The 132,314-nt window shown below is 60.0% G+C and overlaps 9 protein-coding genes and 2 long non-coding RNA genes across 21 annotated transcripts in view; 4 read left to right on the top strand and 7 right to left on the bottom strand.

Annotated features, from left to right (window-relative positions):
- BCAN (brevican) overlaps positions 1-4,898 on the top strand; it is a 15,947-nt gene extending 11,049 nt beyond the window's left edge. For all 3 annotated transcript variants that reach the window (XM_030302355.1, XM_030302350.1, XM_032591815.1), the window contains 6 exons: positions 1,591-1,698; positions 2,183-2,341; positions 2,898-2,980; positions 3,351-3,495; positions 3,971-4,161; positions 4,466-4,898. In XM_030302355.1, the coding sequence (XP_030158215.1) occupies positions 1,591-1,698; positions 2,183-2,341; positions 2,898-2,980; positions 3,351-3,495; positions 3,971-4,161; positions 4,466-4,570 (791 nt within the window). In that variant the 3' untranslated portion in view covers positions 4,571-4,898. The remainder of the gene's footprint in view (positions 1-1,590; positions 1,699-2,182; positions 2,342-2,897; positions 2,981-3,350; positions 3,496-3,970; positions 4,162-4,465) is intronic.
- Positions 4,899-12,307: 7,409 nt separating this feature from the next.
- Positions 12,308-21,548, bottom strand: NES (nestin). 3 transcript variants are annotated; one of them, XM_030302886.1, is made up of 5 exons: positions 20,623-21,548; positions 19,527-19,651; positions 17,740-17,813; positions 15,773-17,501; positions 12,308-15,580 (listed from the first exon to the last, which is right to left on the bottom strand). In XM_030302886.1, exons 1-5 carry the CDS (start codon positions 21,400-21,402, stop codon positions 12,793-12,795), a joined length of 5,496 nt encoding a protein of 1,831 aa, XP_030158746.1. In that variant the 5' UTR covers positions 21,403-21,548; the 3' UTR covers positions 12,308-12,792. The 3 variants fall into 3 exon arrangements, with proteins under 3 accessions (XP_030158746.1, XP_030158748.1, XP_030158745.1); XM_030302888.1 differs by having other exon boundaries at positions 12,308-15,807; positions 16,132-17,501; XM_030302885.1 differs by having other exon boundaries at positions 12,308-17,501.
- A 15,039-nt stretch (positions 21,549-36,587) lies between these two features.
- On the bottom strand, positions 36,588-40,674 carry CRABP2 (cellular retinoic acid binding protein 2). Its single transcript, XM_030303454.1, has 4 exons — positions 40,463-40,674; positions 37,707-37,885; positions 37,444-37,560; positions 36,588-37,032 (listed from the first exon to the last, which is right to left on the bottom strand). The coding sequence occupies exons 1-4, from the start codon at positions 40,530-40,532 to the stop codon at positions 36,982-36,984; spliced, it is 417 nt and encodes a 138-aa protein (XP_030159314.1). The 5' UTR covers positions 40,533-40,674; the 3' UTR covers positions 36,588-36,981.
- Positions 40,675-53,556: 12,882 nt separating this feature from the next.
- On the bottom strand, positions 53,557-58,585 carry ISG20L2 (interferon stimulated exonuclease gene 20 like 2). The gene is made up of 4 exons (XM_030303450.1): positions 58,480-58,585; positions 57,101-57,949; positions 55,101-55,301; positions 53,557-54,402 (listed from the first exon to the last, which is right to left on the bottom strand). The coding sequence occupies exons 2-4, from the start codon at positions 57,830-57,832 to the stop codon at positions 54,289-54,291; spliced, it is 1,047 nt and encodes a 348-aa protein (XP_030159310.1). The 5' UTR covers positions 57,833-57,949; positions 58,480-58,585; the 3' UTR covers positions 53,557-54,288.
- A 330-nt stretch (positions 58,586-58,915) lies between these two features.
- RRNAD1 (ribosomal RNA adenine dimethylase domain containing 1) lies at positions 58,916-66,112 on the top strand. Of its 3 annotated transcripts, XM_030303448.1 has the most exons (8): positions 58,917-59,146; positions 62,506-62,630; positions 62,727-62,919; positions 63,348-63,410; positions 63,666-63,809; positions 64,259-64,740; positions 65,308-65,492; positions 65,861-66,112. In XM_030303448.1, the coding sequence occupies exons 1-8, from the start codon at positions 59,036-59,038 to the stop codon at positions 65,980-65,982; spliced, it is 1,425 nt and encodes a 474-aa protein (XP_030159308.1). In that variant the 5' UTR covers positions 58,917-59,035; the 3' UTR covers positions 65,983-66,112. The 3 variants fall into 3 exon arrangements, with proteins under 3 accessions (XP_030159306.1, XP_030159308.1, XP_030159309.1); XM_030303446.1 differs by having other exon boundaries at positions 58,916-59,146; positions 62,506-62,919; XM_030303449.1 differs by lacking the exon at positions 58,917-59,146 and adding an exon at positions 59,155-59,659 and having other exon boundaries at positions 62,506-62,919.
- MRPL24 (mitochondrial ribosomal protein L24) lies at positions 66,075-69,966 on the bottom strand. 2 transcript variants are annotated; one of them, XM_030303452.1, is made up of 6 exons: positions 69,902-69,966; positions 67,552-67,794; positions 67,380-67,475; positions 67,070-67,173; positions 66,668-66,798; positions 66,075-66,568 (listed from the first exon to the last, which is right to left on the bottom strand). In XM_030303452.1, the coding sequence occupies exons 2-6, from the start codon at positions 67,732-67,734 to the stop codon at positions 66,432-66,434; spliced, it is 651 nt and encodes a 216-aa protein (XP_030159312.1). In that variant the 5' UTR covers positions 67,735-67,794; positions 69,902-69,966; the 3' UTR covers positions 66,075-66,431. The 2 variants fall into 2 exon arrangements, with proteins under 2 accessions (XP_030159312.1, XP_030159313.1); XM_030303453.1 differs by having other exon boundaries at positions 69,826-69,915.
- An 899-nt stretch (positions 69,967-70,865) lies between these two features.
- HDGF (heparin binding growth factor) lies at positions 70,866-80,105 on the bottom strand. 2 transcript variants are annotated; one of them, XM_030303451.1, is made up of 6 exons: positions 79,955-80,105; positions 74,007-74,083; positions 73,741-73,879; positions 72,887-73,072; positions 72,406-72,629; positions 70,866-72,222 (listed from the first exon to the last, which is right to left on the bottom strand). In XM_030303451.1, the coding sequence occupies exons 1-6, from the start codon at positions 80,039-80,041 to the stop codon at positions 72,216-72,218; spliced, it is 720 nt and encodes a 239-aa protein (XP_030159311.1). In that variant the 5' UTR covers positions 80,042-80,105; the 3' UTR covers positions 70,866-72,215. The 2 variants fall into 2 exon arrangements, with proteins under 2 accessions (XP_030159311.1, XP_032447734.1); XM_032591843.1 differs by lacking the exon at positions 79,955-80,105 and adding an exon at positions 79,000-79,143.
- A 6,514-nt stretch (positions 80,106-86,619) lies between these two features.
- LOC115504950 lies at positions 86,620-89,220 on the top strand. Its single transcript, XR_003965858.1, has 2 exons — positions 86,620-86,862; positions 88,869-89,220. It is a non-coding gene; the product is annotated as an uncharacterized LOC115504950 (long non-coding RNA).
- LOC115504949 lies at positions 87,410-89,665 on the bottom strand. Its single transcript, XR_003965857.1, has 2 exons — positions 89,222-89,665; positions 87,410-88,191 (listed from the first exon to the last, which is right to left on the bottom strand). It is a non-coding gene; the product is annotated as an uncharacterized LOC115504949 (long non-coding RNA).
- A 1,740-nt stretch (positions 89,666-91,405) lies between these two features.
- PRCC (proline rich mitotic checkpoint control factor) lies at positions 91,406-116,099 on the top strand. Its single transcript, XM_030302218.1, has 7 exons — positions 91,406-92,231; positions 103,860-103,907; positions 106,088-106,654; positions 108,771-108,866; positions 111,180-111,323; positions 113,528-113,593; positions 115,635-116,099. The coding sequence occupies exons 1-7, from the start codon at positions 91,764-91,766 to the stop codon at positions 115,719-115,721; spliced, it is 1,476 nt and encodes a 491-aa protein (XP_030158078.1). The 5' UTR covers positions 91,406-91,763; the 3' UTR covers positions 115,722-116,099.
- Positions 116,100-120,873: 4,774 nt separating this feature from the next.
- On the bottom strand, positions 120,874-131,676 carry SH2D2A (SH2 domain containing 2A). 3 transcript variants are annotated; one of them, XM_030302786.2, is made up of 9 exons: positions 131,550-131,676; positions 130,876-131,036; positions 129,981-130,162; positions 129,009-129,098; positions 128,700-128,868; positions 124,058-124,201; positions 123,555-123,860; positions 121,865-122,036; positions 120,874-121,374 (listed from the first exon to the last, which is right to left on the bottom strand). In XM_030302786.2, the coding sequence occupies exons 1-8, from the start codon at positions 131,581-131,583 to the stop codon at positions 121,869-121,871; spliced, it is 1,254 nt and encodes a 417-aa protein (XP_030158646.1). In that variant the 5' UTR covers positions 131,584-131,676; the 3' UTR covers positions 120,874-121,374; positions 121,865-121,868. The 3 variants fall into 3 exon arrangements, with proteins under 3 accessions (XP_030158646.1, XP_030158645.1, XP_030158647.1); XM_030302785.2 differs by having other exon boundaries at positions 120,874-121,257; XM_030302787.2 differs by having other exon boundaries at positions 120,874-121,257; positions 124,058-124,198.
- Positions 131,677-132,314: the final 638 nt, after the last annotated feature.

Genomic DNA, 132,314 nt, shown 5'->3' with positions numbered 1-132,314 from the left:
AAGAGAAGCATCAGTGGAAGTCTCTGCAGGACCTTAGTTACCCCACCTGGTGGGTGAGGGATGTCCTCTGGCCCTGCTGTTACAGCAGGAGTGAAGAACTCTGTGGTTGTGTGTAGCAGTTGGCCCCAAGAAGGGGGAGGAAGGAAGAGTAGAAAGTTCCTTCAAGAGGAGTTCCTTTGCCCCCACGCTGTCGGTCCTGGTTCAGGGGAGGGACCTCTGGCCTGGGGTGGACAACCAGGGACCGAGTGTAGAAGTCTCTGTTCCCCAGGGCGGGCTGGCTGAACGCAGAGGTGCAGGCAAGAGGTGAGGAACAGAAGGGGCTGCAGGACTCCTGCCCTCCGCGGGGCCTGGTGCTAAATAAAACACCTCCCCTCCCCCTTTGCCCAGGGAGCTGGTGCTACCAGCCTGGAAGAAACTGTTGGCAGGAGGGGAGGTGACAGGGTGGTGGTGCTGGAACAGCTGATTCATTTCACCCCAAACAGCGAGGTCATCCCAGCAAAATTCTTGGAATCGACTCCAGCGTCTCCTCCGCCTACCTCTGCTCTCACCCCCACCAGGCGGAGGGAAGCACAGTGGGCCTCGCCCTTGGCTGCTGGGGGTATGGCGTGGTCTGAAGAGTCCCGCCCAGGGGTGGTTTTACCTCCCAAGCTGAGAGCCCAGCCCTGCACTGTCAGTCTGTGGGGCCATCTTCCTCTTCCTGGACCGGAAGGAGTGGAATCTGCCCCGTCCAGCACCCACGCCTGGTCCAGGGCAGCCGCCTCCCACCCCAGGACCCAGAGGGAGAGAGTCCTGAGGAGAAGGCAGGAGACCCAGCCAGACAACAGATTGCAGGCCTTCAGGGCAGCGTGTCAGTCTAAGAGGACTGCCTGGAGGAGACAGTGCCAGAAGAAGGGAGAGAGATGGATTGGGGAGGGGGGTAGGCTGACTGGCAGCAGAGGGGGCCTGGGGAGGGGATTGGTTCTTCACTCTCAGCTTCTGGGATTGTTGACTCTACCCAGAGAGTAAGAGGGAGAGCTAGCCCCCCACCCCCACCCCAATATCGGGTCCCAGAAGCAGTCAAGGGCAGGCCACCCCTCACTGTTGCTGTGGCGATTCTCCTCTCCTCCCGCTTCATCCGGCCCCCACCGAAACCACACAAAACTGCAGGGACCCGGCACAAAGACAAGGCGGTGGGGAACCAAGCTCCAGGTCCAGAGAGGTAGAGTGACCTGTCCAATGTCACTCGGCAGAGCCAGGAGCCAGATAAGAGTCCGGGTCTCACGACTGACAGCCCAGCATCTTTCCCTTCAGTGGGGTCGGGTCCTGAGGGCCTTTCTGGCCACTTTCGCCCAGCCGCTGTTAGACTGGGCCCACGCCAGGGGGCACCGCAATGGCCAGCACGGGGCTGAGTCGACCCCGAGGTGGCAGGTGGTGAGGGGGGTCAGGGTGGGAGAGAAACCGGAACTGAGGGCTGGGCTGACTTCAAGGTGCTGCGATAGCTCTCAGGACAAGGGGGTTGGGGCCGTGGACGTGCCGAACCCTCTCCTGGGGGGCCCAGGCTGCAGAGTAGTGCTCCCCTGCTCCGCCCACCTCACTTCTCTCCCCTCTCAGGTGACTGTGTCCCCAGCCCCTGCCACAATGGTGGGACATGCTTGGAGGAGGAGGAGGGGGTCCGCTGCCTGTGTTTGCCTGGCTATGGGGGGGACCTGTGTGATGTTGGTGAGTGTGGTGAGCAGGGGTGGGGGCGGATCTGGAGCCTGGCCCCTGCCACAATGTGCTCGCTCTGGAGCCGGGAGGGAGGGCACGGGCCTTGTCCTGAATCTCCATTTTAGGCAAATCACACAACCTCTCCGAGCCCTACCAGTTTCCTCATCTGTCAAGTGGACCAGAAATGCCTTTCTGGAGCGGCCCCTGGGGGAGGGGTGCTCGGTGCCCGCCAGTTCTCTCCTGGGAAGAGAGGAGGGCGCGGCCCTTCTCTGGGGTGGAGGACTGGGGGGACCCAGGCTGGGGCCGCAGCCCTCACCCTGGCAGTCCCTGTGGCCCAGAGGAGGAAGCCATCAAGGCCCCCTGCACAGGGCCCCTCCTGGCTCCCCCTCTCCCCTCATGCCCTCCTGTCTCCTTGGCACCTTAGTCCCGCCCCCCCAAGTCCCCTCCAGGGGACCTGGCCCTTCTGGCCTCAGTTGCCCACCCTTCTGCGCCCCAGGCCTCCGCTTCTGCAGTCCGGGCTGGGACGCCTTCCAGGGCGCCTGCTACAAGCACTTCTCTACCCGGAGGAGCTGGGAGGAGGCCGAGACCCAGTGCCGGATGTACGGCGCGCACCTGGCCAGCATCAGCACGCCCGAGGAGCAGAACTTCATCAATAGTGGGCTGGGGACGGGGCTGGAGGGGACCCTCGTCACCTGCTCTCTCGCACTCACCCATTAACTCATCATGAATCATGCGTGAGTGTGTTAATTAATTAACTCCCTTACTCATTAACTCAGGTACCCATCACGTGGTTTACTTCATCCATCCATCCATTCATTCATTCCCCTTTCTGTCCTCGCTCCCTCCACACGTGGGTAGGGGGGCTTCAGGCCGAGAGGGCTGGGGTTGGCGCGGGGAGTACACCTGCATCGGCCAGACTGCACCCCCCCCCCCTTCTGCGGGTCCCGACTCTGACCTCAATGAAAGCTTCTGCTCTTTCCCCAGAGTTTCCCCTTCCTGGCCCTGGTGACACTTCTCTTCTCCCCAACCCCTCCGCCCTCCCCTGCCTTCTACCCGTCCGCGGGCAGATGGGCCGATGGGAAAGCGGGGAAGCGCGGGGTGGGTCTGGCGGGAAGGACTCGCGCGCGCGGGCCGCCGGTAACGGGGCGCGGCGCCACCTGCTGGCAGCGGGGCTCACTGCGCACCTTCGTCCGCCCGCGCTTCCTCCGCAGGTCGATACCGCGAGTACCAGTGGATCGGGCTCAACGACCGGACCATCGAAGGCGACTTCCTGTGGTCAGATGGCGTCCCTCTGGTGAGAGGCTCCGGCCGCCCCTCTAGCTGGCTCGGTCGCTTCTTCCAAGCACTTCTGCCCTTCACCTCCAGTGACCCCATCCCTCCCCCTCCTTTTTCTGGCCCTTTCTCCGCTCTTCTCCCCGGGCCCCGCCTCCCTTCCGTGCGCTTCTCTCTCTTCCAGTCTGGCTCTCATTACCCCTCCCCGCCAAAGCCCGCGACCTGTCCTTTCTCCTCCTGGACCCCTACCCCCCATCCCCCTGTCTCCTCTCTCCTAGTGCTTCCCCCCCCCCCCCCCGCCTTCTGCTCAGGCCCTCTAGGTCCATCCCTCCCCCCCCTCCCCCCGCTGCGGTGCGGGAGCCCTCACCGCCTCCCCCACCCCGTCCCCCCAGCTCTATGAGAACTGGAACCCTGGGCAGCCTGACAGCTACTTCCTGTCCGGGGAGAACTGCGTGGTCATGGTGTGGCACGATCAGGGACAATGGAGTGATGTGCCCTGCAACTACCACCTGTCCTACACCTGCAAGATGGGTCTGGGTGAGGCCGGGCAAGGGGGAGGAGGGGGCGCCAGGGGGATCCGTCACTGCTGGGTGTATAGAAGGAGGGGCCGGGGCGCCTGGGTGGCTCAGTCGTTGGACAGCCACTGACTCTTAATTTCCGCTCAGGTCAAGATCTCAGGGTTGGTGAGTTCCAGCCCCGCAGGGGGCTCCAAGCTGACAGTGGGGAACCTGCTTGGGATTCTCTCTCTCCCTCTCTTTCTGCCCCTCCCCTGCACTCTCTAAATAAATACATAAATAAACTCAAAATTAAAAGGAGGGGGCAAAGCTACAGAGGAGTCAGAAACGTGTCCCAGGCCATGGGCAAGGGGACGTCTAACAAACGAGGTGGTCCACCAGGAATCTCTGCTCTTTTTTGAATCACCCTGTGGCCCACCTCCTCCTCCTCCTGCCGACTCTGGGAGCTGTCACCCGCAGACCCGGGCTCCCAGATCTTGACTGTGTCCCCCCTGCAGTGTCCTGTGGGCCTCCGCCAGAGCTGCCCCTGGCTCAAGTGTTTGGCCGCCCACGACGGCGCTATGAAGTCGACACCGTGCTTCGTTACCGGTGCCGCGAGGGGCTGACCCAGCGCAACCAGCCACTGATCCGCTGCCAGGAGAATGGTCGCTGGGAGCCCCCCCAGATCTCCTGTGTGCCCCGCAGGCCTGTGAGTGCCAGGGGAATGCAGGTGGGGGGCACTAGCCAACAGTAGCTCTGGGCTCTAGTCCTAGCTCTGCCGGTCACTGGCTGTGTGACCTTGGAGTAATCACTGCCCGTCTGTGAGGCAAAGAGGAGGAGCTGGGCTGGGTGCCCTGGGGTCCCTTTCAGTGCCGATGTCTGAGAACAGTGGCCGAGCCAAGACCAGTGCTTTAACCGGGGCTCGGGGAGCAGTAACACCCAGGGCGCAGGCTCTGAGAAGAGACGAGGAGGAGGGGCCCAGGGGAGAGCGTGAGTGTGTGTGTCTTTCCCAGGCTCGAGCTCTGCACCTGGCGAAGGCCCCAGGACATCAGGGGAGGCTACTGGGACGCTGGAAGGAACTTTTGGCCCCTCCTTCCAGTCCCTCTCCAGGCCCCTAGGGAGCAAGGCCTTACCCGGCACTGCCCTCTCCCCATCACCCGTTGACCACTTGGGAGGGTGCAGCTGCCCTCCAGGCGGCAGTGCCTCAAGGGGTTTGTGGGAAGCACCTGGGCGGCTCCAGCCTAGACTAGACCCTCTCCCCCCTGCCTTGGCTCAGGTTCTCCCCTCAGGGCCTCGGGGAAGGCCCCTAAGTGCCTCAGCTGCCCCTCTCCTTGCCATCCCCTGGGGGGGGGGCACGTTGCCCACCGTCGGGCTTCCCAGGGGACTGGGCTTGCAGGATGGGGTACCTGCCAAACCAGCAGGAAATAAAGCTGCATTTCAGCACAAGCAAGGTTGATGTTTCTGTGTGAGAGAGAGAAAAAGGAAAGTGGGGTGGGGCTGGGCCTCCCAGGATAAACAGCCCTTCTGTGTTGATTAACTTCTGGAGGTCAGAGCGGTCCCCAAGATGCCAGTGGATAGAACAGTGCCTGGCACAGAATAGCTGGGAGCTCACGGGGATCGGGGGAGTGGGAGCGTGTCCGGAAGGAGCTGGAGTGCTCAGAGTGCGGGTCCAGCCGACCTAGACGAGCTCAGTCTGGGGAGGGAGAGAGACCGAGGGCCATGGAGAAAGCAGAGACCCGGCTGCCTTGGTGTCCCAGTTCTGAGGCTCCCACGGAGGGGGGGGGGTTCACTCGAGGGAGTGCAGGTTTGGGGGTTAGACTGCAGGAGGGCTTGCTTCCAGCAGAGGAAGAAGAGAGGCGGGAAGGGAGAAGCAGAGGAGGGGTCGGTCCCCAGCCCTGCGGTGGCCTTGGGCTCAAGGAGTGACCTGGTAGGTCTCCCAGGCCGTGTCCGGCAGAGGGCGCTGTGGACTCAGGCACGTCGGCCTGAGGGTGCCGTGTGCGCGTGCGTGCGCCGGGCCCGGCGCCGGGAGTCGCAAGAGTCCCGGGGGGCCGCCAGGGGGCGCCGCGACCTCTGGTTCGGAGCCGTCGGGCGGGGAAGCGGGTAGCGGGCTGCCGGGCGGAGGGTGACTTCCGGCCGTGCCGCGCTGGCCCCGGGGGCTGTGAGTCATCGGAGGTTGAGATGGTGAGGTCACTCAGAACCGGAGAGAATGAGCGGCCGCGAGTGTGCGTGTACAGGATTGTGCCTTACTGGGCCTCGTGGTCGTGTGCCTTCCGGACCGGGTAACTCCTGCCACGGGTCCCGGCCCTCGCCCTGGCGCAGTCGCGCACATGCACACGCTGCCAGGTGTTCACACTTCTGCTGGTGCCGGCTCTTAACCGCCTTCGCCCACATGGGCGATTCGTCCTTCCCTGCAAGTCGGGAAAACCTGATAAAAGTCAGAGACGGGGGGCAAATCACAGAGGCTGAGAGCCGCATAGAAAGACCCAGAGATAGCGAGGCCCGCAGGACAGGTGCTTGTTGGGAGGAGCTGGGGGCTTCAACGCGCCATGCTGCCCACCGTGCACGGAGACCCCCAGACCAGCTGTGTCTGGGAATCCAGCACGACCTCCCAGACCCACCGACCACCACGACCCCTCTCCTCCCGCAGGGCTCACCTGCCCCTCCCTCTGCCCTCCCCCTGCCCTCCCCACACAACCCAGCCTCCCAAGGCTCGCGAATGGGGCTGTTTCTCCTCGAGCCACAGGGAGGAAAATGATCCTGAGGCCAGAGCAGACCCCCCTTTTATTCTGTACTTGGATTGCCTGTGATTGCCTAGTCCGTGCGCTGTTCGGATGTCAGGCGTTAGGTGGATTTGTGAGTTGAGGGAGACAAGCTGGGTCTTTGAAGGTAGGGCCTGAAGAGGAAAAAGGAGGCTGAGGGGGGGGCAGCGTCTGTCCTTGGGCTCCTAAGGGGGGCTCTCTGGGAAACATCCTCACGGTGACGGATGGCCAGCTGGCTTTCCCAGAGGGTTCCTGGGGGGGAGCCGGAGGGGGCTTGGGTTTCCCAGCCCTGAGGCTAACACTTCCTCACTGGATCTCCCCCACGGCGACAGGCTGGGGGCCACCGTCCGACCTGTGCAGGAGGGCAGTTCCAGAGGTTGACACAGAGCTGGAACTCGAATCCTTTCCCCCTCCCGGACACCTGCTGGCTGCTTCGGCAAGGCGGCCGGAAACGGAAGCCTTGTCCTGCTTTGTTGGGCTTCCTGGAGAAGGGGGAGCCGGTCCAGGGATGACTCAGCACCCTGAATAGAATCCAGTGCTGACCCGTGTGTGTGTGTGTGTGTGTGTGTGAGAGAGAGAGAGAGAGAGAGAGAGAGAGAGAGATGGCTGGGGAGGGGGTTTTGGCACCTCATCTGGGAAGAGCCCGGAGCAGGGGACACCTTCCAGGGCACAGCACAGACCACGTGCCCACCCTGTCAAACCCCTGGATGTGTGGCTCAACTCGGCCTCTTTCCCGCATGTCTAATGTGGGGTCCGCCTCAGGGTCTCCTGTTCTCTTGGGATGAGGTCAGAGCGTATGGATACGAGTAGAGAAGGGAGGTCCAGCCTTAGGTGCTTGGCCATTGGTCGCAGAGGGGCCTGAAGGCCGCTGAGATGGCCCTTCCAGAGGCCCTCCAATGACCGTGGTCCCCAGCAACCCCCCAGACTGCTCTGACCCTCACCCCACCTCCCCATTCCTCCCCCGGTCCCCACCTCCCCACCCCCAACTCCTACACAGTGCCCTGACCTCACTGGGGCCTTTGTCCCAGCCCCGAGGCCCTGTCTGTAGGCCTGTCTCCTGCACAGGGAGAGAAAGGGCCCCATTGTCCCGGCCCCTGCAAAGACTTCCAAAAATGCTCAGCCTGTCAGACCCCTGGGGGTGGGAGGCGCCCCCTGGGGGCTGCGGTCAGATCCCTGCCTGAAGTGAGGACCCAGGTTCCTTCATTACTCCTTCCTGAGATCTAGTAGCTTCCTGCCCCACCTGCTGCAAAGCAGCCCGCTTCCTCCCAGGAAGGAAGATCCAAAAGATTCAGGGCAGAGCAGGAGGAAGGGGCTGGCAAGGGAGGAAAACCGAGAAAGAGGGAGAAGGAGGAAGAATGTGAGGCAACTCGCCCACCGAAGGACTCTGGACTCTATTTAATGGTCTGAGTGGGTGGATCTTGCGACCTCTGTGTTTATTTCCTGATGTTTTCTTTCCTTAGTCTTTGGGTAGCTTGTTAGCTGAGGGAGGGCTGCTGACCCCTTGGGACTGGGACATTTAAGGGGAGCATCCCACAGCCCCTTGACCCGTGTTTATGGCCCCCAAGAGGCATCTAGGGACTCTTAGTAGCTTTGGCAGGGGACATTTCTCCGTGCCTCAGTTTCCCCATCAAGGTGAGCTGACGTTCTCTGTGACATGTGGGGTGACTAGAAAAGGAAGGATCCCAGGAGAAACCAAGGGATTCAGGAGTTGTGGAGGGGCCGGGGAGAAGGGGGAAGGGCAGGTAGAGGATAGGACAGAAGAAGGGAGAGCAGGGGGAAGGGTGGGCTTGTGAGTGGTGAGGGAGGCTGACCGAGGGCCAGAGCTGGTGGGGCACCTCCCCCCCCCCCCCAAGCCCTCCGGCCACCTTTCCCCGGACCCTGGGGCACTGGCTTGTCAGCAGCTGAGCCCACAGCTGCTGGGAGGTGGTTCCTCGACAGTGGCCCCCTGGCATCTGCCTCGGTTTATTTCTGGAGCCACAGCTGAGTCATGGGGGTGGGCAGGGTGAATGGGGCTGGAGGAGGGGAGCTTGTGACACTGGGAGAGAAGACTGCAGGGGACAAGAGGGTTCCGGGACCTGGGTCCCTGGGGTCTGGGCTCTATCCCTGTTGTTAGGTTACCGGAGGGGACCCTGGAATAATGGGGCCTGGGAAGGCGTGGGGGAGCAGGAGCCAAAACAGGCTGCTCCTGGAATGTGGGAGAAGACACGAGTCTGGTCTGATCGGGGTGTGGGGTGCTAGGTTGGGAGGGGAGGGAAAGGGCCCCCGTGCAGACAGAGGAAACAGTCCCGTGTTTCCCCCTGCTTCCCACCGCAGACTCCATGGGCCCTGGCCTCAGGCCCTCACTTCGGTCCCTCTCCCGTCCCTGAGCCAGCGGCATCGGCCCCCTGAGGCTCCCTCTTTGTCTTTCCCGAACACCTGCGGACTCAGGGGTGGCACCTGGGTCCCGCGTGTCAGCACTCGCCGCGTTCACAAAGAGCATCTCCTGCCCCGGCTTCGAAAAACACTCAGCCTGCCGTAGGATGCGTCCTGGACCGGAGCCTCCCTTGCAGGGTGGGGGTGGGCCCGGTGGGGACCCAGGAGCCTGTCCCCCAGTCCAGAATCCTCTTGGGTTTCTCGGGCTTGGGTGGGCCCGGTCCCCGTCCCCTCCCCCGCCGGCGGGCGGCCCAGCGGGCACATTCCAGCTGAAATTAAGCCACATTCCTCCTTCCCTGGCTGCCAAGGACAGCAGAGCAGACGGCAGCTGAGACGCCACAGGGTCAAGTGGCAGCAGCTGGTCCCCGAAGAGGGGCTGAGAGGGGGACTGAGGGGGGCTTCAGGGCCAGGGCCTTTGGGAGCAGTGAGCGAATCTGAGCGTTTGATCGTGAGAGGCCTGAGGAAGAGGGGCAGCGGGAGGAATACGGGTGAGACTCTGGCAGCCACAGCAAGGGCTGCACTGAGGGGAAACCCAGGACCACCTTCTCAGGGGACCCTGGACGGCCACCCTCCGCACCCCTGCACTGGGCTCGCACAGCAGGCAGGAAGGCCGCGGGGCCCTTTGAGAGGCCCCGTCTGAGCTCCCTGGGCCGGAGCCCAGAGCCCAGGCCCTTGATTTCCTCTGAGACCCCGGCAGGTGGCGGGCGGTGGGGCCCGTGGCAGCGACAGGGACAGCATCAGCCTGGCCGAATGGAGAGCTCAGCCCCTGACCTCACCCTCTGGCGCCTCAGCCGGCACAGCCTTATAAGGAAGTGCCCCAAACAAACCGAGGAAGCCACCTCCGGCCCCCCACCCCACCCCCACCCAGTTCAGAGGCTATATTTACTCAGTGGAGGCCCCAGAATAACCTCCCACTTGTCCTCGTGTTGGGAGGGGGAGTGGCGGGGGGGGGGGTGCTGCCTGATCATTCCCTTCTCTGGGGACTCCACCCTCCGAAGTGCTTCCGAGGCCTGACTCCATCACAGCCCTTAGCCTGTTCCTTCCCTCATCCATCCATCTGTCCGTCCCTCCGTCCATCCATCCATCCCTCCATCTCAAGGGCCCCCAGAGGCACTGTGTTGCCCAAAGTGGTGCTTTCCTGGAGCTGAGATGACGGGGTCCTCCTACTGCCTGGCCTCTCCTGCAGGCCCTGCACAAGTATGTCCTCTCTGCGGGGAGGTACCTGGGGACTCTGTCCCGGGCTCTCTCCAGGTGACCTCTAGGCCAACCACCCTCTAGCTCTTGTCTCCACCCTGGCCCTCCCTGCTGGAGGTCGCAACTTCCTGCCGGAAGCTCCAGCTCAGAAGATGGGACGGCCCTCTCCTGCTGCCCGAGCCAAAACCCTGGGAGCCTCTGCGGCCACATCAGCCCCCATCCCCCACATCAGGTCACCTGCTTCCCTTTGGACACCCTCCTCGTGCCCACCGCCACCGGTGCCCCTCCCAGACCACTGCAGCAGTCTCCCTGGAGCACTCCTGCACCCTCCTATCCACCCATCAGCAGCACTTGAAAATGTAAACCTGGTCATGCCCAACCTGATGACCCCAAGCCCTTCAGAGTCTCCTCGTTCCCCCAGGAAGAAGCGTGTACCTTCTGGCCGCCTGGTGAGGCCTGGGCCCAGTGACTCAGACTCTTTAGTCTCACTGTGAGCCTTCTTCCCCCTCATCCTCCACCTCCAGCCACACACACCTTCCTTCTGCTCCTCAGGCCCAGACCCTGTCATCTTGCCCCAGGATTTTGCCCATGCTGTTCCCTCGAAGATCCTTTCCATCCTCCTCCTCCTCCTCCTCCTCCTCCTCCTCCACGTCCTCCCCGCACTGGCCAGCTTCAGGTTCTTGGGGCAGGCTTCCCCCTCCACCTGTCCCCGTACTCCCTCAGCCCAGATCGGGTGAGGTCCCCTGCTCTGTGCTCCCACAGCCTCCTAACCGTCTGTTTTCAAACACGACTTCCACTCAGAAGCCCTCGTGCAATTAGAAGGGAGCGAGGAACCCTGGGTCCCCAGGATCTGCGTGGGGCACAGCACGTAGATGCTCAGCAGATATTTACCGAGAAGTGACACTCACAGCTGTTATCCCCACCAGGAGTGTCCCTCCTACTGTCTAACCCTCGTTTGTCTGCTGCATAGACACAAGTGCCATTTCCAAAGAGAACACGCCTCCCGCTACGTACCCCCGTACCCCCTTTAGGAAGGTCCTCGCTTCTAACTCGCATCCTTCCCCGCTCCCACCCCCATTTAGGACCGTGTGGGTAGCTCTGTTGGGGACCGGGGATCCCAGCGTCAGCGGGCAGGATGGGCACCGGGGACAGGGAAGGACTGTTTGGCGTGGCCTCTGTCCTTGGCCCCTCGCCCAGGCGGTGGTGCCCGAGGGCCTGGGGAAATCAAGCACAGGGCTCCTCTGTCCCCTTCGGAGGGGCAGGGAGTCGGCCTTACTGGCCTGGATGCCCGGCAGGGTCAGACAAGGCCTTGTCAGCAGTGGGTACAGGAAGGAGAGAGGGGGCTTGGCCAGAAGGGTGGGGACACCCAAGATCCTGAACCCACGGGCAGGGGTGTGTGTGACATGAGGGCCTGGGGCCCCGAGACAGAGACTCCCAAGCGGAGAAGGAGAAAGGCGTGTGCAGAGAAGCAGACAGTACGATTCTATCAGGGCGCCTCCTGTCCACCCCTCCTTGGCCAGAGGTCCCGAGTGGGGGCCAGCGGGGCTGGGACTTCCCCTCTCATTGTCCCCCTGCCCTTGGCCTTGGACCTGGGGAGGGGAAGACCCCGCTCCGGGACCTGGGCTTGCCTCCAAATGTGGAACCCTTGTTGGGCAGCCCCACCCCCGCCCCCACCGGGGACACTTAGAGGGACGGTCTGGGCCGGGCCTGCTCTCTATCTGGGCATCCAGGCTCCAGGGCCCCATCTCATCCAGGAACCCCTCGTCTCCCTCTGCCCCACACAGAGACCCAGAGGACTCCTGGGAAGAGAGATGGGGGCAGGGAGAAGCCATGGCTGGGGGTGGGGGGGACCCCAGGCCAAACCCCAGCTGACAGCATAGCCCCCTGGGTCCTTCGCACCTGCTGGCCTACCCCTCCCTCACATCAGCATCGCTCTTCAAGAGGCAAGTCCCGGGGAAGATCTAAACCGCGGCTGCCGCTCCCCCCAGCCTCCTCCTGCCCCCCAGCCCAGCGCCCCTCACCGTGTGGCTGAATCTGAGGCTCAGAGAGGTCAAACACTGGCCAGAGGCCACGCAGCCAGACTGAGGCAGAGCGGGCCTCCTGTTCCCCCATCCTGCTCTGACCCGGCCACTCGGAGGAGACATCACAGGCCAGACAACTGTTTGGGTTTGGACGCAAGGGGCTCATTATACTGGCGGCACCGAGGGGCCGGGGTGGGGGTGGGGGGTGCACAAGGTGGGGCGGCCCTGGGCCTAATCCCCTGTCATCAGCGCTGTGGGTAGAGATGATGATGGGCCTGGCTTCTGCCAGCCCTGGGGTCACCCGGACTGCCGCCCAGCCGTCCCCTGGTCCCACGAGGTCGTCCAGCTCCTCCTGTCCTCAGAGGGTGGCCGGGCCCGGCACTAGCACTCCCTGCTTCCTCCCCCGGTCACTCGGGCCTCCTCTGCCCGCCCTGCGGACCCCCCAAATTAGGGAAGGAGGCGTCCAGACTTGGTAGGTGGAAGCATGACTTTATTCAGGCAGGGATGAGCCAGACACGAGGGGGCAGGAACACAGGGGGGGTCGGACACGGGAACACGCCCTCACGGGTGGCCAGACACCCCAAGAAGGTGCGATGAGGGGGCACATCACGGTGAAGGGTGCCACAGCCCCCTCTCCTGGGAGGAGCCCTCCCCCACTGGCAGGAGGGGGAGAAAGGGGGCGTCAGGAAAGGGCCTAGTCCTACAGCGGTTCAGCTGGCTTAAGCCTCGAGGGACAGTGCCGGCCGGGTGGCCCCTTCGCAGGGTCTGGGGGCCTCTGTTCTTGGAGCGTCTCCCTGTGCCACCCCTTGTTCCGCCCTGGCCAGTCAGGCCTCCGGGACAGAAACCACAGGTCAAGAGATCATAACTTAAGGGTGCTGCCTCTGAGCAGGGAGGGGGCTCGGGGCCCCCACCCCCACCCCACCAAGTCCTCAGTGAGGGGAGAGGGGTCTCGCTCTAGTCCTCGCCCGAGGACCAAGACTCCACGTCTCCTTCCCTCTGACCGAACTTCAGGAACTGGCCTGGGCCCAGGTGAAGAGAAGGTCCTGCCCAAGGAGTCTTCAGGGCACCCCCCTCCTCCTCGTCCTCCAAGGGGCTCCTTTGGTCCCCCTCGGGGCCCCCTGGTTCTCCCTGCCCTCCTCCCTCTGACTGCTCCAGCCCATTTACCACCCCCCCATTCACATGCTCTAACTCCTCCTTCAAGCTGGGGACCCGGCCGTTGACCCCAAGGGTGTCCCCTACCCCCAGGCCCGTGTCTCCCATCCCACAGTGGCTCTCCAGAGGGCCAGGGACTGGGTCCTCCCTCTCCAAGGGAGCAGGGTCAGACTCTTCCTCTGAGCCCGAGGGCTCGGGCTCGGTGCTGTCCTGGGACTCCTCACCGGCATCGGCTGCTATGCCTCGCGAGCTGTCGTCCCAGGGAACGCGGACGTCCACGGTCTCAGAGCCCGGGAGGGTCCCTCTCTGAGGGCCACTCAGAGCGCGGAGGGTGCTGACAGAGGGCCCTGGGCCCCACAGGCCAGCCCCTGGCTCCCTCCCCTCTTCTTCCTCTTTGTCTTCCCCGCCCTCCTCCCCACTCTCTTCCTCGTCTGCAAACCCATCAGACTCCCCATCCCCTCCCCAGGCTGCAGGCTCCAGCAACATCTGAGGCCTCTGGCCTGGAGGCTCCACAGCCTCCCCGGGGACCCCAGGAAGGAGAGAGCCCTCAGCCTCCAGATCCTCAAACTCCTCCCACAAGTCAGAGTCCTGACCGCATTCCTCCTCCCTCCTCCCCTCCTCCCCCTCCTCCTCCCCCTCCTCCTCTTCCCCTGGCTGGGCCCCACTCTCTTCAGAGGCCAGCACAGAAGGATCCCAGCCTTCCTTTCTGGTCTCCCCTTGAGGGGGGGGCCTCTGCTCCCCAAGCAGGTCCCACTTGGGGGAGGCGGGGGACCTGAGATAGAGGCCCAGGGGAGTGGAGTCGGGAAGAGTCTCCCCGAGCTCATCAGCCTCGCTGTCCTCTCGCTTTTCCTCCTCCCCCTCCTCCTGCAGATCCTCGGGGCTCCCCTCAGAACCCCGCTCCTCTGGCTCCCCCTCTACCCCTCCCAGAGCCTCCGCTCGGCCCTCCGGCCCCCAGCCAGCCTCCTGGCTCCCCGCGGCCAGGGGCTGGGGCCCGGGGGCGTCTCCAGGGATTGGGGTGGGCGACGCGGGCTCTAACACTGCCTCTTCCCCTGCGTCCTCCGGCCCCTGGGGCCCGGGCTGAGGGGTACCACTTCCGCCCAGAGCGCGGCACAGGGTCTCGGCAGGGAACGCCCCCTCTGCCCCCCAGGGGGCCTCGGGCTCCGACTCCTCCCAGCCCCTGGGAGGCTCCGGGAGGTCTGTGCTCCTCCCTGCTGGGCCGGAAAGCTCTGGTTTCGGAGCAGCTGCCTCGTCTGGCTCCTTTCGGGGTTCTTCCAAGCCCTGCCTCTTCTCTGCCTCCAAACCTTCCTCACCCACGGGTGGCACCACCACCTCCCGCTCTGGCCCCTGCTGGCTGCCCGAGGCAGCCTCACCCACAGCCTTCGAGGCGACCTCTGAGACCTGGCCGCCCCTTGGGGCCTCCTCTCCACCTTCCAACACCGGGTCTCTCCCCTCCGACACTCCCTGGGGAGCTCGGAGGCCCGGGCCCCCCGCGTGCTCTGGCTGCCCTTCGGGGTCCTGGAAGCCCTCGGGGCCTCCCTCCCCCCTGGCTCCCTCAACCGGGACCCTCTGCTCCTCGGGCTCAGGGCCCCCTGGGCGCCCCTCCCCTGCGCTCCAGACCTCCCTTGTGGCCGCCAGCTGCAGCTCTCCGTGCCCCGCGGACTTCCCGGGGAGGCCACCCCACTCCCTCACGTCCAGCTCTGCCTCGGCCTCCTTGCCCCCTGCGGCCCCGCCGGGGGGCGTTTCCTGATCCAGTCCCTGGTCCGCCACTCTCTCTTCCCTCCCCTGGCGTCGGGCAGACAGCGGGGACTCCTGCCTTTCCTCTTTCAAAGACCCCGGGGACTCCTGATTCCTCGTCTGCCCCGGGGTCTCTTCCTCCATCAGGCACCTTTGACTTTCCTGACCTCTCCCTTCTGGAGGTCTTGAATTTTCTAGGCCCCACTCTCCTGGAGATCTCCGGGACTCCTGGTTCTCCTGTTCTAGGAGCCTCAATGTCTCCCGGTTCTCTTCTACCGACTCCAGTGGTTCTTGACTTCCCCTTTCTAGAGGTTTCATTGTCTCCTGATTCACTTCTCCTGGAGACCACAGGGGCCCTTGAGTTCCTAGAGACTGCAATATTCCCAAGTCTTCTCTTGCTGACTGGAGTGATTCTAAATTCTCTGTTTCCGGAGATCTCATCACCTCTGCACTCTCTTCTTCTAGGAATCTTAATAACTGTTGATTCTCTTTTTCAAGAGGTCGAAATATCTCCTGGTCTTTTCCAAGAGACTTTAGTGGTTCTAGTTTCACCTTTTCTAGAAGTCTCGGTGTTGCCTGGTCTTCTTCTGAAGACTCCACTGGCTCCTGGCTCTCTTTTTCTAGAGGCCTCATTGTCTCCTGGTCGTCGTCTTCTTCTAGAGACCTCTGGTTCTCTTTTTCTAGAGGCTTCAATGTCTCCTGGTCCTCTTCTTCTAAAGACCTCAAGGACCTCTGGTTCTCTGTTTCTGGTGGTCTCATTGTCTCCTGGTTCTCATCCTCTAGAGACTTCACTGGTTCTTGGTTCTCTTTTTCTAGAGGCCTCATTGTCTCCTGGTCGTCGTCGTCTTCTAGAGACCTCTGGTTCTCTTTTTCTAGAGGCTTCAATGTCTCCTGGTCCTCTTCTTCTAAAGACCTCAAGGACCTCTGGTTCTCTGTTTCTGGTGGTCTCATTGTCTCCTGGTTCTCATCCTCTAGAGACTTCACTGGTTCTTGGTTCTCTTTTTCTAGAGGCCTCATTGTCTCCTGGTCGTCGTCGTCTTCTAGAGACCTCTGGTTCTCTTTTTCTGGTGGTCTCAATGTCTCCTGGTTCTCATCTTCTAGAGACCCCACTGGCTCCTGGTCCTCTATTTTTAGAGGTCTCAGTGTCTCCTGGTTCTTATCTAGAGATCCCACTGGCTTCTGGTTCTCTTTTTCTAGAAGTCTCAATGTTGCCTGGTCTTCTTCTAGAGGCCACACTTGCTCTTGGTTCTCTTTTTCTAGAGGCTTCATTGTCTCCTGGTCCTCTTCTTCTAAAGACCTCAAGGACCTCTGGTTCTCTGTTTCTAGAGGCTTCATTGTCTCCTGGTCCTCTTCTTCTAAAGACCTCAAGGACCTCTGGTTCTCTGTTTCTAGAGGCTTCATTGTCTCCTGGTCCTCTTCTTCTAAAGACCTCAAGGACCTCTGGTTCTCTGTTTCTAGTGGTCTCATTGTCTCCTGGTTCTCATCTTCTAGAGACTTCACTGGTTCTTGGTTCTCTTTTTCTAGAGGTCTCCCTGTGTCCTGGTCTTCTTCTTCCAGAGACCTCAGTGGTTCCTGGTTCTCTTTTTCTAGAGTTCTCAAGGTCTTGTGCTTCTCATCTTCTGGAGAGTTCAGAAACTCCTGGTTCTCTCTTTCTTGTAGTCTCAAGTTCTCTCGATTCCCATCTTCTACAGTTCTCAGTGGCTCTTGGTTCTCCTTTTCTAGATCTCTCATTGACTCAAAGTTCTCTTCTCGAGACCTCACTAATTCTTGACTTTCCTTCTCTGGATATAAAAACGTCTCTAGAGTACCTTCAAGAGACCTCATTAGTTCTTGATTCTCCTTTTCTAGAGATTGCAATGTCTGTGAGTCCTCATTTCCTACAGGCTTAAGTAGTTCTAGAGTCTCTTTTTCTTGAGGTCTCACTACATCTGCATTCTTTTCTTCTAAAGACATCAATAGCTCTTGATTCTCCTTTTCTAGACCTTTTGATGTGTCTAAACTCTCTTCTTCTGAAGACCGCAGAGATTCTGGATTCTCTTTCTCTAGAGATCTCAGTGTCTCGTGGGTCTGTTCTTCCAGAGACATCAGTGGCCCTTGAATTTCCTCTTCCAGAGACTTCAGAGTTTCTTTTTCCAAAGGACCCTGGGAGTCCTGGATTTTCTTCATGTTCAGACCCCCATCTTCTTGCCATGTTTCCTGCTGCAGACCGTTCACCATTTTGACCTCTATGGCTGTTTCTTTCTCTGCCAGCCCCCCAATTTGCCCTTCACCTTCCTCCTGGAATCTGCTGGACATTCCAGACCCATTGGGTTCTCCACCTTTGGCCTCTAAACTAGGGCGGTCAGGGTTGAGGGGTGGGGCTGAGGAGGTATGATCCTCAGGGGACTGGCCTGTACTGGCCTCTTGGTGCTCACCCCCGGGTTCCTCTGGTCCTGGCAGGACGCTGGTAGGGATGGCCTCCTTGGCTTTAGCCCATATGGCCTCTGGAGCCCACTGCCTCCCAAGCTGCGGCTGGAGCAGGGAGAGGGGGGCATCCTGGGTTTTGATCTCTGCATCTGTAACAGTGCAGGGAGCCAGAAGTGTGGGCGGGATGGGGGTGCTGGCCAAGGTTGGGGTACGGGCCTGGAGGAATTCTTGGCTCTTCAGAAAGCCTGGCACAGGTGTCTCCAGGGTATCAGGCAAGGGCGAGGAGAGGGGAGTAGGGCTCAGGGCAGAGAGCAAAGGTCCCAGATGCCGGCCCTCTGGCGTCCCAGAGAAATGCAGCTCCAGCTTAGGGTCTGGAAAGGCAGAGGGCAAGAAACAGGGTCAGTAGGTACTGGCAGGGGCCCCCACTTCCAGCAAGAGTGCCGTGAGCCCTGCCCCCACCTTCCACTGGCTAGTGGAGCTGAGAGTACACACCCGGCTGATGAGGCCAAGGAGTCAAGACCTAGACCTGCCTCCCAGGAGAGGAATGGTCCGGGGTATAAAGAGCAAAGAAGGGGAGAGTCTGGGGGAATCTGGCCCCCCTCCTCTTACCCTGGAAGCTGAGGGAAGCCTTGGAACCACTGCCGGGGGTCTGCAGCCGGGAGTTCTCAGCCTCTAGGAGGGTCCTGGGGATGAGGGAGGAAAAGTCAGTCAGTCCTCCTCTGCCCAAAGGCCTGCAGGCAAGCCAGCCCCGGAGAACTCGGCTAAGCTTGTGGTCCCTGGCCCCGCAGGCTTCCTCTCCATTGTCACCGCTGTCACACAAAAGCCACACGCGGGGCTATACTTGGCTGTACACGTGAAAGCACACGGACACAGACCCGCAGATATCACACACTTGGTTCACACGGCACCACACGCTTATTTGGGACACAGGGCTAGACTCACAGACACAAGCAGATTCCCACAGTGTGCGCACACACACACACACACACACACACACACACAGGCCAGTGATCTCATCCTCCCTGTGGGGCCGATTCTCATGCTAATTGCTGCCTTTGTCCGCAGTGCCTTCTGGAGGGTCTGAGTAGGGGGCTTCCTGGGGGAAATGGGAATTCTCCGGCCGTTCCCATGGGATATAGGCTCCCTCCTTCTCCCCCAGGGCCCCCAAAGCTGCTCACAGACAAAAGCAAATGAATTCTGCGCTCTCTAAATCCTTTTCATGCTTCAAAAACCAGTGGCTAAGCCTGCACAGACCTTCCCCTCAGTGGTTTGATTGGGGGTCAAGGCCCTCATCCTGGGATCTCTAAGCACTCTGGATCCCAAGCCTTTCAGGGCAACGGAGGTCTTTGTGTCCTTGACCCTGCCTCAGTGCCCCACGGGGAATGAGGAGGAGGGGGCTGATAGGGGAGGGGGAAGCTATGCTGAACATCTACTCTCTCTCTCCTCTTCTTCAAGGGCTCTGAGTCTGATGAGTGACTGCCATGGTCACACCTCTGTCCTGCTCTCTGGGCTCTGGGCTCCGTGGCCATACAACACTCTCTTCCCCGTCCCAAGACCCTCACTGGCCTCCCCTCTCTGGGCCCTGCCTCCCCTGCCCTCCTGAACCTGTCCCAGGCCCCCTGATTTTGTTGGCCTGTGAATTCTGGGGGCATTGTCCTCATAGCGTGTCTAGCCCTGCCCCCCCCCCCCTTTCCGTGGCAAAGCCCCTTCCTCGGGCTCATCACTGGGTCCTCGGCCCAGCAGACCAGTTTCCCAGAAGAGACTGTGGCTTTGCCCAAGGCCACAGAGCCAGGACCAGCCCTTCCTCGGTCTCAGCCTTTCTGGAGCCAACAGGAAATGTGATCAGCAGAAGGGCTAGGCAGGGCCGGGGACCTGGGGCTTGAGGGGGAGTCAGTGTGGAAGGGGCCTTGGATGTCACCCGGCCCACGTCCCGTCTCCAGACAGGGAGACAGAGGCCCAGGTCAGGTGGCGAGTCAGCGCCACCCCGCCCCCCACACCTGCAATTCCTCCTTTCTGGGGCTGCCCGGGGACATCACCCCCTCCGCATGAGCACACACACAGAGACTGGGCTTTTCACCCCCTTGGGGGAGGGTCCCACACATGTCCAGCTGTCTCTCCTGAGGCCGTCCCCCTCGGCAACATCACCTCTCCTTGAGGGGTTTCCTGGCACTGGATGCTTCTATGGTCTGGACCACGGGGGAGCAGGTAGGCTCAGGGGGGACACAGCCTGGTATGGCAGGGATCAGTCTAGAATCAGAATCTAGTGGTAGCACAGTTACCAGCACCCATGGCCCTGAGCCCCTTGGTGGGGGGGGCGGTCTCTGCCTCAGGCGCGTGTGTGTGCGCGTGCGCGCGCGCGTGCGCGCACGCGCCTGGGTGGGCGGGTCCACCCATACCTGTATGTGGCCACCTCCAGGCTGAGGGACATCTTGAGGTGTGCCAGCTGCTGCCGACCTTCGAGGACCTGGGCAATCTGGCTCTGCAGGCTGTCCTTCTCCTGCTCCAAGGCCTCCACAGCCAGCTGCAGGACAAGCCAGAGGCAGCCAGTGAAGGGGCGGTTGCCGTCCAACCTGCAGCCCCCTGGGCGGCCGGGCCCCCGGCCCCCTGCCTGACTTCTCTGGAGAGGGGATTCCGCCCGGGCCGCCCGAATCCCTCCCAAGAGGAGGACGGTGGCCCGTCTGGCCCCTCTCCCGCGGTGAAGGGGAGGGGAAGGAGGAGAGGAGATGGGTTACAGAGGGGAGGGGGGGGGAGAGGAAGCGGAAGCAGAAGGAAAAACCATTCATCAAGAGGCCTGGGGCCCCGCAGGGCTGGAGGCCAACCGCCGGTCCCAATCACGGTCTCCTGGTCCTCACATCAGCCCCCCCCCCCCTCCGCTTCCCACAAGTTCTGGAATCTTTCTTCTCAGAGAGACGGGGCGGGGTAGAGGGGGGGGACCTCTGTCTGGCCCAGGCAGGAGGCTGTTTTCTCAGCTGCTGGTCCCATCGCACCGTGCGAGGGGGAGCAGCTGTCCCAGGCCTCTGGAATGTGCCAGGGGAGCTGAGAAGCCTAGACGCGGGAGAAGGGCTGGTGGCCGCACACCCAGGGCCCCTGAGCCACCCGCCCCCCGTGTCGGAGGGAGGAGGGCGCGCTGCGGGGGCGGGGGCGCGGGCGGGGGGCGGTGTCGTGCGCATCTTCCGAGGGAGAGGCCCGGGAACCGTCCGGACAGTGAGGAGGAGGCCACCGCGAGCTTCCTGCGCCCCGCTGCCCTCCCGGGAGGCGAGGGGGGGGTGGGGCGCGCTGTGACAGGGCCCCGAACCCCCGCCGTTCCCGCCCTCCTCTAGACAAAGTTGGGAAAGTCAAGGGCCTCCGGCACCAGGTCGGCCTCCCTGAGAAGCGGCCCCCGCATCGGCAGCACCTCCGCCCCCGCTCCCCGCTGCCGTCCCCGGGCCACCCCCCCCGGCCCCCCCGCCGGCCCCCCGGGGCCCGCCCCGCTCGCCCGCACCCCGCGGTCACCTGGAACTGCTCGGTGGCCCGCAGCCGCTCCTGCCAGCGGCCCTCCAACCTGTGCTCCAGCGCGGCCCGGCGCTCCCGGAGGCCGCCGCGCTCCGCCCGCAGCTGCCGCAGCTCCAGGCGGCCCTCGCGGGCGCCCTGCACGGCGCGGCCCAGGCGCTCGCGGGCCTGGCCCAGCGACGCCTCCATGAGCGCCACGCGCTCCTGGTAGCCGCGCACCGCCCCGCGCCACGCCTCGCCCAGCCGGCGCGCCAGCTCGTGCAGCTCGGGGGCCGGCGCGGGGGGCCCGCGGGGCGCGGCGGGGCGGCGGGGGGCGCGGGGCCGGGCGCTCAGGGCGGCGCGCTCCTGCTCGTGCGCCGCGCACACGGCCTCCAGCTCCCGCTCCAGCTCCGCCGCCCGCGAGCTCAGCCGCGCCCGGGCGCCCTCCTCGGCCTCGGCCTCGCGCCGGCTGCGGGCCGCCTCGGCCGCCGCCCGCTCCCGCGCCCGCCGCTGCTGCTGGCACCGGGCCGCCACGCCCTCCGCCTCCTCCGCCAGGTTGTCGCGCGCCACCTCGGCCGCGTGCTTCTCGCGCCAGCGCCGGTCGACGAGCGCCCGCAGGGCCGCCAGCTCGTCGTCGGCGCGGGCCCTCCACGAGGCGTCCCCGGTGTGCGCCCGGAGGCCCCCGAGCTCCGCGCCGAGCAGCTCGTTCTGCTCCTCCAGCGCCTTGACCCGCGCCACGTAGGCCTCCAGGCGCCGGTTGAGCTCCCACATCTGGAAAGATTCCTCCCCCAGGCAGCCCTCCATCTTGCTCGCAAGGCTGGCCCGCCGACGGTGGAGAGACGCGGGGCGGCGGGGGAAGCCAGCGACTCTCAGAGCTCCGAGGACGGACGGGGGACGGACGGGAAAGGGAGTCCGGCGGGGACAATGACGGGGCGGGGCGAGGAGCAGCCCGGCGACTGGACGTCCGCGGAGGGAACGGGGCTATTCATACTCCCGCCGGGCTGGCGGGAAAGGGGGAGGGACCCGGGCCTTAACCCCTGGAGTTCGGGAAGCGGGGCGGCCCGCGTCCCCGCGCCCCGCCCCGCCGTGCTGGAGTCGCGGGGAGAGACGCCACGCAGTGGCCTTCTGAGGGAGGAGGCCGCGAGGAAGGGTCATAGCCCCATAAAAGCGGACTGTGCGCAGAACGGGGCCGGTGGAAGGGGGGCCCGGGGCCCGGGGCGGCGGCGGGGCGCGTCTCAGGAGGGGCACCGCTTCTTGCGCTCCTCGGAGGCTCGGTTTCTTCATCCATACGATGGGGGCAGTGGTGGGAGTCTCACGGGGCTGCCGGACGTGTCCCTGCCCTTCAGGTAGCAAGTGCTCGCCCTGCTGAAACGCAGACAGACGACAGAGGGACACTGCACGGCACGTGCTCACACCCCGGGAAACCGAGAGGTCCGGAGAAAGGTGCGCGCCCCGTGACTCACCTCTGGCCTTCCTACCGCTCTTCCGGGTGACCTGAGGCTCGCAGACCCACTTCTCAGGGGGGGGCGGAGCCCCCCCCCCCCATCCCCGTGCTCCGGACGGGGCGCCCCATCCTGCTCCGCCCCCCCCCCCCCAGTGTCAGGGGGTTTTTGGGCAGACGGTGCCCCCTGGTGGCGAACAGATCAGGCCCGGAAGGGGCCGCTCTTTTTCACAAGCAGCTTTTGTAATTCACTCAGCCTTTGTAATGTGCCAGATCCCGTTCCAACATGTTACTGACAGTCTCTGCATCCTCAAAACGTTCCCTTGAGGGTTCTGCAGTTCTGGAAGCGGAGAGCTCACTGGGGTGGGAGCACTTGGGCGGGCCTTCTGGAGGAGGGGGGGGGGTCCTGGGGCTGGGTAGTGAGGGGCAAGTAAGATGTGCAGCATGTAAAGGGGAGGCAGGGTCAACAGGGGAGACTTGGGGATCTTCTGCTCACGGAAATCCAACTTAGGCTACGAAGTATGAATCGAGTACCTGCTATGTGTCAGCACCCCGCCCCAGCCCTGGAGGAGCCAGAGAGCTGGGGGAGCACAGAGAATGGAGAGGGCTTCTGGGTGGGCGGAGGAACAGGGTCAGTGACCAGAAGGCCGTGCCACCAATACCCCACCCCTGTCCCCAGGCCGACTGCGCTTTGGAATTGGCCCCCGGAGGGGTGGGGAACAGAGGAACTGAGTCAGTGCAGACCGAGGCTGAGGCTTCTCCATTCTCACATGACCTCACAAAGCCCGCTGTCTGGCTTGGGATGGCGGCTCCCAAGAGCTGTGTCCAGCAGAGCTAACTTCCGGTCTGTCCCCTTTCAGATCCTGGCTGCGGGGAGAGATGCCGCCTACTCATGATCCCCTGGGGTCCTTGATGATCCCCCTGGAGGGATGGGGTGGGTGGCAGGGGGGTGGACAGGCCCTGGCACTCTCACCCAGGTGGGAGACATTTGACACTGTGTCATGCAGAGAGCGCCGGGTCTGACTTTTGTTATTTTCTGGCTAAAGGACCTTGGGCAAGCCACATAACTTCTCTAAGCGACCCTCAGTTTACCTGGTTGGTAAAGGAGGTTACTATGTATCCATTCCCCTAAGTTTGTTCTGAAGCTCAAACAAGACCACGTGTGGGGAGGTCTGGGAGGGCCATCACCATGAACGCCATTACACTGGAGCAAACGCTCCCATGAACACTCTTGGTGAGTTTGGGGGTCGTGGGGAGCAGCGATGCTCTAGAATGCTGGCGAAGAGTGTGGTACTGATTCTCCTAAGGCAGGAGAAGGTGGGGGCAAGCACAGCCTAGCAGAGCTACAGCAATGCTCAGCAGAATCTAAACAGATAACCGATCCCTGAAGCAATGACAAATTGGGGAAAAGAAGGCCCTTCGTGGAGGCCAGCAGGTGCTTAATGGGCACAAGCAGAGCCACGTGGCCTCCTCTCCTCCCCCTGGGGTTGCGTTGGATTACCCGGATTTTTGGGAGGCCTTCGGCTGCACTCGCTCTATGCCCGGGCCCAGGACACGTGGGCCACATGGTACCACAGTGCACAGACACACAGTTCAGTGGCCATCCCCAGAGATGTCAGAAAAGTGGGGAAGGCTCCATGGGCCGCCGCTCAGAGCTCTGTCCTTGGTCTTGACTGTCACACGTTTTTGTTAAAGACCAGGATGAAAGCATGGAGGCTGCATTTGTTGAATCTACAGGTTATGCAAGAACTGAAAGATGTTGACAGGACAGAGAAAAAAATGAACCAGGTGACATTTAATAGGGATAAATGTAAAATTCTGGTTTTTTATTTCTTTTTTTTTTAATTTTTAAAATGTTTATTTATTTTATTTTTTTGAGAGAGAGAGACAGGCAGAGTGTGAGTGGGGAAGGGGCAGAGAGAGAGGGAGACGTAGAATCCAAAGCAGGCTCCAGGCTCCGAGCTGTCAGCACAGAGCCCGACGTGGGGCTCGAACTCTCGAACCATGAGATCGTGGCCTGGCCGAAGTTGGATGCCCAACGGACTGAGCCACCCAGGTGCCCCTGTTTTTTGATTTCTAAGTCAACAGCATAAGAAAGGAACAGTAAGCGGGAGGGGGCGGTGAGGAGATGGGGGGGTGGGGGGGTGAGAGGCACCTGGGTGGCTCGGTTGCTTAAGCCTCCGACTTCAGCTCAGGGCATGATCTCACAGGTCTGTGAGTTCGAGCCCCTCTCGAGCCCCTGGTCGGGCTCTGTGCTAACAGCTTGAAGCCTGGAGCCTGCTTCGGGTTCTGTCTCTGACTCTCTGCCCCTCCCCCTGCTCGAGTGCATGCGCTCTCAAATATAAAATAATAAAACACAATTTAAAAAAAAAAAAAGGAACAATAAGGAGTAGAGTGTGCAGTGAAGACAGCCCGAGGGTCTTAGCAGACCACGGCTTGTCGTGAACCAACACTGTAAAGCGGGTGTCCACACAGGTAAGTGGTTAATGGATGCGAGGTGTCCACATGAGAGGTGCTGACTTCCTCATTGCCCTCCACACCCGGAGTATAGTTCTAGATACTGTATTTTATTTTATTTTTAAATATTTATTTATTTTGGGGAGAGAGAGAGCGCAAGCGGGGGTGGGGGGTGCAGAGAGAGGGGGGTACAGAGGATCCAAGCGGGCTCCATGGTGACAGCAGAAAGCCTGACGCGGGGCTCGAACTCCCAAACTCGCCCCTCTGGATACTGTATTTTAAGAGGGACCTTGATAGGTTGGAATTGATCCCAGAGAAAGAAGACTGAACGGCAAGAAAAGTTGGAGTCATGTTTGATGAAGACTTTCTGAATCTACCCATGTCCCAGCTGAGCTCCAGAACTAAAAGCGACAGCCTCTCAGCCTCTGAGCACCGCACACACCCTGAAGAGGTCCCCCAGAGCCACCCAGGAGGACTCTGTGCCTTGTCTACATGCATGGAGGCAGATGGAGCTGGAGGAGCCTGTGTGCAGGTGCCCTGGGGGTGCAGCCAGCCCTGGAGGGCGGCCCGCGGCCTCTCCGTCCTCTGCTCAGAGGAGAAGAGTGATGTCCCCCAAGGTGAGTGGGTGTGGGCCCCCAAGGGGACAGCTCCTCAGGGGTGGGGGTCTCCTGGGCAGGGGGCTTGCTCATCTGCCCTCTGGGCCTCACTGAATAAGGGACACAGACTCTGGAGAGGGATGGCAGGGAACAGAGGGGCCACAGGGAGGGGCAGGGGAGGTTTTGTGTGCCAGGAGGTCCCCGCCTGAGGGAGGCTGACTGCCTGCGGCACGGCTCCCACCCCTGTTTCCCCCCTCCTACGGAGGAGAGAGAAGCTCAGACGGGGTCTGCTAGAATGCTGTTAAGGGACAGGAGAGGGAGATAGGCCAGAATGTTATGGAGGTGGTCACGGAGATCTCAGATGAGCTCATTTTTCTTACCTCCCACCTTCTTCGCCTCATAATGCAGAGGCTGGGGCATCTATCCCGAAGTCAGCCCCTCCTTTTCTCTCCCTGTCCCCGCTCCTTACCCAACCAGAGGACGGTGGGGCTGGCCTGGCTGCCTCCTCCGCAGCAGGGCACACAGCCTTCCCAGCCTCCATCCTGGCGAGGCGGCTGAGGGACAGCAGAGGGGGTGGAAAAGTCACTGTACAAAGAGCCCTGTCCCTTTAGACGACTTGGACGAGTCAGTGTACCTCTCTGGGTCTCGGTTTTCCCATTTATTTATTAAGATAAGACTTATGAGGCAATATTGAATGCCAGGTGCACCATATGCGCTAAATAAATATTGCAAAGGGATCACCAAGGACGAGTATGGAGGCCCCCCCGCCAGATCCTGTGGACCTATTGGAGGACACACATGGGGGCCACAGAGCGTGATCGGTAGACAGACGGGCAAAGGACGAGGCAGTATAGTTAAATCTGGGCCTTTGTTGGGGCGCCCGGGTGGCTCAGCCGATTAAGCATCCAACTTCGGCTCAGGTCATGATCTCACGGTTCGTGGGTTCTAGTCCCGCATTGGGCTCTGGGCTGATGGCTCAGAGCCTGGAGCCTGCTTCAGAGTCTGTGTCTCCCTCTCTCTCTGCCCCTCCCCCATTCATGCTCTGTCTCTCTCTCTCAAAACATAAACATCAAAAAAAATTTTTTTTTAATCTGGGGCCTTTGCCCTCAAGGCAGCAAGAGGGTTTCAAGCCAGTCGAAGGGTAATCTGGTCAGACCTTCGTTTTAGGAAGATCACTGTGGAGGGTGGAGGTGGGGTGCGGTGTGGTGGGAGAGAATGGTCAGTCAGGAGGCTGTGGCCACCACCAAGGTGGGGGGTGATGAGTGGGGAGGCCGGGAGTGCAGAGGACGGAAGAGACGTGGGAATTCTTGGAATGTCAGTTCCAGGGAGAGTGACAGGTGGGGATAGGGGGTGTGGTGCTGTGGCCTAGGGAGACATGCAGGGCGGGCCTGCCATTTAGAAGGATGATGCACCAGCGGGGCGGATAAGGGGGCCCGTGGGCGTGGACGAGGCCGTTGGGGGAGAGGACGTGGGGGTCCAGCTGTTCCCTTCGGTCTCTGGCCGCCCGCGTTAGAAGAGCAGCTTGCAAAGAGGCAGGGCGCCCCCCGGCGGGCTCCGGGCTCCGCGCAGACCTGTGCCCTGCGGCGCGGCCACCAGGGGCCGCTGCTGCCTCAAAAGGCGCGGCGTCCCCGGGGACCGATCTCTAAACCCTAGAGCAGGCAATCCTGTCGTCATCGTCCGTGGTTTTTGCTGGAGGAAACCACTCCGAGAGGTCAAGTGACCTATCCAAGAGCACACAGTCAGAACCTGAGCGCAGAGCCCAGCCTCAGCCTGCACAACCACCCTCTCTCCCGGAACAAAGCTGGTGGGGGCGGGGGGGGGGGTGGGAGGATGAGTCAGAGGGGACCTCATAGGGAGGTCTCGTCCCCTCATCTTCCTCCAGGGCCACCATGGGCCCCACGGAGCCAGGGGGTGACCGACTTGGGACTCAAGCCCCTGTCCCTTGGTTAAAGTTGAGTCTTCCTCTCCCACCACCACCACCAGCGCCCCCAGCTTGGGGAGAAGCAGACAGAGAAGAGCTGGACTGGACTGGAGCAGGGGCTGGGGGCGGGCTGGGGGTGCAGGCTGGGGGCTGGGGGCAGGCTGGGACTGGCTGTCCTGCCCACACGGAGCTCCCGGCAGGTGTTTGCTGACTCACTGACCGCACCCCAGGACTGAGTTTGGGCCGGAGCAGAGCACTGAAGGAGGGCACCGACACCATAGCATGCCTGTCCGATGAGCAGGCCCCTGGAAATAGTGGAGCAAGGCTGTGGAGAGCACCGGCCCTGGAGCCAGACCTGAGTTTGGGTCCTGGAGAGACACCTGACCTCTCTGAGTCTCAGCTTCTAAGGTGGGGACAGTAATACATACCCGACCTGATCCCAGACCGCTCACCTCTGTACCTCTGTCCGTCCTGTCCAGATTCCCAGCGCCTGGCCCTTAACGGGAGCTCAGTGTGCGTCTGTGAAGTGGGTACATGAATGGAGAAGGTGGTGCATCTGGGCCCTTGCCACCTGCCGCCTCTGGGCACCCTCACCCAGGCCTCCTGGAGAACAGGTGCACGCCTCGCTCTCAGGCACCCTCTGGGAAGGGTCGCTGGTTCCAGGGAGCGCACCGTTTTCAGCTCCACTGGACAAATAAGGCCACGCTGTTTTTTATTTCTTTTGTTTTATGTTTATGTATTTTGAGAGACAGAGAGGGTGAGCAGGGGAGGGGCAGAGAGAGAGAGAGAGAGAGAGAGAATCCCAAGCAGGCTCATTACTGTCAGCACAGAGCCTGATGTGGGGCTTGATCTCACGAACTGTGAGATCATGACCTGGGCCGAAATCAAAAGTCAGACGCTCAATCGACCGAGCCGCCCAGACGCCCCCTACACCGTTCTTCCCAAATGTGCCTAGCGGTTTACTCCCCTCCAGCAGCGCACAAACAGGTCCGGTTTGCGACACGTAGTCTTGGTCCGTCAGGTCATTAATCTTTTCCCGCCGTGACGTGTATTCATTTGATACGACTGTGGGATCACATCGCACGGATGACCCTCGCGAGCTTCATGCTGAGAAGGGAAAGTGAGGGGCAGAGCGTAAGTGTTCAAACCCTGCCTAACAGTGTGTCCTTTGGACATTGTGCTCATGGAGTAAAATGTGGGCCTCGATCTCACCACCCTGAGATCAAGACCTGAGCTGATGGGGCACCTGGGGGGCTTAGTCAGCTGAGGGTCCGACTTTGGCTCAGGTCGTGATCTCAGGGTTCGTGCGTTGAGTCCCATGTCTAACTCTGTGCTGACAGCTCGGAGCCTGGAGCCTGCTTTGGATTTTGTGTCTCCCTCTCTCTCTGCCCCTTCCCTGCTCACACTCTGTCTCTCTCTCACACTCTCAAAAATAAATAAACATTTAAAAAAAAGAAAAAAAATTTTAATAAATAAAGAGTTGGACACTAAGCCCGCTGAGCCACCCAGGCGCCCCTATTGTGAAAGTATTTTTGAAAGGCAAACTAATGATAAAGTTAACGATGAGGCCGGCGGTGCCCTCTGGGGAGAAGGAGGGAGATGCTGGGGGGTGGACGGGTGTGCCCTTGTGTGTGCTATCATTCTTTACGGCTGGAGTGCGTGAAGTCTTTGGAAATACAGGCAGAGGACAGGGTATCTTAAGCATCTGAAGGCTCTTGGTTACAAGGGCCCAGACTTCTCCCGTGTGGACCCAGGACCCAGTTAGGCCTGCGAGGTGGGAACTGTGGGGCCGGGTACCAGGCCGGACAGACGCGAGGTCCGAAGCCTTGCTTCTGTGCCGTAGCAGGTGCCGCCAAGAGAGCGCGTGCCCGGCGCCGGTGCACAGACGGCTGCCTCCTGCAGGCTGGGCCGCCTGGGATCTGTCCCAGGGCCTGGGCGGAGACAGACACCCCAACGATCTAGGAACGAGCAACAATCCGTCCTCCCCGGAGCTGCAGTGCCTGCCCTGAACCAGCGTTCCCTGACCCAAAGCAAGAGGCCCAGACGTTAATTCCAGAAAGAACTTGCTTGCATTGTGGGACCAAACAGGAGTGGAGTGGGGTCAGAGAGGAGGCCCACCAAGCTGCAGGAGCGACCCCCGTCCAGCACCTCCTCCCCGGGGCTCGGGGAGGCCTGCGCCAGCCTCCCCCTGCCTCCCGCTGCAGGGGGAGGCTCCCCTGGGAGCCCTTTGCCGGATGCCGTGTCTCTAGGACACCTCCCACTGGGAGTCCGGGGCGAGGGAGACCCTCCAGGAGGGCATGTGAGGAGAAGGCGTTAGCTGTGAGTCCCCGTATGAGGAGACTGGGTGAATGGTGGGGGAAGGAGGGACTCTGGGCAGCTGGGGGGTGGGGAGGTATATTTATCTTGTGAGCTGGTGGCATTAAAAATAACCGGGGGCCCTGAGTAACCCAAGCTCCCCAGCCTTCTCTGTCGGTGGACGCAACGTGATGAGGAAGCAGAGCATGGGATGAAGTCCTGCTCCCCCCCCACCCTCTGGAAGGGACCGGGCAGGCGGGTGCCCAGGGAGGGAAGGAGGAGGGGAGCAGGGAGCCTGGCGGGAACAATGCTGGCTCCCAGCCAGGAGCTGGAGTGGGGGGCTAAGGCGAGGGGAGGGCTGGGAGAGTGGGGTGGAGAGAGAGCGAAGAAAGGTGAGGTGACGGCGGTGTCCCCGCCCTGGGTGCGCCCACACGCTCCTCTGGCCGGTCCCTGAAGCCGCCTGAGAATGGAGCCTGTCCTCTGGGTTCTGTCTGATGAGGAGCTAAAGCCGCAGCAGGTGGCACTTAAGTTAGCCTTTGGGAAGGACTTCCCGGGAGGGCTGGGTGCGAAGGGAAGGGGTGAGCCAGAGAGGGTTGTGGGAGGGCGGACGTCTCCTTCTCCAGTAAGCGCCAGACTCCGCTGGCTCGTGGCCTGCGTTCTTGCCCCGAGACAGGCTGCTGGAAGGGTGACCTCACCTTTCTGCCTCTGCACTTCCACAGTCCCTTGGCTGGTTTCTGCGTCGGAGCCGTGATGACAGGACAATTACAGGAAAGCTTGTCTGAAAGGTCTAGCCTCTGCGCGGCTGGGAGGGGAGGCTGGAGCTGAGCCCCAGCAGCCTGAGGGTGGGGAGGCTACGGTGGGGAGGGGGCCCTCCTCCTCGGCGCCCTGTCCCACGCGGCGGGCTCCCAGGTCCCAGCCTGGCTCCGGAGCTGACGGAGGGCCGTGGGATGACGTGCTTGGCACCTGGTCTGGGGTCAGGGGATATTTCCTCAGTGGCCCTGAGGTTGATGACAGGTGCCAGGGAATGCACTGGCTCTGCCCCCCGCGGCGTCTGCACCGAGCTCACGCTCTGAAAATGGTTGTCAGTAAATGCTGCCCATCCGAGGCCTGGCCTGGCCTGGATCCTCCCTTTGTAGGGCCTCGGAAACAGCGACAACACCTGTGGCCGTGTGCCACGCAGGGGGGCGGTCACCACCCCCCCCCATCTCCTTATGCTCAGACACGTGCCTGGGTGGGCTGAGATGGGTGGGGGGCTGGGTGTCCCTCCCGCAGCACGCTGGGCCAGGGGAAGGTGGCTCCCCCCTCCCCGGGCGGCTCTGGGCTGAATACCTCTGGGTTGGATACCCTTGCCTTCAGGCTCCTGCTGAAACCTTAGCTTATAATCCCTCACCTGAGGCTGAACGGCCCCCCGCACCTGTCCTGGCCTCATAATCTTCGGCCCAGGAGGAGAGGGAGGCCCAGTGAGGGCACAGGCTTGCTCCACTCAGGGTGAGGGATGGAACATAAGAGCACAGGGAGCAGAGTTCTCCACACACGGAAGAACCCAGTCCACCCAGAGAGCGAGAGGGTGCGGAGGGGCCCAGCTGACACCTGCTTTGTGCTAAAGCCAAGCAGCCCCCTTTTGTGTGCCCAGTGATTTCCCTGACGTCCTAGCGACCCCCCAAGCAGGCCACACCCCTTTCTGGTCCCCAGTTTCCTCTCAAACAAAGGAGAGGCATGATCCCCGAGGGCCCTTCCTTCTGGGACTCTGTTCCCTGGTTCTAGAATTCCCAGCTTCTAAGATTCCACCTCGGGGCGGCGGAAGGGAGGGCTGGCTGCGGCCGCGGACCGTGCAGCTGTCGGCTGCTGGGGCTTGAGTCACCAGCTTGAATCCCAGCCTGGCTTGTCACACCTGCTCACCTCCAGGGGTGGGGGTGGGGGCTGGGACCTGAGTCAAGCCTCCTCCAGATGCCCCAGGTCTCCCCGGTGGCTGGCAGAGCTGTCCTCCTCTCTGCCTTCCGATCTCCCACGGCGCCTGCAAGCAGTTGAATCCCCGCAGGCATTTGGGAGAGGCTGGTCAAGCCAGCGCAGTGCTGGTGAAGGAGCTGGGAGCTGTCGGTCTGAGGTTTCTGGGGCGCCGGGCAGGGGCAGAGGTCAGGCAGACATTTGACGAGGAGGCAGAAGAATGCAGGAGATGACCTTTTAAAACCCTTCCAGTTGGCAGAGTTGGGGGGTGGGGGGAAAGCTCCGAGGGACGAGAAAGGGACCAGAATGTCGTGGGAATGATGGTTCGGGAGGAGACCATGGGCTGGGGTTAAGTGGGGTCAAGCCCGTGTCACCCTGCCCCCTTCTGTGCCGCGACTGACTGGGGCGAGGGGCTGACCCCGCCGTAGGGAGCAATTGTCAGGGCCCCGTGGGGAGCCTGGGAGCCTGGGGGGCGCCGAGGGGGCAGGGGGAGAGGGACCGGCCTCTGGGGCACCCAAGGGAGAAGGCAAGGGAGGCCCCCTGCCCCTTACAGGGCTGCTGGGAGGTCTTCCTCGAGGGGAAGGAGGCCAGGGCAGGACTGGTGAGGAAGGGGCAGGCCACCCCCCCCCCCCGCCGACGTGGGGAGACCCCGGCGGCCCTGGCTGGTGGCAGGGGTGCTGCAGGCTGCCAGGTTCCTGCCGTTGCCTGGGAAGAGCCCAGCCCAGAGATCCTTATCCAGGACGGGAACAGAACTGGTTTCTCGACTGGCAGCGCCTGGGGGGCGGGCCGGGGACAGGAAGAAGCCGAGAGGTCAGGAGGGCAGCAGGCCTGCAGGAGACGCGGGAGGGCCTGCCCCGGGGACCCCTGGCCGGCCCCGGAACGGCCTCCCCCAGCTCTGCCGGGGCCCTGCTGGTGCTGGCACACAGTCTGCATCTTAGTTCGCTTTCTCTACAGACCAAAGGGCCCCCCAGACCCCCACAGTCCTTCTACCTGCCCCCCATCTTTCCTAGGTAGGGCTGGCCCAGCCAGGGGAAATACCTGGTTGGACTCAGCTCCCCCCCCATCTCCTACCCCCCTCCACAACACTCCAAGGCTCCCGAGGTCACTGGGGGAGGGGCAGGGGAGCCAACAGTCATGGGGGACCCGGGGAGGGGGACGCTCCTCAGAGCCTGCTCCCTTTCATCCCCCGCCACAAAGGGCCTGGCCGCCCCAGTGCCATCCATCTTGTGCCTGTGGCCGTCCTTAGGCGGCCCTTTGTCGGGACCTGGGGTCAGAGGGCCTGACCGGCGGGCCTCTCTCCTGACTCCCATCCCTGGGGCCCTCAATACCCTCTCCTCCCCTCTGGAGCTCAGCTCTCCTCCTGGATTCCCTCCTTCTCCGGGACCCTGTCGCCTCCTCCAGGCTCCTCCCAGCCGCTCCCTCTCCTCACCTCCCTCAGGGTCCCCAGTCTCCAGCTCCACTTCTGGCCACCCTCCCCTGTGGGTTCCTTCTTGTCACACGCAGGCATGGAGGTGCCTTTGGGCTCTGGGGGGCCCCGCAGGCTGTAGGCTTTCCCATCTTGGGTCTGGCTGTGCCCCGAATCTCTTCTAGGCCTGTCCCAGCAACGTGCTCCTGTCTCTCGCACAGCGTGCGGGTGTGCGTGCGTGCATGAGTGTGTGTGCGCATCTCAGTTCCCCTAAGATGTTGGTGCAGGTCTCCCCCCGCGCCCGGCCAACCCCGGGGGAGAATCAGTCACATGTGCCCCCTCCCTGGTCTCTGCCCTCCTACCTTCTCTGGCCCTCCTCGCTCCAGCACTCGCCCTCCGGTCACAGGACCAGAGGAGTTTCGGTGGCCCAGGTCCCCGTGCTGCCCCCTCCGTGCTTGAACTCTGAGAAGCCCGGACGGCAGAGAAGGTTCTGCCCACGGCGGCGTGCAGGCAGGGGATGGGGGCCCCTGTGCATTTTCTTCCAGAGGCACTGCTGAGTAATGAAGGCCCAGGTAACGGGAGACGAGGCAGAGGAGGCAGAGGAGGAAGAGGAGGAAGAGGGCCTTCAGGGTGGGAGGGAAGCTGGAGGGACTTTCTCACGGGCTGGGCCAGATGGGTGAGGCGGCCCCTCCCTGATCCCATCTCCTGGTCCAGGACTGTAACTTCCCTGTCACCTCAGGCTGGAGGGCGGGGAAGTGCTGGGGAAACAGAGCCAGGGGACGGGCCTCACCCTCTGGGAGCCCAGTCTCAGGGGGGACACACAGCCATTGTCCTCTGGGAGCCCCCAGTCTGATGGGGGAGACCCAGTCTCTGCCCTCCAGGAGTTCCCAGTCTGGTGGGAGAGGCCCAGTCCCTTCCCTCAAGGAGCCCCTAGTCTGAGGGGGAAGACCTAGTCCCTGCCCTCCGGGAGCCCCTAGTCTGAGGGAAGGGACCCAATCCCTGTCCTCTGAGAGCCCCCAGTCTGATGGGGGAGGTCCAGTGTTGCCCTCAAGGAGTCCCTAGTCTGAGGGGAGAGACCCAAACCCTGTCCTCTGAGAGCCCCCAGTCTGAGGGTGGAGACCCAGTCCCTGCCTTCTGGCGTCTTGGGAAACAGAAACATGCCTCTAGTCTCTACTCTTCTCAGCAGCTTGATTCCAGAAAGAGACAAACTGGGCAGCAAAGCAAGAACCTATGCTCCAGCCACAAAGGCCTGCGGAGGGGAAGCAGAAAGGAGATGAAGCCGGGCCTCGGGTTGAGGAGTTACGGTGCTTCTGGATTAAAACAAAGCAAATGGCATCCAGAAAGCCTAGGTTCATCTCTCCATTTCTGAAAACAGAACCACCAGCCCCCAGGACCGAAGCCAGAGAGCCGTTCTGGGCACTCTGCCTCTTCTAACCCTGGTCCCCTGACTCGTGCATCACGGGGTCTCTACCCTCTGCCCCAGCGTCTCCCCAGCCTCCTGCCCCCCCCCACCTCAACCCCCGCTTGTCTCTGCTCCGTCTTTGCGTGGCAGCCAGAGGGATGCCACCCCCTTCAGTGGCTCATCAGTGGCTCATCACTGCTCTTGGAATCAAATAAGAAGTATTTACTGTGGCCTCGGGCCCCTCAGGTTCTGCCCGGCCCGGCCCCCGAAGGCCCCAGCTGGCCTGCACTCCAGTCCCCAGGCCCAGGGCAGCCCCAGACTGTCCCCAGGGCCTTCCCCTGCGATTCTCCCTGCCTAGAGTACCCTCCCGTCTGCTTCACCCCACTGCGTCCTTCAGGCCCCCCGAAGTTCTCCGTCCTCCAGAGCACCTGCGCCCCCAGCACCTCTGCCCGCCCCCAGGGTAAATGAGGCCTCCTCTGGTGCTCTCCCCCTCTGCCCCCCTTTCCTTCAAGCACCTACACGGTTACGTGGTCTGTGCTTATGAGTTGACCGGTGCGTTTATGTCTTTAATCTTCTGGTTCCCCGCTACAGGTCTGTTCCCTCCCGCAGGCCCCACGAGGGCAGCCATCTTGTCCATTGGATTCATTTCCAAGTTCCCAGCACCCAGCAGGGTGCCCGGCTCCCGGAGGCTCTCAGGAAACAGTAGGCGGATGTGGACACGAAAAAGGGCCCACCATTGCCCCCACTCCCCACTCAGGGGCCTGGGCTGCCCCAGGACTCTGGACATCGTGTCCCCACTCCGCGGCCCTGACCTTCTGCTCTCAGCTGCAGCACGTGGCCTCTCGTGGGGCAGGAGCTGGAGGCCCTGGCCCCAGGGCACCCCAGTCTTTCAGGGAGTGGAGGCTCACCTGCCACACACAGGCTGTGAAGCGTGACCGCTGGCTGTCAGCACTGCTGGGGGAGGGGCCGCTGCCACCGAGAAGCCAAGCTCTGGAGAAGCGCTGGATGCCCGTGGGCCAGAGGGTGCCTGCGGTGCAGGTGCAGGGGGGGAGCACACGCAGGAGGGGGTAGGGGCCACGTCTTAAATGGCCTCTGATGCCAGTCTGGACTGTATTCTGGACAAAAAGAGGGGCTGCAGCTGATGGGAGTTTTATTTTGTTTTATGGATTTTTGAACAAGGCACTGACATGATACAGCTCATTTATTGAAGAGCCCCCTCTCTCGCCCCCGGCAGCATTTTGGAGGGTGGGTCAGAGAGGTGGGACCCTCGTTTCCTGAGGGCTTACTACTGCTAGGTGCTATGTACATGCCTTTGTGAGGTGGACGTTGTACATAATTGCTATGTTATAGATTAGAAATCTGCAACCCTCCTCATAGGAAAGCGCTCCTTCCCATCCCAGGGGCTCTGGGGGGCTTGTCACACCGGCCCACCTGTCCTGTGGCCATGGCAGGGCACGAGGTCCAGGCCCCTTGCCCTGCCAATAGCCAGTGGGCCGAGGGACAGTCATGCGATCCGGCAGAATCGAACCCTTTCTGGGATGAAGATTCGGACCCTGGGAGAGAGTCCTTCTTTTGGGGGACCCCAAGCTGTGACCATGTAAGCATGGGGCATCTGAAGACCATTTTCCATGATGGAGGGGAAACTTCTACGTGACAGGATTGAGCGTGGCCAGAGCACAAAGGAAACGGAGAGGACAGGATGGGGGCAGCGGGGGAAGAGGCTGGTGACCTTGCCTGGATTGGCTGGACCCCACTGAAACTTCCCCGCACGTAAGTCATTGGATTATAGATCTAAGGCTCAAAGAAACAAAGCAACTCGCTTGAGGTCAGGTAAGCATAAGCAGCCGGTGACAGAGCAGACCCCACGACGCCCTGACGGTGAAGAGCGGGGCAGGCCAGGTTGAAGGTGCTGTTGCCTAAACAGCTGAGCCCTGAGCCGGTCTGGTGGGGGGCCTTGGCCTGCGGGAGGGGGGCGGGCACTTGAGAGGTCACCATGGAACTTAGGAGGACGCGGTAGAGCCTGGACCCGAGAGTGGAGGTGTGGGAAGGGGCGTGGTGGCCGGCAGGGGGGGTGTGCAGGTCTCAGGGCTGAGATAGTGGAGTCCCATCAGGGGGAGCCCCGGGCCGGAGCGAGGTTGGCCTGTGGGCATCGGTGAGCTCATCTGGAACCATGTGGGAGGCCAAGGCCAGGCCTGGGGTGGCCCAGATTGGAGCTGGAGGAGAGGAGGAACAATTGGAGGAGGAAGCTGTGTCACCATCATGGGAAAGTGGGAGTCAGCTCCTGCAGGGGCGGGGGGTGGGGGTGGGAGTGCCCCTGCTGAGAGGACTGGAGGAGGAGGAGGCTGGAAGAGGGGAGGGGTGGAGGGGGCGGTGGGCGGAGGGAGGGAGGGACGAGGGGAAGGCCCATCCCTCCTCTCATCCTGCTGCTTGAACACCTGCCTCCCACACTGCATTTCAGAGGCAAAGTGGAACTCAGGCGACTCATCTGTCCCCTTCCCAAGGAGCCAGAGACGGGTTGTATTTTTCAAAACATTTTAATAAAATTAACCAATAAATATTCTACACTGTGTAGGCTACCGGGACAAAGAGTGGAAACCAGAGGGCCGTCTTTCCCACTGGGGCCCTCAGGTCCCCTCACAGAGAGAGGGGCTGTGCTCTGGGCTGGTTTGGGGCTGGGACTGCTGGCTGGGGAAGGGGAGTGATTCTGGACCGGGTGATCAGGGTTCTTACCATCCATCCCTCTTTGTTGGGGGAGCGGAGGAAGGGGAGGCCCCAAAAAGCAGAGCCCCGCTGGAGGCATCCCAGCATCCCCGGGAGTGAGCGGGGTGAGGGGAGAGCTAGCCTAGAAGGAAGGGGGAAGGGCAGTGGGGCAGGGAGCAGGGGCTGGGGGGCGGCTCTGGAAGCCCTTGGACCGTCGGCCGCTCACTCTCGGACATAGACCCTGGTGCACACGATATCATCCGCCGTCATGGTCTAAAAGGACGGAAGTCAGAAGTCATCGTTAACCTGGAAGGCTCCCGGTCCTGCTTCTAGATTCAGAATGGACAGGCAGGGGCTGGCCCCCAAAATGCCCTGGTGTCACGGGAGGGAGGACGGCATAGACCCCCCGGGGCTGTGTCCCACATACTCCTCCCCAAGCTGTGAGGACGGATTGCCCAGATGCCACCCTGCCGCCTCAGCCCACGTGGCTTGCTCCACACGGGACACCATTGCACGGCCACAGGGCAGCAGGCTGTGGGACAGGGACAGCTTAGTCCTTCCCCAGCAGCGCCATCAGGAGGTGGGGAGGCCGGCTACGGTCGGTCTTGAACCTCCAGCGCCCTGCAGCGTCCCAGAAAAGCCCGAAGGTGGCACCGGGCTTGTGCTCAGCTGGGAGCAGCTTACCAGGACCAGCTCCCCGTCGTTGGTCAGCTCCCTGGTCCACGAGGTCTTGGGACCCTCTCCCTTCAAAAGCCTCTGCTCGCAGACCATTTTGTTCTCACTCTCCCATTTCACCAGGCTCTGCAGGAGAGAGGCCAGGTGGGCTGGGCCCGCAGCAGGGTGGGTGCCGCGAGAGGGATTTGCTCCGCTGGAAGGATCCCAGAACACTCCGGAAAACGGCACGTGGTGAGGCAGGGCAGTGGAGGCCATGACCCCGAGGGACTCACCTTGCAGGGTCTCCCGTCCACCGTCTGCTCCTCGAACTCCTCTCCGATCTTGAAGTTGATCTCCGTGGTGCGCACCGTGGTGGAGGTTTTGATGTAGAAAGTGTCTCCCTCCTGCTTGATCTCCACCGCCGGCTTGGATGCCGCCGCCACTGCGATCTTCCTCAGCATCACGTTCACCCCTGCAGGGAGGTGCAGGCGCCCTCACTTCGGCCCAGTTCGCCTCACTTGCCGCCCTTGGTCCGCCCTGCTCGACACCCTCCGCTGGGGTGGGCTCCGCAGAATCACCGTCTTCACCCCTGCCCAAGGGCAGGCCAGACCCGGGATCCCCAGCCAGGCCCCGCCACTCCCATCCAGGAAGTAGGGGCCACTTTCCTTCCTGCCGGACCCACCTCCCCTGTCTGGCGCTGGGTTGGCCTTCATGTGCCCAATCTCTGTCCCTCCCCAAAGTGAGGAGCGGGGACTATCAGTGGGTGACGAGGAGGGGGGCGGCTGGTCCCCTCTTACAAATGGCCTGGGGAAGCCAGGGATTCTGCAGTGAGATCCACTCGGCCCTGACATCCATGTGGCTCGGCCTTCCTGGCAGGCCAGGTGACTCTGGGCAGGTGACGGAACCTTTCTGGGCCTCGGGTTCCTCAAGCAGAAAGTGGAGCCCACAGCACGGGTGACGTGTGCAGGACTTAGCGCACGCAGCACTGGGTACACCTTCCAGCTTTCAGGAAACAGGAGCTCTTATTATTTTTACTGAGAAAAGGAAGTCGAAGGAAAAGCCAGAGCTCACCTGCCCTCCTGGCTCCTCTCCCCTCGCGGGACGGAAAGGGACACTGCCCCCCCCCCCATATGTTCCTTACTCTAGGATCGTCCTGACCTCAGTGGTCAGGTCTTCTCGTTCAGCCTCTGTGGACCCAGAGTCCCTGTGCCTGCCCCCCACATCCTTCCCCACACTGGACCCCTTCTCTTTGCTCCCCAGTCTCTGAGAAGGGTGGCGAAGCCAGGAGACAGCATCTGTCCCAGGAAGAAAAGCAGGCAGGGAGGCCTACCTGGCAGGGGCGTGTCTGAGCATCACCCCGCTTCCCCTGCTGGGCGCCCCCACCCTGACCTGGAGCAGAGACCTTCAGGGAAGCAAGGGGTGGGGATCGGGGGGGGGGGGCAAGCAGGGAAGCCGGGCTCCCTGGCCCCCCTGCAGACCTGGGTTCCTACAGAAACAAATCCTCTTTTCCCTCGGCACCAAAGCAGACCTGCTCTGTTCCAGAAAGGGACAGGGAGAGCGGATGGACTCCCCCAGGGGTCCCAGGAGCTCCCTTCTCGGCTGTTGGGAGAAATGACCGAGGTCCCCGGGCCCGGTCACCTTGGTAGAGGAGGCCCATCCCACCCTGTCTCCACCGTGTTGCCCCCTGAAAGTCCAGCTCACCGTCTGACAACCATCTTCCCCGTTACAGGAACAGAATCTGCTCACGCAGCCCGCCTACCATAGTGGATGGGACACGTATCCCCCAACACCACCTGGGCATGCCTCACCGGGAAAGGGATCCTTGACTGGGGCAGAGGAGGCAGGGAGGGGCCGAGGTTCCTGCAGAGGCAAGGCTGGGCGAGGCCGGGCTCGCAGGAGACCCCGCTCCAGCCAGGGCTGTTTGTCTAATGGGTCTGTTTTCAATCTGCCCCCAGCAGGGCCTGAGGAGGGCACGTGGCTCTGAGAGACCCTGCAGGGAGGACAAACAGACCACAGACAGACAGACCACAGGGTTGGGCTTGGGCTCTTAGTCTCCAGCTGGGCCTGTGGGTGTGTGCCCGGCCACCTCGGGCCTCATCCACTGGGGACAGGGGCCAGAATCCAGACAAGGGGAGGGAACGCATCTAGGCTTTCTGAAGGGAGAGTCTTCATTTTGGTTTTTAGTTTCAGCGAGGGCAGAGTGGGGAAGAAGGGAGACATGCCTCGAAGGAGTGCTGGGGTTAGGGGGCAAGAGCTAATGGCCAGGCGTGATGGAAACAGCGTTCCAGACTCTTCGGAGGTCCAGACTCACCCACACACAAGTGCCCCCCCACTCCCCCTGCCCAACCGGGGTCACTGTGTTCAGTCTAGAAATGGATGGCATGCTTGCCCGTAGGCCGCAGGGCTCCCAGGTGGCGGCTTCCCAAATGTTCCCCTTCCCAGAGCCCCCTCCCAGCAGCCTGGGCTGGGGAAGCTCCCCACACACCTCAGGGCACCCAGGAGTTGGGAAACGCACTGAGACTAGCCTCCACTCCCCCCACCTTTAACCCACACACCCCGCAGGGCTGCTGGGGGGGGGCGTCTCAGGGGAGGGAGGGAGAAGAGAGCCCGCAGTTTTTCGGGAATGGGGGGCTGGGGTTTCACACGAAGCCATTTGTTGAAATCTAAGAAAGTGATAATTATGCAGAGACTTGGGCCTCTGGAGCTGCCCGCCTAGGAAAGCATTAGTCTCACGGATGGAGGGCGGGGGCGCAGAGTAGGACGCGCTGAACCGGGAGGCCGTGTGGGGACTGGGCTACTGGCCGCCGCGGGGGGCCAGGGGCGAAGAGGCGCAAGGTCTCGGAGGGGCTCCCCTGCCCCACCCCCGGGGACACCGACCTTCCACAGGCTGCTCGCTCAGGACCTTTAGGTCCCGGCCCTGAGCCCCCCGACCCAGCGCTCGGCCCCCTTGCTCGGGGACGCTGACGCCCAACCTCCCCCGCCCGGATCGCCGCCCTCCTTTCTTTCCCGTGCCCACCTCGAGGCCCCGGGCGCCCGAAAATCTCCTTACCCAGCACTTTGAGCAAATCCTCGAAGTTTTCCGATCGGATGATCTTCCAGCTGCCGGAGAAGTTGGGCATGATGCTTTGGTCGGAGCACTGGACGCCGAGTCTTTTCGTCAAGAGAGATGTCGCCGTCGCCGGAGCCAGGACACGTCCCAGGACAACCCCGGAGCTGGCTTGGGCTCCCGCGCGGGCAGCTTTTATACCCTGCGCCGGGCCCGCCCCTGCCCGAGAGAGAGAGAGAGAGAGAGAGAGAGAGAGAGAGAGAGAGAGATGGCTCCGCCTGCCGCCCCGCCCCCCACCCCACCTGGGGGGCCCTGAGCCCCGGCTCCCCGGCCTCTGGATCTGGCCCGGGGGCGGGTGCAGGGCTCGCCGGCCCGAGACAGCTGGCTCCCGCGCCAGGGGTGTCTGGAGAGGCGACAAGGGCCGAGAGCTCGGCTTGGGCTCTCAGCCGGGAGGAGGGGGCGCCAGGCCCGGGGCGCAGATACCCAGGTCTCACGTCCTGCAGCGCGAGCCCCAGGGTCACGTCTCGCTCGGTCCCCACCTGACTCGGTGCGCTCGGCCCCTTGGCGCCCGGCACCCGCGGCGGCACTACCAGAGGGCGAACCCCGCTCCGAGCCGGAGCTGCGGAAGACGAGGCGGCGGGGCTCGGCTCCACTGGGGCCCAATCGGGTCCGGGGCGGCCGCCCAGAGCTCAGAGACCTGCGGGGGAGGCCAGGGGCTGCGGGGCCGGGCACCCGAATGAGGCAACGGCGCCCCCTGCTGGAGCGGCTGCAGGGGGCGGGGAGGGGCGCGGGTGCAGGGCGCTGGGAGGGGCGCCCCCCGCCCCCCCCCTCCAGGCCGGTCTCCCCAGAGTTTAGGGCTGCGGCAGTGCCGGGGGCCTCTGGGGACCCTGGAAGCTGGCGCGGGGGAGACTCCCACCTCTTCAGGGGTTGGGCGGGCATCGAAGGGTTAAGCAGGAGCGGCGGGCGCGAGTCTGGGGAGGGCAGAGGTCACAGCCAATCACTTGACACGAGCTCTTTATTAAGGCGGTTTCTCCGTCTCCCGGCTCCCCGGACCCCCAGGGGATCGCAGCCGGCGGCGGGGAGGGGAGGCGGGGACCGAGGCGCGGAGCCCCGGCGCGCCACGCTGCCACCCAGGTTGGAGGGAGACTGGGTGCCCCGGGAAGGGGGTGGAGCGGGGTCTCAGGTGTCACCGTCGTGCGCAGTCCAAAGGGCGGAAGGAGAGGCCGCGCCCCCCCCCCCCCCCCCCCGCCAGCAGCTTCGGAGCGGAACATCAAAGGAGGGGGCCCGGGCCGGCTCCCCGCGGAGACCCCTGCGGGGCGGGCTGGGGGGGCCTGACCCAAATGGAGGTCCGGCCGGGAGCCCCGAGGCCGCCAACGGTAGAGCCGCGGAGGCGGACGGGCCCGGCGGGCGCCCAGGACTGCGGCCCGCTCCCCTTGGCGAAAGCGCGCACGTGGCCCCGCTGCCCGCCGCGCGCCGCACCCAGGCCCCGCTCCAGGCCCCTCGCGAGGAGAAGCCCCACATCTGGTCCCAGCGCTGGCCCCTCCCTGCCAGCGTGTCCGTGGGAGGGGCAGAGGACAGGCTCACTGGGACTCGGAACCCTTCTTCTTAGAGCCCTGGACCGGCCAAGAGGGTTGGGGGCCTTGGCTGGGGAGGAGGCCGGCGGAACAGAGCCCCAGGAGAGGGGCTGGGGAGCTTCACGGAAGCCTGGACAAGTGCTGGGGCTCCCTCCGTGCTGTGAAGAGGGGAATCCCTGAAAAATGCCTGTGTGCAGACAGTGCAGCAGCCGGGGTGCCTCTGAACTGAAGGGATGGATGGCGGCGGGACTGCCCTGCTTAAGGGAGGGAGCTGCGTGCTTCAGCCGGGCTTTAGGGGTCCCGGGCTTGTGTGGGAGGGCTTCTCTGGGGGTGGGGGGTGGCCTGGGCTTCTGCAGTAAGAGGGCAGCAGGTCGGAGCTCTTGGAGGAAGGACAGACAAAAGCAGAGGTGGGGGAGGGGAGGGGTGGGGGGATGCCTGGGGCCTGGGGTTGGACGCCCGGCTGTGCTCCTCCCCCCACCCACTGGCGCTGCTGTAGGTAAAGGGAGGGGGATTCGGTTCTGACAGTGAAATCAGGCTCCTGGCCAAAGGGATGAGGAGAGGCCTGGGGGAGGGAACAGGGCAGGAACCCATGCACCTCCCCTCCCCCCCCCCCCCCCCCCCCCCCCCCCCCCGCCGCCGGCTCCCGCGCCCAAGTCTTGGTCTTGACCGGGGTCCCCAGGACCACCTCCTCTCCACACCAGCCCTCTGAGGCCCCTGCCAGAGTCCAGTCCCCGGCTCCGTGGGCATCTTTCCTGCTGTACGTGAGAAGGGCCGGTGCAGGCCGGCTCCCCCACGGGCCTGGTGACTAAGGATGTTAAAACGTCACCCAAAAGATGGTCAGCAGGAGGCTGGACCGACAGGAGCACAGAGGAGGGATGTGGTCTGGCTGAGGATCCTGGCGAGCTTGGAAGGGGGCTCTCTGGGGTGGGCGCAGGGAGGCCTGGGCCCATACACCTCCCTTCACTTCCTCACCCCAACCCCCCCACCCCTTGGCCAGGCAGCCAGAAGTTCCAAAGAGACAGAAGTAAGACAAAGGGAAGTCGGGCTGGGAAGGGAATTTTTTCCAGATGTGAGTGCTTGTGGTTTGGCAGCTCTGAGCCTGAGCTCCGGCCCCCGGCACCCCAACCCTGGCTGAGGGGGTGGGTGTGGGGTCTGAGAAGCTAGGCCGGCGGTCCCAGCCCCCAGCAGCCCTGTGAGCCCACGGGCAGCGTGCTGGCGGACGGGCAAGTGGAGGGGGCTCCGGGGAAGATGCAGGGGAAGGGGCTTAGGGGACACTGTGAATGGGACAAGAGGACTGGGGGTTGGGAAAGGGGGCTACCAGTGGGGGATGGGGAGCCCAGGGGCTAGGCTTGGAACCGGGCAGCGGGGAGGAGCTTAACCCCCACCCCACCGTCAGTCACTCAGTCACAAACAACTGGCTTTAATTTCCCTCCAGGATCAATAAGGAGAAGGAATTTCCCTAGTGTTGCTGGCCTTTTCATTATGACCAAACCTGATGCAGATCTGCCCCGGGGGGTGGGGGGGGGTAGGAGGGGGAGTGCGCAACCCAAGCTCCCTTTCTAGCTTTCTAGGAGCCTAGGTCCTAGCCCTGTTGGGGGCTCCCCCAGGAATTTGGAGACTCAGGGAGGGGGCGCAAAGTTGATGAGAAAAGCTAGAACGGCGGAGGCAGAATGGGGGTGGGGTGGGGAGGAAACTGGACTAACAGTTAGGAAAGGAACGTTCTGGGGCTTTGTTCCCGTTGCTCGGTGGCTGAGAGGAAAGTGGCTGGTTTTGCAGCGGAAGGAATGGAGGCTGGCGCGCTCCTGGCTGGGTGGAGGGGCGTGAGCACGAGTGGATGTAGATGTGTGCCCTTCGGTGCGGGGGGGACGGGTCTGGGGGCTTGGGAAGAGGAGCTGCCCCTCCCCCCTCTCCATCGCTTCGGTGAGGATGGGGCTGGAGGGACCAGCAGCCCAGCTGGGGTTGGAAAGAGTGGGAGAGTCACGAATCCCACCCCCCTCCCGCCCAGTCATGAACCCCTTCCCCTCCCCGACCTACTGGGACCGGAGAAGATTCTCTGGCCAAACTCAGCACTTGTATACGAGCCTCACCCTGAGCAGTGTTATTACATCTGCTGGGTCAGAGAGTTTGTTGGCTGGGAGTCCTGTAGAAATTAAACCCAGGTGAGGCTGGACACTGGGTCTCTGCCACTCGGTGTAGGGGCAGCAGGGCAGGGCGGGGGGGGGGGGGGGTCTGAGAGTAGGATAAAAGAGCCAGGAGTGGCCGGGGAAGGACAGTGGTGTCCCCTGGGTCCCCAGGCCGTCAGCATTCCACATGGGGCAGTGTGAACTCAAGCCTCCTGCCCCCTGGTCTGGTCTGACCCCTCAGGACCGAGGGGAATGTTCCATTCTTGTCTGTCTCCCTGGGTTCAGGGACCCAGCCCTTTGCAAGGCTTTGGTAAGGCCTGGCTCCGACTCTCCCCACATCAGATTGCTGTTGTAGCAGGACGCACGGAGGTTAGACTGGAAAAGAGCTTCCAGTGAGCCGAGGTGCCGTCTGGGGGACAGGGCCAGAGACCTGTAAAGCAGGTGACTCACCTCCCTGCAAACCAGGGAAAGGGCGGCAGAGAATCCCGAGTGACCTGAAGAAAGGGGCAGCTGGACTCAGAGGGGATGACAGTGACCTCCAGGGCAGGTGCGGCCCGGCAGGGTCAGACGGGGTGAGGGGGGGCGGGGGATGCCCGAGTCAGAAGTCAGTCAGAGCGGCGAGGGTCTGCGCCCCGGCGCCCAGGCGGCTCCTCTGTTGTTTTTGGCTCTGGTGCCTGGTTCCCAGCTGCCAACGCTCTCCCCAGGGCTGGGCCGGGCCCCGAGCGGGGCAGGCAAGAGGGAGGAGGTGGGGATGCCCTGGCTGAGGACGTGTCCAGACCGAATCTTGTCCCCCGAGAGAGGCCCCTGGTTCAGCTGGCCTCCGGTCACACTGTTCTCGCTCCCTGACCCCGGGATCTTTGCTTCTCTGTCCCTCTGCCTTTGTTCCAGACTGGTGCTTCCTGCTGGTCTGGCATAGGGCATCACCTCTCTCCCCACCTAGGCCGCTGCCCATTCTTGCCTGCTGCGGTTGGCGACAGGCACCGAAGTCGGGCTCCCCTTACTCTGGTCTTCCTGCTTCTTGGAGAACCTCCAGCGTTAAGTCAGGGATCCAGCGTGGCTGGCACTGTTGATGGCAACTGCCAGCATCTGAAGCTGCACAGGCCTGGGCCTGACTCTGGCCAGCTGTGCCCCTCCCGCCCCCCCCCCCCGTTTCCCCTCCGGAAGGAGCCCCTCCCCCTCCCAGGGCAGCACTACTGGAGGGAGAAGTCAGGCGGCACCAGCACCGTGACCTGCAGTTAAACTCCTCTTGGCTTTTATGGGCCAGTGACTGGGGCTGGACCCCTCTGCCACTCCCACCCTGTGCTGGGCACCGGCCCCTTAACCCCTGGCAGCCCAGGGCAGGAAGGGAAGCCGGAGCAGAGACAAGTGTGGCAGTAGGCAGACGGCGGTCTTGCACAGGACTGGCTCTGGGGGCCCAAGCCATCTCCCAGATGCCTCCTCTCCCGCCCTCTGAGGACGGGGAAACTGAAGAAGAGCCAGAGGTCCCGGGAATCCCTCTCCCTGTTGAGATGATCAGGAGTTTCGGGAAGAAGAAGGAAATCTGCAGGGCTGCACGCGGGGTGGGTGCTCTCTTCCTGCTCTGGCCTGGGCTGCAGAGGGTGGGCACTGGGCCAGAGAGGCAGACTCTGGGACTGGACAGGAAAGGGGCAGGAGGGAGGGGAGGGGGTTACGGTGCCAGAGAAGAGGCTGTGAGGTTTTGAGGTCTGGGCTTTGAGGTTCTGGACGGGGCTAGAAAGAGGGCATTGGACTCTGTCCCCAGGAGCCGGGGCAGGACAACAGGGGCTGATGGGTCAGCGTCAGGAAGGAGGTCGGCTAGAGGAGGACTCCTCGGCTAGGCTCCTGGGTGCTCCCTTTCCCTCTTCTCCCCGCCCCACGAAGCACGCCTGCAGGCAGTGACACCCAGTAGTCGGGCTGGGTGCCCCTGCCCCTGCCCGGCTCCAGGGAGGAGGCCAGAGCCCCGGAAGCTAGATAGTAAGGACCAGCTTCCCCGACTCCAGGATGCTTCCTGCTGCAGACCAGGGCCAGGCTCGCCTCTCTGTAGGGCCAGTGGGCCAGACTCCCAGAGACAGAGGTACAGGGGAGCGAGCAGAGTGGGGGAGGGCCCCAGAAGCCCAGCTTCCCAGTCCCTGCCCCCACATTCCCATCTTAAGTGGGCAGGGAGTTAAAGGACACAAGAGTTCAGCGTCTGGCCCCTTAGCAGGCTAGGGCCTTGTCCTTCCAGTGACCCCCCCATCCCTGCCCCTCCTTACAGTCTGCTAGAGATGGGCGGTGGGGGAGGCCCAGACAGCCTGAGCCCTAATGGCTTTCCCCGGGCAGCATGAACAAAATGGGAAAAAGATGTGTGAGGTGGGCAGCTCTGATTTCCTTTCTCATGCGGGCGCCAGCTCTGGTCTGGAAAATGTTAGCTGTCAAAGAGAGAGAGACTGAGCAGTCTCCGGCCTCCCCCTGCCCTGCACTCCCTACACCACCCCGTCTCGCACCGGGGGCCTCCAGCCCGCCTGGATTCCCTGAGGGCACCGGGCTAGGGCCTGTGAATTTCACGTGGTGGGGCTGCCCCGACCAAGCCCCACCTCCCCTGCCTGTGTCTCCTCCGCCAACCTGGGGAAGACATCCCAGGGGCAGTTTTGGCACTCGGGGATTCGCAGGGACACGTCTTCCCTGGGGGATCAGAGGAGATTAGGCAGTCTCACACCTCCTAAACCCCAGAGCTCTGGGACCAGCCTCAGGTTTTCAGGTGATCTGGGTTCCCGCCGAGCTGAGCTGGCAGTAACTGGCCCAGAGACGGAGCCAGTCCTGGGTCCAGAACACTCGTGGGGTGTGCCTCTCTTGCTGCGTGTGGGTACTGTGGTCTCTGTGGGCCAAATCCCCTCTTCTGAGCTCCGGCTCTAGGCCCCCAGGAGCCCCAGGGAACTGAAGCCAAGGCGAGGGGAGGCGCCCACTGCCTTGGAGATGAGGGTGTGTGTGGAGGGAGGGTCCCAGCCTAGGAGGAAGCTGCCAGAACACTCAGTCCTTTCTCCAGGGGGCCCCTTTGCTGCTGCCTGGGCTCCACCCTCCCATCCTTCAGGAAAGCTCCCCGCTCTCGCCCCAGCCCGGCTGGAGCTGCTGGGCTGCATTATCTGCCTCCCTGTGGGTCCTGGGTGTGGGCTCCGTCTCCCTCCCCCGGCTCCCAGGGCAGGGGCAGTCAGCCTCCTTCCTCCTTTGATTACGGTTGGATCCCTCTCATGGAATCTTTCCAAAGAAGCGACCGAACAGGATTCCATAGGGGTGGAAGGAAAAAAGAGACCGACCCTTCCTTGGCGGAAGCTGTCCTGACCCAGGGATGCCAGACAGACTGGGCTCCTGATGCTGCTTGGAGCTGTGACAGTGGGGCCAGGGCCGCAGGTCAGGCCTTGAGAGGAGTGGTGGGTCGGCCCCGCGCTGTGTGTGAGTGTCCCACGTGCTGCCTGGAATGGAGCTGATCCCAAAGCTTTGCTCTTTTTTTATTTATAAGAGAGAGAGCACAAGTCGGGGAGGGGCAGAGAGAGAGGGAGACACAGAATCCGAAGCGGGCCCCAGGCTCCGAGCCGTCAGCACAGAGCCCGACGCGGGGCTCGAACTCACGGACCGCGAGATCACGACCTGAGCCGAAGTCGGACGCTTAACCTACTGAGCCACCCAGGCGCCCCCATTCCAGATTCTTAAAAATACCTTCCCCCCCACTGCCTCTCCCCACCCCCCACCTCTCTCAAAATCCTGTACGTTCTATATACCCTTTCAAAGAAAGCCCGGAGTTGGCGGTGTCCTGAAATGGCTGTACATATTCAAGGCAGCCAGCCCGCAGGTCAGGACAGCCAGGGACCTGGGCAGCGAGGGCTTGGGGGGAAGCCCGGCTGGCCAACCCACTAGATGTCACTTACCCATGTCATCACTGCCTGAAAAAGATCTTGCAATCTGACCGCCCAGAGCCCGCAGCCAACCCTCACCCCTGACCTCGCACTAGGTCCTGACCTCTGAGGGTGTGGGCACTCCCTGAGCTCTCTTTGGCAGGGGGACAGGTGCGTACAAGAACTCAGATGAGAGTTCAAAGGCCAAAGTGTCGGCCTTGATTTAAACAGTTGTTCAGGGCGTGTGTGGCTGGTTCAATCAGAGGAGCGTGTGACTCTTGATCTTGGGGTCGTGGGTTCAAGCCCCATGCTGGGTGTAGGGGTTACTAAAAAAAATAAATTGAAATGAAATGAAATGAACGTCTGTTCAGGATCAACTGCACCAGAGATCGCCCATGTGTGTTAAGTTCATCTGTCCTAAATCAGGGCGGCCGGGGATCCCGTCCTCTCGCCTCGACAGGGCAAGAGCCTTCATGGTCCTCTGCCCCATTCTGTCCCCTCGCGGCCGCCCAGGGCTGGGAGGGGGTCCTTTACACCTCAGTCAGTTCAAACCCCGCCTTTGCTCAAATCCCTGCAATGGCTCCGTCTCGTGCAGCTATAAGCCGAGTCCTTACAGCAGCCGAAGGTTCGTACTTCCTCCCTCCGTCCCCCCTGCCCACCGACCCCACCTCCTACCACTTGCCCCTTGGCTGGCTCTGCTCCTGAACACACCAAGTGTCCTCCTGCCTCAGGGCCCTGGCACCTCTCACTCTCCCTGGAATGTTCTTCCCCAGATTACATGACTGCTTCCTTCACTGTTTTCAGGTCTCTGCTCATATGTGCTGCCCTCAGAGACGACTTCTGTAAACAGCCCGTCTACAAAGCGCATGTGCATATACGTCCGTCTCCGTCCTCACTGTTCCTCGTGTCACTTGCGACCCCTGGCCGCAAGGGAAGGCCACGTGGGCTGTGCTGGCCTACAGCAGAGTCTGGCACACAGTTGGTGCTCAATAAACATCTCTTGAACAAATGAATGAAGAGTAAGCAAATGACTTCAGCCACAAGCAGTGACTATTAAGGCAGAGAGAAACAATCGGTTGCACCTTTCGTTAGCAGTCTTGTTCTTTTTTGACTTTATTTATTTAGAGAGAGAGAGAGAATCCCAAGCAGGCTCCGCACTGTCAGCCCAGAGCCCCACGGGGGGCTTGGCCTGAGCTGAAATCAAGAGTTGGACACTCAACCGACTGAGCCACCCAGGCACCCAGTACCCTTGTTGATTTCATCATTTACTTAGTTGTCCTGGATAAGCGCACAGAGGAAGTACTTTGACAAAAATGAGGTCTGAAAACGAGAGTGGCCCCGCCCTAGCCAGGAGAGCTCCGGATTCTTCACGCTCCTCAGTGACGCCTCAGCCCCCCTTTTAGAAATGCCATGTGCTTGCGGGCGCCTGGGTGGTTCGGTTGGCTAAGCATCAGACGCTCGATCTCGGCTCAGGTCGTGATCTCGGGTTCGTGAGTGGGAGCCCCGCAGAGGGCTCTGCGCTGACAGGAGCCTGCTTGGGATTCTCTCTCTCCCGATCTCTCAATAAATAAATAAACCTAAAAAGAAATGCCATATGCTTATGGCCACATCCGCCCGGGTCACTGAAGATCCAACTCAGGCTCCGCCCTGACCGGGTCTCTGAGCCTGCAGCGGGCCACAGCGGGTCTCTGACTCGCATCCAACAGCTTAGCCTCTCGGGGCCGCAGCTCCTTGGGCTCCAGCACACCCCAGCCTCCGTCTGCAGCCCGCCCGGCCCCGACCATGTAAATTCTCCACTTCTCTATGTGGACTGCCCAAAGAGTGAGGCCAGAAAGAGCCAGGACAGCCCGCCAGTGCAAACTCAGGTTCCGACGTCACCCAGGACCTCTGCCCTTTCTTGCGAACTCCGTCAGCTCACTCTCTTGTCTCCATGGCTGTGCCAAACGTCTGTTCCCTGGTTTGTGGCCCATGCTCTGCTTGGACTTAGTAAGCCATCCAGGTCACCAGGTGCTGCCTGGGAACATACCCATCGGCCCCACCCTTGCCTCTTTCTTTTGGTCCCAGAAGACAAGTCACCCCTGTTCCTGGACGAGGCTAAGCTCAAGACGCCATCTCCTCAGTCTTTTGGGACCTGCTGTAGTGCCCACCTTCCTCAGCACTTGTGGTCCACAGCTTTGCTGGCAGCATCTTCAGACCGCTCTCCAGATCGCCGCCCTCCAGATGCCTCCGGATCACCGCCCTCCAGATGCCTCCGGATCGCCGCCCTCCAGATGCCTCTGGATCGCCACCCTCCAGATCCCTCCGGATCACCACCCTCCAGATCCCTCCAGATCCCTGCCCTCCAGATCCCTCCAGATCACCACCCTCCAGATCCCTCCAGATCGCCGCCCTCCAGATCCCTCCAGATTGCCGCCCCCACCTCTCCCCGCCCCCACCGCAGACACTGCTCAGATGAAAGGCACCAAATTGATACAAATAACAGGCCCTTTCCTTGGCTCTCATCTTACTGGTCCTCTGTGTGGTGTCTGATACCATCCCCTCCCTCCTGGAAAGCCTCCTCTGGCCCATCTGATGGCCTCCCTTAGGCCTTCCTCCGGGGCTTGTAGGAACAGCATCCCCAAGCCTCTGGTCTTGACCTCGTGCTCTCCTTTATACACTTTTCTGCGTGACGCCCTCACCCCCATCCGAGGCGCCCCCCGCTGTTGCCCTGTCGTCCCTAAGCTGCCGGCCCCAGCTCTTTCCCCTCCGCTGAGCTGCAGTCTGGTGTCTTCTGAGTCAACCCAAGTCGGCCTCCTCAGAAGCCCGCTCTTGTGCCCGCCGCACGCACCACCCTCACGGCTGACGGCACCACTGTCTCTTCCCGCAGCTCAGAAAGAGCAAGACGGCCTCCGGTCCTCTTGCCCTGCTCTCTGGGCCACGTTGATTCCACCTCCTCAGGGACGCTCAGGTGCGCCCTCCTGCCTCACGGACCCGGGCCTCGGCCACCGCTCACCCGGGCTCGTCCACAGAACCCCTCTCCTGAGAGGCCTTTCTCCAATCCTGCTTCCATCTGGCTGCCAGCAGCGTCTTCCTAAAACACAAATGTGACCACATCACACCCCAGCTTTAAATCCCGCAACGGCCCGGACAGCTTGCCACTGAAATGGACTTACTGGTTTCTCTCTTTCAGACTGTCAGCAGCTGGGGGACAAAGACCACGCCGCTTCCCTGGGGTCTGCCGCAGGACCTGGCACACAGCAGGTGCTGCGTCGATATCCGAGGAGGATTCCAAGTCTCATCAGGTGCCGCCCGGACGGGCTAAGAGCGGAGCAGGGCAGCGGCTAAGAGGGGAGGCTTCAGGCACAGCTGGCAGGTCCGAGTGCCAGCGCCAACCCCCAGCTATTTGGCCTGGGCGCGATTTCTTATCGTTTGTCAACCTAGGCTTCCTTGAGTGCTGTCCTAGAACAGCACCGCCTACCTTCCCGAGAATGGCACAGTGTGCCTCCAGGACTTAGCACAGTGCCCGACACAGGGACACAGTCAAAGAGCAGGGGCTGTTGTCATTATTATCGATGGCAACCATTAGTTACCCATCAGGGGTAGAAAAGAATCCCAGGATCTTAATGCTGGAGTCCTTAAGCCCCAGAAGGAAACCGACAGCCACCAATGCGGAATGCGGTGAAACCAAACTTGAAACATGTTATCAGTAACTTGTATCAGTATCAGTACAGGGTAACTTGCTCTTCTGCCTGGGCTGAGGGCTTGCTCTGCAGAGTAAATGCAAGTGCTCTGTGAGCAACAGTGTAGACAGAAGATACACAGTGCAGACAGGACATACTCGCAGACACACCTGGCATATTTCACACCTGCGTATGGTCTCTCCCAACACGGACTCGGGCTGACGTACCTTGGGGCAAGTTCATAATTACAGTCCTGTTGTGCTTCCCTATTGTCAGCTGTAATCATCTGTTAAACCAGGAATCAAACGACTCCTCCTTGCAGCCTTCGCTACGGCCATCAGCGGAGACAGGGCGGCACGATCACCTCAAATTCCCACACACACCGCCCTGCCCCTATTGAGAACCGCTTTGCTAAGGTTCAGGCCGTTGAGACGACGTTGGCAGGGTCCGCTTCTCACGCACTGCCCTTTGCTGACCTCACCCGCAGAAGGGGTCCCTGAATCAGAACACGTCCTTCCTCTATGAAGAGAAAGCATTGGAAGAGCTCGTGTTTTGCCGCAGTTCAGGCAAAACGCTTGCTGATTGGAATTCGGGCGGCAATCTGCAAGGGGCTGGCCACCCTCTTGGAGGAAGCCAGGCCCCTGGGGACAGAGGAGCAGAGAAGGAAGGGGACTTAAGGAGGCACCCTTGCGGGGCAAGCTGGGCTCTACCCAGAAAGTGTGAGGAGAGAAAACGCTGAGGAAAACGGTCACAAGGTCCTCTGGTCCCCAGGTTCTTCGTGGTGAGCATAAGACAGCTCTTTCCAGCGCTGACCGAGACCAGGTGCCTTTCAGGACATGGGGGTGCGGTGGGGTGGAGAGGAAGTGCAAGGGTCAGCTGCTGTTTACCCAGACACCCACAAGGCCAAGTCCAGCCGACGTGTACCCCCAAAACTGAACTCAACTGAGATTTTTCGTCGTCTCCCACCTTAACTGATTAAAATGTAACTAAGACTTGCCTTCAGCGTATTCCCGGTTTTGGGCGCGGCCCTCCTAGATCATTCCCACTTAGACCTAGAGGTGTGTGTGAGGGCGCCTGGTACGTCTCTGCAGTGTCACGGACGTTCCGTGTGTCAGGCTCAGCAGGAACCAACTTGCTCTGAGCTCCAGAGCTGCCTGTGCAAGCGGGTCCCGCGGTGCAGGACAGGACGGCAAGGCCACGTCTGAAGTCCGGGTTGGCTGCAGGAAATTCCCTTCTACCGGCAGCCGTGACCGTAGCCCTGCCCCTGGAGCCAAAGCAGCCACTCGAGGGGCACAAGCCACACAAGAGTGTGGAGGCCGCACTCTCTCAAGACTGTGCACAAAGCAATCCCAGACACGAGGTCAGACCCGTGACTCACCTTCCCAGGAGGGCGTGTGCCACCGAGGAAGCGCTGGCAGGACCGACCAGGCTGGCGTCACCCAGCACCCTCCCGCCCCTGCTTCGTCCCTCCCGCATGCCCACCCTGAATCGCTCTACTGGTCACACACCCGTGTGTGAAGGTGTCTGCGTGGCTTGGGGCACCGCTGCAGGCGTGCTCGATTCATGGTAGGGGTGGGGACCGGGCACCAGAGCACACGGGCCACACACGAGGGCTTAGTCGGTGCTTCCTGGTGACTTCTGGCCAAAAAGCGCCCAGTTAGTGCCGTCCACAGAGATCCTGGACCCCTCACAGAATCACAGCCCTGTGAGACCTTGTCACAGAGACTTTTTTCAAATAGGCTCTACGCCCAACGTGGGGCCTGAGCTCACAATCCCGAGATCTAGAGTTGCATGCTCTAACAACTCGAGCCAGCCAGGCGCCCCACCTGGTGACAGAGCTTTTTAGCGTAAACCGAAAAAGAAAACAGCACACGAGTGTTTTTCCATTATAAAAATTTATCAAGGGAATAATTTGAGTCCTTAAAGGTTTGTTTTAATGAAGTAAAAGACTAAAAACCATGAAAACACTTTAAGTTCTTTTTTAACCTACCAAGTGGGATCTAAATTAAATAAATCCTCTAACACTTTAGGAGAGACGTTGCTTTCCCAAATCAGAAAAATTGATCTCCAAGTCCCACTCTCCTACCCCTAAGAACTGAACCTCACCAGGGATGGCTCCCCTAAGGACGGGCGCTATGTCTCCGATGCAGACAAGGCCAAGGGCAGAGTCTGTGACACGCGGTGTGACCAGCCAACCAGCGCACTTCTGACCGCGAAAGAGGGCACTGCTATTTACGTGAGGACCAAAAGCATAAAACGGACATGCAGTCACCCTAGTGATAAGGCAGTTTGGGAAATGGTTCCCAGTATGCCCCGCCCCTTGAAGTCAAAAGGCCCGCCTGGAGCCAAGCACCTGGGACCTGCAGGTAGCACCATTTAGGAGGGAAACAGTCCAGGGCTGGTCCTGACACGGAGGCTTCCTCCCTCCGCGGGATTCTCAACCAGACACGACACGACACTGGAGGTGAAATTTCAATGAAGACTGAGTCTGGGGTGGAGCCGGTCTCTCCCGGTTGGGGCAGCGAGCCGGGCCGCTGCCCAGTCCTGCTGCCCGGTCCTCCCGGGCACGGTGCTGCTCTCCACCTCTCGTCACCGGCGCCTCCGCGGCCGCTAGTCCTTTGGGGGATTCTGGGCCAGGTGCTGTTCCCACTCGACTTCAACCAACTTGTACAGCTCCATGGTGGCCTGAGCGTCTTCCACGGAGGAATGCCCGCTTTTCCCAACCTGGACGCCGGAGGAAGAGAAGAACGTGAAGCCACAGAGAGAGACTACAGCTTTCCTTCCCAACTGGCTCTCCGCGGCCCCCGGGGTGCAGGTGCTTCTGCAGAGTCTGTGGGCTGCGAAGGCCGAACTCCGGTGGGGTCTAGTCCCCACCCCATCTCAGAGGCTCCACTCCCACCCTAACGGCTCAGCCCTTCCTGTGGACGCAGGTGCTCGTCGGTCTACGCCCGGCCAGCACGACGCACCAGACGGCCGCCAGGCCTTCCGAATCTTCCAGCTTCCCCAGTGCCTAACCACGCTCTACGCGACGCGTGGCCCCTCCTCCTCCGGCCAGGCAGGCCGCCCTCTTCTGAGTGCAGATGCGTAGACCACGCAGGGGATCCCGGCACCCACTCTGCGGACTTCTGGACACCACCACGTGCTCTCCTCTCTTCCTCTCTTCTCAGTTAGGGCTTTGCACCCACCTGAAGGCTCTTCCCTGTCCCGAGCACCCTCTGTGATGCTCTGGGACGGGAGCTGTCACGCCACGTACAGATGGAGAGTCTACCGGGCCCCTTGGTCCAAAGCTCTTCCCGTCAGAGCAGCCCGCCCACACCTCTCTACAACCAGAGCAATTCTGGGGCCAGAGCCTGGAGCAAGGCCGCACGGAGGGCGCCCCCAGCGTCCAAGCCACGGGCCTGGCTGCACTGGGGAGACACTACCTGGATGTCCCGGTTCAGAAGCTTCTTGGTGAGACACTTGAGGGACACGGTGGCGTTCTCTGGGCACTCGGCCTTCCGGTTGAGGGGCGGGATGTGGGAGGTGTCGCGGGTGAGAGACTTGGGGTGGGAGTACTGAAGGGCTTTGAAGTCGTTGTGGATGGCATGCCCCACCACTATCTTCCCTGCGAGGATCTTCAAGATCTGAAACAGGAACAGAGGCGGCGCTGGCGAGGAGGCGGCGAAGCCCCTGCATCCTACAAGCCCAACGTGGCCACGGGTCCTTCTAGGCCCTTTTCTCCAAGTGCTCACCCGGCTCATCCTTGAAACGCCCTCTCCCACCAGGCTTCTTCCACCCGAGGCCCAGCTCCACGCCCCGAGGTGAAAGCAGCTACCACCCAAGACGACCCCGCCGCACGACGACGGTAACTCCGTCCGGACTTACATCCCCAACGGCTCCTTATCTTCTAACTTCCATCCCAGCGACAGGCCGATTTGCCTCCGTCCCCAATCACACTCACGCCTGAGATGCTCACGTAACTATCCAGGTCGGTTCTGGCTCGCTACGTGAAGACCTTTGACCCCTACCATATGCTGGCCTGAGACACGAGGCTTGGACAGATGGGGTCAGAGATGGGCTCCAGGAAGGTGACAGAAGCCCCAAATTGTACACAAAGTTACGTACATGGGGTTTTTTTTTGGGGGGGGGGGGGGGGGGAGGGTCTACGGTTTCCATCCGACTCTGGAAGGCCCTACGAGCTACAAAAGCTTCAGAACCTCTTGCAGACTAAGTCCGCGTGCGCCAGCCCCCGGCCTTCAGCTCTCCCCACTCACTCACCAGCCGCCCTGGAACCTTATTCCCGTGAATCTCAGAAGCAAAGACCTTCTCGCCACCGCAGGATCTTAAAGCGTGAGGGCAAACCGGCAACGAGGACAACCAAAGAATACACCACCAGCTCTGAAGGCCGTTCCCCCGACGGGTTCCGAACAGGTTGTGAACAAGAACTAAAGCGCCCTGACTGTGACACGGCCGGCAGGAAGCCCTGGAAGCGGCAGACCCTGTGAACGGGGCTCTCGGCCCGGCCTGAGCGCTGGGGGATCACTTTAGGACGAGAGCCCCGCGGGAGCGCCACGAGCCAGGCAGGTGCGGGCTCCTAAGGGCACTCTGCGCCCCGCCACACCCTCCCCACCTTCCGCCTCTCCCAAGCGCGGCTCAGGGGTGCCCTGGTGCGCAGGCTCAACTCCTCTCGGGTTCTTTCTAAGATCCAGCCCCCTCCCCTCTGCTGAACCACCTCCAACTGACTGCAGGCGCATGAAGAACACCAGCGGAACAGAGTGTCCAGAGAAAGCAAAGAGCAGGGGGTTGAAGTGGCAGAGACGTGGACCAAGAGCGCCCTCTGGAGGCCTCCCACGACCAGCTGGCTTCCTCTCCTTCACCTCAGGTTCACCTTCCTTTTCCTGTCCCTCTGTGGAGCTCCCTGCGGCCAGTGAGGCTTGCTCAGCGAGCGAGGTGAGAACCCGACACGACAGCCCTGGGTCGTCTGTCGCAGCTGTCGCTTCGGCACACCCCACCCAGGTACGCGAGTCACCCCTGCTCCCACCAAAACCACCAGCACCTCCCACGCTAGGCAGGAAGCCCTCCTCACTCTCCCCGAAGACATGGAGCATTCCACCCCCCCCCCCCGCCATCCGTGCCTGGGGCTCTGTCCCTCAGTGGTTACTTCTCTGTACGGATTCCCAGTTCCCCAGACAAGGATTCGACCGGAGAGCGAACAGTCTCAGCCAACCAAGTTCCCTCCACCAGCTAACTGTAGCTTTCTGGACTCCCACCGCTCCGCCCCAGCAGGAAGCAGGAAGCCCTCTTCCCGTGGCGATCCACTCCCTCCTTCCCTCCTCCCCATCCTCTGGCGCCTTCCTAGAGTGACACCCTTTGCTGAAAAAATGACGCGGACCTCAGCCCACCGGCCTCGCCACTACCATCGGACGGACCCCAAGCCTCTCACCTGGCTCCGAGCGACCTTGAAGGGTGTGGCATTCACCATGTGCTGCTTCCGGATGCCACTCCATCTGGTCCGGTAGTCCACGATGTGGCAGGGGGGGAGGACGTACTCATCATAGAGCACATCTCCGTGGTAGCTGACGATGCTACATCGAGCCAAGGAACTGACGTGCCCCTTGGGTCCTGTGCCCACCATCTCGCAGTCAATCGCCACCATTTTCCCTGGCGTCTTCTGCGACGCTCCGGAGCATTTATTCTCCAAATGAGATTGCGTGGAGTTCTGTGGGGCGTTTTTCTGAGTAGGGTTCTTCTGGGGGCCCTTCTTCTGGGAGCGAGCCGGGCGGCTCCTAGTCTTTGGAAGAGCACTCTGGAACTCCCCCAGCAAGTCTACTTTGGCCACGACAGACCCAGCCTTCTGTGAAGCGGCAGGGGTCAGCCAAGGCACCGCAGCTTTCCTGTCCAGGGACTGCTCTGGTCCGCCGCTGGAGGCGGCGGGCTTCTTCTTTGCAAGGGGAGAGACCTTCCGAGCGCCATCCACCCTAGGAGCTTCCCCTTTCTTCGGAGGCTCTGGGTGCAGCTTAGGCACCTTGCTAGGGTGCTGGTTCTTCTTATTCAGAAAACCTCTCCGTTCCAAGAACCTCCTCTTCTTGACAAATTTTCGGTGCTTGGCATTCCCCTCTAACGCCTTTTTGGGGGGAGGTTCACCGAAATCCAAATTGAGGAGTAAGGTAGACATGAGGACAGTGGACGGCGGGAGAGCAGATGGGAGGAGCGGCTTACTGACGACAGGAAGATAGAGGCCTCATCTTCTGCTGAATCCCACAGGCCAACGTCTGGAGGTCTGCAGGACACCCTGGGGAAGAGAGTAATCCTGACAACGGAGCCCATAGGCCCCGTGAAACAGTAAGACCCATCTCCGGACGACTTAAAGCTGGAAAGACATCAGAGCGACCTCCCAGAACAGGTACGAATCTGTAACGTGAAATAATGTCAGGGGCACGGTCTGCGCCAGGAAGCTTCGGTTCTAGCGCGGCCCCACAATTCACCAGCCACAGGGTCTTGAGAAGGCCACTTCCCCTCCCAAGAGCTCAGTCTCGTTCGCACCCGGAGGGGGCTGTAGGGCCAACCACCTCGAACTCTGCGTCTGGAAAGCCAGAACAGTGGAGCTGTACCATCCGCCCGCGAGGGCCTCTGGATTACCCAGGCATCCCCGCGCGGCTCCAGGCGGGGGACCACCACACGCGTCTCACGCCGGTCCTTCTCCCGACAAAGGCCCTCTGACCACACACACCCGCTGGGTGAACCGAGGCTTAGGGCCCCCTACATCGGCGAGCACGCCGGGGGTCCCCGCCACCGAGAGCGACCCCCTGCGCCCACACCTACCTCCTCGCCGGCCCAGCTAAGAGCGGAAGCGCCCGGAACCGGAGGCGGAAGTCGGCGCGCGCCGGCGAGGCCCGGGCCGGCAGGCGCGTGGGTTGGACCGCGCCGGGGGCCGACGCGCACGCGCCCGCAGCGCCCCCGCCTCCGGGAGCGAGGCCAGGGACTCCGAGCGCTTGGGCAGCGGCAGCGGCGGCGGCGGGGGCGGCGTGGGCGGGATGCGCTCCCCGGCCCCTCTAGCCCCGTGGAGGTACAACTCGAAGGCAGGGAGGCCGAGCCCCGGGGGAGGTACCGCCCCCACTTCCGGGGGAGGAGGGAAGTGCGCGGGGAAGGGCGGGCCTGGGCGCCGCGCCACGCCTCTGTGACGTAGTGCGCGGCGCCCCGCCCCAACCCACCCCACGTGTCCGCGACGCCGCCCGCTTGGCGCCGGGGAACGTCGCGACCTGTGACGTCAGGGGACGCATTCCGTCTTCCGCCCCAGCCGCAGGCCCCCCGCGGGGCACTGACCCTGGCTCCCCGCTCGGCTCGTTCTCGCTCCTGACGCCACCAGCTGGACCCCGGGATGCTGGGCGTCTCCGCCCGCGGCCTCTCTCACGAGGAGAGGAGGCAGCTGGCGGTGAACCTCACCCGTGTGCTGGCGCGCTACCGTCCCATCCTGGACGCCTACATCATCGTGAGGCCACAGGGGTGTGGGCGGGGTGCTGCCGGTTGTGCGGTTGGCTGGGTGCCCGTGGCAGGGGCAGAACCTGGAGAGGTGGCTTCTGCTCTCTTTTTTTCTATGGGTTTCGGTCTGTGGTCTGTACAAAAAGGGTTAAAACTGGGGTTACTCCCTCCCGGTTTTTGAGTTGACATACGTATTAATATTTCTAGTATCTCGCTGGTTTCTCTAACTTTCCCAAGTCCAAAATAAAATGCGTGAACAACAGAGCCACGCTGCAGCTACGTTGAGCTCCCCCAGGAACCCGTGAGGTGTTCCAGGAACACACAAGTTCATTGATCCGAGCTTTGCATAAAGTCCTGGTTTAGTAGCCTACTGGACAGCCACAGCTTTGGAATCAGACCGGCTTGACTGCCTCCTTTACTGTGTTAGATGGAGGCATTATTAAGAACTCCCTGCCACCTGTTTCTCAGCTGTAATAGGGATCCCTGTCTGAAGGATCGTTATGAAGAATGAGTGAGATGATGTGTAAGTGGCAACAGCATCCACTGAATCGTTCAGCCCCCCCAAGCCCAGAAGCCATTATTGATTCAACTCTTGCTTTCATTGATCAACAGTCCAGTTCTTCAAAGCGTCCTGTTGCCTCTACCTCCAGAACAGATACTAAAGTCACCCTTTGTTTCCACCTCCATTGCTACCACCCTGGGCCAAGCCACCATCATCTCTCTCCTGGACTCCTTCCTAACTGATCTCTGTGTTCACTTACTCTCCATAACCACTTCTTCATAAAGCAGCTTGGTCCTCGTAAACTGGGAATCCCGGGCGCCTGGGTGGCTCAGTCAGTTGAGTGGCTAACTCATGATCTCATAGTTGGTGGGAGGGGGTCCCGAGTCAGGCTCTGTGCTGACAGCGCTGAGCCTGCTTTGGAATCTCTCTCCGTCCCTCTCTGTCCCTCCCCACCCCGACCCAGGTATGCACATACAATCTCTCTCAAAATAAATTTTTTAAAAATGTAAGTTTGATCAGGGCACCTGGCTGGCTCAGTCCGTAGAGTTTGCTACACTCTTGACCTTGGAGTAGTAAGTTTGAGCCTCACGTTGGTGTCAAGTTTACTTGAAAAACACGTAAATCTGATCGAGACACTGCCTTGCTTCCTAGGTGCTTTGATGAAATCTTAACTCCTTACCGTTATCGAAAAAGTGCTACATGATCTGTCCCCTGCTGCCTTTTGAAGGCTAGCACATTCATCCTCTCCCACATTGACTCTACTACACCTATACTGGCCTGATTTCTGCTCTGTAAATATGGCAGGCCTCTGGGCCTTTGCACTTACTGGTCAGCCTGGAATGCTTTTCCTCCACAGGAAGGCGAAAGAAAACAGTGATTAAGGGCAAGAACTGGAGTCCAGTTGGTTTCAGATTCCAGCTCTGCTGCTTACTAGCTTTTTGACTTGGGCAAGTTACTTAACAGCTGTGTGTCAGTTTCCTTCTCTGGAAAATGCCAAGTAAAAATAGTACTTATCTCATAGGGTTGTTTGAAGATTAAATGCATTAATACATGGAAAATGCTTGGGACAGTGCCTGGTATATTAAAATATCTTATGAGTGTTTGCTATGACCTGAGTTTTTTTTTTTATCGAGGTATCATTGATATGTAACTTTGTATTGGGGGTATAACAGTGATTTGATATTTGTGTTGCAAAATGATCACCATGGTAAGTGTAGTGAAACACCCTTCACCTCTCAAGTTACCTTTATTGTGAGGAGAACTTCTAAGGTCTGCTCTCATCAACTTGCAAATATGCAGTCCATCATCGTTAGCTGTGGTCACTTTGATGTACATTACGTCTCCATGATTTATTTATTTTTACAACTGGAAGTTTGTATTTTTTGACCCTCCTCACCCATTTCGCAAGCTCCCCAGACCAGTGTTCCGTCCATACTCTCTCAAGCTCCATTGTGTTACCGTTTTCGTTAGTGTTTGATCGTCTCTGTGGCACTTGACGTTACCTGAAATTATTTTTTTTATGTAAACTCTGCGAGAGCAAGAATCTTGTCTGGTTCATTGTTGTGTCCTCTGAGCCTAGACTAGAGCTTGGTGCATAACCAAAGCTCCAGAATTTGTGTTGAACAAATGAACAAATAAAAACACCCTGGGATAACATCTGGCATATAAAGTGTGTGATGCATATAATGGTAGATTACTTTTTTTTTTTTATTTTTTTTTTTATTTTTTATTTATTTATTTTTTTATTTATTTTTGGGACAGAGAGAGACAGAGCATGAACGGGGGAGGGGCAGAGAGAGAGGGAGACACAGAATCGGAAACAGGCTCCAGGCTCTGAGCCATCAGCCCAGAGCCCGACGCGGGGCTCGAACTCACGGACCGCGAGATCGTGACCTGGCCGAAGTCGGACGCTTAACCGACTGCGCCACCCAGGCGCCCCAACTTTTTTAATGTGTTTATTTTCGAGAGAGAGAGAGAAGGGGAGAAAACAGGAGCGGGGTAGGGGCAGAGAGAGAGAGGGACAGAGGATCTGAAGCAGAGAGCCCGACACGGGGCTTGAACTCACCAACCATGAGATCATCTGAGCCGAAGTCAGATGCTTAACCGCTGAGCCACCCAGGTGCCCCGTGGTAGATTTTTTTTTTTTTTAATTTTTTTTTCAACGTTTATTTATTTTTGGGACAGAGAGAGACAGAGCATGAATGGGGGAGGGGCAGAGAGAGAGGGAGACACAGAATCGGAAACAGGCTCCAGGCTCTGAGCCATCAGCCCAGAGCCCGACGCGGGGCTCGAACTCACGGACCGCGAGATCGTGACCTGGCTGAAGTCGGACGCTTAACCGACTGCGCCACCCAGGCGCCGATTTTTTTTTTTTTTTTTAAGTTGTTTTTCTGAGAGAGAGCACAAGCAGGGGAGGGACAGAGAGAGAGGCTCCCAAGCAGGCTGCACGCTGTCAGCCCAGAGCTCCCATGACCTGAGCCAGAATCAAGAGTCAGACGCTTAACTGGCTGAGCCACCCAGGTGCCCGGGTAACGATGGTAGATTATCAAGCGGTGATGTACTAATACCACACAGGTCAGTCACTGTGGTGTCGCAGATGCCGAAGTGAAGACACCGTCCTTGCCCTTAAGCACAGTTGAGTAGAGAAAGCGGACACATCCATGAGTAGGGACGCTGCTACAAGAGAGGTGTCCGGGATGCCATCTGGGCTCCGAGGAAGGGGGAGGCAGGAGCAGGCTTCAGAGGAGAGGTGACTCGGAGGAGTAGGAGGCGCCTGCTGGCCGCAGCCAGTGGCCCTTCGTAGAGGACGGGGAAGGGCGGGAAGGGCAGCGGCCTATTGACCGCTCCCCTTCTCCCTTCTCCCGCAGGAGTTCTTTACAGACAACCTGTGGGGCACACTCCCTTGCTCGTGGCAGGAAGCGCTGGATGGACTGAACCCGCCACAGCTGGCCGCACAGCTGCTGGGGATGCCTGGGGAAGGGGAAGTGGTCAGGTATGGGCAAGAGGGGCCCCGTGCCGGGGGACCCAGGGTGTCACTGTCAGGATGCAATGGAGCTATTCACCGGGGGCCCGGGCTGGCCTATCGCAGGTACAGGTCGGTGTGGCCACTCACTCTGCTGGCCCTGAAGTCCACAGCCTATGCCCTGGCCTTTACCCGGACACCTGGGTTTCAGACCCCCTCAGAGTTCCTGGAGAACCCCAGCCAGAGCTCCCGCCTGACAGCCCCGTTCCGGAAACACGTCAGGCCCAAGAAGCAGCATGAGATCCGGAGGCTGGGAGAGGTGAGATGGCGGGGGGGGGGGGGGGGGCGGGAGGACCCCTTAAGGCCGTGGGTTGCCAGGATGTGGGCACTTTGCACGGCCCGCAGGACCATCCTTGGCAGGCATGGTCTGGATGCTGGGTGTTTTGTGCGCCCGCCCTCTCGACGGGTAGGTTGGTGGCTGTGTCTGAACCAAGGTCTTCCTATTTTCCACCTCCGCAGTCTGCTCAGGGCTTCATAGCAGCGCTCTCCTCCTTGTTCACGCTGAGAGGAGCAAGGAGAGGAGGCTGAGCCTGGGGTCAGCACCTCCCTTTCGGTTTCTCTATCTCGTGTCCGTGGCACCCCTGCCCTCTTCCTGTGCCCTCTGCGGCGCCTCCGCCCCCGTTGGGGGTGTTTGCCCTGGGAGCCAACACCCAGTGGCCAGGAGAGCTTTGTTCCCTCCTCTTGTAGTTGGTGAAGAAACTGAGTGACCTCACGGGCTGCACCCAGGTCGTGGATATAGGCTCAGGCCAGGTGAGTCAGACCCTTAACATTCTGGGTTTCAGGTCTGGGTGTTTCGTTGTTTGAGTCGTGGGGACAGAGAGCTGGAGGCAGGTCGTCAGGCTGCAGGCCCAGGGAAGCAGGTGCTGGGCAGTGGTGGAACTAGGCAGGGCAGGACTTGAGCCTCCTGCGGGCCCGGGACCCAGGCGTCCAGGTCACTGCTAGGGAGGCTGACAGCAGAGAGGCCGCTGGACGGGACCGTCTCCACCCTCCCTCTCGTGACTCCAGGGCCATCTCTCCCGATTCATGTCCCTGGGGCTGGGGCTGACAGTGAAGAGCATCGAAGGCGATCGGAGGCTGGTGGAGAGAGCCCAGCGCCTGGACCGGGAGCTCCTGCAGGCCCTGGAGAAAGAGGAGAAGAGGAGCCCCCAGGTCGGCCAGCTTTTCGTGCAGCCGGGGCTGCGGGACGAGGCCCGCTTGGCAGGCATTGGGCACCAAGGCCGACTCCTTTCTGTTTCCGGGATTGACGGCGTGATCCCCAATTCTGCTACCCCTTTGAGGGCCCCCCGTCACCCAAACCTCCTCATACCGTAAAAGCACTTTCTGGTTACAAAGTGCTTTCCACCCTGACGTGTGCTTCTCCCAGCCACCTGTGGAGCGGCCGGTCAGGTGTTCATTAGGCTCGTGACAGAGGGGAACCGGGACTCACAGACGAGGAGGTCTGCAGTTGATGGTGACGGGCCCGAGTTCACCCAGCTCCCCCGTCCCCCGGTTCTCTCCCTCTTTGGGAAGGAGCGCAGGGGACACTCCCTTCCTGTGGCCGGAGGGGGCACAGGGACAGCAGACTTCCCACCTGCCTCTGTTCCGTCCTGCCTCCACAGGTGACCCAGGCCGGCCCTCGCCACTCCCCACACCACGTGGTTAGGTGGGTAGAGCCCACGGCCCTGTGCAAGGAGCTCCTGCTTCCCCTGGAGCCCTTGCCTCCGTGCGGGGCCCGCCTGCTGCTGACGGGCCTCCACGCCTGCGGGGACCTGAGCGTCGCCTTGCTGAGGCACTTCTCCTGCCCCGAGGTGGTGGCCCTGGCCTCGGTGGGCTGCTGCTACATGAAGTTGAGTGAGCCTGGCGGCTACCCACTGAGTCAGTGGGTGGCGGGGCTTCGTGGCTCCGAGCTGCCCTACAGGCTGCGGGAGGGGGCCTGCCACGCCCTGGAGGACTACGCCGAGCGGCTACAGAGAGCGGGCCCCGGGCTCCGCACCCACTGCTATCGGGCGGCACTGGAGACGGTCATCCGGGGCGCCCGGCCCGAGCTTCGACGGCCAGGCGTGCAGGGGATCCCCAGGGTCCACGAGCTCAAGATCGAAGAGTGAGGTTGGGGGGGGGGGCGGGGGGGCGGAACGGGCATCACGGACTGAAGGTCTGATTTCCCTCCCATCCTCACTTGTTAGTGTGAACGAAAGATCTATGGGGCGTCGGGGGGGCTCAGTTAGTTTAGGCATCCGGCTCTTGATTTCCGCTCACGCGCATCATGATCTCTGTCGTGGGCAGAAGCCTGCTTGAGGTTCTATCTCCCTCTGCCCCTCCCCTCAAAAAAAACCAAACCACAAACAAAAGATCTAAATGTGCCCAGGGAGTTGATTTTGAAGTCTGACCGGACAGCTTCTCAGAATTCTTTTAGAACCGAGTTGTCACTCTTTTGTCAGGGGACCGTCCAGGTCTTTAAGTGCTAAAACTATGGTCAGATCATTGTATAGATGATAAACTTGGGGACCAATCTGCTGCTGGACAGACAGTTCCCGGCCAGGGAAACTTAGGAAAATGCATACTAGGGTGGCAAACCCAGCAAAGCTGCCATCAGATCGGGAGCGTCCAGTCTGGGTGGGAGGGGAGGCTCCCGAAGCCAAACTGAGCATGTCTGTGGCTGACCCCACAGATACGTGCAGCGGGGGCTGCGGCGGGTGGGGCTGGATCCCCAGCTGCCACTGAACCTGGCTGCCCTTCGGGCCCACCAGGCCCAGGAGAACCGAGTGGTGGCCTTCTTCAGCCTGGCCCTGCTCCTGGCCCCGCTGGTGGAGACACTGATTCTGCTGGACCGGCTGCTCTGCCTTCAGGAGCAGGGTGAGGGTGGCCCACAGCAAGGACCGGGGGCTGGGGGGCCGGAGCTCTGAGGCTCCTCCTTCCGGCCCCAGCCCCCCAGCCCCGCGGCGGGACTCAGACTAGCTGCTTCGGGTACCAGTGGGGTGGGAGATTTGTCCACGCACGTTCCTGCTAAGTCGGGCTCATATCCCATCTTGCGTTTTAAGCAAGAACAACCCCAGGGGTGGGGGTTGGGGTCGGTGTCTGGGGTACCCATATTCCTGGTAGAGAATTGGGTCTCTTAGACACCTCAGGCCCCCCCCGCACAGGGAAAGGGGCTGTGCCCACAGGCCTGGCAGGGAACAGCTGCGTTCGTGATTCCTCCCTGAGTAGCCCTGCCTTTCTTCCAGGCTTCTATGCTGAGCTCCTGCCCATCTTTAGTCCTGAACTGTCACCCAGGAACCTAGTTCTGGTGGCCACCAAGAGTCCCCTGGGTGAGGCCTTCTCTCTTCTGGAAACTGAAGACAGCTGACGAACTCCATCTGGAATTCACCCAGAGGACCAGCCTCCTAGCTTCCTGCAAACCTGGCCTCTCCCTCCCCATGTTAACGTAATACTATGTAAAGGTTTATTTTTAATTTATTAAATAAATGAAATTTTTATTTCTCTGCCATTTCTGTTTTTCCACCCCCGCTCCCGCCAGCCTCCCTGACGGGTAGCGTCTCGTTACTCACGGGTCTCCCAGAACCCGCAGGCCCTGTCCCTGTGGAGGCTGCCTAACTTCCACCCAGGCTGTCACAACGTAAGGACAGACGCCCCTTCCTTCAGTCCCAGAAACCGGTGTGCTGGGTTAAGGTGCCGATCTAGCAGACGCGTGTGGGGGAACTCCTGGCTCTCTCTTGGTGTCTGAAGGAGAGGTGGCCTGGACCTTGGAGGCTAAGACAAGGAGGGGAGAAGCTGATCTCCAGCTGATTCCCAGGATCAGTACCAATAGACTTTCTTGTGTCTCCGCGTCTCCTGGATCCCCATCGCCTCCATCACCTCCTCCTCCAGTGTCTTTAAACGGGGCACGTAGGTTCTTTCTAGGGCATCTTCCACTGATGTGTCTTTGGGGCCATCTATTGAGCCAGAGGAAAGAAGATGGGTGGGAAATCCCCTCCCTCCCTCTCCTCCCACCACCCCCTGTCCCCGTCTTCCTGCCCCTCACCCAGCCTCACCAGTCCAGGTTTCAGGGACGATGCCATCAGCTCTGGGAAACTCAGGTTTGGGGATAATTCTTCCTGATCTTGTGGAGACACGTACCCGCTCTCCTGCCTCCGTGAATCTCCACTCCACGTCAGTGGGTTTCCTAGTGGACAGAAGAGATGAACCCAGCCTGGGAACCACGTCTTCCGGCTACGTGCCGCCCCAAAAAGTCAACGGCTGAAAACACGAAGGTCACCATCTTGCTGCTGCTATGTCTGTACTGGGGGTGACCCACAGGGGTCACGTCCACGAGAGGGATGGCCCCTTTCCATCTCCAGAACCACCAACCCACCATTCCTTTTGTAGAAACGGGATCGACACTGATGCACACTCGCAGGGCGGGCAGCCCTCTGACCAGAGCCCCACGTGCTTGCCTGTCCACGGGATCCACGAGTTTGACCTGGCGGTGGAGCAGGGGTGCTTCACTGGGGATCATGGTTCCCCGGGAATCCACGGTCTTGCCCACATAACGGTAGTGCTGTCCAAAAGAGGGGGGATATGAGAACCGGGGGTGTGAAAGGGGGCTCGCCCACCGCGGCTCGGGGCGTTCAGCCCAAGCTGGAAAACAACGTCAGCTGTCTCACTGTCCCTGCAGCTCGTCTCCTGCCTCCCTAGGCTGCTCCGAATGCGGTGACAGAGGGGACAGGCTTCCTGAGCACCCCTGAGCGCCCCATCTTCACTCACCGTGTTCAGTCCCTCCAGGACCACCCAGTTGCGCTGCCGGATGACTTGGACCACTTTGCCTTGCTTCCCAGCATCCTTGCCTTCTAGGACCTCCACCTGCAGGAAGACAGGAGGGTCAGGGAGGGGGGCCCTCACCCAGCCCCCCCACCACTCCACCTCATCCAAAGCTCACCCTGTCCCCGCAGAACAGATGCCATTCTTCATCCGAGACGGGCTCCACGGCCACCCGGCGCCGCCTGGTCCCCGGAGGGTTCTTCCTCTTGTCTGCAAGAGAGCCTGGGCGGCTCATCCCATAGCGGTAGTCGCGGGGCAGAGTGACCTTGGATGCCAAGGCCAGCAGGGCAGAGAGACGCATGGCTGGAGGCTGTGAGAAATCCCCTGGCCAGGGAGGATCCGGAAACCTTCCTCGTCAGCTCTGAAGGAGACAGAAAGAAACAAGCGGGCAAAGAACATTTTTTTAAACACTTAGTCCCTTGCTCAAGGGATCTCATCTCACGGAGTCCTCACAAGATGCTATCTTCACTTCACGGATGAGGAAACAGGCTCAGTGACTTGCCTGCGGTTATAAAGCTTCTACGTGAGAGAACTGACATTCAAGCCCACAACGTCTGACTTCAAAGTCCAGAAAGAGGCCAGGGACCACACGATCTAGTCGCCCCTGAATCGAGTAGACCCAAACAGGGCTTGGCGCATAGTAGATACTTAATAAACAGTTACTAGGTCGATGCGGGAACAGTGGGATAGGAAAAACACAGGTAAATGGGACAAAAAAGAGGCACAAGGCCAAGGGGCAGGCATTTACAAGGAAAAACAGCAGAGATTAAAAAAACAGTACTAAAATGTCCCTATGCCACTCACAATTCCTGAACTCAGTCAGGAAATAACCACTCCTCCTCCCTAAGGCAGCTTCTTTTCCAAAGGAAAAGGCCCCAGAAGCAGACTTTAGGATTACCAAGTCCTACATTTCCCAAATAAGTATATTTTCTAAGCCTCCCAATTTTGGATGATGGACTAAATCAGTTGGGGTGGTGAGAGAATGGAGGGCAAAAATAGTTAAGTGCTCCCATTTTTATTTATTTTTTTAAGAGAGAGCAAGCAGGGGAGGGGGGCCGAGGGAGAGAGAATCCCCAGCAGGCCCCACACTCAGCACAGAGCCCGATGCGGGGGCTCAATCCAAGGACTCTGAGATCGTGACCTGAGCTGAAATCAAGAGTCAGATGCTCAACGGACTGAGTCACCCAGGCGCCCCATGAGCGCTTCAATTTACTGAGCACTTACTACGTGCCAGGTGCCATGCTGTTTTCCTGCATCATGCGCTACAGAAAAGGATTAAGGAGGGCATCTTTAATTCTATTTTAGAACCAAGAACAGAGTCTAACTTCAAAGTACAAATAAAGTGGGGGATTCACCTTCGAATGCTCCCTCTCTGTAAAGAGAGCTTTCCTACTATTCTTACTTTCTAATCTTATACTCTAATAAAACCTTTTGCCTGCTGCTCAAAAAAAAAAAAAAAAAAAGTACAAATAAAGTGCACTCTAATGGCATAAAGAGCTGTGGGTTCTAGTCCCTGTTCCACCACCTTACTCTATGATCCAAGGCAACCTAGCTTACAAGCTTGTGTCGTCATCCTGAAAACTTTACAGGGTTGTTGGAGCCATTCAAACTACGTTTACTATTTTAACAAAACAAAGTACAGGATAATGCGAATCGTATTATGACTTTTGGGCAAATTAAAAAATACATATTGTGGCACAGCCTTAAATATTTATGCGAAGGCAACAGGAAACAGCCAAAGTACTTGGCTGGAGCAAGGGCACTATCTGGGGGAGCAGTTACTGTCCATCTTGCTCCTTCCCCACGACCTTTGTTTACATTTTCCCACTATGCGCCCTGGCGGGGATGGGGGGGGGGGCTGGGGGGTGGGGGGTGGGGACTGGTTTATCTGAACCTTCGGAGTTTTCTTCTTTATACTTCTCAATGTGAAAAAGAAAGTGCCTATGTTATCTTCAATTAGCGTTGGCCTCAATGTTCCCGTGCGGATTCAACAAATACTTAGGAGCACAGCTAGGTGACAGCCTTAGTGCGAGGAGCCTCACGGATTACTAGCGTCTGATCTTCCCGCCGCCCTGGGAGGGAAGCTGACAGGTGCGGGTACCCCAAGATTTCGTTCCCCAGACGAGGAAACCGGGCGCTGCGGGCTACAGGGCCTGCTCTAGTTCGCAGCTGCACAGGAGGAGGGCCAGCGTTCGGCCCCAGGACGCCAGCGGGGTCGCTGCAAAAGGCCAGGCGTCGGCCACTCTAGGTCTGCAGCTCCGGGAGGAGACCCCCAGAAGCCAGCCCCTAGGCCCTGCCCTCCTCTCCCGCACACCCTGCAGGGACTGTCCCCGGGGGGAGTAGCTTCCGCGGCGTGGCCCGGGCCCCGGTTCCAACAGTCTTCACCACCCACCCGCTCCAAGCCGCCGGAGCAGAGCAATCCCGGGCGAGTCCAGGGCGGCCACCACCACCGAGCACTCAACGCTCACCTCCGCTTCGCGCCTCGCCCCACGCTGCCGCGCCCCCCCGCCCCCCAGCGGCGTCCGCACATGCGCCCTTCGCCCTCGTCCCTCGGCTTTCTGGGAAATGTAGTCTGAATGCAGAGCGGACGCTCAAACCAACCTCGCTCTGAAAGCCGGAAGTTGTAGTCCACCGCTACGGAGCGAGCTGGAAACAGGAAATTTGGTCGGGTAGGAAAGCAAGGAACACCAAGAAGCACGTCGGGAGTTGAAGGCAGGGCAGGGTAGGTGCGGCGCTCGGCGCGTCTTTGCGCACGCTCTGCGTGGAGGCCGCTGGGAACCGTAGTTCTCAGAGAGGAGGGCTCCATTTTCTAGGGGATTGTGGCTTCCTGTTCAAAGCAGAGGGCTTCCCTTTCTAGGCTGGGCTGCGGCCAGTCCTCTGCCCGCGCGCCCGTCTGCAGCAGGGGACCGGGGCACACTAAGAAACTGTCCTGGGTTTTCTGCAGAAAGGAATGACACGTGGGCCCTTCCACTGCCGGTCGATGGGCTAGTCACAAAATGTCAGCTGTGGGAGGCACCTGCGATGACCTGGTCCAGCCGCTGCGCGCAACTCGGGGTAGCGGGCCGTTCCACGCTACCAGCCTCCGGGCCCTTCCCCACCAGCGGAGGGCGGCGGGCATCCCCAGCTCCTAAGCTCGGCAACACAGCGGCCCCTCCCCCCTCCGTGGCGGCCAGGGGCTGCGGCCGGATGGTCAGCACGCACACTGCACTTCTCGTGCAGGCCTTTAAGGCTTCCCAGGTGGGAGCAGGGCAGACGGTGGTTCAGCGGCGGCTGCTGGGAGCAGCGCATTCCTGGGTGTTTGCCCTCCTGTCTCTCAACCTGAGAAAGGAGGCTGGCACCACTTCCTCCGTCTGGGAAGGGGGCCTGGAAATGGCCAACCCCCCCCCCTCCCCCACCCCCGGCCGCCCACCCAAAGAATCAGTCAAAATCCTATGTAGTAATCAACGGGTTTTATTTTCCTAGAACTGAAATCGTCTACGGTTTTCAGAGCTAAAGTCCCAAAGCTACAGTCAGCAATTTTTCATCAGAGCCCAAGGGGGGGTGGGGGGTGGGGGGAGACAGGAGACGGGAGAGAGGCATAGAGGCCGCTACAGAGGCTGGGCAAGGGCACTTATTCCCCTGTCCTCCCAGTGGGTTTCAGATCTGGTGACAACGCTGAGGAGACCAGGTGAGGGACGTGATGGGAACGGACACCAGAAGGAACACCAAAGCCCCAGCTACAAAAAGAAAAGTCATCAAACCCCAAATAGAAGGGAAGCCTCCCAGTGCACCTCATAAGTGGGGGCAAGAGAGGGGAAGGAGCCGGGGGTGGGGGTGGCACACAAAGGGATAGGGGTCTTTAAAATTTTTTTTTGTAATTTTCTTTTATTAAAAACATCTCCTAAAAAATGTGTCTTTTCCTTTATGTCTGGGTGACATATGTGACTGTAGGATGGCCTTGAGCACTGTGGGGAGAGGGAAAAGGGCAGCTAAGGGGTCTCCCCAGGGCATCCTATCTCTGGCCAGAGATCAGAGGTGGACAGATGCTCCTCAATGCTCCCACCCTAGCTGGGTGAAGCCAACCCTCTGGACCTCAGGTCCTCGGCCCAACAACTTGGAAGCCCCCAAATCTTCTGACGATCATCTGTGACTCCCAGAAGTCCTGGGGTCAGCAAAAGGAAGGTTGGATGTTGCCCATCATCAAGGGTTTATGGAAGGGAGCCCCTCCCCTACAAGCTGTCCCACTTCCCCTGAATCTAGGGGGCTGAGAGAACAGGTACGGGAGGAGGGGACAGGAGCGCACGAAGATGCCATCTTCCTGCCGACCCCCCACCCCTACTTGAAGATCGCCCCTCTCAGGCCCAGAAGCCTATCCTGCTGTTTTATTCTCCATCCCTTCCAGTCCTACCCCCGATGCCAGCTAATCCAGAGGTCCAGAATGCTGGGGTGGGGGGGGTGGGGCAGGAAGGTGTCAGGAGGTGGAAACCACCAGTCCAGGCCCCAACAGATACCCTGGGAAACGGCTCCAGGCAGGGAGGGACACAATGGCCTCATTGCAGCCCACGAAGCAGAACACATGGCCCTGACTCAGATCACAGGGGTGTGGGGATCTGGAGGCAAGGGCCAGGTGGCCTGCCCCATCCAGGTCAATCTCCAGGGGCTGGGCTTGGAGTGGGGAGAGTTAAGTGGCAGAGGAGGGCGGGGCGGGGTGGGGTTCCCAGTTTGCAGGCCATGGCCAGTTTCCCCAGTAGCACCCAGACAGCAGCAGGAACGGGGCAGGGGCTCCTCTTGAAACATTGGTGGCTACAGGCTGCGGGGGGGGAGGGTTGGAGGGGAGAAGGGTTATGGGTGTGGCCTTGGGCTGGCCACACCCCAGCCAGTGACCACGTCCTGGGAGAGCCCACCCTGCCTCCGTGGCAGGACCCCCCTCCTCCTCCACAGGTGGCTGGTCAACCCCCAAGCCCAGCTGCCTCAGAGCAGGGGGCTCCCTCACCTCTCACGATCTCTGATGCCTGGGGCCTCAGAATCTTCCTTGGCAGCCTCTTCCTCCTCTAACTCCTCATCTTCCTCCTGAGGAAGCCCCCGGCCAGAGCCGGGCTCAGAGGGGGTACGGTTCTTCTCCACCTCCACAGGGAGGGGCCTCTCAGCCTCCAAGGGGGCTACTGCCTTCTCCTCCCCTTCGGGGTCTTCTGTCTCCTTGGGACGTTTTGGGGAGTCCTAGGTAGGGTTGGCAGAGACGAGGCGGGCTGAGGCCAAGGAGTGGGGGTGCCAGCCACCCACCCGTGCCCCTCTTCCACAGAGGCTCTTTCCTTGACATGCCCACAACCCCCTTCCTCAGGCCTCTGCCGCTGAAGGGTCTCCTGTGCCCCAGCTTCTTGGCAAGGGACCCCCAGACTACGGGCTGGTCCACCCCAGACTGCAGGGTCTCTGGAGTAGCAGCTGGCTTCCCTGGGACCCAGGCGGGGATCAGTTACCTCCAGCAGGTCCCCCGCTCTCCTCTTCAGCGCCCCCTTCTCGTTCTTCTCCTTGGCCGGCTCATCGATGACCAGCTTCCCTTCCTCGTCGCTGCTACCCTCTGCACTCCCCTTCTTGTCGCCATCACCCTCCGTGGCTTCGGGCTCGGGCTCGGGCTCATCCACAGAGCTCTTCTTGGGGGCAGACTGCGCGCAGAGACAGCAGAGGCTGAGTGGCACCTGCGTGGCCTGTGGGGGCCCCTCCCCAGACCCGCCCTCGGCCACTCACTCCTTCCTTCTCCCGCCTCGCCCCCGCCCCCCCCCCAGGTGCCCAGTCTCACGAGTGATTTGAGACCCACCTCTGTCGGATTAGCCCCGGGCTAAACCCACTGGCCGGGCAGGCAGGGCTCTGTGCAGGAGGGGGGAGGGCTGGAGCAGGAGGCAAAACCTCGGGTCAACTTCTCCCAAAGGGAGCTGGGACCCTTTCCCCGCCGACCCCCGCCCCCCACCCTCCCGCCTCATCCTGCCCGGCTCACGAGCACCTCCTCCTGGAAGCCTTCGTGGAAAGAGTTAAGGCCAAGTCCTACACTCACACCGGGTCCCTTAAAGGGCTGTCCCCACTTACCGCCTCTGTCCTGTCCTTGCCCCCCAGGCCACCGTCTAAATAGCACAATGATACCACACGCCTCCCCCAACCCCAGCCCCTCCTGCAGGGCCCCCCACCCCCACCCCAGGAGCTCCTGCCCCCCCCCCCCCCGCCGAAAGGCCTGGTTTCTCGGTCCTGAAAGCTAAGCATCCCGCGTGGGCCCGGGTTCCAAATGAGCCGGCGGCCACACCTGCTTTCCAGGGGGTCTTTGGGGCCGCTGGCTGCTCACCTGGTAGCCCGAGGCCTTGACAGTAGGGTTGTTCTCGATCTCCCACAGCCCCTCGCTGAACCCTTTCCTCTTGTTGGGCTTGCCAAACTTCTCCTTGGACTCTTCGTAAGGGAAGAGGTCTTTGGGACCCAGGAATGCCCTGGGGAGAGAGGGGAGACTGTGCTCTGGAGCCCTCCCTGCCTGAGCCGCGGGGAAGGGGCGCCGACACCACCTGTGGCCCACGGCGCTCTGCCCGTGGCCCTCCCCACCTCTGGCCCCTCACTCACGTCTCATGGGTCCCGAAAAAAAAGACTTGGTACTTGTTGGCTGTCGACTTCACGGCGGCCTCGGGCATCTCGTCAATCTGGGAGCAAGATGAGGAAAAGTTGAGTGTGAGCGGAGTCCTAAGGTCACAACTTGGGGCCGAGGTTGGCCTCCAGGACATATCTGTGTAAAAGCCGACGGAGAGGGGCCCAAGACGTCACCGAGGTGGCTTCTGAACCCTTTTTAGAGGTGGCACTTTGTTCAAAGTCAGACAGCAGGCCCAGCAGAAACCTGGAGTTGGCCCCCTCTCCTCAAGCCCGACGGCACGGTTCCACCTGCCCACAAGCCCACGTCCCGGCCAGCGCCGGTGGTCACCTCTTCCCCCGGGCTCTCGGCCTCCACCCTCACGGGACTACAGCCTGCCTACCACGCACCGGCCCCAGGGCAGCCAGAGCGGCCTTCCAAGCGCAGCACTTCGCCCCTGCTGAGACCTTCCCAAGTCCGCTCGTGATCAGAGCCCCCCGTACACCTCTTCCTGAGGAGGCCATACTCCCAGGGCTGCCACCGAGATCTGTCTGGCCTTGGGCAACTTACTGAACTGCCTTCTACCTCAGTTTCCTCATCTGTAAACGGAGAGAGGCACAGAACTCAAGCCACAGGGATTAAATGCGGTTTGCCCCACGTGCACTGGCTCTCCTCCTTGGCCACTGGCTGCCCTCCCCCTCTCTGCTGTGGCCACCCCGGTCTCTGCTCTCCCAAACTCACTAACTCTTGGCGAGCCCTCCAACCGCAGCCCCGCATGGCTTCCTCCGGAGGGCGCCCCCACCCCTCCTGGCCCCGCTGGCTCCCCACAGAAGCCTCAGCACCTCTCCTTCAGAGGGCCGGTGCCATGGTTACCCACATCAACATCTGAGCAACGCCCATGTGGACTCTCTGGCCTGCACCTGCCCCGAGACCGGACAGCAGGTGCCCAGCAAACAGCAGGCTCACGGGAAGATCTGCTGAATGAATCCACGAGACAGATAAAGGCCGCTGCTCTGGTTACCGTGGAGGCGCAAGACCAAGGGGCTGCCTATTCAACAACCCCCCCCCCCCCAGGGAGCAACCCCAAAAGCTTCTGGGGAACACTTTGGAAAGCCTCTTGATATAGTCAGACACTCTCATTTGACAGATGAGGAAATTGAGGTCCCCCCCCCCCCCAAACAACATAAGTTAGTGAGGGTCCCAGAGTTGGTCTCCTGCCACGTCCTGGGGGCACAAGGAGGGAAAGGTGCAGAGATCTGGGGTCAGAGGAAACGCACAGGCAGTGGCCCCAACAGCCTCCCCAGATCAGGCCAGGAGAGCCCAGGCCAAGCGAGCTGGGGGTGGGGGGACTACAACTCCCAGCAACACTTGCAGCAGCCGCCTCGGCTGCCTGGCTTCCCGCCGGACACGGGCCAGGTGGCCATGTTGACTGGGGCCCCACGCGCATTTAGGACAGAGACAGACAGCCTGAGGCATCGATTAACACCACCAGGACTGGGACACAGTGTCTGACGTGGGGGCCTGGGGACACAGGGAGGCGGGGTGCCGAGAAGGCGCGGAGACACACCCAGGAGGGGGCGGAGCCCCGGGCAGGGAACGGAGGGGCACCGGGCTCCAGGCACGGAGTCTTCAGGTTCCTGGGCACCTCCCCCCTCGCCCTGTGGCCTCTGGGGACAGAAGTCCAGCCCCTCCCCTCAGGAAAGCCCAGCACCAACTGGGCCCTCCCCATGACCAGGAGGTTGGGGTGTGATAGCAGGGGGTGGAAAGGCACGCAGTTCCCCCCCCACAAACAGGATCCCCATCGCCATGACAACCCACCCCGCCCCCGGGGCCACTCAGCAACCAGGAATGTGACCACCCCTCCCCCTACTCTGGATTGGGGAGGAGGGGACACGAACACACCCCACCCCCCACCCCCACCCCTGAGCCTGGAGTCTGGCACCTGGGTCCCCAGCCTGCTGGAAACCGCAGCTAGCGCTGGAGGGCCCAGGCCCTTCTCGGGAAGCCAGGCCTGGGGTGCGGGAGGAGGAGGAGCCAGTCTTCAGCCAGGACACCTGGGTCTTGTGACCAGCTGGCTCCCCACCCTCCTCTCAGAGGGGGGCGAGGCAAAAAAAAAAAAAAAAAAAGAGAGAGAGAGAGAGACTCCAGGGCTTAGAGGTCCCAGGAGACGTGCACAATAGCACGAACCCTCCCCTAGGCCTCTTCTCCACCCATCTCGACCCCAGGACCCAGGGCAGGGGTGGGGGGCGAGAGGGCCTTCCTGGGGGTGCAACAGGGAACCTCGTGCTCGGGGCTCACACCTGAGCCAGGGCCTCAAGGCGCAAGAAGGGTGAAAGGGAAGAAACTGAGGCTCAGGAGAGGGGGTGGGGTGAAGGAAGGGTCAGACAGGAGGGGACAGGAAGCTCTCTCCAGGAGCACAGCCCTCAAAGCACTGCCCCACAGGGCTTTCCCATGTAAAGTGAACTCCCAGGCAGCTGAGCGGTGTGACAGGGGACCCAGGAGGCCACCAGCTGCCCAGCCTCAGGGGCGGAGGAGAAACAAAAGAATGGATGAGAATTAAAAATAGAACCACACGCCAGATACACCCGCCCTGCTGACTTCTAGCCAAATAAAGGGTGGGTATGGAGTTCAGAGGGAAGCCAGGGGCCTTCGACCCCAAAAGGGTCACCCTGCTCCCGGCCTCACCTTGACGGTGGTACCTGTGGGGGAAGCGCCAGGACAAGTGGGCTGTTTTCACTCAGTGGAATCCTCAACCCCTCACCTCAAAAAGGGGAAAAGTCCCTTCCATCCTTCAAGCTACAAAGGAAACCTCGTTTCTTGCGTTTCAAAGTGAAGGGCAGTTCTTTACTGCGTATGGAGGACGTGAGGTCTCAAGAGAGGCCTGTACCCCCAATACAGACATATGTCTCCCAGGCGGTGCCTTTATATCCACACCGTGACTCACAACAAGTGAGTCAAGGGTAAGCGGGGCAGGGTGGGGCCGGACCAGTGCTAGGGAACCTGCCGCACCCCCTCTACTGGTCAACGGGGGAGGGGGGTCTGCTACTTCTCAGCCATTCCAGAAATCCAGGCAGGTTAATTCTCCCAGGCGGGGGCCCATCCACTCCAGGCCCAACCCTCTGCATGTGCCTGGCTCCATCAGACAGACCCGAGGGCAGGAAAAGCTGCCCCCCCCCCCCCCCCCCCCCCGCCCCCAGGGCTCATGGCCACCCACTGAAGCCTGATGAGGGACCCCAGGTGAGGAATGGGGGAGGAGACTGAACACCTCTCCCCAGTCTCGGACCAAAGCCAAGTCGGGGACCGCCTGTCCACACGTAGGAAGACAGCAGGGAAGGCTAAGGCCACACTGACTGCCAGCCAGGGTTCTGACCACCACACCCAGAGCCCAGCCCGGCCTGACCCAGGAACCGGAAAATCTGGGGCAGGAGACAGTTGGGGCCGGGAAAGTGTGGCAAGCCCAAGAGGCAGAAAAGAGAAGGTGGTGCCTGGACGTGGGGGAGGGAGGAAAGCTGGGTGAGGCCCTGTGGCTGCTCAGGTTTTCTGGGATTGTGAAACAGGAAGCAGAGAGAGGAGGAAGGAACCTGGGGGGGGGGGGGGGGGGGGGGGAATCCCAGAGTCTTGAAGGTTAGTTGTTAAGTGCTTGGAGATTCCCCCCAAGAAGTCAAGCCGAAGGAAGAGGGGAAGGAGAAGGTTAAGATGTTGTGTGGCACTGCAATCGGGACAGGTCTTGCCTACCACGTGGCCCCTCCGGCTGGCTGCTGGGCTCTCCAGTCCCACCCAGTCAGCCGTCCTCCCCAGAAGCAGGGGCTGAGGAAGGAAAACCCACTCAGCGGCCTCCACCTGGCCATCCATGAGGCCCCCTTACTCCTCTTTGGTCTCAGGAAAGGCCAGGCCCCTTCACTCTGCCCCTCTAGGGGCTAAGACCGCATCCACACGTGGAGAGGAGACCCAGATTTGTCAGCTCTTTTGGCGTTCCAGAAGGATCTATGTAGGAGATAAGAGCCTTGGGTGCACCGATCCCCAGATGTCACAATCCAAAGCTGGAGCACAGGCAGAGGGTGGCACCCTCCCTATCTCTTGGAGATCCAGTCTGACCTCCCCTCCCCAAGCCTCGCTCTATCTAAAAGGTCCAGGCCTCAACAGGAAGGCACTGCCCTCTGGTCCCGCCCTTCTGTCCTGGAGGCCGAGGAAGGATGAAGACAAGACTAAATGGCATCCCCAGTCCCAAGGGCGGCCTCACCCTAAAGGCCACCAGAAACCTGGAAGGTCTACCTCATAGGGGCCAATGTGGGCCCGTCTGTGTCCCCCTCACTGTTTTCTCTTTCCTGATCCAGAAGGAGTTCCCTGCAACCCACATTCCAGCTGCACGGCTTCCCTGGGGCCTGGCCCAGCCTCCAGACTTTGTCCCACCCCCCACCCCACCCCCCAGGAGGTAGGAGCCGCAGCAGAGACCTGGGTTCAGTTCTTGCCCTGCCCAACAGGGCCTTGGCATCTGGGCCAAGAAGCCGGACGGATCAAAGGTACAGAGTAAAGTACACAAGTGCTCACAGGCCGCATACCCCAACACACACGCAAGGCTGTCTGCGGCTGCTTCCTCACAACCCCCCTAACCCCCAGCCCAGGCACTTAGAAGGCCCTGGAAGCTGAGAGAGCCCCTCGTTTCCATTCCAGTGTCCGGACATCTAGAAGTTTCAGGGAACAGGGAGCTCAAAGCATATGGGGTTAAGCATACTCCTCGAAGAGGGTACAGGGGGAGGAAGGGACTCCTGGATTTTCTGAGTGGCCCCAAAGTTGGCCTGGCCCTCTGAACAGGTCCCGGCACAGCCTGGGGCAACTTCCCAGGCTCCAAGCAGGGTCGGGCCAGATAAAGACACAGACTCACGTGGAGAACCGTAACCTAAAGCCTGGAAGCAGTTCCGCACTTGGCCCCCCGGCTTAGAAAGCTCCCTCCTCCCACTGCCCTCGGCCCTATTTCACTGCCCAGAGTCCTACCTCCAGGGCACAGGGTCACGACTGCACCCAACTGCAAAGGCCTCTCCAGACCAACTTGGAAGTTGCCAGAGGCGCTGCCCCCTGTAACACCCCCAAACTCCTCCAGCAACCTCCCCTCCCTCCTTCCCTCCTTGGGCTGTCCCAGTCCTTAGGGGAAACCTGAGGAACACAGCAGGTTGGGCTTCTGGGCCCCACCCTCCCACCTGGCCAGGTGCTGGGGGGGGGGGGCAGGCCCTCAAGTTGGCGGGCTCAGTCAACCACATGGCACACTGGGCCGTTGCGGCGGGAGGCTCCTATCTAAGGGGAGAAGCAGCTGGGGCCCCCCCACCTCCAGGAACGGGCAGCCTGGACTGGACCTGCCGGCCTCCCAGGGGCCCTGCCACCCTCAGCCCCCAACTTGAGCTGGCAGCATATGGAGGGCTATTTTTGTGGGGCTGAGCAGCGAAGGGTTCTGGCAACTAATTTCCAAGCCTAGTAGATCCCCTCTCACGCCGCCCCCAAACATTCCTCGACCCTCCCAACTTCAGACCTCTCGCGGCCGCCCCAAACCAAAGTTTTCCAGAAGCGAACTCCGCCTCCGCAGATCCCTCCCCGGGCTGGGACCCTCCCGCTACCTTCTCGCTCCTAGCAGGGTCTGAGCGGGGGCAGCGATCGGGGAGGGCAGCGGGGGTCTCTAAGCGGGTCCCGGGGCGCCCGGGAGGGGTTCCCGACGGCCCCAGCCCAGGCCGCGCGCCCCGCGCCGCCGCGCTCGGGGGGAAGGGGGGGCCGCGCGGACGCCGCGCTCTCCGGGGCCCCCGCCCCCACCATTATGTAACCGGCGGGGGGCGAGGAGGCGCTCGCAGCGAGCCGGGGACTCGGCCGCCCCCCGCCCGCGCCCCTCCGCGCGCGGCGCCCGCGTCCTCCCGAGTGTTACGCAACCCAGCCCGGGGCCGGGGCGGCGGGCCGCGCTGCTCACCCGGGCCGGCCAGTGCGGGTAGCCCTTCATCTTGGCGAACACCAGGTCCCCGCACTTGTACTCCTTCTGCCGGTTGGAGCGCGACATGGCGGGGCTCCGGGCGCCCCGGGCTCCGCGCCGCGCCGGCGAGCGTGAGCCCAAGTTTGCGCGCGCGGCGGTGGCGGCGCCGCTGCGCTCCGGCCCTCGAGCGGCCCCCGCCTCGATGGCGGCCCCCGGCCCCAGCTCCGGCGCGGCCACGGCTGTGCGCCCGCGCCGCTCGGACGGGGCGGGCGCGGATGCGGCGGCGCGGTGCTGCGCGCTCGTGCGGTTGTTTGTGTTTGAAATTCAATTGCTCCCTCCTCGGCGCGAGGCCTCTTCCTCCTCCCCCGCCGGCCCCCTCCCCCTCCTCCCCCGCTCCCCTCCCCCTCCCGCGCCGGTTCGATGCGCGCGGCGCTCGGCGCCCCGGGCCTGCCGCGGCCCGACGCCCAACCCGGGGCCGCCCGGCGGCGCGCGGCGGCACAGGCCTGAGGAGCCGAGCGCCGAGCTCGCCGAGCGGGCTTTGTGTGCAGCTGTCGGGGGGCGCCCGCCCGCACGCCGGCCGGGAGGAGTTGGCGCCCGGCTGGACGGAGCGGCCTGGCGCCCCTCCCCTGGCCCGGGGGCGCTGGCTCGCGGGGCCCGACGCGGCCGCGGGGGGCCCGTGTGGGTCCCTGCCCTGCGCCCGCAGTGCGCGCCGGCCGCCGACGTGCGGATCGCGGGGGGTCCGAACGGCGGGCTGTGCGCCCCGCAGCGGCCTCGGCTGAGGGGCGAGGCTCCAGTTTGGAAGCCGGGAGGTGTCCGAGGGCTTGGGGGTACAAAGCGGCCACGTTCTGGGTGCTGCTTCCTGGCAAAAGCGATCTGGGCTCCGCCGCCAGCTCAGCCCGCAGAGACGAGCCCTGTTCTCGCGGGGAAGAGACCGTACAATGCCAGTAAACCCCAGACCATCAGTAAACCAAGCCGTGAAGCTTGGGGAGCAGAGGGCACTGCTTCTTGCGGGGGGCGGCGGGGGGTGGGGGGCGGGTACTGGGGAAGACTCTTTGAAGGCTTCCCAAAGTTGATGACTCGGATCTGGGTCTCCCAAGGGTGATTTTGCTGGATTCCAGAGACGACATCGTAGCCTAGGTTCTGTGGTCACAAGTGGTAGAACCAACCCTTGAACTCGGGTCTCTCCCCCCGTTAAGCCAAACGGGACTCCTGTCATTACTTCTTTGGTCTGCTGTCACCGTCGATCTTGGATTCGCTCAAATCCAGACACCTGTGTGGTCTCAGATAAGACAACCTGGATCTCTTACCGCACTTCCAGATCCTTAACATCTTGCAACTAGATATTCTGGATTTGAATAGGTAATATAAGCGTGCTTTTCTTCGCACAAGTTTCCCGATCCGACCTCAAAGCATATGCAAGATCTCCCTGCAAAGAAGCCCAGAAGGCCCACGTCCACGTGCCTTCCTCCTGAGAACCCGGATCCCTTCCTTGCACTTTCCTCAGTCAGTTTCCTCACCTGCGAGGCGGGATAACATTCTGCCCTGACACCGTCTGAGGCATGGGGTGGCTACTTATTAGCCGAGGCCCGCGGCTGTTACAGCGTCCTTCCTATCAGCCCGCTGTCCCTACACACGACATCCTTACGGCAATGCGTGTTACAAGTTTTGCCTTTATAACAGTGTGGCCTCCCGGCATAATTCCCCCTTGGGATAGGAGTCCCTCCGGCCCTGTCCCAGGCGCTGCTGGCACAGAGGGCCACTCTTGTTGCGATGCGTGGCCCCAGCCTCCGCGCGGACTTGTCGATTTGTTTCAAAAGCAAACCCAAACTTGTTGCAACACAGCAGCCAGACTCCAGTTGGTGTTTACTTTGCAAAGCGTTCCAGTTTGAAATGTTGTCAGTGTGATAGTTCACATTCTGTCAGGCTGATGCTTGTGTTTGTTCTTATTGTTGTTAGCCCAGAGTCTTGTCACAAGTTTTTGAAGATGTTTCGGAAAGCCCTGTGTCACAACACGCTTCCTTGAAGCGTCCAGGCCAGTTGTTATAAATGTGCAGAGTTTGAGGGCAACAAGCACGTTTCAAACTGTTTAACGATGTCGTGTAGCCCAGTTCGTTAAAACCAAGAGCTCTATCCATTTCCCCACTTTGTTGCATCTTAATAGCCTGTTGGGAGGTGGCTGCCAGACTTCAGAATTCTCCAGCAGATCTCTTGGGCCCCGGCATTGAGACCGCCGTGCAGATCAAGGTTGAAAGGAAGCAACCAGGTTCCCTTTGTTGCCATAAGCTCCCAGTCCTTGCTTGCAATTTGATATCCAAGTTCTCCTTACAATAACATCCTCAACCACCTCACAGCTGGCCCTAACAATGAGCCCAGAGCTGCAGAGGGTCAGTTACACGGGTGGCCAGGCATAAGCCGGCTTCCCCGGGGAGTCAGGTCTAACTCCTGCTCTGCAGACTTCAGTGTGCAAACGAATCTTTTGGGAATCCTCTCCAAGAGAGGATTCTAACTCGGTAGGCTTGGGGTGGCTGCGTTTCTCACGACCCCCAAGGTGCTGATGCTTCTAGTTTGCATCACCATTTGAGGGGTAGGAGCTAAAATGCACAGGTCACAGGCCCCTAGATGCCCAGCCCCGCTTGGAACTGATTCACAAATGTCTCAGTGGAATCCTTCTGTGGAGGCTGGTGCCTGGTTCCACTTTTGTGTGAGAGGGAGGTCAGGACAGAAGTCAGGGGACTTGGGGCCCCACAGCAGAGAAGCCTGGGGGTGCAGAGCTAGCTCTAGGGTTCCGAGGCCAAGTCTCTGGACCTTGCTAGGTCAGGGGAGTGGTGGGATACTTAGTGTCCACATCAGGAAGGGAGGGACCCAGGGAGGGAGGTGTGTAGGATGCTCTGTGCTGGGTGCTAGGGGAGTGGGCAGTGAGGTCTAGTAGAAACGACCTGGGTTTGCCTGTTGGGGTAACCGGTTTGAATCCCGCTTTTGGCAAATGGCTTAGACAGAATTTCTAAACAAAATTCCCTTCCACTGTAACAACCTGATACAAATAGGGGCCCTTGGGTGGCTCCATTGGTTAAGTGTCCCATTTCGGTTCAGGTCATGATCTCACAGTTCATGGGTTCGAGCCCCGCGTCGGGCTCTGTGCTGACACCTCAGAGCCTGGAGCCTGCTTGCGATTCTGGGTCTCCCTCTCTCTCTCTCTGCCCCTCCCCTTCTCACACTCTGTCTCTGTCTCTCTCTCAAAAGTAAATAAACATTAAATTTTGTTTTTAATGTGATACAAATAGCTACCTTATGGGGTGTCCTGAAGTGAAAAGATTTGCCTCTGTGAAAACCTCAGATGCTTAATTGGTTCAAAGGAAAGTTTAGTTGCCTTCCTTTGACCGCCTAAGTTAGAGGTTCCGCTCCTGTGCTGGCTCTGTATGACCCCCTCCCCACCCCCTACCACCAGTTATATGCTCTGTAAAGTGGAGGAAGGGAAGGAAGATGGCTAGTTCAGACCAGGGTGGCTGTTTTTGTTTTTGTTTTTTGGGTTGTTTTTGTTTTTTTTTTTTTTGAGAGAAAGAACACCAGCCGGGGAGAAGAGCAGAGGGAGAGAGAGAGAATTTTAAGCGGGCTCCATGCTGGGCTGGTCTCACAATGTTGAGATCATGACCTGAGCCAAAATCAAGAGTCGGATGCTTACCCAACTGAGCCCCCCCCCAGGCACCCCTGGACCAGTGGTTTCCAAAACCGTGTCTGCACTGCCCCCCAACACATGCCAGCCAACGTAAAGGCGGAAACGTGCATTTCTGCATGTTACCAAGAGTCCGAGTGGCCAAGTGACCTGGTCCCAGCACCCTCTCCAGCACCGCCACTCTAGGAGAGCTACCTAACCGCCAAGTCTCAGTTTGCATGTCTGTAAAGAGGGGTTGTGATGAGAGATGAATGAAGGAACGTATTTAAAGTGTTTGCGCAGAGCCCGGAACATAGTAAGTGCCTGATAAATGTGTTATCACGGTGTTTATTGTTCTATTAGATTCTCAGTGCTATGCACTTTGAGAAGATGGGCTCCCCTGCCCCCGGCTGCTCAGGCAACAGCATGTGCCTGTTAAAGCTGGCACCTGTTGGGGCGCCTGGGTGGCGCGGTCGGTTAAGCGTCCGACTTCAGCCAGGTCACGATCTCATGGTCCGGGAGTTCGAGCCCCGCGTCGGGCTCTGGGCTGATGGCTCAGAGCCTGGAGCCTGTTTCCGATTCTGTGTCTCCCTCTCTCTCTGCCCCTCCCCCGTTCATGCTCTGTCTCTCTCTGTCCCAAAAATAAATAAAAACGTTGAAAAAAAAATTAAAAAAAAAAAAAAGCTGGCACCTGCCGCCATGGGGGCCGCTTGGCTGGGCTCCAGTCCCAGCCCCACCGCTCACTCACTCACCGGTTACCCAGCCTTCCTGTGCCTCAACTCTCTCATCTGGGAAAGGGCTGACTAGAATCAGTTCATGTGTGTGCTCTGTGGAAATGCTTAGAACGGTGCCTGGTGCATGGTTGGCTGCTATGCGTTAGCCCTCAGCTGCTAGTACAATATTAGATATTTTTCTTAAAAAATGCATATGTTCTAACTCTTCTATAGGTATAATATCCTTCATAATAAATTTTTTTTAATATTGATTTATTTTGGAGAGAGTGCAAGCGGGGGAGGGAGGTCAGAGGACCCAAACGGGGCTCTGTGCTGGCAGGCTGACAGCAGCGAGCCCGAAGTGGGGCTTGAACTCACGACATCATGACCTGAGCCGAAGTCGGATGCTCAACCGACTGAGCTACCCAGGTGCCCCTAAAAAAAATATTTTTTAAAAAGAGGGCTCTGTTGGGGAGGCTGGGTGGCTCACTTGGTTGAGCGTCCGACTTCGGCTCAGGTCATGGTCTCGCAGTTCGGGAGTTCGAGCCCCGCATCGGGCTCTGTGCTGACAGCTCGGAGCCTGGAGCCTGCTTTGGAATGTGTCTCCCTCTCTCTCTGTTCCTCCCCCACTCGCACCGTCTCTGTCTCAAAAATAAATAACAATTTTAAAAATTTAAAAAAAATAAAAGAGGGCTCTGTTCTACAAAAAGTGAAACTCACTGGATTCGTTCTCTAGGACTGTGCTGTCCAATCTGTTGGACTCTTGAAACTTAAATTGTTTAATATTAAACACAATTAAATACTCAGTTCCTCTGCCATTCAAACCACGTTTCAAACGCTTGGTAGCCTCACATGGCTCGTGGCCACCTATCAGACAGCACAGACATGGAACTTTTCTGTTATCACAGACCATTTGCTTGGACGGCACTGCTCCAAGGCAGTGACTTTCCACTTGGGCTGTACATTAGTCACTTGAAGAATTAAAAAAAAATACCAGTGCAGGGGTGCCTCGCTGTCTCAGCCGGTAGAGTGTGTGACTCCTGATCTCAGACCGTGCGTTCAAGCCTCACGTTGGGCATAGAACGTGCTTAAAAAACGACAACAAAAAAACAGCTAATGCCTGGGCCCGAGTCCCCAGAATTTAGATTTAATTGGTTGACGGTGGGAGCCATTAAAGGGTTTGGGCAGGAGAGAAACATGAGCAGAGCTGAACTTCTAGAAGCTTCTAAAAAGGCCTGGGACTGCCAGGTCAGGGGAGAGGGTGCAGCTTGGCCGCTGCTGAGCGTGTGCCCGATAAGGGAAGGCCAAGGAGGCTCCCAGGCTTGTCTCCCGAGCACTGTGGTGACAACAGCTCCTCAGCTCTCGGGAGAGACGTGACATCTTCCAGGACAGGAGCGGGCAGAGCCCCTCGAGAGCGCCATGAGGCCCGCATCGCCGTTGTCAAAACTCAGTTTCGTTTTTTGGATAAGTAATTAATACACGTTTACGATACGAGACTCAGGAGGTAAAGAAGGTGCCTTTGAAGAAAGCGGTCTCCACGGTATCTCTATCTCCTAGCTGCCCCAGTTTTCTTCTTAGAGATGAAAATATGACCAATTTTGTATGTGTTCTTCCAGTCGTTTCCTATGTAACTTTGAAGCCAACACAAAGCGGATTCCTGCACACAGATCTCAGCATCCCATATGCACCGTTCTGCGCTTTTACTTAAGCAGTTTACCGTGGGACCCCTTCCACGTCGGCCACAAAGGTCTGTCCCATTCATTGTGACGGCTGCGTGACAGCTCACGATTCCTCCTGTCGCGATGACTTAGCCAGTCCCCCGTTGGTGGACGTTCAGGTTCCTTCCTCTCTTGTGATAACACCAACCAACGATGCTGTAGCGAAGAAGCCTGTGTGCACGCCATCCGCTCTGGGCGAAGGATCTCCAGGTTGCTCTGTAATTTGCAAACTGGAAGAGGGCGCACGGTGGTTCACCACTGTGGTGTTTGCCCACAAGTGGTTCTGGAAGTAACCTCGCTGCTTACCGCCAGAAGTGCCCAGGTTGGATGGGCCGCCCGCCGTGCTGTGCAGCCACAAACCCCCGGTGTGTCTGCTTTCCCCTAAGTCCCTGTGGCGTAAAGGAACGAGGTCTGGGGCCAGGGTCAGGGCCACAGAAGTGTCAGGGCCCCAATCACGTGTGGCCGCACGCTGCAGCCCTCTCTCACCTGGAGTGTGGCCTCTGGGACCCCAGGGACAGACGCGTGGGGAGGGGAGGAGCCTGGGAGGTGCTTGCTAAGGAGGGGTCAGGGCCCCTTCCTGCCCTGGTAAGATTGAGCCCTGGCGGGCTCGCTCCTGGTCCCTCCCTCTCAGGGGAGAGAGAGCCTCCCTCCACTGGACAGCAGGATTGGCCCTACTGGAGGAGGCGGTGGTGGCTTCTACGGGGACAGATGGCAATCGGGTACTGAAAGGCCGTTTCTGCCACCACGCTGCCTATGGCCTGGGGCTTCATTCATTCCTTTGCCCCACGCAGTTCCTCGGGCATTGTTAGGTGTTGTGCCCGACAGCAGGTGAATTTTGGGGGGAAAGGGCGGGTCTGGAAATGAGTAAGACAGGCGGCTGGGGCGGCCCTGGGTGCCGTCGTCACCCTCACGCACCTGACTTCGTGGTCCAGTATGGAAGCTTCCAGTTTTCTCCAAATTCACCCTCCCTCCTTTATTTTTCGGTGCGTTTCTTTGTTTTTTCAAAGTATTCATGCAAACCAACCTAAGGTTATGTCAAGACTATACAAAGAACACGTACAAATCAGTAAAGAGGAACAACCCAACTGAAAAATGGGCAAAATTCACAAATAGCAATTTCACGTAAGAACAAAATTACAGGGGCGCCTGGGTGGGGGGGGGGTTCAGTCGGTTAAGTATCCGACTCTCGATCTCGGCTCAGGTCCTCAACTCACAGTGAGTGGGACCGAGCCCCGCATTGGGCTCTGTGCTGACAGGGCGGAGCCTGCTTGGGATTCCCTCTCTCCTTCCCTCTCTGCCTCTCTCTGTCTGTCAAAATAAACAAATACACTTAAAAAAAATATATGGTCAACACATGTGAGAGGACACCAGTTACTAATGTCATTAGTCATTACTAATGTTACTTTATTATCAGTGGTGATTAGTAAATTCCCATCAAGACCCCAGTAAGAAGCCACGTATGCTCACCCAGTAGGAGGTGGACAGTCACTTACATGTTGGAAATCAGTTTGATGGCACGTTGTAAGGTCTGACATTCACATATGCTATGATCTCCACTCCCAGGGGTGCACACGAGAGAAACCATTGTGCGCGCGCACCAGGAGACGTGGAGAAAGACCATCGTCACCTTGCTCATAACAGCAAACACCGAGGCGCAATTCAGATGCTCACTAGCAGAATGGATAGATAAATTGTGTGTTCGTACAAAGTAGTACCAAAACAAAAAATAACAGACGTGTTCAATGTGGATACATCTAAGGCATATGACATTGCGTGGGAAAGGAAAAGTCATTACAGCTTGATACCCTTTTGGTAAAGTTAGACACAGCTAAAAATGACCAGTGTATTTTCAGTTGTACATATGGATGCGAAAAAAAAAAAAAACTGGATATACATGGAAAAGTTTTCGGGAGAGTGGATACCTAGCGTTGGGGGAGGAGGGGACCCTGAGCGGGAAGGGGAGCGCGGGGAAGCGCAGATCAGTGGGAGTCATCGGCTGGGAGGGACGGGGTGTTGGTTACATCCATACACAGTTTTCAAGAGAGACCAGAGAGGGTCATGTGTGGACCAACCGTGAAAGCAAATCAGGAGCCGGAGGTTACGGGGTCTCCACTTCTGTGCGGAGATTTGTTGCTGCTGTTTTAAAGTCACAGATGCCTGTGGTTTAAAAGAAACAGAGGTCTCTAAGTTTTAATCAAAAACAGTGGTCCCAGCCCCCACTTTCCTCTCTTCCCTCTCCAGCGACAACAACATTCAGGATGTGTGCTGCCGGGTCCAGCATGAGACAACAACGTTCAACATTCAAGCCGTTTTGACTAACGTTTGGCGATTTATTCCCATATTTCTGAGCGACACGCTGTGATGGCTATATCTTGATTTTTCTCTTGTGGGCGTTATCTATTGACAGAACCCTCTGGAATATATCTTGCTCTTTCCTCTGTCCGTCTCAGCCACATAGACGTTTCCTGTCCCCCAAGTTCCCATCATCCCAGTACAGTCCCGTGATCATGTCTGTCGTATGAACACTCAGGTTCACATGTCAGTTACATCTGCGCCATATTATTTTCCTTTTACGTATAACATTGTTTTCTCTAAGTTGTCAACTATTTTTGTTCCTTAATTTTTTTTTAAGTTTATTTTTGAGAGACAGAGAGACAGAGAGTGAGCGGGGGAGGGGACAGAGAGAGAAGGAGACACAGAATCTGAAGCAGGCTCCAGGCTCTGAGCTGTCAGCACATAGCCTGATGTGGGTCTCGAACTCACAAACAGTGGGATCATGACCTGAGCCCCCCGGGCACCTATTTTTGTTTTTGTTTGTTTGTTTGTATTTCTAGGTTCTCACCAAATCAGCCACAAAATCTCTCCTTTTCCACTCAATCTCTTCTCAAAATATTTGGACACATCAGATACACCATCGATTTCAAATTCTTGCTGGCGCGGTCCCTGAAGCCATCTGTCCCGAACCAGACTGACAGGCGGCCTTCACCTACCTGGGGCCCAGCTGCCCTCCTGGCACTTCCGTCCCCCAGCACCCTGGGGGCCCTGCCCACTTCTGTGTGTTTTCTACATCATGGGTGTTTCTCTTTCAAGAATAATCCGCCCCCACCCCCCAGTTTTGGGATGGAAACATCCTCTAGTAACTTCCTGAGAAAAGGTGTTTGTAACAGAAGTTATTTTGAGAACCCACCGGCCTGAAAGTGTCTTTATTCTGCCTGCCCACTCGATTGATGGTCTCCCAGTCGAATTCCAGGCTGGAAACATTTTTCCTTCTGACTGGTTCCGCTGTCAGGTAGTTTCCAGAGCGACTGTTAGGAAGTTCGCAGTCTTCCAGAGGGAGCTCGTAGGATCTTCTCTTTGTCTCCGGTGTTCTGAAATTCCCCAATGGTGCCGGGCCCTTGTTATCCATTATGCTGAGCAGCTGGTAGACCTTTCAATCGGAAAACCCTTTTCCTTCAGGTCTGCGAAGTTTGCTGTAAATATTCCTTCAGGGGCACCTGGCTGGCTCAGTTGGTAGAGCATGTGACCCCCAATCTTGAGGTCGTGATTTGAGCCGCACATTGGGCATAGAGCTTGTTTAAATTTTTTTTTTTTTAACATTTATTCATTTTTGAGAGACAGAGACAGAGTGTGAATGGGGGAGGGGCAGAGAGAGAGGGAGACACAGAATCCGAAGCAGGCTCCAGGCTCTGAGCTGTCAGCACGGAGCCCCATGCGGGGCTTGAACTCACCAACCTCAAGATCATGACCTGAACCGAAGTTGGACGCTCAACTGGACTGAGCCACCCAGGCGCTCCAAGATCTGTGTTTTTAAGAAGCTCCCCCAGGGGCGCCTGGGTGGCGCAGTCGGTTAAGCGTCGGACTTCAGCCAGGTCACGATCTCGCGGTCCATGAGTTCGAGCCCCGCGTCAGGCTCTGGGCTGATGGCTCGGAGCCTGGAGCCTGGAGCCTGGTTCCGATTCTGTGTCTCCCTCTCTCTCTGCCCCTCCCCCGTTCATGCTCTGTCTCTCTCTGTCCCCCCAAAAAAATAAAACAACGTTGAAAAAAAAAAAAAAAAAAAAAAAAAAAGAAGCTCCCCCAGGGATCTTAGGCCCAGTAAGAACTGGCGTGTAGAAAGAATGTTCTGTGCATGCAGAGTGGGTAGCAAACAGATGAAAGGAGGGTTGGTGGAAGTGGCATATTGGTCTGGCTCTGAAGGCGGGGAGAGATTGCAGACATGGAGTAAGCTGGCAGGGAGGGGTCATGTAGGCTTGAGCGATGGAAGATTCAAGCTTGGGCCTGTCACTGTCGCTCTTCCTTGTGGCCATCACCCCCGGCCCCCCATCATCCTTTCCATCTTCCTTTTTGGCCTCCTCCCCAAACTTCAAGAGTTTTCAGGGGCTGAGCTCAGTAGAATCTTCTGCTCTCCCAGAGTGGGGAGGGGGCGCCCACAGAAGTGGATCGGCATGGGAAAGACACACACAGAGATGACAATAGACGACATCCAGTCACAGGCGGACAGGAAGAGGCAAAGATGGATAAAGAAGAAAGGAAACAGAGTCACAGGTGGACAGGTGTGGAATCGCAGGCAGGCGGGCGCGAGCCTTTGGAGGACACACACACGTGGGTGGATAAGAAGGTCACACACGAAGGCACGACAACAAACGGCGGGCACGGAGCGGGACGGGTGCCCAGGACACACGCAGGTGGACAGGCGGGAGGCCCGGGCGGACGGGGATGCGCTCGGGTGATGCCTCGGGTCTCCCAAGGGCACTCGGGAGGCACGCGGTGCTGCTGCCAGACCCTGCGCATCTGTCTCTCCGCCGGCTGTCGCGGGGAGACCCCAGGCTGGACAGCGAAGGGTCACTCCTGGGCGTGCACCTTGGTCAGGGCGAGGGAGTCACCTCCCCACGCGGGGCACGTTCATTTCAGCTCTCAGACGTTTATTATTAGGCCCTAAGTCTCACTTCTTTCTCACTCATCTCCCAATTTTGCACAGGTCTCTCGGGCCCCGCCTCTTTTTGGGGTGTTTTAGGCCAATTCCTGGCTTCAGGCCACTCGGGGGCTGCATCAGTTCATTTAGAGTTCACTTTTCCTTTAAGCTCTTTTCCCCATTCACCACTCTCGCGGACTCCCTCTCGTTCCCGACGTCGCTTGCGGTTCCTAAGAGCACTACATCTCCCAGCAGTCTTAGCGCCCACGCGTCTACCCTAGGGAACTTCAAGTACCGAAATGCTCTCCCACTGTCTGCTGCCTACCGCGGTGACCGATGGGGCTTGTGGTCCCCTGAGGAATTGTCAGAGGACCGAAGAAACTACTCATCCCAGGAGTCCTCGCGTCAGAGGCGGGTTTCCCTCTTGGCTCTCTGCGCGACCCTTAATCCTTCCTCGGACTCGAACTCCCGCCGTGCCCCGCGCTGGGCTTCCAGTGGCGGAGAATGGAGTTGTGGCCAAAGTGTCCTCTGGGAGTTGTAGTTTCTATATTGGTGAGGCGAGGAGGAGGCGGAGTGACTCGGCGGCCATTAGCTGTGTGTAGTTGCCCGGGACTGGGAGCTTAAGTGAAGAGGGAAGCCTTGCTCGGTGGAAATCTACCGTGGCCATGGGCTCCTGCCGGGCCTAGCCCCAGAGTACGGAGAAGGCGGGCTTTTCGGTGCCCCGCCCCGCCCAGTGGCGGGGCCCACTAGGCCCCCGGACATCCCCGGTCTCAAGTAGGCCTCGTCTGCCGGCAAGGGCGCCCCAAAGGCGGGAGGCGCCATGTCGCTGGTTGCTTACGCCAGCAGCGATGAGAGTGAGCCGGATGAGGCTGAGCCGGAGCCGGAGGAGGAGGAGGCGGCGGCCCCTCCATCTGGGCCCGCTTTAGGGGGCCTGTTCGCTTCTCTCCCCGCACCCAAGGGCCCGGCCCTGCTGCCTCCGCCCCCCCAGATGCTGGCCCCAGCTTTCCCCCCGCCGCTGCTGCTGCCCCCTCCCGCCGGAGACCCCCGGCTCCAGCCGCCTCCGCCCTTGCCCTTCGGCCTGGGGGGCTTCCCCCCACCCCCAGGCGTGAGCCCGGCCGAGGCGGCGGGAGTTGGGGAGGGGCTGGGATTGGGGCTGCCCTCGCCCCGGGGCCCCGGCCTCGGCCTGCCGCCCTCCGTGGGCGGTGCCGGGCCCCCCCTGGGCCTTCCCAAGCCAAAGAAGCGGACAGAGCCCGTGAAGATCGCGGCGCCGGAGCTGCGTAAGGGGGATGTGAGTATCCGGGGAGGGCGCCCCCGCACTGCCCCTCGGCTCGGGTTTGGGCCCCGCCGGACCAGGGACCTGGGAGGTTCCGGGGCTGCCTCCTGTGCGTGCCTCCGTTGGCCGCGGACCGCTGCGTTCCTGCCACGCTGCGATTCACTGAGCTGAGTTTGTCAACTTCGCTGTTTGTCCACGCGGGTTTCGCGGGGCCGGACCCGCCTGCGGAAGGGCCACGTCCCGTCCCCCGGCACTGGCGGTCCCGGGCCCCCGCGCGCCTGCTTCTGCTCCCCTGTTGCGTCTTCAGCCCAGGCCGTGCGGTACTTGTCTTATCCGGAGAACGGCTTACGACCTGCCACCTGAAGAAGTGACAGGAGGCAGGATTCCTGAGCTGAGCCCTTGCCTGCACATTCGGGACCAACTTTTCCCCCTTGCACCTAAAACCATTAGGGTCTGGACGAAAAGAATAGGCATCCCGAGTTCTGCTTTTGAGGGGAGTTAGGGAAGAAGGGGAGGGTTTGTCCTTCCCCTTCTTCCCCTTTCAACTGCTGCAGAGCTCTGGGAGGGAACAGGTGTCCGGCAGGTAAGATCTTACCTGGAAAAGGACAGAGTGGAGGTGAAGAGCTGGGTCTGTCACTTCCAGGCCGGTGCCTCAGTTTCCCCGTTTAGGTACCGCTAAGCCTAGGGGAGATAGGAGGCTTGGGTTCTATTTCTAGAAGAAGCCGCCAAGTTGGAACAGAAAATAGAAGGCCTGTTCTGGAGCGAGTGCTTTGGGAATAAAGGAGACATGGAGCCTGCGGGCGGGCAGGGGCTTACGGTTAATGCCAAGGTCTTTCCTCTCTGGCTCCTGAAGAGCGAACCCGTCAGTCTTGCGCTCACCTTTGGTAGCCCTCTGGGAGAGGCTTATTTTTGCTCTTCCTGCCCTGCAGGCTTCCAGCTCTGGCTGGGGGCCGTCCCCCGTTCCTTGCACTTCCTGGCCCCTCGCCTTGTAACCCCAGATGGCCTTTTGTTCTCCCATCGGCTCCTTTGGAAAGCTGGCTTCTCAGGAGGGTTTTCTGGTCCACCTGCGTGAACTGCAGCCTCTCATCCCTCACCGTTTCCCTTCCTTTTTCTCCGGCAGCCGTACAAGCCCCCCGAAGGCAGGCCCTGTTGATTCGTGCCGTATCCCTCGCGGTCGAAACAGTGCTCGGGGTGTGCGGACTGCTGCCTGGATGTTCCCTGAGTGAATACACGTGAATGAATGTGGACTGTTCATGAAAAGGAGGCTCCAGGATCGCCCTCACGTCTCGTTCCAAACTTTCTTCCACGTTACCTCACCCTTTCTTTGCCCCGAGTCTGTTGTTTCCAAGTCCAGGATCCCAAACAGCCTTCTGTCTCCAGTGAAACTTTGGTCTTGGTTTTGCCTCGTGCGCAGGGAAGTCCCTGAACAAGACCGAAGAGAACGGGTTCATTTCTTCCGCACTCTCTCTTCTCCGCTTCGCCGTGTTCTCCGCCTAGTTTACCTCTGATGTCTGGGGGGGAGGAGGCACTTTGAGGCAGCCTGCCTCCCTCCACTGGGACAGCGGGGAGTTCATTTGCAGGTCTGGGGAGGCAGCATCAGAGGAAGTTAACGCTAAAGGTTGTAGAGTCTTCCATTCGGTCTGGCTGAGGTGGGGGAAACCCCTGAGGACTCCCCACCCCGTCCCTCCTTTGTCAGTGTGATTCTCGAAGTTCCCAAAGTTTCTGAATGCCCCAAGGTGAAGGAGACTCGAGACTCGGATCATTCAAATGAAGCCAAAGCTTCCTCCCCCTTCAGTTTCCTACCTTCCTTCAGCTTGAGCTGGTGCTGGCGGTCTCTGAGCGCATGGTTCCTGCGGAAAGGTCCCCAAGAGCACAGGATGGTCAGCTGAGGGCGGCTGCTGGCTTTAGGGTCGTGCTCCTCCGGTTCTAAGCTGTGTGTCTTGCACTTAGTAGGCTCACAGGGCACGTTTGGAGAAATAAACAAACATTTTCTTAAGTGACTTCCCTTTAGGGTTTGGAGTTGAAGTAGCAGCAATGAACTCTGAACTCTCGTTTGTTCGTTGGTTCGTTCGATTGTTCGATCCTAGCCTGCTTCTCTGTGCCAGCAGCTCGGAGTACGGTGAACGGTGATAGGCTCTGCCCACAAGGAGCTTCTGGAGGAGGCGGACGAGGAGATAGATTTCAGGTCAAATCGGAGAAGAGCCACGGTAGAGCTGGTGCCGTGGGAACGTACCTAGTGGGTGCCAATCCGGTCTAGAGGCTGGGGAGGCTGCCAGAGGGAGGAGATGTCTGCACAGAGATGAGATACGTGAGTAGAGGGAGCCGGAGAACGCGGGTGCCGCGGGGAGGAGCACGTCAGGCGGAGGGGCAGGATGTGGCAGGGAGCTTAGCGGCGAGAGAGACCATGCTTCCGGGGCACCTGGAGTGAGTTAAGCTCCGGAGCTGGATGCGGGGATGTGGGGGTGCTGAGGCCAGGGGATGTGGCCTCTGGGCACCACGGAAAGGCCTTCGTAAGTGACCCTGGGGTAGTGAGGCGCCCTTAACGGGCCGAGCAAGAATTCTCTGGTTGCACAGCGGCTAAGACCTGGGGGAGCAAGACCGGCAGGCACGGCGTGGCAGGGGGTGATGGCCTGGGCACCCGGGCGCGGGCCTGGGGAGAGCTGCAGGCGGCAGGCCTGTGGAGGGGGTAGAGCGTCTGGGCCGTCTGGGCGGTCGATGGGACGGCCTAGATGAGGGCCGGGATTCGAGGTTGACCCCTGCCTTTTAGCTCAGGCAGCCGGAGGGTAGTGGTGCCATTTATTTAGAGAATACAGAGCAGATTGGGGATTATTAGCTGGATTTAGTTGGTTGCAAGGATCAGAAACCACCTGAAGCCAGGTTGAATAATGAGTGTCCCGAGGTGCCCGGGAAAGGGCCTGCGGTCAGACGTTGGAGATCTTTGCGAGTTTGATTCATGCTTCTTTGGCTGCAGATCAGTTTCCTCTGCTGCTTGACCTTTGCTGCCCGTGAAAGATGGCCGCCCCACCCCCACCCCCTCTCGTGTTTATTTCTCTTTAGTGATCAGTCCAGATGGAGCCGCGTCCTTAGTCCCGGTCCTGGTGTTCCAGGAGAGAGAATACGGTCGGTCTGATGTGGGTCGGCTCATCAGTCAGCTGCAGTCGGGGCGGGGCAGCGCCCAAGTCTGTCCAGGTGCGACGCGAGGTCACATTCAGTCAGCCTTCCGTTTACAGGAGGGACTGGGAACGACCCACCGAACAGATGGTCATTTCCTTTTCCCTTCTTCTCTCCTTACTCCACCGGAGCTAACCCCACCCCCCCCCACCGCATTGGGCTGGACGATTGTTGATTTCATGGACTCAGACTTCTAAAATTAGGATACAAAATGTCAAAATTAGCAAAGTGAGTCTGCTCTAAGAGTTTTCTGTCCTTGGGGCACCTGGGTGGCTCAGTCTAAGCGTCTGACTTCGTCTTGGGTCGTGATCTCAAGGTTCATGAGTTCGAGCCCCACAACGGGCTCAGTGCTGACAGCTCGGAGCCCGGAGCCTGCTTGGGATTCCGGGTCTCCCTCTCTCTGCCCCTCCCCTGCTTGCACTCTGTCTCTTTCTCTCTCAGTCTCAAAAATAAATAAACATTTAAAAAATTAAAAAAAAAATAAAAGAAAAAGTTTTGTGTCCTATAACATGGATTTTAGAGCAAGCAAATTTGAGGCTTATCTGGGTTAGGATTACTTATACTTCCAGATCGTTTACCCAGAGAGTGGAAAATTGGAGGGTGTGAGAGGCAGACTTCACTAATTTTGGTCATTTCTGTTAACCAAGTAAAGAGTTGACGGCAGCAGGTTTAGCCGAGTTTCAGAGCTCGGTAGAGGTGGAGCGGGAAGGGGCACAGACCCTTCTGGGACACCCGCTGAGTGGCTGACACTGCCTGGGCGGTTGCAGCCCTGGTCTACAGGTGAGGAAACAGGAGTTTAGAGAACAGAGGTGATCTGTCTCAAGTCACAGTTTGGGAGTGGCAGGGTTGAGTCCAGGGGTGTTTTGTTCTGAAGCAGTGCCTGGTGGGGAGAGAGAAGAGCCGTGGACAAGCACAGCTGTACAGGCAGCAGGTGAGGGTGCGGTGGGGAGAGGCAACACGATGAGGGTGCTTGCTGTAGGGGAGAGGCAGCGCGGTGAGGGTATGGCAGGGGAGAGACCGCACAGTGAGGGTGAGGCAGGGGAGAGGCAGTGCGGTGAGGGTGTGGCAGAGGGAGGCAGTGCAGTGAGGATGTGGCAGGGGAGAGGCAGCATGGTGAGGATGCGGCAGGGGAAAGGCAGTGCAGTGAGGGTGCTGTAGGGAGAGGCAGCGTGGTGAGGGTGCTGTAGTGGGGAGGCAACGCGGTGAGGGTGCTGCAGGGGAGAGGCAGCGCGGTGAGGATGTGGCAGGGGAGAGGCAACATGGTGAGGGTGCTGTAGGGGAGAGGCAGTGCGGTGAGGGTGTGGCAGAGGGAGGCAGTGCAGTGAGGATGTGGCAGGGGAGAGGCAGCATGGTGAGGATGCGGCAGGGGAGAGGCAGTGTGGTGAGGATGTGGCAGGGGAGAGGCAGCGTGGTGAGGGTGGTGTAGGGGAGAAGCAGTGCAGCGAGATGTGGCAGGGGAGAGGCAACGCGGTGAGGGTGCTGTAGGGGAGAGGCAGCGTGGTGAGGGTGCTGTAGGGGAGAGGCAGTGTGGTGAGGATGTGGCAGGGGAGAGGCAGCGTGGTGAGAGTGAGGCAGGGGAGAGGCAGCGCGGTGAGGATGTGGCAGGGGAGAGGCAACACGGTGAGGGTGCTGTAGGGGAGAGGCAGCGCAGTGAGGGTACGGCAGGGGAGAGGCAACACGGTGAGGGTGCTGTAGGGGAGAAGCAGCACGGTGAGGGTGTGGCAGGGGAGAGGCAGTGTGGTGAGGGTGCTGTAGGGGAGAGGCAATGCGATGAAGGTGCTGCAGGGGGGAGGCAACGTGGTGAGGGTGCTGCAGGGGAGAGGCAGCATGGTGAGGATGCGGCAGGGGAGAGGCAGCGCGGTGAGGATGTGGCAGGGGAGAGGCAGCGCAGTTGAGGGTGCTGTAGGGGAGAGGCAGCGTGGTGAGGGTGGTGTAGGGGAGAAGCAGTGCGGCAAGATGTGGCAGGGGAGAGGCAACGCGGTGAGGGTGCTGTAGGGGAGAGGCAGCGTGGTGAGGGTGCTGTAGCGGGGAGGCAACGCGGTGAGGGTGCTGCAGGGGAGAGGCAGCGCGGTGAGGGTACGGCAGGGGAGAGGCCGCACAGTGAGGATGTGGCAGGGGAGAGGCAGCGCGGTGAGGATGTGGCAGGGGAGAGGCGGCGTGGTGAGGATGTGGCAGGGGAGAGGCAACACAGTGAGGGTGCTGTAGGGGGGAGGCAGCATGGTGAGGGTACGGCAGGGGAGAGGCAGCGCGGTGAGGGTGCTGTAGGGGAGAGGCAGTGCGGTGAGGGTGTGGCAGAGGGAGGCAGTGCAGTGAGGATGTGGCAGGGGAGAGGCAGTGCAGTGAGGGTGCTGTAGCGGGGAGGCAACGCGGTGAGGGTGCTGCAGGGGAGAGGCAGCGCGGTGAGGGTACGGCAGGGGAGAGACCGCACAGTGAGGATGTGGCAGGGGAGAGGCAGCACGGTGAGGGTGAGGCAGGGGAGAGGCAGTGTGGTGAGGATGTGGCAGGGGAGAGGCAGCGCAGTGAGGGTGCTGTAGGGGAGAGGCAGTGCGGCGAGATGTGGCAGGGGAGAGGCAACGCGGTGAGGGTGCTGTAGGGGAGAGGCAGCGTGGTGAGGGTGCTGTAGGGGAGAGGCAGCGTGGTGAGGGTATGGCAGGGGAGAGACCGCACAGTGAGGATGTGGCAGGGGAGAGGCAGCACGGTGAGGGTGAGGCAGGGGAGAGGCAGTGTGGTGAGGATGTGGCAGGGGAGAGGCAGCGTGGTGAGAGTGAGGCAGGGGAGAGGCAGCGCGGTGAGGATGTGGCAGGGGAGAGGCAACTCAAGGTGCTGTAGGGGAGAGGCAACGCAGTGAGGGTGCTGTAGGGGGGAGGCAGCATGGTGAGGGTACGGCAGGGGAGAGGCAGCGCGGTGAGGATGTGGCAGGGGAGAGGCAACACGGTGAGGGTGCTGTAGGGGAGAGGCAGCGTGGTGAGGGTGCTGTAGGGGAGAGGCAGTGTGGTGAGGATGTGGCAGGGGAGAGGCAGTGTGGTGAGGGTGCTGTAGGGGAGAGGCAGCGTGGTGAGGGTGCTGTAGGGGAGAGGCAGTGTGGTGAGGGTGCTGTAGCGGGGAGGCAACGTGGTGAGGGTGCTGCGGGGGAGAGGCAGCACGGTGAGGATGCGGCAGGGGAGAGGCAGCGTGGTGAGGATGTGGCAGGGGAGAGGCAGCGTGGTGAGGGTGGTGTAGGGGAGAAGCAGTGCAGCGAGATGTGGCAGGGGAGAGGCAACGCGGTGAGGGTGCTGTAGGGGAGAGGCAGCGTGGTGAGGGTGCTGTAGGGGAGAGGCAGTGTGGTGAGGATGTGGCAGGGGAGAGGCAACACGGTGAGGGTGCTGTAGCGGGGAGGCAACGCGGTGAGGGTGCTGCAGGGGAGAGGCAGCGCGGTGAGGGTATGGCAGAGGAGAGGCCGCACAGTGAGGATGCGGCAGGGGAGAGGCAGCACGGTGAGGGTACGGCAGGGGAGAGGCAGTGCGATGAGGGTGCTGTAGGGGAGAGGCAGCGTGGTGAGGGTGCTGTAGGGGAGAGGCAGCGTGGTGAGGGTGCTGTAGCGGGGAGGCAACGCGGTGAGGGTGCTGCAGGGGAGAGGCAGCATGGTGAGGGTACGGCAGGGGAGAGGCAGTGCGGTGAGGGTGCTGTAGGGGAGAGGCAGCGTGGTGAGGGTGCTGTAGGGGAGAGGCAGCACGGTGAGGATGTGGCAGGGGAGAGGCAACGCAGTGAGGGTGCTGTAGGGGGGAGGCAGCATGGTGAGGGTACGGCAGGGGAGAGGCAGCGCGGTGAGGATGCGGCAGGGGAGAGGCAACACGGTGAGGGTGCTGTAGGGGAGAGGTAGGCGAAAGGGAACATTGCTCTAACTGAGGGCACCTGTCCGCAGAAGATCAGGAGACCAAAGACGGAAACCGGCTGATGAGTCAGGCTAATTGGGATAAGGCCGCGAGGAGTGTGGTGGTGATTCGGGTTTGGAGCCTGGGGGGTCGGGGCCTGGGCCCTTCTTTCCTCCCTGGCTCCTGGCCCTGGCAGCTCGAGATGGCCTTTTGGAGCGGGCGTGTGCCAGAGCCCGAGCCTGGGAAGATAAGAGAACCGCTCTGATAGATGAGCAGATCCCACTGGGCTGGCTTAATGGAAAATGTCTGTTTCCGTTTTGCTCTGCAGTCTCCGTGCGTGCGTCTTGTCACTCTTGGCAGCTGGAGCGGAGAGGACAGTGGTGGCCGTGGAGGCTCAGGCTCTTGTGAGGCCAAGACGTCCATTCCTTTCTCCTTCAGAGGCGCAAGCAGTTTGCGCCTCTGAGACCCAGGAGGGCCTTCCCTGGCCCAGCCTGAGGCTCCGTGGCGCCTGGAACGTCGCCCTCTCTGGGTCTGATGGCACAGCCCTGCCCAGGTCACCACTGGCTGATTGCTGCTCTCTAGGAGCTGACTCTATGGCCTTCGTTTGATCTACTCCTGTGGAAAAGTGTGGCAGTTCCTCAGAAAGTCACTTGGAATTACTCCGCAGTCTAGCAGTTTCTTTCTTTTTTTTTTTAAACATTTATTTATTATTAAGAGAGACGGAGCATGAGACGGGGAGGGTCAGAGAGAGGGAGACACAGAATCTGAAACAGGCTCCAGGCTCTGAGCTGTCAGCACAGAGCCCGACGCGGGGCTCGAACTCACGGACCGTGAGATCATGACCTGAGCCGAAGTCGGCCGCTCAACCGACTGAGCCACCCAGGTGCCCCTCTTTTTTTTTTTAATTTTATTTTTTAAGTTTTTTCTTAAGTAAGCTCTGCACCCAACATGGGGCTTGAACTCATGACCCCGAGATCGAGTCGCATGGCTCCCCCGACTGAGCCGGCCCGGCGCCCCTGTGATCCGGCAGTTTCATTCCTCAGTGAAAAGAGCCGAGAGCAGGACCCCCACACGCACGCCCATGTCCGCGGCAACGCTCTTCTCCACGGCCGGAAGGCGCCCGCAGCCCAGGTGTCCACAAGTGGACAGCAGCACGACATGTCCATGCCACACGTGTCATTGAGCCTTAAAAAGGAAGGAAACTCTGACACGTGTGCAGCGTGGATGGCCTTGGAAGGCATTACGCTAAGAGGAACAAGCCAGCCACAGCGGGGGACGTGCCGTGTGATCCCAGCCACATGAAATGCCCGCAGTGTGCAGAGCCCAGGGGACAGGAGAGTGGAGGGTCCCTGGGGCTGGAGTGCAGCGAGCAGGCAAGGAGAGGTATTGTTTACCAGGTACAGACTCTCTGTTTGGGATGATGGAAAGTTCCAGAAATAGTGGTGATGGTTGTACAACACTGAACGCACTTAACGCTACCGAGTGCACACAGCGGTTAAAGTGGCACATGTTATGGGGCCGCCTGGGTGGCTCAGTCGGTTAAGCATATCCGACTCTTGACCTCGGCTCAGGTGATGATCTCACGGTTTTTGAGTTTGAGCCCCGCGTCAGCACAAAGCGTGCTTGGGATTCTGGGTCTCCCTCTCTGGCCCTCTCCCATTCACACTGTCTTTCTGTCTTTCTTTTTCAAAACTAAATGTTAAAAAAAAATAATAATTGGGGCGCCTGGGTGGCTCAGTCGGTTAGGTGGCTGACTTCGGCTCAGGTCATGATCTCGCGGTCCGTGAGTTCGAGCCCCACGTCGGGCTCTGTGCTGACAGCTCAGAGCCTGGAGCCTGTTTCAGATTCTGTGTCTCCCTCTCTCTGACCCTCCCCCGTTCATGCTCTGTCTCTGTCTCAAAAATAAACATTAAAAATTAAAAAAAAATAATATCTTTGTACAGTTTTATAAACGTAATCATCTGAGACTTGGACAAAACCTGTTTATTTGCACATTGTTGCACTTGAACCTAATTGCCTAAGATGTTAAAGTTTAATTGGGCCTCCAGACGTCACGAAAACTGTCTGTGCCCGGTAGTGAGGTGGTTCCCCACGCGCCCTGCCAGGGAGGGGACGTGTCTCTGTGGCTACGAGGCCAGGGGATGGTCAGGGGTCTCTGAGGCAATGGGAGTTTGGAACAGAGAGAACGGGTCAAGATGTTTAGGTGTTTGGGGCTTAATGCTTTGTTTATTTGCTTTTTTTTTTTTTTTTTTTTTGGTTGAGTTTGATGTCTTGGCAGGCCGGAGAGAATAAGAATCCTCGAACTCTGCCAAGAACTTTCATTTATGTACGTTTCCATGGCTAGACGCTCGTGCGGTCTTTAGCGCATCGTTGTGATATGTGCGCGTGCTATTTTCCACAGGCTTGGGGGCCGCAAATAAATGGCACAGCCGAGACTCACACTTGTAGTTCTGATTTGGTGCCGTGTGCGCCTGTCTGCGTCGATTGGGGTCTTGAGGGGCCTGGTCAGGGCGGATCTCGGGCCCAGGCCAGCAGGGGACAACTCGGCACGGTGTCTCTGCGGAGACGCGCGAGCTGAATGGTTCCGGCCCTTGGTTCCGCTGTGATCCAGCTGGTACTTGACCTCTCCGGGGCTGCCTTCCCTCCCCCTCGAAACTGAGATGACAGGGCCTGCCGGGAAGTGTTACTGGAAGGACGAGTGAAGCGTCGTGAGCTGATTGCCACCTAAGATGACTGTCCTGCCCTCTGCCACCTCTTCCCCTGTCCCCCTGCGCCCCAGACAGACTCCCCTTACGGGTTTTGTAACATACTGATACAGGTGCCGGGACTGGGCGGTAAGGTGAGGCCCCACATGGAGGAGAGACAAACGTAGGACCAGCAGATTCGTGGAGGGGGTGTTTGAACCACACTTGACGCCCTTTGTGTTGTCCTGCCTTGTTACGTGCCGCTTGTCACTCTTACTGGATTGTGAGTTCCTTGAGGACGGGGACTTCTTCCGTGGCACAGCACACACACAAAATCTTTGAGGCACACCGGGGGGACTGGTCTGGGGAACAGGGGACAGGGCTCTACCTGCTCCAGGCCCTGCCCCGTGCCCGTGGGCAGAGCGGATGAGCATCGTCTTCCCGTCACCCAGCCTGGGGCGGCCGTCGGGACATCCGTCGATATATGCACTGTGGATTGCACAGAGTAGATTCTCAGTCGCTGTGAGGTCCTTGTAGCCGATGAGCCGGGGGAGGGACTTGTGGGCCGTGAGGGTCGGCCGAGAGATTCCAGCAGAGCGTTTGAGTTCTTGCAGCATCTTGCACACGGACGCGTCTGAGACCTGCCTGATCCCCTTTATGCGCAGACGCCCAAAGCAGGCCCTGGGAACAAATGGAAGCTTTTAAGGTTCTTGGCTTGAGAATTCACTTGTTATTTATTCTTAATTTTAAAAAATGCTTTAGCGTTATTATTTTTTATTTTACAGAGACGGAGAGAGTGTGCAAGTGGGGGGGGGGGTGGGGAGAGAATCTCAAGGAGGCTCCACACTCGTCGCGCATCCCATGACCCTGGGATCGTGACCTGACCCTAAATCAAGAGTCAGACACTCAACTGACTGAGCCACCCAGGCGTCCCGGGATTTACTTACTTACTTACTTGCTTACCTATGTATTTATTTGTAATTATTCTTAATGCTTTTATTTACTTTGGAGAGAAAGAGAGAGACAGAGTGCGAGTGGGGAGGGGCAGAGAGAGAGGGAGACACAGAATCCGAAGCAGGCTCCGGGCTCCCAGCTGTCAGCCCAGAGTCCCTCTGGGCGCTTCACCTCCTGAACCGCCAGATCATGACCTGAGCCGAGGTCGGTCTCTCCATCGCCTGAGCCCGCAGGCGCCCCCTAGGGTTAGTAGGCTTGCACCTTTTTGATCCTTGGCGATGTTCAGGATCTGGTACTGAGCTACAAGGTAAGGTAGCTTCCAGTGTGAGAGCTTGTGTTAGGGACAGCCCCGGTGAGTCAGAGGGTGACACAAATGGCCTCCTGTGTTGCCCCCAGCGCTCACCATCCCCATTTGCTCACCTTCCTCCTGGACGCGAGCAACTCTGTCTGGCAGACGGTAGATCATACTTGCAGAGGGAATGGATTTCTCCAATGGCTTTGACCTTTAACGCTGCACAGAGAGTAGTTAACACCCCACTTAACTCCCGCCGGAGTTGCCCGGCCGTGTGGTTATGTTGTCTGCGTGAGCGGTTTCAGAAGGGCAGCTGAGACTGGGGGAGATGGTGGGCCACATCCATCCGTCTTCCAGCAGACATATTTATTAGGAGAAAAATGGGTGTAGCCTTTTCTTTCCACCAGGTCTAAATGGGAGGAAATGCTTTTACTTTAAAGGAATAGAAATCCACGCCAAGGAGCCTGGGCTGCAGGACCTGGGGCAGAACAAGCGCCCTGGGGAAGTCACCACACACCCCTTCGCCCTGAGGCGGTTCGAGAGCAGGGAGGGAGCTCTCGGGCGCTTCCCCTGCAACCGCACAGACCCGTGGGCCGCCCTTGGGCCGCCCTTGTCCGGACCTCGCTGGATGCGGGTGTTTCCTCCACCGCCCTCACGCAGGAAGGCCTTATTCCGTTTCTTTTTTTCTTAGTCAGATTCCGAGGAAGATGAGCCCTCCAAGAAGAAAACTGTCCTTCAGGTAAGCTTTGTGACCTGGCAGAAGCCATTTCTCTTCCCGTATTGCCTCCCGAAAGAGAGTCACGACGCCCGGGAAGTGTTTCCACATCACACGTAGGGCAGATGCAAGCATCTGAGGACCAGCTCCCTCCGTGTGGTTTGGTTGTTCTCGGAGCCGCCGGCCCTTGTGCCGTGTGCCCTCCCCTCGCCGTTGCTCGGTGCTGGCCTGGTGGGGTCACCCCTGCTGGGGGCAGCCAGTGGCAGGGAGGCGGAAACCAGTGGGTGCGATGCATTTCCGCCGAAAGGATTGTTTAGGAAGGGTGAACGGAGCGGGCAGAACGATGTTAGGAACGTGCGTGTTGTGCAGTTATCCTCCCGCCTCATCTTTAACCTGGAAAGTAAGTACTTCAGCCGTGCCAGGCACAGCTGTCAGTGCTGTACCAGCCTTTAGTTGATTTCACTCTCAAGGTAGCGCCGCAGTCGTGGTGTTATCATCACCCCCGTATTCTGCTGGTGGAAACCACGGGCTGAAGGAGCTTGCCCGCGGGCAGCGATGGGTGGGGCAGGGCGGGGGTCCGACTCTGGGTCTGACCGTCCAGTCCCAGCCCTTCCCTGCTGAGCTTGGCTCCTGCTCCAGACCTGAGACCGAAAGTCCTCAGCCAGACGATGCCGGGAGCTGATCTCTCGGCCGTTTGCCCTGTTTTCTCCTGTCCCGGTGCCTTTATTCCGGCCCCCGGGAGTTTCTTCCCGCTCCACTCCGTGCTCAGGGACTTACGTGCTCTCTGATCTTGTGGATCGTATGTCTCAGGGAAAACAAAAGCAAAAGCGGTCCTGCCTTTGTCAGACTATGTCGTGACTCAGGCGTGTGACGCCAGAGCTGCCCCTTCCCCTGACTCTGCTGTCACCTCCACTGCTGGGAGCTTTCCGGGTGCAGTCACGTGGAGGGGAGAGTGACGTCCTGGCCCTGTGTGGGGGGGTTGACGGAAGAGGAGTCGCGGCCAAAACTGGCAGCTGAGGCTGCTGGAGACCGGTTCTCCGTTACCCAGGGTGGCTTCCTGGAGGGGGTGGGTAAGGGCAGCCTGAGTCACGGGGGCACTGGCTCAGAGGGCGTCCGGAGCACAGAGCAGCCTCCCAGCTGGCGGAGGGGCTGGGGGGACACTGGCTCAGCTGTCGGGCGGAGTGGGGACCCAGTGCTGCACAGGGGTGTGGCTGTGACCCCAGATGCCATCTGAGAAGTCAGACGCTTCAAGGTAGCCTGAGCATGTGAACCACATGGCACCTGGGCCCGCTCCCTACGTGCTTGAGTCTCTGCGGTCCGCCTGGCTGGAATGTTCCAGAGCTGTGGACACACAGCAGGGGAGGAGCCCACTGGCCAGATGAACTGTTCTGCCTGCCTGACTCACCAGCCTTTCTTCACTTGCTCTGGGCGTTGCTTGGCCGAGGGGCTGAAGTATACTGGTCCTCCAGGATAGGGGCATGGTGGCCTCGTTCCATTCTCCTTTTTCAGACTGACGCCTCCCACGGCCCTCCAGTTGGGCCAGGCTAGCCCCGTGGCATACAGAAAGCAGAATCGGAGAGATTTTTCCGTGCAGTAGGAACTCGGGATGGGCTGAGTCATTTAGCGTACAGATTGAGAAGTTAAATGCTCGACTCTGGCATACGCTGAATGTGCCACACGTATAGGGCTTTCCTTGGGCAGAGGAAGGACTTTGGGCAACAGGAGTGAAGGTCTTTTGGACAGAGCCCTGTTCTTGACTTTGAGTAGCAATCCCAGGGAAGCAGGGAGTTCCTATGTTAAGAAGAACCTTCAAGCCCTGGAGAGAGGTAGAGCGGTCAGCTGGAGAGAGCCCTGGGCTTTCTGGGAAGAAGGGATGATGCGGGATTAAAAGCATCGTAGGCACCAAAAGCCACAGACTCAGGGAAGGCTCTGGGGCACAGGACAGCGGAGCTGGGTTGGTGTGGAGCCGAGGGGAACAGGGGTGATGTCTTCGCTGGGACAAGCAGCCAGCAGGGGGGCCTGAGGTAGGAGGCGGATGGGATCCCCCAGTGAGGCAGCGGGCAGAGTTGAGAAGGAAGCAGGGGCCGGTGAGATCTTAGGCCGGAGCGCCTATCTGTGCTTCTTGTTCTTAGTGTTGGTAACGCGTATCACCAGGTCTCACTTGGCACGTTTTTTCCCTCCTCCCCCGAACCTGTGCTCACCAGGGATCCGGCGAGGGCGCTGGCCTGTCTGCCTTGCTTCCCCAGCCTAAAAACCTGCCTGTGAAAGAGACTGGCAGGCTGCCCCTGCCCCACGCCTCCTCCCGGAAGCCCGCGGATGGCTCCTCTGACGCTAAGCCCTCCAGACAGGCTTCTAAGACCAAGCCCTCTTCCCTCGCCTCTGTCGTGGGCACCACGACCACCACTCCGTCACCCTCTGCCATCAAGGCTGCCGCCAAGAGTGCTGCCCTGCAGGTGACGAAGCAGATCACGCAGGAGGAGGACGACAGTGATGAGGAAGTAGCCCCCGAGAACTTTTTCTCCCTCCCTGACAAGGCTGAGCCGCCTGGAGTTGAGCCATACCCTTACCCCCTCCCTGCCGTCCCTGAAGAGCTGCCTCCAGGCACGGAACCGGAGCCGGCCTTCCAGGACGACGCAGCCAATGCCCCCCTCGAGTTCAAGATGGCAGCGGGCTCAAGTGGGGCCCCTTGGATGCCTAAGCCTGGGGATGACTACGGCTACAACCAGTTTTCCACATATGGCGATGCCAATGCCGCTGGTGCTTATTATCAGGTGGGTAGGTGGTCCGGAGGGCGGGCCAGGGCGCGTTGGAGCGTGGAGGTCACAGAGAGCTCTGAGCCGGTCCTACGGCCTCTGTGGTTTCGCTTGGGCTGAATTAATGTCTTCCGGCGCCTTGATTTTCCTGTATATCTCCGGCCTCAAAGCATACCACCTTTGTTCTGAAAAAGGGCCCGTCTTGAAGTCTGACAGGGAGAAGTACATAACTGACACGTTTGTTCTGGAAACCAGCCCTGTAGGAGCTGGCGAGAGGTGTAGGGAGAAGGCGGGAGATCCAAGACCCCCTGGTGTGGATTGTGAGGCTGAGTGAACTGGAGGGGTGCACTGAGAGCAGGAAGGAAGGAGAGGAGGGGCTGAGGGGGAAGGGGATCTGGAGAGTTGAACACAGAAGGGAAGAGGGGGGAAGGCAGGAGCCACGGGAAGGTGAAAGGATGGGAGCCCCTGTCCCAGGAAGCCAGGGGACCGTAATTTGTGCTGTGACAGCCAGTGGGGTCTGAGGGGGGGTTGGGCTTGGAATCCCAAGCCGTGTGAGTCTGGGCAGATTCCTCAGCTGTACGGGGGGGGGGGGGGGAACAGCAGTGGCCTCGTAGCGATGCTGGGACAAGCCCATCAGCGTGGCATGGTGCCCGGGCCAGAGCAAATGCCCAGGAAAGAGTTGGGATGACTTTTTATCCCAGTGCCATTTGGAAGAGCTGCTTAGCTCTGTTGTGAGTGGCGTCAGAGGATATGGGAGGCCAGGTGAGTGGGTTTAGGAAAAACTTTCCCGGCATCACAGTCCTGGGTGGAGAGGGCTCCAGGGGCTCAGGGACTCGCCAGTGTTCTGACCTGTTTAGCCAAACAAAACAAAACACAACAACAACCAAAGCCATTTAAAGGAACAACAACCAGGCGTTCTGTATTCATTTATAAACTGCACCGAGGGAGTCCGTGCACGTGAAACATGTAACGTGCACTCGGGACCCTGCGATTCCACGTATCTTACTGTGAATGCTTTCATAGAAAATCGTGCTCTGATCACCCTGGATTCTTACGTGTTTTATTCGGTCAGTGTTAAACCTTTCCATTTAGTTCACTATAAAATGAATATTCTTAAAGGGGCATTTTTTGGAGTTTTGGGCAAAAGTGGAAGAATTGGGAGAAAGCGTGGGCCGGGAGGAAGCCGCTTCTCAGCCCGAGGGCCACCTGGCTGGCCTCCTGGGGGCTCGTCCTGCTTGCACCCCTCTTCCTCCGGGACCGCAGCAGCCTCCGACAGCTCAGCTCCAGGGCGGTCATCAGATTCCTGAGCCGAGTGCCCGGGAACACACACCTTGGCTTGTTCCCGGCTTTGTAAATTCCGTACCAGTCTGAAAGCCATTTATTTTATGTTAGGTTTTTATTGAAGTATAGTTGAGGGGCGCCTGGGTGGCTCAGAGGCCGGTTGAGCGTCTCTTGATTTCTGCTCAGGGCATCATCTCACGGATGTGAGATGGAGCCCTTCGTCGGGCTCTATGCTGCGTGTGCAGCCTGCTTAAGACCCTCTCTCCCTCTCCCTTTGCCTCTCCCGCACTCCCTAAAAAAAAAGAAAAGAAGAAAAGAACTATAGTTGACGCGATGGATGTTATGTTAGTTTCAGGTGTGTGGCGATTTATTTCATATCAGAGATCTGCACCCTCCCTCCCCGTTGCAGGCAGCGTCCTTGGGTCCACAGGCCCAAAATTAAGACAAGGAGCGGGAACGGTGTGCCCTCACACGTCTCGCCTGCTCACAGCTGAGCGTGTCTCCATCTCACGGGCAGGAGGTGTGGCGCTGAGGGCACTGTGGCGTGAGGGTTGGGATTCACCCTGGGGAGCAACCGAGGGAGAGGGGAGCAACCGAAGCAGGAGAGAATGCCTGTTTCTTGTCCCCCTTCCCTGAGCTATAGCCACCTGGACGGTGCCGATCGGAGAAGCTGCAGAGGGTCTTCTGAGTTACGGATGGGTCCTCGGGACGCTCGCCTCTACCTGGGCCGCTTGAGGGGCTGGTGGTGCGGGTGCCTCCGCTGCCACTTGGTGACGGTTTGCTCTGCTCCAGACCTTGTCCCCTGTCCGCTGTGCCCCTCAGTTGGTGTGTTTTTTCCCTCTCTTGATTGCAGGATTATTACAGTGGTGGCTACTATCCTGCACAGGACCCGGCCCTGGTCCCCCCCCAGGAAATTGCCCCAGACGCCTCCTTCATCGATGACGAAGCAGTAAGTTAATAAAGCACGGGTGACCATCTTTGACCCATGGACGCCAGGTTTCAAATCCAAAAGTAAAGAAACCTTTTGGGGAGGGGGGCCTGGATAGCTCAGTTGTTTGATCATCTGACTCTTGGTCTCAGCTCAGGTCTTTAACGTTTATTAATTTTTGAGAGACAGGAAGAGACAGAGTATGAGCGGGGGAGGGGCAGAGAGAGAGGGAGACACAGAATCCGAAGCAGGTTCCAGGCTCCGAGGTGTCCGCACAGAGCCTGACGCGGGCTCGAACTCAACAGACCGCGACATCATGACGTGAACCAAAGCCGGACGCCCAACTGACTGAGCCACCCAGGCACCCCTGTGGTGGAATTTTGCTCAGGTCTTGATCTCAGGGTCGAGAGTTCAGGCCCTGCATTGGGCTCTGCACTGGGTGTGGGTTTTTTTTGTTTGTTTTTGCTTTTTTTAACTATATTCAGTTAGGATTCGCTGTGGCAGAAACTCCAAAGTGCAGTGGCTTACATCGGAGAAGTTAACTTTTTTCTTCCTCAAGGAAGGCCGGAGGCAGCCCTGCATAGTTGTTGGGGACCCGGGCGCCTTGTGATGATTCCTCTGCTCTCCCTACGTTGTGGCCTTTGTGCCTCTGGTCGGTGGTGGCGGCCGAGGCTGCCGCTCTGTCGCCTGCATTGCGGCCGCTGTTCTGCGGCAGGTGGAGAGACCGAGGAAGAGTATCTTCTTCTCCTTTGGGGAGACCTCCCCAAGATCTCCCCAGAGTTCCTATCAGCGCTTCCATTTCTGTCTCGCTGACTAGAGTCTGGTCACGTGACCACATGTGGCTTCGGGGGGAGCCCAGGGGTTGGATAGTCTTTTATCCAGTTGGGTGGTAATATTCCAGAATGTTGGGCTCCTTCACGTTAAAGGTGAAGGGGACGATGGATTTGGGGAGAGGACAGCAGCCACAGTAATGACTCCTGTGTTCACACGCCTGGATCCCCTGCCGCCGGGCTCCCTCACCTCAGCACAAGGAGAGAGAAAACCCCGGGTCCTGTCAGGCTGTGTTCCAGACGGGAAATCTTGTTCTCTCCGTAGGGAGGCCTCAGCCTGTCAGGAGGGGGCTGGGGAAGTGGGGGGTGTGCTCTTTTTGCATTCAGGCTCTTAGGAAAAAATAACCCCCTCTCGCCTCTTCACAGAGAGGTGTCCATCCCTCCGCATGCTTCTTCCTGCTGTCACTGTGTCCCCTGCGGGTGTATCCTTGACACGGTCCATAGTTGGGCCCTTTTTGTCCTCAGCCTGGGAGGCAGCAGAGAGCTCAGCCGGGGGCGAGAGTTCTTTCCTGCAGGTAGAGTCCCTCGGAGGAGACCTCACCAGTGATGCTGAGAGCTGGGCCTGGCCTGCACTCAGGTCTCTGAGTGTTTCAATTAGAGCCCCCTCTCCCACACGAGTCCGGGAGACGTTGGTGTGACCTGCCCTTTTGGTGAGGAGGGCAAGAGGGAGCGGCAGCCTCCTAGAAACCTTGCCAGGCTCCCTCTCTCCCAGCTCCGCCTCTGAGGTCCACTCTGGTGTGGAGTCTGCTGATTTTGTGATGCCAAACCAATGAGAAGGAACGCACGTGTAAAAACCAATCTTTAGAGGAAGAATCCTAGATTTTTTTTTTTTTTACCCTGAATTCTTTTTTCTTTAATGTTTGTTTATTTTTGAGAGTGAGAGCGAGAGCGAGAGGGAGAGAGAAAGGTGAGTGCAAGCAGGGGAGGGACAGAGGGAGAGGGAGACACAGAATCCAAAGCAGGCTCTAGGCTCCGAGCCGTCAGCACAGAGCCCGGCGTGGGGCTCAAACCCACGAACTTGTGAGATCGTGACCTGAGCTGAAGTCGGACGCTTGACCGACCGAACCACCCAGGCGCCCCTACTCTGAATTCTTAATCTGAAAATTGTATGCGGTCCTTTTCGGTACATTGAACTTACGCATAGTTTGAGCACATGTTCCCAGCAGTGATCCCCCACCCCCGTACTCGCTCATGTTTGGGGGCACCGCCTTGGCCTCCCTTTCCCTGAGGGCAGGAGAACGTCTGGGCGGCAGCCTTTCATTGGGCATCGGACAAGTTTGATAGGTGGGGGGTGAAAGGGGGTATCGCACAGGGAGGAGTTAAGGACACTTAATTGTGTTCTCCTAACTGGGTCGGGAAGCATCATCGCACCGTGTGACAGCCGCCGTGGGTAGCGCGGGGGGCGGGGGGTGGGCGTAAGATGATTCCATAAATTCTGGGTTTCTAGTGAGTCCCCGATCTCTCACCCAGATCCCCCACTGCTGCTGTCTGTCTCCTTTTCCAGTTTAAGCGGCTACAGGGCAAGAGGAACCGAGGGAGGGAGGAGGTCAACTTTGTGGAGATCAAAGGTGACGACCAGCTCAGTGGGGCTCAGCAGTGGATGACCAAGTCGTTGACAGAAGAGAAAACCATGAAGTCATTCAGCAAAGTAAGTGGGAAGGGTCTGTTGCATGGCTAACTTGGGGGTGGGGGGTGCCCAGAGCAGAACCTGGGCCTGCTCCTGTCCCGACCCCACACCCGATGGTTACCCCCCAGCACCTTTCACAGATGCCTGCCACCCGTGGGACTGGAGCCTGCGCCGAGCCTCACGGATGCAGCCTCCGCCTTCCAGAGCTTTCCAGAACTTTGCGGCACTTTGCTTTCTGTCTGGGGGGTGGAGTCTTGTCACTGAGACTGGGCGACTCGGGAAGAGCTTTGATGCGTTGTGGCTGTCTCCCCGGCGGGACAGAACCCGCAGCTGCCCTGCCCTCTCCCTCTGTCACTTCCCACCTCCACCCTGCCAGGCTGGGGCCTGGCTCAGCACATCTTTGAGGTGTGGACAGAGCAGCAGAGTCCTGGGGGCTTCGGTTCTGAGTATGCACCCCCTCCCCTCTCCTTTTTTGCTGTTACTTATTGTTGCCAGCTGGGGGCTTTTCGGGTGTTTATTCCCCATGCTTCCCACACCACACGCCTGCCTTCCTGTGCTAGTTTTCTTCAGTCGGCGTGAGGGACCCCTCTCCACCTAGTAGCTGAGCACAGCAAACATGGACATTTATGAGCCTGCCACGGGGGGCGGAATGTGGGGAAGCCCTGGATTCAAGCCCAGCGCCAGCAAGGCCAAGGTCGGGCATCTTCTCCCCTTCTCCCTCCCACTCTCTCCGCTCTGTTCTGTGGCCACAGATGGCCATCTGAGCCCTGGCCGTTTGTTTTCACCGAATGCTGGCGGTCGTACAGGACAGAGCAGAGGGCTGTGGTTAGATCAGCACAGAGCCATCCGTGTTTCCTGGAAAAACCACTGGGGGGAGCGTGCTCTCCTAACCGGGTCGGAAGCATCACTGTTCCGTGTGACAGCCGCCGTGGGTGGCGTCCACCGTGGCCAGCGAGTGCGTCGTGCTTGTCGGCTTTGATGGTGACGTTAAACGGTGTCCCACAGCAGCCAGGAATTGGGGGTTTGCTGCCGCTTGGGTCCTTACTTTCTTTGCACCGCCTCATGGTGTTACAGCTCGACTGTTTAAAAAGAAGAGAAACTTGGGGCGCCTGGGTGGCTCAGTCGGTTAAGCGTCCGACTTCAGCTCGGGTCATGATCTCGCGGTCTGTGAGTTCAAGCCCCGCATCGGGCTCGGTGCTGACAGCTCAGAGCCTGGAGCCTGCTTCGGATTCTGTGTCTCCCTCTCTCTCTGACCCTCCCCTGTTCATGCTCTCTCTCTGTCTCAAAAATAAATAAATGTTAAAAAAAAAAAATTTAAAAAGAAGAGAAACCTGCGGTTCGTGTCCTCGAGGGCTTTACGGCACAGCCGGGAGAAAGTCGATGAGTGATGGGGGGTTGCCGAGGACCCTCCAGAGAGGAGTGTTGGCGGCTGGGTGGGGCTGATAGGATGCTTCTGGTCTGAGGCAGCACTGGGGGGGCAGGAAAACCGTAGGATGAAAAAGCCCAGACCAGTATAGACTTTGACAGGAAAGCTTTTGCTTCAGAGCTTGGTCAGGGCTTGGGTGTAGTTACGGGTGGAGGCTGGAAGACCGGGGAGAGGTGGGTGGTGGTGGAAATTCTGATTCCAGGGTCTCTGGGGAGGCACACGCCGGGGAGGGGGGGCGGGGGCGGGCTTTCAGCTAGAGGCTGGGGATGGGAGAGCTGGGGAAGCTGTAGGTAGGAGCAGGCTGGGTGGCTGGCCCGCCGGGGAGAAAGGGACAGGGACAGGGAGGGCTGAGGCGGAGACGGGCAGGATTCCGAGAGGGAGGGCGGTCACCCAGGCCCCGGAACAGAAGCTGTCGTAGAGTCACTACACGTGATAAAGCCAGCTTCAAGTGCCCACTGTGGGCAGAGCCCTGTGCCTGTTGCTGGGGGTGGGGTGGGGGGGGGTGGGGTTACCAAAGAAACAGAAGACGCAATCCTGACCTCAAAGCATCTCCAGTCCAGCAGAGATATTAGCAGGCTATTTCAGGCAGAGCTTCTCAGCCTGGGTTTTTGGCATAATGGTTTGAATAAAAACCGTTTTGTGAGCGTACAGACATAAAAACAGCCCCAAGCTGACTTTTCTCCCCCAGGTTTTAGGCCAAGTACTTGGTTTCTAAGCCCCAGCCTTGCACCATCTGGGCACGTGTGATACTTCTCCTTTTCTTCCTGTGGCTTAACGAGTGTGTTTTCTTCCCTTGCAGAAGAAAGGGGAGCAGCCAACGGGCCAGCAGCGGCGGAAGCACCAGATCACGTACCTGATCCATCAGGTGAGAGGGTCCCCGGAGACCCCAGGGACAGCCGGCGGAGACCCCTTGACTGCGGGTCTGAGGCCCCTTCACCGCCCCGTGGGCTGGAAGCCCGGGTGCCAGGCACCAGCTTCCCCGGGTCCGTTCTCCATGTGGCCGCTAGGGGGGGATGTGTCCTTCAGAATCACCTACCACCCCACCCCGCCTGGCGCCTGGCGCCTGTCACTTCCCACTTCCCTTCAGCCTCAAGTGCCAGGGGCTTGCGAGTAAACTAGGTGGAGATTCAGATACCCAGACATGCACGCGGAGGGCAGCAAAGTGGTTTCTCCTACGGTTCTATTACGTGGCAAGTTTATCAGAAATAAATGGCGAGTTTATCTATCTAGGGATTTAAGAATCTAAAGAAAAAAATGGGTTCGCCAGCTTTTAACAGAACATCCACCTGATAAGGATGTTGGTTTTGTAGTCTCCACTTCTGTGGCAGGAAACAACACAAATAATTAAAAATCGCAGCTAATCCAAACATGTCTTCTGGAATTAGAATGTCACTTACCTGATAGGACCCAGCAACTCTCACTTATTTAACCATTAAGCAGACATCTTTTGGAGACCTCCTGCGCCGAACGCTGTCTGAGACCCAGATGGGAACGTGCTGTTCTGGCCCTTTCCCTGGGGACACATTGGTGCCTGGTGATTTCAGGGGGAAATCTGCTTTTGCTGTTCTTGTCAATGGTTCACTTCCTTTTCAGGGACTCCCCTGTGTCCTTATCCTGACTTGTTATTTGTAGGGAAAGGATTCGAGGGTAGGGTTTTCTTTTAAGCCCAAACCCTTTTTTTTTTTTAAATGTTTATTTTGAGAGAGAGTGCGAGTGGGGGAGGGGCAGAGAGAATCCCAAGCAGGCTCTGCAGTGTCAGCGCAGAGTCGGAAGGGGCGGGGCTTGAACTCATGAAGGGTGAGATCGTGACCTGAGCCGAGATCAAGAGTCCAGTGCTCACCTGCTGAGGCACCCAGGTGTCCCTAAACCCTAACTCTTCACCTCCGCCCCTTAACCAAGGGGAGGTGGGCAGATACCAGCTAACTCTGGCGGGGTGGGGTTGGCGAGCCCCCCTTCTCAGGTGGTGCCCGTAGGGTCCCCAAGTGTGGCGTTGAGGTCAGCAGAGGAAAGTCACAATTCTGGTGCCTTCCAGCCTGTATTTCACAGCTTCAGTTTGTGCTTGAAAGGGGTGTGAATTTCTAGGGTTCCACATCCACTGTGTGCAGCACAGCAGCGACACTCCGTCTCGAGACACAGCTGTCGCTTGGTGTCCCGTGTGGCCCTGTCCACATCTTTGACACTGTCCTCTCCCGCTTGGCTGGTCGGGCGTCCAAGACATCTGATGTCGTCCTTTCAGATGCAGATTCCAGCTCACCTCTGTCAGGTTTCCACTGGAGAGATTCGGTTTTAATTCCAGCAGGTGTAGGACCAGGATGCTTCTGTTCTGTTTTTGTAAAGATTTTATGTATTTATTATTACTTTTTGAATGTTTATTTATTTGAGAGACAGAGAGAGAGCATGCACGAGCAGGGGAGGGGCGGCGAGAGAGGGAGGGAGAGAGGCAGGGAAAGGGAGAATCCCAGGTAGGCTCCACACTGTCAGCCCAGAGCCTGACGAGGGGCTCTCACTCATGAAGCGTGAGATCATGACCTGAGCCGAAATCAAGAGTCGGACGCTTAAGCAACTGAGCCACCCAGGGGCCCGTGTAAAGATTTTAAGTCATGTCCACACCGCACGTGGAGCTCACACTTAGGACCCCGAGGTCGAGTTGCACTGTCCGCCGACTGAGCCAGCCGGGCGCCCGGGACCAGGGACCCTTGAGTCTTTGCTCTGCTTAAACCCCGTTAGCTCTTTGCTTTCTCGGGGTCTCCCCTTCGACCTGAGTCAGAGGAAACAGTCTGGCAGGGGATTTGCTACTTCCCGTATGTGTTCCAGGGGGGAAAGGGGCTGGTGCCGGAAGCTCACAGAGGCCAGGGGAGAAGTCTGTCACCCCAGGCTGACGCCCCCGCCCCTGTCTCTCACCGCAGGCCAAGGAGCGGGAGCTGGAGCTGAAGAACGCCTGGTCCGAGAACAAGCTGAGCCGCCGGCAGACCCAAGCCAAGTACGGGTTCTAGGGCTCCGGACCCGACTGCCCCCGGGACCTCCTGCAGCCCGGCGCCACGGCCTCACCTCCGGGACCCCCGCTGCCTCCAAGTCCAGGGCCTCCTTCCCTGGGGACCCAGCCCTCGCCTCCGCGAGGATGAACACGTTTGATAGATTTTTCTTAACAGAAGTTAGAGAACTCAGCTCCTCTCTGTCTTGGAGCAAAGACTCGAGCGGTGATGCTTCAGACGGGGCTCCGAGTCCTTGGATGGGAGTTTTGCTCCCTCGTGGGTGTGATGAAATGGTGAACCCCTCCCTCCATCTTTTTTTTTTTTTTTTTCTTTTTTTAATTTTAAACCAGGGATGTCTGTTGAAATAAAACATTCAGTCTGATGGACACTGCTCGCCCTGACCCCTCTCCTACTTTTTCGTGTGCTCTCCTTTTTCCATTCTGGATCTTTCTCCTGCATTTTCCTGTTCCTCGGTCTGACTGTACCTAGTGTAATGCACCCCCTGCCCCGACCCTCACAACCTGCCTCATGATTGCCTTGCTTTTCTCCCCTGGGCCCACCGTCTAAACTGGGCTCGTGGCCATCGAAGACCCTGGAGGCATGCCTACGACTTCGTATGGGGCGGGGGCCTCTGGTCCCAGATCTGGAAAGTATCGCTGATCTCCGGTGTCTCTGGAGACTAGAGGAGGTCGAGGAGGTCCTTCCTGTGACGTGAAAGAGTCTCTTCACATCAGTTTCGGTCCAGCAGGAGGTGAAGTGGTGAATGTCCCTGGAAAGGACTCACGACACCAGTTGCCATTGGCCATGAACGGCTTGGAAGCTTTGTGTGGAGCTTGGGGGCCAGGCAGGTCTCCTTGGGGACTTCTGGACCCCTAGCTTTTTGCTAGAGAGGGAGGAGTGGTTGGGGGAGGGAGGCGGCAGGGTCACGGACTTGGGTTGGCGGTTCTGCACTGGGATGCCACGTGCAGCAAGACCGGTGGCCTGATTCCTCCTCTGCGGGGCAGGGTTCAGGCAGGGGCGGGAGGCCCACGTCTGTCCCGGGACCGTGCGTCCTGCGGCCACTACCGGAGCGGGGTGCTGGGGGTGCCGGGGCTCCGGCCGCACTTGACTGCAGCGGCTTCCCGATACCAGGGCGTCGAGAAGAGCCCTGAAGGGAGTGGCCCTGGTGCCGGGCCGTTGGAGAAGCTCGCGTTTGACAGTCCCGGTGACAGACGGGAAGGTGAAGGTTACGGCCAAGGGGTCATTTGGAGCGTGTGGCGGCGTGGGGACCCGGGCGTGAGAAGGAAGAGGCGGGAGGGAGGGTCTCCCCGAGCTCGCGCTCTTGCGTGTTGGGTAAGTTGAGGAGTCTGTTTCTCATTAAGTACGGCGGAGGGTTTCGTCACTTACAGGAAAACCACCCACTTATCTGAAATCTGACCTACTTGGGGCTGGAGCCAGACAGGGCTCCTGCATCCCATGGGGACACTGGGGCTACAGCTGCCCGTGGCGGTGCCTCCAGCCGTCTTCAGGAAGGGGCATCAACCCACCGGCACTCCACTGCGGAGGCCGCGGGACCTGGGCCGAGGCCACTCGCCGGGGTATCTGAGGTGGTCACCTGGGTCGACAGGCCCCGAAGTCTGAGATCCCGAGTCCAAAGCTTTGTCTTCTGTACCCGATGTGCTGCCTGCACATGCAGCCCGGCCTCCTGGCCTGCCGCACCCCTGGGACCCTGACACGGGGGGCTGCGTCGTGACCGAGATGCGGGGGCTCTGGGCTGGGAGGCAGGATGTGGCCCTTAGGGAGGGTCCTGGTGTATTCTGGAAGTGGATGGATTTAGGCCTGTTGTCTGTAAGGCTCTTACCTCCCACCTCAGTTCTCTGCAGATAGTCTTGGGCCAGTTTTTAAATTTTTTATTACTTAAAACAAAATTTTTTAATGTTTATTTTAGAGAGGGAGAGAGAGAGAGAGACAGAGTGTGAGTGGGCAAGGGGTAGAGAGAGGGAGACACAGAATCCGAAGCAGGCTCCAGGCTCCCAGCTGTCAGCACAGAGCCTGATGCGGGGCTCGAACTCATGAACCCTGAGATCATTACCTGAGCTGAAGTCAGACGCTTAACTGACTGAACCACCCAGACGCCCCTATTATTTTTTTAATATTTATTTATTTTGAGAGAGTGCAAGTGATAGAGTGGGGGAGGGGCAGAGAGAGGGAGAGAGAATCCCAAGCAGGCTCCATACTGTCCATACAGAGCCCCACACAGGGCTCGAACTCATGAACCGTGAGATCATGAACGGAAATGAAGAGTTGGACGCTTAACCAACTGAGCCACCGAGGCGCCCTTTGGGCCACGTCTTTTAAACCCACTTTTTAGTCCTACCACTGATGACCTTTCATTTGGTGGTTGGGATTTCCTGGTCACCATGAGAAATACTGACAGGTTAGAAACAGTCCTCACCTGGGAAGGCTTCCTGCAGGCAGTAGCCTCGAGTTCTGATGAATAAACGGGAGGAGGGCAAAGGCTTTGGTCTGAGTGGCTCCAGACAGGCCCCGGGGGGCCACCAGAGCCGCCGGGGCTAAGCCCGGGGTGCAGTGTCGGACGGAGCAGGGGAGCAGAGCCCAGGAAGCTCAAGTCCTTGACCACCAGCAGCTGCGGGGCGCTGGGCGGCAGGGGTGCGGAGGCCGTGCGGCAGGTGGAGGGGCTGCAGGAAGCCCTGTGGGGCCTGGGGCGGCCGCAGGGTTGCCGGAGCGCTCTGTGCTCCTGGCCTTGCTGACCTCCCCTTCCTCTGCCACCAGGGGGCAGACGTTCTAGGGCTGTCGGGGTAGTGGGGGGTGGGGCTCAGCGGTGACGCCACTGGCCCTCCCTGGCGGGGGTGGGGGGGGCGGTGCTGTGCTGTGGCCCAGGACCCAGGAGGTCGTGGTGGTGACCTCCACTCACCCCCTGCCCCGCTGCCAGTTCCCGGCACCTTAGTGAGCGGGTTCTGGGTTAGCTGAGGGAGCAGACAGGAGGACAGGGAGGGTCCGGAGAGCCGCCGGGTCTGCCCTGGGGCCGAAAGGGCCGGAGGGGAAGGCTGTGCCCTCTGCTGGGATCCCAGCGAGGCCTGATGGAGGCTGCGGGGCCTGAGTGAATGTCCTCTCAACTCTGGGTGGACTGAGCCAGAGGCGGCCCTGTATGGAGGGGGGCGGGAGGATGGGGTGACTGGGGAGGTGCCCTTCCCCTGTGGTGCCAGCGTCTCCGGCAAGGGGGGGGGCAACTGCTTCAGGAATCGCCCCCCCTCCTTCCCTGCACAAGGCCTCTCCATCCCCAGGCCTCAGCGCAGGAGTGGAGTGAGCAGGATGAGCAGGGGTGCCGGTCCTGGTGAGCCGGGGAGGCTTCCCCACCTTCTTCAGGGCCGAGCCTGCAGCGGGAGCCCCTGGGAGGACAGGGACCTTATCTGCTGACCCGGGAGGGGCCCCTGATACAAGGGGAGCACTGGATCAGGATAGGAGGATCTGGGTGTGACGGCCTCCAGCTCCCTGTCACCTCCCCTCTCTAGACCTCACTTTCCTATTGGGTTGAACCAAAACAAAACCAAACCACCCCAAACCCAACAAACAGCAAACAAACAGAAACCAGCCACAAAGGGCCTGGCTTCCCCGGGGCCCGGGCAGTCCTGCCTCACTGCGCCCTTCTCTTGCACGGCCTCATCCTGACGCAGCCTCGCCTGCAAACAGGGAAGCATTCTCTCCATTTCGAAAGGCTGCCTCGCCACCAGCCAGCACAGGACCCAGGCCACCAGCCAGCTCGCACAGAGACCCAGGGTTCTCCCCACGTCCGCCTTAGGGATCCTCCCACCCCACCTGCTGAGGGAGGGCGAGCTCCGCAGGGGCCCGCCCTGTCCCCTCTTGCTTTGTTCCTTCAGGGACACCCGGGGGGTCACTAGGCATTTCTGCTCCCCCCCCCCCCGCACCCGTCACCCTGGACATTCAGACTCAACTTTTGACTTCCAGTTCCTGTTGTGCAGTGAGCCTCCCCTCCTTCTGCGGCCTCCCCCAGTGCGGGGCTCCCCCAGCCCCGGAGTCAGCCAGAAGCCCTCTCCCTACCCCCCCCACCCCGGAGTTTAATCCAAGACCTTTCTTGCCCTTTCAGCCTCCCTCCCAGATTTCGGCAAAGCCATCTGCTCCCTGCCCTCCCCTCCCCTCCCTCGGCATCTCTCCCCCTGCTCTGGAGAGGCACAGACAGAAGGGAGTGGAACCCCAACCCTGTTGACTCAGCAACAGAAGCTCTCCTTAAGCTGATTAGCACTGGCTGCAAAGGGGGAGAATTCACCAGTCACCGGAGGTGGTGCCCGTGCCAGGCTGGGGGGCGGGGGTGGGGTGTGGCTGCGGCAGGCGGCGCCCAGGCCTAGGGAGCACCGCTTTGGGGACGGGTCTGGGGGGTTTCTGGGCCCCTGGCAGGTGGTGGGGGGGGGCGGTGGGGCCTTTGGCGGGAGGAGGGACCCTGATGGGCACTGTCTTGACTAAACTCCCATAGGAATGAGTGTAAGAACGGCTGCCTCGGTGGGACCCCGGAGTCCCCAGAGCCCTGCCTCAGAGGGCCCTCAGTCTGAGAGAAGAACGTGGCCTGCGGCAGATTCCTCCAGGAGGCTGAAGCCCAGGGTGTGGAGCCGTGCAGGGGCAGAGGGCAGAGGGAGAGGGACGGAGTGGGTCTGGGTGGGGAGGTGGAGTGGAGAGGAAGCCTCACAAGAGGGCAGGGGACAGGATGGGGTCCTGACTGAGGCAAGGCCCGAGCCCAAGAGGCTGGGAAGACAAGAGATCCTTAGAGCCACTGCAGGGCCCCCCATCCTCCTAAGGGGCTCACATCACAGGTCACCAACGCACGCTCCCCTCCCCAGGCCTGTGCTTGGCAGGGGGGCTGGGGAAGGGGGTACAGGGCCTACCCCTCAACCGCTCTCCCCCCTGCCCCCCTTTATTTCCTGGCACCCCCCAAGTGACGCAGCCACCCCTCTGCCCCTGGCTACCTGCCCGGCCCTGCTAAGAACAAAACACTCCGTGGGCCCTTACCCGGGAGTCTCCCGGCCCCCCGATTTGTGACCCTTGCCCGGGTGTCTCTCAACCCCCAGACCCACTCCCCCCCACTGCAGTGGTGCTCGAACCACCTGCCCTCCACAATAGGACAGAGAGGGAGCCCGAGACAGACAGAAGGAGCGTGCGCTACTTGGATCCCTGTGGGGAGAGGTGGTTGGCGATGATTTATTAGCCAGACAAGAATCAACAAACAAGTTCTAACATCTGTTCTCGCCAAACCATTCCTCAGACAACAGCAGCATTGGACCAGGGCCCAGACCTCAAAGGCTCAGAGGGCCAAGGAAATCAGACTCCAGGAGAAGCCAGGCAGCGGGAGGCAGCGGGCGGCAGCGGCCGCCCTTGCCCAGCGGCCTCGCCCACTTCCGCAGAGGACCACCCATCACTGAGATCACTGAGCCACCGGATTCTCAGGGACTCTGGGGAGGGAACCAGTGGGTGTGCCCCTACGAGGAAGGGACTTCGCCATCTGCTCCTCTGAACTCCAGGCTTCTTTGCAGGGCGGAGGGGGGCAGACCTGTCCAGGGAACATGGCTAAGCTGCGATTTGGGGGAGGGAGCCGGCACCCAGGCCCCCATGCAGTGGAATTCTCAGAGTAGCCAGGTTTCCCATCTGAGGAAATCTCTGACATTTCCTGTGGAAAAGAGTTAGTGCATGTGGGGTAAGAAACAGAGTGCAAAACGGGGTAACTAGGAAGCCTGGGTTCTGGGCCTTGGCCTCGGCCAAGTCGCTATCCCTCTCTGGCTTTGTCTCCTCATCTGCGCAGTGAGGAACTTGGCCCAGATTTGTAAGGGCAGAGGAGACACTGCTCCTGCCTCCCTGCCCGTAGCAGACATCGCTAATCAATCACGGTGCCCTTTTCTGCTGAGTGCAGACCTGACCTTAGCATCCTTCCCAACGTGGTGCCCTAGGCAGCCACGACCAATGGATTGCAGTTGGCACGCAAGATGACACCATTCTGCCATCTTTGCGATAGATGGTGGCTGAGGCCCTCTCTGGCTCTGATCGCCCACGGTGTGTTCCGTGCACATTTCCTGAGAAGGTGTGTTCCGTGCACACGTGCCCCGCGTGCAAAGGTCTCTGGACCTGGGGTCGCGGGTTGTCCTCCCCCGGCGCAGACTCACCGGGCTACTGAGGGGGCCCCAGGGGAAGCAACGCCTGGCTTCTGTCCTCCGTCCTCTGTCTAGAAAGCTTGTGGGGGAGGGTGTGCCCCCAGCGGGGCAGGGTCTGGTGGGGCACGAAAGGGCCTTGTCCGGTCACAGAGTTCTCAGAATGCAGTTGCTGGCCGGCTGGATTCTGCGGAGAAAAGGGCGATCCCAAGGTCACACCCTCTACCCTCCGCCTCTCAGGCTCACCTGAAGCCTCAAGGGCTATCGTCTGGTCGTCTGGTCGGAACAGATGTTGGCCTGCGGAGAAGAGGCTCTCACGCCCTCTCATTCCTTCGGCAACCATTTCCTGAGCACCTGCTCTGTGCCAGGCACTGTGCTGGGAGCTGAGGACACAGCTGAGTGAGTGCCAGCCCCTGCCCTCAGGGAGCGTGCACTCTGGGGGGGGAAGAGGGGAGACAGCTTCCCAGGTGATGAGTGGCAGGTGCTGGAAGGCACAGTGGATGCCCCTGTAGAGGGGTCAGGGAAGTGCGTAGGAGGCAGCAGGCCAGCTGGCCGGAAGCATGGCCAGGTCTGAGGCGGGAATAGCTCTGGAGGTCCGCAGCAGCTGGTGGGAAGGCTGAGGAGGAGGTCCCCTGTTCCGCCAGTGTGGAGGGCCACACGGACTGATTAAGCAAGACCCTTCTGGCTTCCTTGGGGCAGAGTGGATCGGAAGTGGCAGGGTTGGTGGTTAGACCAGTTAAGAAGCTCTTGGAAGATCGTGATGAGGGGCGATGGGGCTGAAACTGGGGAAAGGGACCCAGCAGGAATCCGTGGCTTATAAGGAGTAGTGGTGTGGAGGGGGTGTCTAGGGAAGCCCTGGGATCCTGGCCTGGACAGTCGGGAGGCTGGAGAGTCATGGGTCCGATGGGAAGTATAGGAGGGCCAATCTGGGGAGAAGGGTGAGAGCCGGTTGCTATGCTGAGTTCAGGAGGCCGTGGGGCTCTTGGGGGCTGAGCAGGAGCACCCCCCGTGGGGGATTCAGGGGGGGGGGTACAGGCTCAAGGGCTGAGGCAGGCCTGGGGCACCAGCAGGGAGGGTGGGGAGGGGCCTGTGGAGGGGGCAGAGGCCCAGGTCGGAGTGGCCGGAGTGGCCGGAAGGTCTAACACCGCCCTGGACTGAGACCCCCAGAGAAGGCAGGGAGGTGGGGGAGGGAGGAGGGAGAGAGGGGTGTGTGGAGGGGCAGGGGTGCAGGTGGCCCTCCCCAGAGCTCCCTCTGAATTGACACCAGGGACTCAGAATGGCAGGGCTGGGGGGGCTGGGGGGAGGGAGCCTGGGCCGGAGAGGCCCGAGTTCCAACCAGGATGACGACCGGATGATGGTTGGAGTCAAGATTCGGGGCACAGTGGGGAACACGTGGGAGGCACTGGGTGGGTGAGACAGGCAGGCTGGGGGTGGGGTGGAGGGCGGGAAGGCTAGGCGGGGCCCGAGCCCCTATTTCCTCCGAGAAGTGGAGGGGTTGACAAAGGGGACGCCGTCCCGGTAGGAGCCACTTCTGGGCCTGGGAAAGGGCCGCTGGCAGCCCCAGCCTCTGCCTTTCCCCCGTCGCCTGAGGCCTCTGACTTCACCCTGACCCCGGCATCCACCTGAGCACCTTTGCCACCGTCCTCAGTCTGGTTTTCGGGCGCCCCCGCCCCCTGCGGCCCGCCTTCTCCGGGCACCCCTTTACCTGGTTTCGGGGAACAGGCCTGGAGCGGCACTTCCGCAGGGCAGGGTGCGCGAGGGCGCAGGGCGGGCCCCCAGCCCCCGGCGCCAGCTGCACCTCCACCTCGGCATAGACGTTGCCGGGGGCCTCCCCGGGGCTCCCCCGGCCCATGGCGTAGAAGGCGATGGGTTCGTCAGGCTCGTGGTAGATGCGGTTGGAGGGCTTGGGGGGCGGGGCCGGGCGGGGCCTCGGGGCCGGGCTTGTGTAGACTTCGGGGGGCAGCTGAGGCTTGGCGGGCACGGGAGGCTTGGGCCTGGGCGGCTGGGGAGGCTGGGAGAGAAGGCCAGGCCGCGGTGGGGTGGGAGGGGGGAGGGGGCGTTAGAGCAACCCAGGCGGGCGGAGGCTGGGGCCCGAGTCCCAGCCTGGGCCCTGCAGGCCCCGCCCACAGCCGCGGGCCCCGCCCCCACGCCGCTCCCTTCCCTTGCCCCGACCCCCCCTTCCCCTGGGGCACCCCTCCAGCGCAGTACCTCCTTCCGCTCCCCGGCGCCCTCCTTCTGCGTGGGGCCTGCGTTCAGCGACTTTTTGAGGATGGTGCTGTACTGAGGGTGGATTTTTGTTCCCGAGTCTGGCATTTCAAGGCTTAGGGAGAGTCCTGCAGGCTCAAGAGTCTGCTGGGAAAGAAGGAGACCTCAGGGACTCGGTGCCCGAGGGATGGCGGGCTGGTGGGTGGGCGGGTGCTAGTGGAGGATGTGGGGGGGAGGGGCACAGAAATTTGGGTGGCTGGGTTCCCTGGGTGAGGAACAGGGAATGGAGATGGCAAGGGGTCCAACAGGGGGAAAGTAGCTTTGGTCACGGGTTGTATCTGGCATTGACGTTAACTCTGCGTGGAACGCAGGGCCAGGCCCGTCTCCGTTTGTGCCTGTGGTTGCAAAAATGCAACAAGGCTTTACAAGTCTTTAGCCTGAAAATTTCCAACCCGGGGACAGATCTCCAAGACTGCCATGCCTGTGTTTATTCTGCAGGTGTCGGAGGAGTACTTTATGGAGGTTTAAGCTATGTATTTTAGGGGCAGGGAGACCGCCTCCAGGGAGATGCGTCTTACTGTGGGAAGGTTCCCTCCCATGGCAGCTGTGCTTTAGCTCAGCAATTCAGCCCTGGGTGCATAAGAGCCCGGGCTCTCCTCATGCCCACGGCTTTGAGAGGCTTAGGCCACAGCTTGTCTCATGCTTCTGCAATCCACCAAGTGCGTGTTCAAGCGCTGCAGGCTTCAAGGATCCACATCAGAATCCCCCTTCCCTGCCTCGGCCCCCTCCTCTCTCTGCATTCCCTTTATGACTAAAAAGCGGCACCCCCACCCTGCTGCTGGGACAGCATTTTGGGAGCCAGCACCCCCCACACCTAACGGAGCACGGGCCTTGCTCCTTCCACGGCCTCAGCATCTCCGCATGTGCGCCCCTCTCTGCATGCCGCAGCCACTCACCAGCTCCGGCCTCCCAGGTCCTGCCCTGTCTCATCTTGCCCTGCCAACCCATTCTTCTCTCCGAGGGCAGCCTGAGCTAAAGAAGTCCCCCCCCCCCCGCCCCGGGGCAATCCTTCGGTGGCCACCTGTCACTCCCAGATAAAGTCCAAAGTCCGAGGGGCGCCTGGGTGGCGCAGTCGGTTAAGCGTCCGACATCAGCCAGGTCACGATCTCGCGGTCCGTGAGTTCGAGCCCCGCGTCGGGCTCTGGGCTGATGGCTCGGAGCCTGGAGCCTGTTTCCGTTTCTGTGTCTCCCTCTCTCTCTGCCCCTCCCCCGTTCATGCTCTGTCTCTCTCTGTCCCAAAAATAAAATGTAAAAAAAAAAAAAATCCAAAGTCCAGAGAACGGGAGTGCCGGTGGGTGGTTCGGTTCCTAGAGCTCTGCCTTTGGCTCCTCAGCTTCCGCTGGCTCCCTCACCTCCAGACTTGCCTGCACCCTGTTCCCACTGCTGGGGGTCACGGCCTCTGCCATTCCCCGTGAAGTTCCACACAGGACTTGACCGCCCGGCGCAGGCCCATGGGGCACACTTCCTTGAACTGACTCCAGTCGGGGCCCCGAGAAACTGTGTCCAGGCCACCAGGGAGCTCCTTCTAAGTCCAGTGGTCAACATGGGACCCACCTGCACGGCTCTTCCTTGAGACGTTTTCTTTGCTTGGCCTCCAGTGCATCACACGCCCCTGGTCCCCCCACCCCCCCACCCCCCGTCTCTCCATCTCAATTTTCTTTGTAGCTTTGCCCTCATCTGTGCAAGCTCTAAGTGCTGGAGACTGGGTATTCCTTTCTTTTCCACCTCTGCTCATTCTCTAGTGAGATTTCACCCTTCCTGACGGCTTTATTTGTTTATTTTAATATTTAAAACATTTATTTCTGGGGCGCCTGCGGGGCTCAGTCAGTTGAGCGTCCGACTTTGGCTCAGGTCACGATCTCGAGATCTGTGGGTTCGAGCCCTGCGTCGGTCTCTGTGCCGAGCCTGGAGCCTGCTTCGGATTCTGTGTTTGTGTCTCTCTCTCTCTGCCCCTCCCCTCCTCTCTCTTTCTCAAGTAAGTAAACATTAAAAAAATCATAAGAAAAAGGTTAATTCTTTTGAGAGAGTGAGCAAGCATGAGAGTGCCAGTGGGGAGAGGCAGAGAGAGGGAGAGAGAATCTCAGGCAGGCTCCACCCTGTCACTACAAGCTTGACTCAGGCTTGATCTCAGTGACTCCATGAGATCCTGACTTGAGCTGAAATCAAAGAGTTGGATGCCTAACCTCCTGAGCCACCCAGGCGCCCCCTGAAGGCTTTTTGAATCAGTCCTTCTAGATGCTGATGAATCCCAGGTGTTTATCTCCAGCCCAGACCTCTGTCCCAAACTCTGGACCCACGTATTTCAACCACCTACTCGGTATCCCCATTTTTTAAAGTTTTTTAAAAAAATGTTTAATGTTTATTTTTGAGAGAGAGAGAATGTGAACAGGGGAGGGGCAGACAGAGAGGAAGACATAGAATTTGAAGCAGGTTCCAGGCTCTGAGCAGTCAGCACAGAGACCGATGCGGGGCTCGAACTCACGGACTGCGAAATCATGACCTGAGCCGAAGTCGGCCGCTTAACTGACTGAGCCACCCAGGCGCCCCCCCTCCCCATTTTTTTAAAGTAAACTTAGGGGCGCCTGGGTGGCGCAGTCGGTTAAGCGTCCGACTTCAGCCAGGTCACGATCTCGCGGTCCGTGAGTTCGAGCCCCGCGTCGGGCTCTGGGCTGATGGCTCAGAGCCTGGAGCCTGTTTCAGATTCTGTGTCTCCCTCTCTCTGCCCCTCCCCCGTTCATGCTCTGTCTCTCTCTGTCCCAAAAATAAATAAACGTTGAAAAAAAAATTAAAAAAAAAAATAAATAAAGTAAACTTGGGGCGCCTGGGTGGCTCAGTCGGTTAAGTGGCCGACTTCGGCTCAGGTCATGATTTCGCAGTCCGTGAGTTCAAGCCCCGCGTCGGGCTCTGTGCTGACAGCTCAGCGCCTGGAACCTGCTTCAAATTCTATGTCTCCCTCTCTCTCTCTGACCCTCCCCCGTTCATGCTCTGTCTCTCTCTGTCTCAAAAATAAATAAACGTTAAAAATTAAAAAAAAAAAATAAAGTAAACTCTATGCCCAACGTGAGGCTCGGACTCGACCCCAAGACCAAGAGTCACAAGCTCCACTGACTGAGCCGGCCAGGCGCCCCTCCACATCCCCATTTGGATGTAGATCAAGGTCTCAAACTGTGCAGGTGGAACTGAACTCCTACTCTGCCCCGCCTCTCGGGGTTTGCTCAGAGACAACGCAGGCTTCTCTCGCTCCCCAACCAATCCTGCAAAAACTGTCAACTCCACCTTCAAAACGTACCCTGCATTCTGCCTCCTCACCCCTCAGCCTCTTACCCCCCTCATCCAGGCTGCCCTCAGCTCATCTGAAGGATTGTAGTGGCCTCCGTCTGGTCCCCGAATACCACCCCCCCAAACTTGCCAGCTCGTGTCACTCCTCAGGTTGTAACTGTTCGGTGCCACCTCACCTCTCTCAGCATAAAATCCGAAATCCGTATGAGAGTCTGCAGGGCCCCCTTCTTTCACTTCTCTGGTCTCACCTCCTACCTCACTGACTGTTCTCACTCTTCCTCACACACATCAGGCATCCTCCTACCTCAGGGCCTTTGCACCTGCTGTTCCTTCTGCCTAGCATGTTTTCCCTCTAGTTGTCTGCATGGCTCCTTCCCTTACTTCATCCAGGCCCCATTCAAATGTCCCCTTACCAGAGCCGCCTGACCTGATGTCCCTCTGTAAAATAGCCCCCACCCTGTTACGCCCTGTCTTTTTTTTTTAAATAAAAAAAATTATTAATGTGTATTTATTTTTTTTCGAAAGAGAGAGAGATAGAAAGAGGGGTAGAGAGAGAGGGAGACACAGAATCCGAAGCAGGCTGCGGGCCCCGAGCTGTCAGCCCAGAGCCTGACACGGGGCTCAAACCCACAAACCGCGAGCGAGATCATGACCTGAGCCCAAGTTGGACACTTAACCGACTGAGCCCCCCAGGTCCCCCTGCTGCTTGTCTTCTTGGCATGCATTTCTCCTACTGGACATATTATGGATGATCTGTTTCTCTGTCCTATGTGATGACTATCTCCTCGCTAGACTGGAAGTTCCAGAAGGCAGGGCCGTTTTGGTCACTTTGTTTCTGCTGGATTTTTCTGCTGGGTTCCCGGTGCCCAGGCCGCGGCCTGGCACACGGTGGTCCCCGGAACTGCCTGAGCCCCCTCAGGGAGGCACTCCCTGACACGGTCCCCCCCAAGTGAGCCCAGGATCACCCCACTCTGCATGTCCCCTCTCATCGCACCCGATTGCTGTGGTGTAGCCGTCCTTGCTGCTGCTAAGTGAGCTTTGTGGGTTTGAGGCCCTTCTGCCTTGTCCATGGTTCTATTTTCAGGGCCTGTGAGCAGCTGGTGCAAGCCAGGAGCTCAGTAAATAGGCCCTTGACAACACCAAGGACCCCTGTGCCTGCTGTCCCTCGGGGACCCTCCTCCAGCACTCATCCTTCTCCAAGGGATTCCCCGGGACGCATGTGGGCAAAGGACCTATGGCTGGGTCGTGGGTCCCGAGGAGGCGGCTCCTGCAGCCTGGGTCCCCCGGGGCCAGGGTCCGGGCGTACCTGGCGGGCCAGGGGTTCGCTGAGCGTCTCCCCGTAGGGGCTGAGCGGGCACACGGTGTAGTGTCGCAGCAGGTCCGGCAGCCGTGCGTGGGCGCTGTCCTCGCCCAGCACCACGTGGCGCCCGTCCCCGAGCTGGGACAGCAGGAAGTGGCGGCAGCAAGTCCGGCTCCTGGCGGGTGCCCGTGGGGTCAGAGCCACCCAGGCCCGGCCTCCCGCCCCTGCCCTCTCCGTCTGACCCGCTCACCCAGCCCGCCCCGCCCCCGCCGAAGCCCCGCCTCTGGGCCACCTGGCGCGAACCCTGCCCTTCACCTGTAAGTCAACACAAAGGTCACGGCGCTCTCGCTGAACCGCACCAAGTAGCATCCCTCAGGCTTGGGCTCCAGCAGCCTCTCGGCCTCCCTGTGGGCGATGGGGGAGACGCTCGTCAGCCTCACACCTGTCTCCGGCTCTCGAGGGCGACCCCGGCCCCCAGCCAAGCAGGCGGAAGTGGCGGGAGAAGGGTGCAGGTGGCAGAGAGGACGCGGCTCTGCTCCCACGCGCCAGGGACTGGAGAAAACGGGCTGGCGTCCCGCCCGGGGCAGGGGGGGGGGGGGGGGGGGGGGGGGAACTCCCGGCCCTGCATCCTCCTCAGGCCTCACCCTGGAGGGCAGCCTGGAGGCGCTGGGGTGGGGTGGTAACAGACTTGTAGGTTTCAATGTTTTTTTAATGTTTATTTTTGAGAGAGAGAGAGAGAGAGAGAGAGCGCGCGCGCCTGCACGAGTGGGGGAGGGGCAGAGAGAGAGGGAGACACAGGCTGAAGTAGGCTCCAGGCTCTGAGCTGTCAGCACAGAGCCTGATGCGGGGCTCGAACTCATGAGCCATGGTGACCTGAGCCCAAGTCAGATGGTTCACCGACTGAGTCACCCAGGCGCCCCCAGACTTGTAGATTTCAGGAGTCACCAGCTGACCTGGAGGAGGCCCCCAAAGATGCAAAGTTGAGAAACTGAGGAGGGAGGGGCTGGGGGGGGGGAGAGAAGGCAGAACAGAGGCTGGAGAGGCTGAGACCCTGGGAGACAGTGGTGGGGGCGGGGGGGGGAACCACGAGGGCAGGAGGCTGAGGCACAAAGTGGGGGGGCTGCAGCCTCTCCAGTGAGCCCCCCCTCCCAGGACAGATGCCCTAGAGAATGGCCTGGGAGCCTCCAGGACTCATCCGTGGACTTGTAGCCTCCATGGACTCCCGACCGCCCGGGGCCCGGCGCACGTCCCGTGCGTCTCGGGGCCGGTTTCCTCCCCGTGACTCACCTCCGGGTGATGAAGCCATGGAACCAGGGGGGGGCTGCCCCGCGCTGCAGGAGCCAGTGGGCCTGGGTCTTCTGGAACCAAGCCCGGGTCTCGGCCTGCAGGGACTGGCCGCCTTCCCCAGGCACCTCTTCAGCCTTCTCAGTGTCTGGGCTGGAGGCAGGCCCTGGGGGTTGAGGACAGGCCTGGAACAGGGGAAGGTTCAAGGAGGACGAAGTAGCCGCGATTAGTGGGCTTTCTCCCGACTCCAGGCCAGCCTCCACTTTCTCATCCTCACCCCTGCTCTCTATCCCCGCTGCCTATTTTATGCTGTGATCGCCCAGAAAGTGCTTCTCAAGGCCTAGCGTAACACTCTCCTTCAGCAACACCCGCTTTGGTTTCCAGAGGGTCTCCTTCCCCTTCCCTCCGGCCCCGAGGGCCTCTCATCCAGTAGCTGGGAGCTGACGGATTGTGCATAAACGGATGTGAGACCTTCGAGAAGACCAGGAAGTCATTCCCTGGCCTGTGGGGGATGAAAGCAGGTGATGCTACTGGCCAACTCAGAGGATGGAAGGAGGGAGGGCTCGGCCTCCTGCAGGAGGGGCTGGGCCGGTCCCCGGGGAGGATTTCCTAATGTCCTGGTGGGTGAGAGGGACTGAGAGAGAGATGCGCCGGGCAGACGGAGGCCACGGCCAGAGACGCGGATGCCTGTTTCCGGGACCCGGTTCCCTGCACCCTGGCCACCTGCGGACTCAGGCCGAGCTTCCCAGGGACAGAGGAACAGTGAGGGGGGAATATAGCGCATGAGCATGACGGAGGTGCTCCCCATCCCCTCTCCCTCCCCCGTCCATGGGTGGCCCCAGGTCACTGGGGGGATGGGAGCCGGTGAGGAAGATGTGTCAGCCTGGCTCCCACTCACCACGGCACGGACAGCGGGGACCCTGGGGCTGGGCTGGGCCTCCTCAGCCTTCGGGGCCCGGAGCCCCGGCCCCTGAGACACGCTCAGGCCGCAGCGGCTCCTGCGGGGCAATTCCACCCTCTGGAAGGTGTTGAAGGCAGCAGCAGGGGCATCGCGACTTCCTGTTAGCGCAAAGAGGGAAGCTGGGGTTTCTCAGCGAGGGCCCTGCGTGCCTCTGACCAGGGATCTGGAGGACGGACGGACGGGGACAGTCATGGGAGCAGAAATGCAGGCGGGACCACAGGGGGTCTCTGAGGTGGGGGAGGGTAGGGAGACAAGGAGGTGCCCACCGGCCAGGGAGACAGGACTGGGAAGCCAGGGGGCCTCCTGATGGTCCGGAAGTGCCACAGTGCTGGGTGGGGGGTGGCGCATCTCCTCAGGGCAGAGCCGTGTCTTTATGGCCCAGGACCGCCTGCCTCCTGGCCCGGGTTCTCCTCTGCACCCGTCCTCTCTAAGAAGCACCCCGTAGACGCTGCTACCTGTGTTCCCCCCCGGGCTGAGTGGACTGGAGCCCCGGCCAAGGAGAGGGGGTTGTGGGCACCCTGCCAGCCGGCCCTGCAGGTTCTGGCCTGGGGACAGCAGGGGTGAGCGGGTCTTGATGTCCCTCCCCTCACGGACCCCGGCCTCGCACTTACCTTGGGGGCATATCTGGGCCAGAGGGGGCTCCATGGGGGCAGCCTGAGAAGGGAGCCCCCGGAGCACGGAATGTGTATGTGCTCCCCGGAGATGTGCACACTCAGCAACTCATCTCCGTCACCCGGCCCCCGACGGCAGGAAATGTCGCCTCACCCACAGCCCTAGCCCTGGCAGGGGACCCACGTCATGGAAAGCCGTAAGACACTTGTCCCTCCCCCGGAAGCCAGGCAGCTGAACCTGGTGGTGGTGTGGCGGTATTTGTGTCATTCTGGGCTTGGGTGTTGGGAGGTCCTTACTGTCGTCTGACCTTGAAACCGCCTGTTTCTTCCTCCACCCCCTCACTCCAGACTGGGACTCCCTTCTCTCTCACTCTCTCTCTCTCTCTCCCTGTCTCTCTCTCAGCTTCTGTTACGAGCAGTGGCAATTGTGGATGTCAACCTCAGCAGGATAAGCTCTAATTAGGTGCCTGGGCTTTGGGCTCCTCGGAGGTTTGTACTCCGGAGTTTGCTCTTAGGACATATGAGTGGAGGGAGGCAGGGCTGCTACGGAAGGATGCGGGTCAGACTTCTGGAAGGACTTTCTGAGGTCATATGGAATCTGCGAGACCGGTGGTGGAGGGGAGGGGCCTGGCTTCACCTTCCAGCAGCTAACGAAGCTGGATTAGGGCCAGACCAGGCCGTCCTGGAGGAGGGAGGAAGACTTTCCTCCAACTCCGCGGGTCGTGATTGCCGGCCACATGGTGATTGCTGGCCACATGGTGAGCT

The sequence above is a fragment of the Lynx canadensis genome, chromosome F1 (genome assembly GCF_007474595.2).
Source record: "Lynx canadensis isolate LIC74 chromosome F1, mLynCan4.pri.v2, whole genome shotgun sequence".
In the NCBI taxonomy this organism is placed as follows: Eukaryota; Metazoa; Chordata; class Mammalia; order Carnivora; family Felidae; genus Lynx; species Lynx canadensis.
Note: the sequence above shows the minus strand (reverse complement) of the source record. Positions and strands in the feature narration are given on the sequence as shown.

Coding starts and splice junctions, on each gene's coding strand:
- NES (XM_030302885.1), bottom strand. CDS start 21,402: ATGGAGGGCTGCCTGGGGGAGGAATCTTTCCAGATGTGGGAGCTCAAC. Junction 17,814..19,526: donor CTGGAGGTGGCCACATACAG/GTATGGGTGGAC, acceptor CCTCATCCCCAG/GACCCTCCTAGAGGCTGAGA. Junction 17,502..17,739: donor GGCTTCCCTCAGCTTCCAGG/GTAAGAGGAGGG, acceptor CTGCCTTTCCAG/ACCCTAAGCTGGAGCTGCAT.
- CRABP2 (XM_030303454.1), bottom strand. CDS start 40,532: ATGCCCAACTTCTCCGGCAGCTGGAAGATCATCCGATCGGAAAACTTC. Junction 37,561..37,706: donor TGGACGGGAGACCCTGCAAG/GTGAGTCCCTCG, acceptor TCTCTCCTGCAG/AGCCTGGTGAAATGGGAGAG. Junction 37,033..37,443: donor ACGACGGGGAGCTGGTCCTG/GTAAGCTGCTCC, acceptor CCGTCCTTTTAG/ACCATGACGGCGGATGATAT.
- ISG20L2 (XM_030303450.1), bottom strand. CDS start 57,832: ATGTCTACCTTACTCCTCAATTTGGATTTCGGTGAACCTCCCCCCAAA. Junction 55,302..57,100: donor TCAAGGTCGCTCGGAGCCAG/GTGAGAGGCTTG, acceptor TTCCTGTTTCAG/ATCTTGAAGATCCTCGCAGG. Junction 54,403..55,100: donor TTCTGAACCGGGACATCCAG/GTAGTGTCTCCC, acceptor TCCGGCGTCCAG/GTTGGGAAAAGCGGGCATTC.
- RRNAD1 (XM_030303446.1), top strand. CDS start 59,036: ATGCTGGGCGTCTCCGCCCGCGGCCTCTCTCACGAGGAGAGGAGGCAG. Junction 59,147..62,505: donor TCCTGGACGCCTACATCATC/GTGAGGCCACAG, acceptor CTTCTCCCGCAG/GAGTTCTTTACAGACAACCT. Junction 65,493..65,860: donor GCTCTGCCTTCAGGAGCAGG/GTGAGGGTGGCC, acceptor CCTTTCTTCCAG/GCTTCTATGCTGAGCTCCTG.
- MRPL24 (XM_030303452.1), bottom strand. CDS start 67,734: ATGCGTCTCTCTGCCCTGCTGGCCTTGGCATCCAAGGTCACTCTGCCC. Junction 67,476..67,551: donor ATCTGTTCTGCGGGGACAGG/GTGAGCTTTGGA, acceptor GTCTTCCTGCAG/GTGGAGGTCCTAGAAGGCAA. Junction 66,569..66,667: donor CGTCCCTGAAACCTGGACTG/GTGAGGCTGGGT, acceptor CTGGCTCAATAG/ATGGCCCCAAAGACACATCA.
- HDGF (XM_030303451.1), bottom strand. CDS start 80,041: ATGTCGCGCTCCAACCGGCAGAAGGAGTACAAGTGCGGGGACCTGGTG. Junction 73,880..74,006: donor TTTTTCGGGACCCATGAGAC/GTGAGTGAGGGG, acceptor CTCTCTCCCCAG/GGCATTCCTGGGTCCCAAAG. Junction 72,630..72,886: donor GAGCGGGGGACCTGCTGGAG/GTAACTGATCCC, acceptor AACCCTACCTAG/GACTCCCCAAAACGTCCCAA.
- PRCC (XM_030302218.1), top strand. CDS start 91,764: ATGTCGCTGGTTGCTTACGCCAGCAGCGATGAGAGTGAGCCGGATGAG. Junction 108,867..111,179: donor CCTTCATCGATGACGAAGCA/GTAAGTTAATAA, acceptor CTCCTTTTCCAG/TTTAAGCGGCTACAGGGCAA. Junction 113,594..115,634: donor TCACGTACCTGATCCATCAG/GTGAGAGGGTCC, acceptor CTCTCACCGCAG/GCCAAGGAGCGGGAGCTGGA.
- SH2D2A (XM_030302786.2), bottom strand. CDS start 131,583: ATGGAGCCCCCTCTGGCCCAGATATGCCCCCAAG. Junction 128,869..129,008: donor ACCTTTGTGTTGACTTACAG/GTGAAGGGCAGG, acceptor GGCACCCGCCAG/GAGCCGGACTTGCTGCCGCC. Junction 124,202..128,699: donor GCGAACCCCTGGCCCGCCAG/GTACGCCCGGAC, acceptor CTTCTTTCCCAG/CAGACTCTTGAGCCTGCAGG.